The sequence below is a fragment of the Puma concolor genome, chromosome D2, assembly GCF_028749965.1.
Source record: "Puma concolor isolate L17-30 chromosome D2, mPumCon1.1.hap2, whole genome shotgun sequence".
NCBI lineage: Eukaryota > Metazoa > Chordata > Mammalia > Carnivora > Felidae > Puma > Puma concolor.
The window spans coordinates 88,432,560-88,543,426 of record NC_141677.1 but is presented as its reverse complement, the minus strand read 5'-3'; the positions used below and the strand labels follow the sequence as shown (position 1 = coordinate 88,543,426).

General features: G+C 59.0%; 3 protein-coding genes across 3 annotated transcripts; all 3 read right to left on the bottom strand.

Moving 5' to 3' along the window:
• Positions 1–15,894: 15,894 nt before the first annotated feature.
• VENTX (VENT homeobox) lies at positions 15,895–19,226 on the bottom strand. Its single transcript, XM_086681321.1, has 3 exons — positions 18,765–19,226; positions 16,826–16,986; positions 15,895–16,752 (listed from the first exon to the last, which is right to left on the bottom strand). The coding sequence occupies exons 1-3, from the start codon at positions 19,066–19,068 to the stop codon at positions 16,372–16,374; spliced, it is 846 nt and encodes a 281-aa protein (XP_086537447.1). The 5' UTR covers positions 19,069–19,226; the 3' UTR covers positions 15,895–16,371.
• An 8,002-nt stretch (positions 19,227–27,228) lies between these two features.
• UTF1 (undifferentiated embryonic cell transcription factor 1) lies at positions 27,229–28,518 on the bottom strand. The gene is made up of 2 exons (XM_086681320.1): positions 27,982–28,518; positions 27,229–27,881 (listed from the first exon to the last, which is right to left on the bottom strand). Exons 1-2 carry the CDS (start codon positions 28,516–28,518, stop codon positions 27,345–27,347), a joined length of 1,074 nt encoding a protein of 357 aa, XP_086537446.1. The 3' UTR covers positions 27,229–27,344.
• A 3,892-nt stretch (positions 28,519–32,410) lies between these two features.
• KNDC1 (kinase non-catalytic C-lobe domain containing 1) lies at positions 32,411–97,932 on the bottom strand. Its single transcript, XM_086681254.1, has 31 exons — positions 97,613–97,932; positions 90,495–90,693; positions 89,879–89,937; positions 76,970–77,122; positions 76,470–76,587; positions 74,575–75,224; positions 71,239–71,353; positions 70,434–70,505; positions 70,280–70,341; positions 63,149–63,307; positions 61,173–61,250; positions 60,497–60,590; positions 59,838–60,000; positions 59,072–59,760; positions 58,593–58,737; positions 57,480–57,577; positions 56,242–56,630; positions 51,969–51,998; positions 47,560–47,653; positions 47,356–47,453; positions 46,672–46,892; positions 44,521–44,634; positions 43,280–43,427; positions 42,984–43,163; positions 42,253–42,459; positions 41,733–41,815; positions 41,306–41,456; positions 37,095–37,217; positions 36,951–37,010; positions 36,014–36,171; positions 32,411–34,734 (listed from the first exon to the last, which is right to left on the bottom strand). Exons 1-31 carry the CDS (start codon positions 97,712–97,714, stop codon positions 34,503–34,505), a joined length of 5,244 nt encoding a protein of 1,747 aa, XP_086537380.1. The 5' UTR covers positions 97,715–97,932; the 3' UTR covers positions 32,411–34,502.
• Positions 97,933–110,867: the final 12,935 nt, after the last annotated feature.

Genomic DNA, 110,867 nt, shown 5'->3' with positions numbered 1-110,867 from the left:
CTTGACCCAGCATCGCTGTGGCCTTCTCCCCATGGGATAGACCCGCTTCCTCCACGTGGGGCCCTGTCCCTGGGTCGGGGACTTCGGGGCAGTACGCTGGAGGGGACAGGCAGGGGGTTGCATTGTCCCGCCGGCTTCTGGGTCCCGAGCCCCTTCGGGGACTCAGGAAGCTGCGTCAAAGCCACAAACCACCTCCAGGGGTTGAGAGTCAGCAGAGCCCTGAGTCAGACAGCCCATGCCTCCCTGAGTCAGACAGCGTGTCTCTCGGCCTCTGAAGCCACTGAAGCACGCACGGGTCAGGGCTTCAGGCTCAGAGGGTGGGTCCGAGGCTACTGTCGAGAGAACTGGGGCTAAACTGCTTAGAAGCACAACTGAGGCCAAGGATTTGCTCCCCAGCCAGGAGGCACATGGAGACTCCTGGGTCAAGTGGTCTTGGCCAGCAACCAGGGCCCCAAGGTGGGCTGGGGCAGTGAGGGGTTGGGGGGCATACATCCAGGAGGGGAGCCATTCTGGAAGAGCCCTCCACTGCCAGAAGGGCCTGGGAGTGGCGGTCTCGGAGGTCTCCCGTGCAGCCTGCCCCTGGAGAACGAGGGTTTGGGGGGGTCCAGGCCTCAAGTAGTAGGGCTTCTAGACCTCAGTGTGGGGGCGTTCACAGCTCAGTTGGGGGGGGGGGCTTCTGCTCAAGGGTCCAGACCCCACCACTTGTGGGCATCTGGGCTACAGATGTCACTTGCTTGTTCCTGGTGTCCGGCAGGAGCCAGAAAATCTGCCCAGAGATGGGGGCTCCCAGGGCCTGGAGCCTGAGTCAGGACGGGCCCAGGTGGCTTTAGACCCCAGGCCTACTCCTGCCCGGGCCCCTGCGGGAGCCAGGATGTGTGTGTGGGGGGGGTGCTTCTGCACTCTGCTGCTTCGAGGGGACAGCGGGGGGACTGCCGATGTGCTCCAGGGCCCAGACGTGTGCGGACACATGCTCACTCATGAGGCTGGTCCTTTGATGAAGCAGGGCTGTGTGTGTGCCTGGTCACACCCACATGCTCACCGGTAGAGGTGGCCCCAAGGGCTCGAGACGGAGATTGGAGCCGGGGGAGCGTGGCTGGAGGTGACGGTTTTGCCCTGACGGGAACCTGTCCCCCGCAGGGACCTGGGAGTGGGCCCTGAGCATCTGGTGCCTGGAGGTGGGGGCCGCTTGCAGATGAGGACCCCAAACACAGGCCCAGCTTGCTGGCCTGCAGATGGGCTTGTGGGCTGGACCTCTGCTGCAGCCTCGAGAGGGTCAGCCCCACGGCTGAGGGGAGAGGCAGGGGGCTGACCAGGGGCCAGGGGGGCACAGGCAGGGAGACCTCTGGGTGGGGAGTGAGGGCCCCACCCTGGCTGAAGAAACAGCTCAGCCTTGTGCCACCAGTGCAGGCTGAACCACCTGAGGTGAGGGTCCGGGTTCCCAGGGGCACATCGGGCCAGATCTCTGGAGGGCCTGTACAAGGCCACCCTCTGGCTTAGCCCAGCTCCTGGAGGGACACCCTTCCCCCACCACGTACACCCCGGACAGCAGACCTAGTGGACAGGTTGACGGGTTCCGGCAGTAGGTTCTGAGTTCCTCGCTGTGGGTGGAGCTGACTCAGGCCTGGGCCGGACAGTGATGGGGGAAGCTGTGAAGCCAGGACCTCGGGTTCCACTCGCCCCTCCAGCCTGTGTTGGGTCCTGGGCTACCACGTATGGGAAGCCCTTCCCCAGCAAAGACCCCCCCAAACTGGAGCTCCAGTGAGGGCACCCTTGGGGGCTCCCTCTGGTTCGGCAGCACCCATGATCTCGGGTGGCTGTGATGTCACAGGACTTCCTGTGACCAGCTTGCGTCTCTTCTGTGGGGTTGGGGTGTCGTCCAAGGTACTCCACGTGGGCCCCCAGGTCTGGAGGTGGGGTGGGGGTGGAGCCCCTGCAGAGAGCAGACCACCTGTTCCCGCTCAGGCCCTCCCCGGTGAGCTTGTGGCTGGGGGAGCAGGTGCTGGAGGTGATGGGAGGTGCCATAGGCTGCAGAGCTGGGGGCTCCCTTAGGGCCTGCGCCAAGCTGATGACAAGTGAAACATGAGGGCGCCGCTGTGGGTCCCCCCACCCCATTCTGTTTCCCCGGGTCCCTAGAGCAACCTCATGGTCAGGCCAGCACAACATAGCCCCAAGAGGCTTCTGGATCCTTCTGTGGGGAGGTAGGACCCTAGCACAGTGCCACAACTCCCTCTGAGGGTCCCCATCCCAGTTCTGGAGGCCCCCACCCAGGCCACAGGGTACTCCCCAGAGGACCACAGGGCTCTCAGGACCTGGGGTCTGAGCTGCCGGTCGGATACGGGCACACACACCTCGGGGGCTGCCGCAGAGGGCCAGCAAGATGGGACGCGGCTGTCGTGCATGGCTGTGCTGTGGGCTCCCACCTGGGTCTGCAGCCCCGCCAGGAAGCGGAGGTGACCTGTGGCCTCACTGTCGGCTGCTCACCGTGGCTCAAGGCAACGGCCTGGATGAGCCACAACTCCAAGGAGCCGTGTGGAAAGCCTGGCCGTGACGCCTTGATGACGAAACAGGCTGTGTGATAAACGTCATGCGTGAGTGACACCAGCCAGGTGCCGTTTCCCGTGTAGCCCTAGAAAGGACCGAGCCTGGGGTAAATTTAGGACAAAACTGGAAGCCAGGTCAGCCCCACCCTGCAGCTGCTCTGTGTCTAGTTCACGGTTTCACTGCTGAAGCAGAGAGCAGAGAACCGTCCACGCCCCCACGCGCGCAGGTGGCCTCCTCGAGGCCCAGACGCCATCAGGTACCAATGCTTCCAGTTATTCCTGTGTCAGGTCAGACGCACCTGACACGGAAAGTGCTAGAACCAAGTGAGTGCCCGCGAGAAGGGATCCAAGGTAACAAACGCCTTCATCTCTGTGTCCAAAGATGACGCAGAGCAAGGGGGCTTCGGTGGTCTGAGTGCAGAACCTCCGGCGCGTCCCCTCTCGGGTCAGGTCCCCTCCCACAGCACCTCCCGGGGCAGCGGGTTCCGGGCCCAGAGGCGGTCCGGCTGAGCCGCTCCCCTCACTAGCCCCGGAGTCCCGCACACGCAGACCCAGGGTCTGGCCACGGGCTCCCAGCATTCCTAGTTGAGAGATTTAGGTCACTCCAGCTCTGTCCTGGACGAACCGTGCACACCACAAACAGTCATCTGAGAACGAACAAGAAGTTTAAAAGGAGTGCCACTGGGCGCCCCCTGCCTGGACAGCAGGAGGTAGACCGAGGGAGGGCGGAGATTCGTTTGGCAGGTCTTCCTGCGTGTGTGAAATATTTCGTAACTGTTAACACTCTTAAAGGGAAACGCCTAGGATGCACAGAGGTGTACGTGCGAACTGGAGGTCAGGAACCCACCGCACGGACAGCTGAGTGTGCAGCCGGGCGTCGCTGCGTGGCACTGACCCGCCCCTGCCTGGCGTCAGCCAAGATCGGGGGTGGCTTGAGTTTCCCCAGCCCACTTCCTCATTCGTAAAATGGGGAAGTGCAGGTTCCACTGGGCGGGGTGCCCCGCCACCTGCACTGCCCCACTCCCAGCCCCCATGGGCTGGCCCAGGGGTGCCCCCATGTGGTCAGTGTGGAGATCATGCCTTGCTGACGCTTAAAAATGGGCCATAGGCTGGTAGGGTTTGTAAACACCTGCAGCTCTGGGCTTTGTTGGCCTGCATGCCTGGCCTTCCCATCGCCTTCCCGGGTCAGCCAGAGACCGGAGAGGAGAGGTCGCCGATGCCTGAAGGAGGTCGGTGGAGCGGGTGGTGGGAGCCCCCGTGTGGACAGATACCCCCACAGACTGCATGGCCTGCACTCCAGGGGAGCCCCCTGCCCACCCGCTGCCTTCTGCCTGCTCATGAGTGTATATTTTCATAAATTTTGAAACAATGAATCCAACTTTCTCATCCTCTTGAACACAGGGTTCCTTCCCAGATGTGTTTTTTGAGTGAGTGCCGGAGGCTGGGGAGGCACTGGACAGGGTGCTGTGGGAGACACGCCTGGACGGGGTGGGGTGGGGGGGAGCAGGGGCTGCAAAGCTCCTTTTTCCTGCAAAAACCCTCTCCCTGCTGGCTCTGTTCCAGTCCAAGCCCTCCACCCGCACCCTTGTGGCTCTGGTCCTCCAGCGGCAGAGGGGGCTGCAGGCAGGAAGGCGGGGGTACCAACCAGAAACAGAGCAGGGACCAGGAAATAATCAAAACAGGGCATTGCAGAGGGGGTGGCCAGGGAAGCCCACTAAGACTATAAAGAAAATGTGGGTGTTGGTGGTTCACACAGGGGAGCAGAGGTACGGAGGCCCCGGAGAACCGGGGTCAGGGGGCTCATGACCTATAGCCTGCGGGCGAGTGGGTCACAGCTGGGCAGGCAAGAGGCTCAGCGTTCTGTCAGCGTCCTTGTGACCGACCACAGGGTGTTAGGGCCTGGGGGCTGAGAGACACCTGGATGCCCCTGGTTGGACAAGGCCTAGGAAGCAGCAGCAAAGGTCTGAGCTGTCTTAAGGGAGCCAGCAGGCCCGGCTCCGAAGGAAATGTTAGCACAAGTGTCCTCAGCATCACTGATGAAGCACATTCAGAATTCCAGAAAACAGGGAAAGTGAGTGGGTGCTTTTACTAAAAGGTCATAAAGCTGTTCTCAGGCTGAATAAGAACCCCAAAGTGCAGGGCTCGCTTGGGAGGTTCAGACGTTGCATGAGCTCCTCAGGTTGTGTTTCTAAGCTGGAAAGTGGTTGCATGTGTGCCCTTCATAGCATTTAAGCACAGCTTTTTGCAGTGTTAAGTATTTTGTAACACTTAAAAAAGACTTTTATTTGTTTTGAGAAGGAGAGCACAGGTGCACTTGCTTGAGAGGGGGAGGGGCAGAGAGAGAGAGAGAGAGAGAGAGAGAGAGAGGGAGACAGAGAATCCCAAGCAGGCTCCCCGTTGTCAGTGCAGAGCTCCACGCAGGGCTCGAACTCACGACCCTGAGATCATGACCTGAGCTGAAACTGAGAATCGGACGCTCAACCGACTGAGCCACCCAGATACCCCTTAAAAAACATTTTTAGGGAAAAAAACACCCAGGGATGCACAAAAGGTGTGGAAGTGTGAACTGACGATCAGAACACATTGTTGAACAATCTGCTTTCATGAAACTACCTTATAAAGTTAAACTATAAAATTTAGATCAAAGCTTTAGATAACTGCAAGCAGCCAGTTAGACCAGTTGTGATGGGCTAGAGTTGCCTAGAAATGAAAGCACGAATGAACATTTAGGAAGAGAACTTGCCGGACAGCAAGCGTCCCTGTGTGAGGCCCAAGGCTGCCTGCAGACTGCCCGAGTCTCGGGGACCCCCCCCCCCCCACACCGTGAGCACCCAGGAAAGCACTGGTGCTGAGCACGGAGGCCAAGTGATGCCTGGACCCAACATGGTGACCGGGGACCGCCTCGGGGCGGCACACGGCGGTTTCTTCTCTGTGCTGCTCACGGTTTCCGTAATAGCCACGTCTTGTTCTATAACTGGGAAAAAATGAAAACGATGGTTCTGTTAAGCTCGCCTTGGAGATGCAGAAACCTGCTGCTGCTGCTGCCTCCAGTCTTCTCAGAGACTCTGCATTTTTTCTAGAAAAGAGAAAAATGCTCAAAGACCCATTAAACAAAGTGCTCAAAACGGTCAGGTGTGGACCTACTGCCCCAGGGCCCCACCCCACCAGGAAACACGGAGCCTTGGGGCCAGGACGTGTTTGGTGGGGTGTCCCGGAGGGTGGTCCTGCCCCAGGGGAGAGTGGGGACCCCAGGTCCAGAACCCGGCTTGTTCTCAGAGGGTCTTCACCTCCTCCCCTCCTCCCGCGCAGTGAACTAAAGGGATACCCACCTCTGTGCCCCTGACTTCATCCTTCAAGCCAGCCTAGTGGCTAAGAGGGCGTGTGGGGCCCTCCCTGGACACCCTCATGGTGACAGCTGCCTGGGTGTGCCAGACCCACACCTAGAGTCCTGGATGGACCTGGTTGGCACTGTGCCAGGTAGCCCACCCTGCCCCCTGCAGGCGGCCCATGCCAGGTGGCTGGCTGATGGGTGTTGAGCCCTCCCTGGGCTCCCGGAGGAGAGCCCACCCTTCTAGGCCGGGCCCCGGGAGAGACCAAGCAGGTGTGAGCGTACCTCCAAAAGACCACCACAACACCTGCTTCCTGCTCCTGGGGTCCCCACCCCACTCAGGAAGGGTTCACCCTCCCACAGTCTGCCTCGAACTTTCCGATGGTCCCTTACCCCTCTACCCAACGTCCTGGTGGCCCTAGCCCTGGGCAGCTGCCCTGATCACTCCGTCTTCACGGCGTCCTCACACCCCTGTTTCACCCTTCCCCCCACCCCCCACTGTGGGGAAGAAGGCAGGGGCTCTGTTCACTTGCAATTTCAGGCCCAGAGGCCTCCGAGCCCTAGTCCTCGCTGCCCCCACGCGCCCTTCACCGCCCCTCCCCCCGCAGGGCCCCCAGACCCATAGGTGCTCACATGTACTCACATGCACACCCCAAGTGTACACACGTGTGCCTGCACATGTGTAAGTGCACACTCATCCCCCCAGGCCTCTGTCCTTCCCTCCCACGGCCCATGGTCTCCTGCCCAGACTGGACTGGTCCTCTCCCCGTGACCCAGAGCCACATGGAAGAAGGCACAGGACTCCCACCCGCGTGGTCCTTACCCTGAGGCCAGGACCGACAGCCCCAGCCCCTTCCCCAGATCCAGGGGCCACTCAGCCTTTCCAGCTCCCACCCAGGCCAGGGGTCCCCGGGGAGATGGTGCCCCACAGCCCCCACCGGCCCAGCCAGGCAGTTTCTCTGTTTACAAGGAGAGCAGGAAGGGGTCTCCTGGGGAGCACCTGGAGCTGGGAGACTATTGTGTCTGACCCTGGCTGGCCCTTGTTCCTGAACGCTAAGCTCACCCTACTCTTCTGGGCCTCAGTTTCCCCTCAGCAAAGTGGGGCCTAGGACCAAGGCCCCATAGGCCCAGCCGGAGCTAATGGAAGCAGCGAGTGGGTGGTCTGGGGCTGGGTTCCCCAGCATTTCCAGTTCCTAGCCGACCTCCCAGACTTCCACCCAGGGGCCTTGGGTAGAGATCCTGAGCCGGAGCCTGAGGGAGGGCATTTCCCTGTGGGTCAGCTGGCCTAGGACCCGAGGAGACAATGAGAGAATGGCAGTGGCCATTACAGGGGCAGGCTGGAAGGTGGCAGGCCCCTCTTCAAGCCCGGGGAGAGAGCCCCCTTCTCAGTGGGAAAGAGGCCCCCAGCTCCCAGGTCAAGGAAATTAGTAACCGAGCTGGAGTCAAGGTGAGGAGCTGGACCTGGGCTGAGTGAGCCTGGTGTCTAGACCCAGGGGGAGGAGGTGGGAGGGGGGCGGGCCAGGTGTGTGCATGCACGTGTGCGTGTGCACATCTGTAGGACGGGCTCTGGGCTATGTGCTCAGAGGTGGGGCTGCCTGGCCAGCAGTCCCAACAAACTGGCCCGCAGTTTCTCCACGGGTGGGGGGCCCCGGAAAGGCCAAGCGTGCCTTGGGAGGGGCTGTGTGCGCAGTGGCCTTGGAGGACAGAGGAACGTTCCCATGGCTGGGCCAGTGTTCCGATACGGCATGGGAGAGAAGAAAGAAAATATCAAGAAGCCACGATTATCTCCCCCGGGGAGGGAGTCACAGGAGCAGCCTTGAGCCCTGACGCAGGCAGGCAGGGGCCTCCGGAGCCTGGCTTAACCCTTTGCTCCCCCTCCCACCTCCTCCCGCGGGCCCATCTGTCCACCTTGGAACCTCCGGGCACGGCCCCCACCCAGCTTGCACCCTGCACAGCCTGGCCCGGAGCACAGGTTCTGGGGACCCAACATGCACGGGTGGCTTCCTAGGGGGAGCCCAGGGTCACGGGAGCCCCCAGCAGAGATCACGCTCAGGAGACCCCGAGCCCAGGCGGCCCCAGGAGCACAGGAGTCTCTGCCCTGGTGCCTCTCCCAGCCCAGGGCTGAGGGTGGAGACCCACACTGGCTTCCTGTGTAGCCCACCATTCGAGCCCTCATCCCGGCCATAAACGGGTTTAGGACACCCAGCTCAATGCCAAGCCAGATGAATGAAAACGACCCATGGTGACGATGTCCTCTGCCCTGCGGAGCTGCACCGCGTGTATCTTTCCCCACACCTCTGGAAGGACATTCTGGTTCTAGGGGCATTGGCCCCCTTCCTCCTGGCACACACCTGGGGTAGAGTTGCCACTTCGCAGGCACGTAACATTTAGCCTCCAGAGGGGTTAGCCATTTTCAGCACCTCCACTGACAGGTGGGGAAACCGAGGCCAGGGGAGGCAGCCGGCCCAGCTCACTATGAGGCCACAGTCCAGGCTTCAGCTGTTCCTCTGTGGAGGGGCTGTGAACGCTGCCTGGCACCGGCTGGAGCTCTCCAGTGGATAATAACCCAGGAACTGCAGTGAATCCAAACAAGCACAGGGCAGGCTGGGGTGGGGGCAGGCTGGGGGTGTGGGCAGGCGGGGGGTGAGGGCAGTCTGGGGTGAGGGCAGGCCCGGGTGCAGGACAGGCCAGGGTGCAGAACAGAACAGGGGTGCGGGCAGGCTGGGGTGGGTGCAGGCTGAGGGTGAGGGCAGGCTGGGGTGGGTGCAGGCTGAGGGTGAGGGCAGGCTGGGGGTGAGGGCAGGCTGGGGTTGAGGGCAGGCTGGGGGTGAGGGCAGGCTGGGGTGGGTGCAGGCTGGGGTTGAGGGCAGGCTGGGGGTGAGGGCAGGCTGGGGTGGGTGCAGGCTGGGGGTGAGGGCAGGCTGGGGTGGGTGCAGGCTGAGGGTGAGGGCAGGCTGGGGGTGAGGGCAGGCTGGGGGTGAGGGCAGGCTGGGGTGGGTGCAGGCTGAGGGTGAGGGCAGGCTGGGGTGGGTGCAGGCCAGGGTGCAGGGCAGGCTGGGGGTGAGGGCAGGCTGGGGGTGAGGGCAGGCTGGGGTGAGGCAGGCCAGGGTGCATGGCAGGCTGGGGGTGAGGGCAGGCTGGTGGTGCGGGCAGGCTGGGGTTGAGGGCAGGCTGGGGGTGAGGGCAGGCCAGGGGGTGAGGGCAGGCCAGGGTGCAGGGCACGCTGGGGGTGAGGGCAGGCTGGGGTGGGGCAGGTCGGGGTTCAGGGCAGGCTGGAGGGCAGGGCAGAACAGGGGTGCAGGAAGGCTGGGGGTGAGGGCAGGCCGGGGTGCAGGCCTGGCCTGGGTGCAGAGGAGAAGAGGGGTGTGGGCAGGCTGAGGGGGGTGCAATCTGAGGGTGAAAGCTGGCTGTGGTGGGCAGGCCAGGGTGCAGGGTAGGCTTGGGTGCTGGGCAGAACAGGCATGCAGGCAGGTGGGGGTGAGGGCAGGCCGGGGTGCAGGGCAGCTGAGGCTGAGGTCTCTGTGTCCCACAGACCAGGAGGCTACCCTCTCTGGGAATAGACTGGGAGAATCCAGCAAGGGTTAACACTAGGCTGACTTCTGGGGGCTGGAAGTGTGGTCTGAGCTGAGCAGACAGCAGTGGGAGCCCCCCCTCTTCCCCCCCCCCCCCCCCAGAATACAGCACAGGGAGGGAGTGCAAATTCTTGAAGGCCAACCCTTATCGCCCCTCAGCTCAGTGCCAAGCACGTCCTCCAGGGACAACAGGGATGTTTTCTGTCTTATAGGCAAAGGGAGGCCCGGGCCCAGTGTGTCTGGTGTCACAGGGGACTCTTGGGGTCTACAGTGCCCAGGGTTTGACTGGACCTTGCAGAGGGCACTGCCCCAGGTCCTAGGGACCACAACACCTTGCCCAGGACGGCATGGACTCCAAGGAGCTGGCAAAGGGAAGCCTTCCTGGTGGTGGTGGCTGCCTAAAGGGCCCAGGAGGGCTGTGAAGAACACACATGACTTGCAGCCCTGTCCCTTACCTGGTGTCCCTGGAATCCAGCCTCAGCGTCTGCCCATCGGGTACTGTCCTCACCACTTGAGGAGCGGACTGTGCCTGGGGTACAGAAAAGCCTGACCTGGGGTCCCCTGGCCGGGCAGGAGCCAGGCTGGGCAGCCCAGGGTGCAGGGAGGGGCCGGCTGGGCGGCCCAGGACAGGGCGGGCAGGTGGGGTACACATGTTGGGCAGCGCATGGCCCCAGCATTCGCCTGCGGGGACCCTCCTGACAGTTCCCACCAGGCTGTCTCTCCATCCATTCCTTCACCTCCTGGAGCCCCCAAACACACGTGTGAGGGATGCTGAGACCCAAGTGTCGGGCTGTCCAGGGGCCACGGCCAGCTGGGCTGGCTGGAATTGGAGCCCCCACAGAGCATCCGGCTCCCCACAGCGGGCGGCGGTGGGGGGCTCCTGGGCACAGCATCTGCCCCCTCACCGAGTCCCCGCCAGCTCCCCGTGGCTTTCCGGAGACACAGACAGTGGACCTGGCCCCTCCCCCCAGCTAGTGAGAGATCAGACACCCCACCATCAGGACAAACCCTTTGGCTCCTTGGAACCCCACTTGGAGGGAAGGTGGCTTGGGGGGTCATGAGGTGACTGGAGGGGGCCATGGACACCCAGCTGTGGCAGGTTAAGGTGTCCTTGCCTGACATTGTCTCTTTATACCTTTCTGGGCCTTTATAGGGCTTTATAATTAGCAGGCATTGATTTATAACCAAGAAAACAAGTCTGAGAAACAAAGTGGCAAAGTCCCGATGTTTTGGACCTGGGCAGGGCCTGTCCCCACCCCCGCCGCCCTCTGTCTCACTGTCTGTCTGTCTGTCTCTGTCCCTTGCCTCTTGCCTCCTCCTCTCCTGAAGACCCACTTCCAGGAGCCCAAGGTCAAGGGTGACAGTGGTTTCTCCGAAGCCCTGGGGCAGGTCTGAAGGGGGAATTTGACCCCGGGTCACAGAGCAGGACCCTGGAAAGTTTCACAGAGAACAGTGGCTGGGAGAGATGGCCCCTGAGTCACCACTGGGCTGGGGGGCCAGGGGCGAGGAGGGGCTTCACCTATCAGCCCCAGACTCAACAGGCGCTCCAGCTCCAGCCGGTGTGAGCAGCTGTGGGGGGATTCCTCCCTAAGGTTCCCCCACCCCGGCCTCCTCCCAGCAGAGGATGGGGGCCGACACCTGCTTTGCCTCCTCATCACGGGCTCATCACGGGCTCACGGAGCGTCCGTCCCCCACCACCCGCTGCTGGCCTCTGCGCCTCTGTGCCCATCAGCCCGCGGCCGAGGCCCGAGGCCCGCCAGCACAGGGGGAACCATACCCTCCAGAGGCCAGGAGTCTGCAGCTGTTCAGGCCCACCCCTCGGTCCAGGCCACCGTGGGGTGAGTCGGCAGGGCCCAGACATGTCCACGGGACGCTGATGACTGTGCTCACGTGGGGCTGCTGTCCTGTACCCCCTGTGCTCACCGCGGGGTCCTGCCTCTGCCCACCCAGCGGCCAGTCCAGCTAGAGGTTCATGGGAGTCAGCCTCCACCCCCACCCTACAGCCGGGGAGAGCCCGGGGACTGCTGTGTGCGCACAGACACCCGCCTGGACACGTGCACACACACAGACACGCACATCACCCCTCTCCTAGGCAGGTGCCCCCGGGCCAAGGATCTGAGAGCAGGGCAGTTCAGCTCCTGCCACGTGGAAGTATGTCCCCAGTCAGCGCCTGCCCAAGTTGGGGGACAGCTGCATCCACACGGGCGAGTGTCCACCACTCTGTTCACAGAGCTTGCTGACTGTGGGGAGGGACAGATGTGGCAGCCTGGGTCTGAAACGGACACTCTTCTGGTCCCCACCTGTTCCCCAGGGGAACCTATGGTCCCCTGCCCTCCCCTCGGGCCCTGTGGTGTCAACATTACAAGTGCACGTGTCTCTGTCCTTGGTCAGCGGTCCCCTGGGCCATGTCCCTCGCCTGTGTCTGCATTTTCGCCCCCCCCCCCAACCCCACCACTGCAGAGCTCTGCCTTCTCCAGTCATCCCCCGGGGGCTCAGGAGCAGAGCTGAGCACACATCAGGTGTGTGGGGCCCTGGGAGAGCTGACCCACCTGACCCTCTGGAACTTGGTGCCCAGGGCCCGGGGAGGTGGGGGGAGGGGGCGTGCACAGTGAGGCCCTGGGCAGGGAGGGAGGGAGAGGGGAGAGCCGTTCGTTTTCCGGGCCCTGACGCAAGCGGTAGCTCTTTGGCAGATAAGTACTGGACAGGGCTGGCCCGGCCCCAGGTCCCGAGCCAGCAGCTCCTGGGCCCCGTGGGCCTCGCCGCCCTCCCGCCCACCCGGCTCAGCAATGCACTCAGAGAAGGTCTTTGTGCCCCAATCTCGCAGGTGCGGGGGTGGGAACGGGGTCCTTGGCTCAGCTCGGCCTGTGACTACATGTGACAGCGGCTGCTGTGTGCCCTGCCCCAAGGTCTCTGCCTCACATAAAAGGGGCAGGCCGGCTGGCCGGGGCAGAGTCAGCAGAGGGGCTTTCCTCCTGCTCCATGCCTCTGCTGCCCACTCCGGCCGCCCAGGACTGGCTAGCTCCCCGACCCTCGTCCAGGACCCTCGCCCACGACCGTTGCCAGGACTCTCACCCAAGACCCTCGCCAGGACCCTCGCCCGGGACCCTCGCCAGGACCCTCGCCCGGGACCCTCTCCAGGACCCTCTCCAGGACCCTCGCGAGCTGCTCGCTGTTCCTTTTTCCTATGCATATACTTCTTTGAGGGTCAGGCCTAAAGAGGTGTAAGGCATGGGAAAATGGGGCAGCGAGGTCCTCCCCCACCGTGGAGCTGCCGCCCTCCTTCTTCCCTGGGGGACAAGAAGGCTGGGTAACGTTGGCTTTCATGTGCGCCCTCGAGGTGTCCGGACCATGTGGTCAGGTCCTGCCCCTGGCTGACATCTGCCCCCAGGGCTCAGGACGCCTTCTGCAGAGGATGCCATGGTGATTTCTGCTTCCTACCCCTTCGTTATAGTTTTGTAATTATGGGTGTGCGTTGATTTTCTGGCCAGAAATGTCAATAAAACTAATTTCGCGTGAACTTAAGTGTGACGTAGTTCTGACAATCAGAGTTTAAATCAAAGCTGCCACGGCCACACAGCAAGTGGGGTGGGGGCACGAAGAAGCTGCCGAGGCCTTGAAGGAATTGAGTGAGAAATCGTGGATGTGAAGGGAGTGAAATGGCTCCCAGGCTGGGAGGGTGCAGCCGCCTTTCTGAAACCGGGTCCAGCCGGGGCAGGCGTCCCCAGGGTGCCTGGGAGCAGATGGCGGGGTGGGTGGGCCAGACCTCACCCGCCACTGGCCCCGCGGGTCAGGGTGGGGGCCCTCGTCCCAGGAGCCTGTGGTCTCAACTTCCTGGTGTAGCAAAATGGACAGAAGCCCTGCTGAGCAGAGAGCTTAAACAGTGATTGTTGGCCTTTGTCAGCTAATCGGCCCAGCAATTACAGGCGCCCCTTTATCAGCCGTGGACTGGGCTGGCCTGTCCCTAATCTCATTTGGTTGTCCTTCCCTCCAGGACCACGGCCTCCTGGGAAGGGATGGGCTGGGTGGGTGGCAAGGCAGGGCAGCCTCCAGGAGACCCTCCCAGTGCCCGCTGCCCCCCCCCCCCCAACGGTGCTTGTCCCTGTAGGTGGGGGTGGGGCACTGGGGGCTGGCTCCTGGTTCCACTCTGTGTGGAAACAGCAGACAGGGCTCAGCTTCTGGGCACAGGGAAGGGGGTCCCTCAGCATCGTCGCAGCTAGAGGTGGGGTCTTTGGCTGACTGGGGGGTCACACGCTTCACCCCAGCCCTGGGGTGGGGGCCCCTGTCGACAGCATGGAACTGAGTGGGCTGCTCCTTGCGCAGGGAGGACGGTCCACTGGGAGGTGGGGCAGAGCCATGCAGGTCCAGCCGGCTGAGGAGCCCCCTGAGGCAGTCCCGGGGCCAGGACTGAGGCTGGAGAGACCCTCAGAAGTGCCCACCAACAGGTCCTCAGTCCTGGGGACCTTTTCCCCCCGGGCAGTGGGGCGGGGTTCCGGGGACCCCTCCCAGTGCCTTCCTTGGAGAAGGGGTTTCTGTTCACCTGTTCCCTTGCCGCTTGCAGATTTCTGCAGAGCTGGACCTGAGGGCACTGCTGGGCGATGAGGGACTCCTGGGGACAGCCCCTCCTCTTGCCCCGGGCGCCGTGAGATGGGATGTGCTGGACAGTCAGAGAGCTGCATGTTTTCACCCCTGTGGGAGTGCGGGGGCTGCACTGGTACAGCAAGCCCATGACTTCCGCTCTGCCTTCAGGGTTGTGGGGGTGGCCCGACTGAGCCCCCACCCCTGGAGCCCACCGCCTCTGGTCTGGGTGTGCCCCCAATCCAGCCACTTGCTGTGGTTTTAGACGGAGAAGTTCTCAGGGACAGAAGCCCCATGTCCACGGACCCACCACCCGGCTCCACAGCCAAGATGTTGCGTCTGTGCTCTGTCGTGTTGCCCTTGAACCCCGTGAGTGAGAGTTGCAGACACGGGACCCACAGATCATCACTGTCCCTCACCTGGTCATGTCAGCAGAGACGGGTGGGCCACCCCAGCCAGTCCTGGCAGACCGGAGGCCTCCCTGCCTCACAGCTGTGTTCATGCGGCTCTAACCAGGGTTCACCTGGACGGCCGGGTCTCCCTGCCCCTCTGACAAGGGACTTCGGAGAAGCCCCGGCTGATGTCCGTTTTCTATCAACAGGAATTTAGGTTTTTGACAAGACTATTTCATAGGTACTAGAGTGTCTGAGCCACAGGGGGTGGAGCCCCTGCCCTTCTGAGAGGCCACGCCTCTGTGGGGGAGGGCTTAGGAAGCATGTGTCCTTCTGTCCACATCCCCGAGCCCATGGGGACTACTAGTCACGAAAGCCATTCGGGTTACAGGCAAGACCAGGCAAAGGGGTGTCCACTGCTCAGAAGAGAGCCGATGTTTCAAACATGTGATGCCCCAAGCTGGGCGAGTGGATCCTGGGCATAGAGGAGACAGCAGACCCACCTGGTCACACAGAACACAGAGCACACAGGACACCGAACACACAGGTCACACAGGACACTGAACACGGGACAGAGGACACAGAACACACAGGACACAGGATACACAGGTCACAGGACACAGAAGTCACACAGGACACAGAACACACAGGTCACAGGACACAGAGCACAGGGGTCACAGGACATAGGACACACAGGACACAGAACACAAAGGACACAAACCATAGAAAACACACCGTGACTCAGTTTCCCCTGGAACAGCGGGCAATTTGGAAGTAACAAGGTAAGAAGACACTCAAGTTTTAGGGGTGTCGAAAGCAGCAGGTGGGTTTGAACCAGAGGTTAAGACAAATGAAAACACGAGCCTGAACAGTGTGTTTAAGTCCTGACCACAAGAAATCCTGGGTGGACAGCATGACAGGATGGCAGATGTCCCACTGCTGCACAGCAACCCCTAGGAGGGACACAGAGTCCCTACGGGATGGTTCGGTCCACCGGCGCCTATAACTGGCCCGTGGCTTTGCCGCCCCTGCCAGAGTTGGTCCTGGTGCCTGGGCTTCCGCTGCTGAGATTGGGTGGAGAAACTCTGGGCCGAGAACCCGCCTAGACAGCAAGCCGGGCCCTCGGGCTTCAGCCTCCTTCCTTGCAGGCGCCCAGGAGGCCAGATTGCAGCCCGGCCTGGCCACAGGGACCGCACAGGGCTGAGCCCCGAGCCAGATGAGACACAGGTCTGGACACGCCGTGAAGAGCAGAGCAGCACACAGCTCGGTGCCCCGCGAGACGTGGCCACGGAGGGACCTTCCACGCGGCAGTGGGCAGAGCCACCATGCCTGTTCCCTTCTGGCTTCCCACTTTGGGGTCACTGTTAACACGGAACCCAAACCCCAAGGTGATAAAAACAAACGTCTTCACTTGGCCCGAATCCCTCCGTGGTTTCCATGGTTACACCCAAAGCTCATGATCACACAGCACAAGAAAGTATCCATCCTGACTTCTGAGATTTTATTTTTAAGTACTCTCCACACCCAACGTGGGGCTCGAACTCACAACCCCAAGACCAAGAGTCACAGGCCCCACCGACTGAGGCAGCCGGGTGCCCATCTTTATTTTCCCAACACTTTCCATTGAATAAATTACCGCTGTATCATATGCTACAAGCCTGACACTTGGCGAGTCCACTTTTGGCGCTGGGTTCTGTTGGCCGACCCATCGTGTGTGGTTCCTAAACTGAACCTGCAGTAGTTTTCAACGAGGGAGTGGCTGTGAGAGGTCCTAAGGAAGGTCAGGGTTCCAGGTCCCGCCTGTGGAGACACAAGGCTCACGCCAGATGTCACGGTGACAGCAATCACTGGTGAGCGTCTCTCCAGGGAGATACCGGGCACAGTTCCGCACACACCTACTGTGTCTGTGGCGGTGGCGGTGTGTGACACGTTCCAGCTGCAGGCCTCTGGGCCACCGTGCTTCCTCAGAAGGCATCCTTGGTCTGGGGCAAGGCACACAGGCCCCACGGACCCCTGGACAAAGCTGGGCCCAGTGTGTGCACCAGGCCCCCAGGGTCTGGGAGGCAGCACACTGGAGGCTGTCTGCTGCACGAGGCCCACGTCAAGGCCAGGGAGGCTTGTTCCACTTGGCAGAGGTCCCAGAAGGAGCCAGGGGGCCGTCCCAGAGCCGGAGGCCCAAGCGGGGAAGCCCAAGGGTACAGTGGCGGTAAGCTACTGGCCAGGGCAGAGAGTGGCGGGCAGAAAGCCACTGGCGTATAGAGCGTTCTGGAGAAAGGGCAGCTCAGCTGAGAGTCCTGGAGCTGATGCTTGTGCTTCATGCGGCGGTTCTGAAACCAGGTTTTTATCTGTGGGGGAAACTAGATCAGAACAAGGGCGAGAACAGCCACCGCCCTGGCCCATGCGTCCCGGGCCCCTCACCTGCACTTCCGAGAGCCGCATCTCCCGGGCCAGCTTCCGGCGCTCCAGGGGGCCCAGGTAGCGTTGGTGCTGGAAGGCGCTCTCCAGGGTGCTGACCTGCTCCGCCGTGAAGGCCGTGCGGACCCGGGGCGCCCGCCCGCTGTCGGCCTCCTTCCTCACCCCTGAGGAAGGACAGAAGGCACTGAATCCTTTACGATAAAAGTGCCACTCACGTGGGACCTGCTCCCCTAGCTCGGAAGTGCCCCAAGCTCTGTGGCCACAGGGACGAGAGGAAAAGTCTGGGCCCTCCTCCTTCACTTTCACTGCTCTGCTGTCCCTTGCAGAACTTGCACAAATGTGGATGAGGGGGCAGCCCCTCCTCCCCTCCCAGCTCAAATGTGGGAGGGTGGCCAGGATGGGAATACTGGAGAAAGAGGATTCTGGAATGGAACAGCGGTTCTGATGCAGCCCCTCACCCTTCCACTGGGGCACGTGGTCACTTCCAGAAAGGGAGCCCCACACATCCTTCCGGAAAGCAGTTCCTCTGGCTGCTCACAAGGAACCTGAACCCAGTCGGCAGTAAGGGCTTGGGGCCGTGGTCACAAGACCCCCAGTCTCCCCTGCCACCAACCATGCGTCCGTGGCCAGTCTGTGTCTATCTAAATCGGCGGTGGCAGATGGCACTAAGTACCCTGTGTGGTGAGGAGGGTCACCTGTCTTTTCTCAACACGTTTGGCCAGAATGTCAGATTTTACCAAGTCACTTTGAACACATACCCGGGAGAGTGCAACAAGACAAGACACGCTTTGCTTTGGAGGTGGGGGTGGGGAGAGTGGAACTAGTCAGTGTGAAAGATATGATGATTTGGTTGGCTTTTTTGAGGTGGGGGGGGCTGATTGCAGAAAATAAATTAAAAATTTCACTTCATGGAAGTATAAAATTTTTCCATAGGATTATCTAAACTTTTTCAAAAATGAAGGGCGCTCAGTCAGTTAAGAGTCCGACTTCAGCTCAGGTCACGATCTCATGGTTCTCGAGTTCACTCTGTGCTGACAGCTCGGAGCCTGGAGCCTGCTTCTGATGCTGTGTCTCCCTCTCTCTCTGCCCCTCCCACACTTGTGCTCCCTCTCTTTGTCTCAAAAATAAAAACATTAAAAACAATTTTTAAACCTTTTCAAAAATGAAAACTTACAGATAATATCAACCCCACTTTGACTAGGCAGGGCTTTAAACTTAAAAGCAATGATAAAGTCACAAAGACTGAAAGAACAAACCAGGTTTCCTGAGCAAATGACAAAGGGTTAGACCAGGTTTAGGAAGCCACCAAAACCTCCAGGAGCCAGGCCACAGAGGCACTGGAATCCCTGTGAACCGAAGTGCCAGGGCTGTCCCCGACCCAAACCTGCAGGGGCTCCAGGCTACCTGTGAACAGAGTCAACTCTGCACGCCAAGCCGAGGCACCCAGCTTTGAGGGGAGAACCACAACGACCCCTGTGAACCCGGCAGGTTTCATTTAAGACGTGCGTCCAGAGCCCTGTGACTCGGGTAGAACTGGCCCCCCCCAGACTTGCTGCAGAACTAGAAAGTCAGTTGCACAAAGGCACCAATGTCGCAGTCAGGGCTCACAGGACAGGAGTTGCAGCAGCGGTGGGACACAGTCCACAGGCAGTCACGCCAGGAAGAGGCCAGGGGGTCAGCCCTTCTAGGAGGTGGGGGAAGAAGAGGAGCCGCCGGGACTTGAGGAGGGAAAACCCCCGCTGCGGCTTTCGCCTCCGACAGGAAGTGCTTACTTGCGGGGGGGGGGGGGGGTCAGGTGGAACCTCAAATCCCAGCCCCCACCTCCAGCCCCAGTACCCAGGATGTGGTGGGGTGTGTTAGGGCCTCCCTCCTCCCGAACCCTCCAGGCTCCCGTCCCAGTCTGGGAAGAGGGGAGCACCATCCCCACCCATCCCACACCTACCAGCTGCAGGTGTCCCTGGCGCGGACCCTTCCGAGGGCTTCACCTCCTCCACGCCCACGGTCTGGGGGAGCTCCCCGCTGCTGGACACCCTGGCTGGAGCAGACAGGCTCCCCCAGGAGAGTTCAGCGGGCCTGATGGTGTGTGTGGGCCCCACGTGGCTGCTCCGGGAAAGCCAGTCCACTGAGCCAAAGCTGGACGGCTTGAAGCCACTGGGCAGGGTAGAGGAAGGAGCCATGGCTGTAGGGGACAGACTGTGGGGGTGAGGCGCAGGGTCTTCCGAGGGTTTAGCAGGGCTGAGCTGCATTTATGAGCTCAGGAGGAGGGAGTGGCAAGCAGGTTTGCAAAGACCGCTCCAATCCTCCCCCCAGCCCAGATAAGTAGCACCTAATTGCTTCCAATTCAGAGGCACAAAGAAGGCCATTCACACCTCCCCCGGCTCCGAGATGTCTGGGCAGGGGCGGGGCTGTGTCCACCAGTTCGGGAAGTGGTGCAGGTTGGGGACTTGTCACATCTTTTCATCTCCCCCCCCAACCCCCCCCCCCCCCCCGGCTGGCCTAGGCTTGGGGACGGTGACGATGGCCCCCCTCGCAGCCTAGCACTCCTGCCGGAGGCTTGTCCTCTCCCGAGGTTGGCCCTCCAACCTGCCCCTTGGATCTGCAGTGCCAAAGGTGACAGGTGTGCACACCTGAGGGAGAGGGTGCTTCAGGTAGGGGGAGTCAGCATTACTGCTCCCAGGGCCGGGTGGGCTCCCAGGCCAGGAGTCCCCTGCCTCTGGCTGTCTGGGTGGGATCCTGGAAGGGGACTGTGATCCAGGCGGCGGGGCCGCGTAGGGCTGCCCGGGGAGAACCCTCCGGTTCCAGTTGGCCCTTCCCTCTCAAATTGTACTCGGCGGCCCCCCCACAACCCCATTTCGCCCCAGGCTTCACTTTGGGGCCCTTGAGCTGGGTTCCAGTGACAGGAAGGAGGGGCGTCTGCCCGCCGAGGGCATGGAGGACCCTGCGGGGAAGGACGGGGGGAGCCACTGCCCTCCACTGCAGCGCTGTCCCCACGGTGGCCGATGCAGGCCCCGAGCTCCGGGAGGGTGCAGGAGTGACTGGGCTGCACAGGCCTCCCCCGCGGGTGCTCCAGCGAACCTGCCGGGGCCCTTCGGGGTCATGGACCCCGTCCACCTTCCTCTCCCCCCGCACCCCCCCCCCCCCAACGCGTCTGTCTCCAGGACACGACCCCAAGGACCAGCCCGAGCCGCGTTCAGGGCGACCCGGGGCAGCGCGGCGGGAGCACCGACAAGCGGAGTGGTGGCCCTAGCCCACAGGCCGGCCTCCCGGGGGCGCCGGCGCCAGCCTGGGCGGGACCGCCAGCCTCTACGCCCTCCCCGCCCTGCAGGATCAAAGGCCCCTGGGGCCTCGCGGGGATTAACACCCCCAGCCCCGCCTCCCGAGCCCCCCCCCCCCCGCCCCCGGCCGGGCTGGGGGGTGCGGGGGCGGGGGCTGGGGAGACTCCCGCGGGCACAGCGGGAACCGGCAGGCGCTGACCCCGGCCCGCGAAGGGTCAGAGGAGGAACCGCGACGCGCCAGCGGCAGTGAGCCGTCCCGCTACCTGGGGACAGAGGCCCCGCAGGTGGGGGCCCGCACCGCTCACGGGGGCGGCGCCACACAAACCCGACAAAGGAAGACACCCCTCCCCCCCAAGACTGCTCAGGCAGCGCGGAACTGGCCCCAGAAGCACCTCGAGAGAAAGAGGAACGCTCGTGGGGAATTCGTGTGTGGTGCGCCCACAAGCGTTAATTGATGAGATGCCAGAATTCGCGCACGCCACCCCGAAAGAGCGCCACACCTTTGCAAACCCAGTTTTCTCGTCTTCATTTCCAGTCTTTCAGGTCCCCACCCCCTCAGCTCTGCTGGGCGAGTCCTCACTAAGGGGACCCTCCTGCCCACCCATTCCCAGCTCCCGGCTTACACCTTCCCCTACCTGAACCGCCGCCCCCCCAGCCCCCGCCGCTGCCAGCTGTGCCCGCGGTGGACCCTTCCTCCAGCACCTCCCTGGGCTCAGGCCCCCTCTCCCCTCATCCGGAGTTTGGTGATGCTTCGTGCCCACTAGGGTCTCCCTTCCCCGCGGCCGTCGGGGTCCCCCCTCTCCCCGGCATCTCGAGCCAATGACGAATGTGTCACCCTAACCTCAGCTTCCTCACTCTGGGGCTGCAGGCCCTGTCCCTGCGCTGGTTCGGGGACCTACGTCCCCGGGTCTGCTGCCCCTCTGCCGTCCTCCGCCGCCTGCCTCCGAGGCTCGCGATCAGACGCGAAGCGGCCTTGGCTCTGACCGCTGACCTCGCCACTGAATCCCGCACCTGCTCGCCTCGGAGACGGGGCTCCCCGCGCGGCGTCCAGTCTATCACTCCCAAGTCCTGGCAGCCCCGCCCCCAACTCGCGTCCAAAGTCCCCATCCCCCTGACCGGACATTCCCGGCCTCAGCCCCCCCCCCCCCCCCCCCCCCCCCCGCCTGGGCTCCGGGTCCACTGTGGCCCGCCGCCCAGACGCCTCCGCCCCGCCCCGCGCCGCAAGGGCCAACCCGGACGCGAGGCCGACGGAGGCCGGCCCCGCCCAAGACCCCCTTCTCCACGCCATTAGGAAGTGGGGCGGGGGGGGGGGGGGGGTGCGGGGTGACGCCGGCTAGTCCATTGCGGCCGCAACGCTGCCCTTCCGGTCCCCAGACTCGCTCCAGCGCCGCGTGGCCACCCCAGCCTCTCGGGGAAACCAGAGCCACACCGCACGGCCCGTCCGCCACGCCCCCACGTCGGATCACCCACGGGGCGGCTCCTCCCCTTCCCTCTCCACCCCTCCCCCTCCTTTTGCCTCCCCAGACTTCCCTCGACGGCCCCCTGCCCTCCAGACTCCCCTTCGGCCGGCCTCCCTTCCCGTGGGAGCCCCCTGACCTCCCTGTTTGTGCTTCGGGCGGAAAGAAGCAAGGTGTGAGCGTGGGGCACTCAGCTGGGTAATAGTCTGGGAAGAGAGCAGAGTGGGTGGGGTGTGGGATTCCCAGGCTGCAGGTGTGATGAGGCAGAGGCCCCCTCCCTCTCCCCTCCCCTGCCCACCTCGGTGGAGAATCGAGTTAGTGTCAGGGCCAAAGGACGCCCGACCTTCCAGCTCTGTTTACAAAGGCAGGTGGGAGGGGGACGCGGGAGATCGGAGAACCGCAGGGTTGATACAGGTAACTCTCTGGTAGAAGATATAACCAGAAAACCAGGCGGGGTTAATCAGGTTCCATTGCATCAAAAGGAAGTGAGACCTACTGTTGATCCCTTTAGGGATCTGACGTTTTTGGGGAAGCCGGAAGGGCCCTTGAAGGACTACGTCAGAACCGAGGGCTCAGAGAATGAGGGAAGGAATGGAGTGTCCGCCGGGTGTCCTGAAGGTGAAAGAAATTAGACTCACTGTATAGGCAGGAAAACCCGCTAGAAGGAACAGTGGCTTGTCGCATGTGGGTAAATGGCCAATGCTTGCACCCCAAGCAGACTCCCCACCTACTGGTGCCGGGCTGCATCTGCGTGTGAGGCCTGGGAAGAAGACCAGGACTGTCAGACTCAGGTCCGTGCCTGGGACCCAGCAGGGCTTGGGGCTGGGCCAGGTGAGGAAGGGAGTCTCACGCTGGCAGAGCCATGGGTGAAGCGGAAGAACAAAAAACATGTTAGGATTTCTCTAGATTCAGATAGCAAATGACCGTTCTGGGAGGCACTAGCACACGGATGTGAAGAGTGAGCTGCCTTGCTGGGCATCATGGGAAACAAGGTGAGAGGCTGGCAGGGGAGACTTCTGGAACATTGGACTCACTGTTGGATTCGAATGCACTTGTTTGAGAGATTTGACAAGTGTCTGGGGGAGCTTGGCCGCCGCAACAGGGCACCACAGACTGGGGGCTTAAGAGGACATTTCTTTCTCTGGCGGCGGGAGGTCCAAGATCGGGGTGTGGTGTGGTGGGGTTCTGGTGAGGGCACCTCCTGGCAAGCCGATGGCCACTCCCTTGCTGTCCTGTCTCAGAAAGCACCAATCTCAACGATGAGGCGCCGTCCTCAGGACTGAGTCCTGTCCCAAAGGCCCCGTCTCCTGACACCATCACATTGGGGGTTAGAATTTCAACATACACATTTTGGGGACACAAACATCCAGTCCATAATGCAGAACAATATGGCTTCTAACGGAACCATTTAGCAGCAGAACCGGTGTGGAAGGCTAAGTAGCAGCCAGTACTATGGTCACAGTGGCCGGCCTCCAGGGTGCAAAGAAGGAAGGAATCCTTCTTTGAAGAAGAAATTCAAAGACACTGAACCTGGAAAGAAAGGGGAAATCAGGCCTCTGGTAAGACTGAAGGAACACAGGGGTTACCTCATCTCACTATAAATCATATGAAGGATAAGCCAATTTACCAAAATCTTAGGTGTTCTTTGCGAAAGAAATGATAGGTCAAGATCACTCAGCCCTGTTTGCTTTGACTTGGAAAAAGATGCAGGTTTCAGAGCCCCCGCAGAGCCCCCGCAGAGTCCAAAAGCAGCAGGTTTGAGAATGTTCCAAAGATCAATGTAATTAGGGACACAAGCGTGGAAGAGACAAGAATCTGGACGGACAGACAACGACAGTCAAGAAGATGACAATTTCTTATTTTTTTTAAAAAATTTTCATTTGTTTTTTTTGATTTACATCCAAGTTAGTTCACATATAGTGCAACGATGATTTCAGGGGTAGATTCCTTACTGCCCCTTACCCATTTAGCCCATCCCCCCTCCCACACCCCCACCAGCAACCCTCTGTTTGTTCTCCATGTTTAAGAGTCTCTTGTGTTTTGTCCCCCTCCCTGTTTTTATATTGTTTTTGCTTCCCTTCCCTTACGTCCACCTGTTTTTTATCTTGAAGCCCTCATATGAGTGAAGTCATATCATATCTGTCTTTCTCTAATTTTGCTCAGCATAATACCTAGTTCCATCCACGTAGTCGCAAATGGCAAGATTTCATTCCTTTTGATCGCCGAGTAATACTCCACTGTATGTATATGCCACGTGTTCTTTATCCATTCATCCATCGATGGACATTTGGGCTCTTTCCATACTGTGGCTATTGTGGACAGCGCTGCTATAAACATTGGGGTGCATGTGCCCGAGAAGACAGCAATTTCAAACATGAAGTTACAAAGGAAGTTTACCTCTGTTAAATTTTTTATTTTTATTCATTGATTGATTTTGAGAGAAAGAAAGCACGAGTCAGGGAGGGGCAGAGAGAAGACAGAATCCCAAGCAAACTCCAAGCTCAGCTCAGCCCGACTCGGGGTTCAGTCCCAGCCACCGTGAGATCATGACCTGAGCCGAAATCAAGAGTAGGACACTTAACCGACTGAGCCACCCGGGCGCCCCAAGTTTGGTTTTTTAACTGTTAATTTTAAAAAAATGTTTATTTTGAGAGAGAGCGCAGGGGAGGGGCAGAGAGCCAGAGGGAGGGAAAGAATCCCAAGCAGGCTCCCCCAGTGTGGGACTCCCATCTCAGGAACTGTGAGATCGGGATCTGAGCCGAAATCAAGAGTAGGGCACTTAACTGACTGAGCCACTCACGTGCCCCAACCTCTGTTAAGTTTTGAGGCACAACTGGACATCAGAGAGAGTGCAGGTACCAGAGCTAATTACAGATAAGGAGTGTCGAGCTATTCGGGAGTACAAAAGCTGCCCCGCACATTGATAGGGTTATTTGCCTACTTGTAGAAAAATGCATTTAACATTGAGGTGTTCTCTTGTAAGCAACAGATTGATCACCAGATAAAGGTTACTTCACAAGGCCCTGGACAGCACTGGTCCTTGACGGATCAGCAAGATGTGAAAACACTCCTTCTGGTTCCAGCCCCAGAATGCAAAGGTGCTGGGCTGGGCTGGGCTGGGCTGGGTGGGCGGTCCCGCAGCTGGGCGGAGAGGACCCTCAGCCACAGAGCTTCTTCGGCTGAACTGAGGAAGGACACAGGCGATGTGCACGATCCCTGGCCCGCAGGGCAGCACAGAACAGAACGGCACGACGGGGAGCTCCACACTAGACGGGCGGGTCGCCCAGGCAAGGAGGCAGTTGGGCACGACAGGCACTCTGGCACCTGCCAGAATGCACGCTGTAAGAATGGTCATCGAAGGTGCACACTGCACAGCCACTCGGGTGGCTACTATAAAAAAAATCTCTGCGTCAGCGAGGATGCAGAGAAACTGGAACCCTTGTACACGGTTGGCGGGAATGTGAAACAGTGCAGCCATGTGGACAACAGTATGGAGATTCCTCAACAGACTAAAAACAGAGGGGCACCTCATTGGCTCAGGCGGTTGAGCATCCGGCTTCGGCTCAGGTCACGATTTCGTGGGTTTGAGCCCCGCATGGGGTGAGCTTGAGCACGGAGCCTGCGTGGGATTCTCTCTCTCGCTCTCTCTCTGCCCCTCCCCTGCTCATGTTCTCTCTCTCTCAATAACAACAACAACAAAAAAATTAAAATTAAAAAAGAAATGAAGGGTATGAATCTGCTCTCCAGGGGCCCCTAGGGAGAGGGCACTAATCTGAGGAGTAGTCCTAGGAGACCCTGCTGGAGACGCTGCCCTGTGCTCGTGGTCAGGCCCAGGGAAGGATTGCTAATGGCCAGTGAAAGCATCGCCACTGTGGCGTGTCTGTCCCACGTGCCCAGAACCAAGCATAAGACACGCACATCACAGAACAGGGTGCGGACACGCCTCACCTCACTGACCCACAATATAGCCCCGGACGAAGGGGAGGGACAGCGAGAAGGGATTTGGGAATCTTTGGGGCATCCACAACAGCAGGTTTAAGGAACAGAGAACCCGGCCAAGCAGCTGGGTTGAGCCCAGGAAACATGAACAGCCCAAACTCCTCTCCCCAGGCTGGAAGACACAGAAGATGGGCAGAGAAGGAACGTTCAGGTTCCTTACTCCAGCACGAGGGGCCTGAGGAGGCCACGGGATGCACCCCATTTGTAAGGTGGGCAGTAAGGCAGATGGGTTTTCCGAGGTGCCTTCAAGCCTCTCAAACTCGATGACCTCCACAGATTTCTTTCAGCCACAAAATAGCCTTCCTCCAGGGCAGAGGGTCCCCGGGCATCACCCCCACCCCGGGAGGCTGACATATTTGCCCCAGCCTGTGGTTCTGACCTTCCAGCGGGAGGTGGCCTGTGGGGTGGGGGGGTAGGTCTGCAAGCTGGAATCACCCCACAGCAGGTTTTTGGCAGCCTAGACACTCTCAGGGATCATAGCATAGACAGCATCGTGAAGCAGAAGAAAGTGTGTCTGTCTTAAGTGAGGTGACGCTTTGAGTCACTTCTACAGTTTTGGTCTCACAGAGCCCCCAGGATCTGCCATAAATGTACAGCCCACGGGTGGGCTCAGCTTCTGGGGTCTGGGAGACCACTCCTGCTCCCATTTGGGGATCTCTGCAGGCCAAGGGTCCAACTGGGGTCTCTTCTCCAAAGATTCCTGAAAAGGGCTTGGGGGAGGGGCTTTACCCCCCACCCCCACCCCAAGCCCCAGGTACTGCTGGAACCTTGGAACACAGGGCCAGCAAGAACACCTATTTAGCTTTGTGGCCTCGGGGCAATCACTTGTCCCTGAAAAGAACCCCTACTTGGTGAAACTGTATTGTTATGCTGGCCAGTTGCCTCGGGCTACTTCCTTATCTCCCCAGGGCAGGAGCACCTCCCGGCCCACCCAGTTCTCATTCGTTGGATCCACCGAAAGAGGGTGGGGCTCAGTTACTATTTGGAAAATGCTCCCAGGGCGGTTTCGGTCAAGTCCTCTCAAATCTGCAGGACGTGGTCCTCGGCCAAAGTCTCAGAGCCTGGGCTACCCAGAGCAGTCACTTCCCCGGGGACAAAAGGAGCCCCTTCTCCTGGTATGCGTTGGCTGTCCTGTTCCCAGCTGCCTCTAAGGAGTCCTGCTTTCCAGAACCCAGCCGGAAGGTTTAGGCCCGACTGGGGTCGGGGTGGGGCTCTGAGCACACCCCACCGGCAGCTCTGGTTAGGCTGGGGGAGCGTGCCCACAGTGGAGGAGACCCTCTAATGCCCACCCCCAGTGGCTCAGGCAGAGTCCGGTCACTGCTATTTTCCCTGGGGGTCCAATCTCCCCCCTGGTCCCGCTCAGTTGGGCTCCCAGGGAGGGCAGAAAATGCTCACCCACCAAGGCTGGGCTGGTGCAAAGTTCTGGCGGGCAGGGTCTGGGAGGCTCCGGGGAAAGCCAGTGTTACAAGGACCCCAACTTCCCATTCGATGTGCCCTTGCCTCCTAGGGGAGGTCCTAGTCAGCATCCCAGCAGGCCCCAAGGCACAGGCAGCCCAGGCCCTCCACCCCCCACCCCACAGGGAGACATTTTAACCTCGGCCTGATCTCTGCAGGCCGTATTAGTAGGGACCACTCCTATCTAACACAAGACGTGCACGCGTTCACAGAATTATATCGGAAAAAAACAATCTTTTTATTGAACATACCTAGACTTGGAGTAGGGGAGGGCCGCAGGATGGGGTCAGGGCGGAGGGAACGTGATCGTACAGAAAGGATCGGGGCAGCCAGGCCTCAATCTCGCGGGTCGGCCAGGACGCCTCGCTCGGCGGCGGCGCTGCCTAAGATGAAGCCGACGGCCAGGGACACGGTCTGGTCGAAGGAGCCGCGCAGCTGCTCCACGTGCTGGTTCAGGGTCAGCAGCTGGTCGCGCAGAGGACCCAAGATGGCCACGATGTCGCCCAGGTGCCCCAGGGTCTGCAGAAGGGCGGCGTTCAGCGACGGGGGCGCGGACTGCGGGGGCGCGTGGTTTTCGGGGCGGCCGGACGGAGAGTCGGGGTCCTCCCGGGCGGGGTCTAGGGCCGGCGGCGGCGGGGATGCCGCGGCGCGGAAAGGCGCGTGGTCCTCGGGGCGGCCGGGCGCGGCGGCAACCGTGGAGAACGCCGTCGGGGAGCCGGGAGCGCGCGGTGCGTCTGCAGACTTGGGCGGCGTCGGGCTGAACCTCAGCGTCCAGGCGGGGTCTGCGTCGGGGTCGCGGGTGGCGGGCGGCGGCGGAACGTCTGGAACGCGGAGGGAGCGTCGGGCCGGGCTCCGGGGGCTCGCCGGCCGCGGCTCTTACGCCCAGGGGCCCCTGCTGCCGCCCCGGCTCCCCCACCCGCCCCCGCCCCCGCTTACCCGGTCCCGCGGACGAGAGGTGTGCGGCGGCGGCCGCCCGGCGGCCGCGCGGGGGGCGCCCGGGCCCCGGGGAACGGCGGCGGCCGCGGCGGTGCCCGTTGTCGCCCAGCAGCCCCATGAGCTCGCGGATCTGCGCATCGAATGGCCCGGACGGCTGGCCCTGGGCGTCGCGGAGCTTGTCCTTGAGGAACTTGTAGCGGCGGCGGCACTGCGCGGGCGTGCGCCGCACCTGCTGGCGGGCCAGCGCGGCCGACACGCGGCGGTAGGTGGGCAGCGCCTGGCGGCGGTCGAGCAGCAGCGCGCGCCACACGGTCGGCTGCAGCAGCGTGCCCAGCAGCAGCTCCGTCTCGCGGGCGCTCCAGGGCGTGCGCTGCGCCGAGCCCGGGGACACGGGCGACCCGGGGAGCCCGAGGGACGCGGGGGACGCGGGCGCTGCCAGCGCGCCGGGCGAGGCGGGCCGCCGGGGCGGTGTCCCCGGGGCGCCCCCGGCCGGCCGCGGCTCGGGGTCGGGGCTGGCCGGCGACGCCGGCGCGGGGGGCGCGGGCGGCGGCGGCCGCCGCGGCCGGAGCAGCATCCCGGGGCCGGCGGGGCGCGTGGGGTCGGGGCCGCGGCCCGAGAGAGGCCGCCTGCACGGGATCAGAGGGTGCACGCTCGCCGGAGAAGGAGCGGGAGCCGGAGCCCGAGCGAGAGCCGTAGCGGGTCTACGCCGTCCGCCCCCGCGCGCCCCGCCCCGTCCCGCCCCGCCCCCACCCAGCCAGCCGACTTCAACTTGGGCCGGCCCGGGCCCTGGCTAGGAACAGCCCGACAAACCACAGCGGCTCTACTTTTTAAACTCTGGAGTTGACGAACAAACGGATACGGCAGCTTGCCCGAGACGCGCAAGGTCCGATTCGTTTTTACGCATGTGCCGTGCCCTTTCACCGCCGCGCAGACCTAGCCGTGGAACATTCCAGCTCCCAAAGGCGCCCCCGCGCCCCTCCCATTTGCCTCAGGCGCGTCTCCGCCAGTAGTTCGCCGAGGCGCTGGTGTTTGGGCCCCGCCCCCACCTGCCGTGGTTCTGGTGTGAGCACCGAGGTGTGGTCGCCGCCGCTGCGTGCAGCCAGCTCAGGGCAGGATCTGCTGAGTTATGACCAGAGCTCAGAAGCTCAGAATTGGTGTCATAATTCATTCCGTGTCTCTCTCTCTCTCTCTCTCTCTCTCACACACACACACACACACACACACACACTTCACAGGAAAAAACTGCTTTATTCTAATAACTACCCTTAACATCAGGTTAATAGAGAGTATTGAGCATTTCCTCCTGCAACTAGGAAGAAGACAAGGATGCCCCAGCATCACTGGTTCTATTCAACATCATTCTGGAAGTGTAGCCAGAGCAATAAGGCAAGAAAAAGGAGTAAGGTTTATAAAATTGGAAATGAAGAAGTAAAACCATCATTGTTTTCAGGTGATATGATTGTAAAAGTAGGAAATACAAAATGATCTGCAACCACATTATTAGAATTAGTAAATGAGTTTAGCAAGGTCATTGAGTACAACAATAAACAAAAATCAATTGTATTTCCATATACTAGCTATAGTCGTTTTTACAACTTTTTCGTTTGGGGTAATTGGTGGCACAGAAGGGACTGGAGACCCTGTGCCCTCCCCCCCCCCCCCCAGAGGAGCATCTCGTGGGACCACAGCACCTTTGTCAAAGCCGAGGAATTCACGTTGGCAGGACACCATTGACTGAGCCACAGACTTGACTTGGGTCTTAACAGGTTTCCCAGAAACGAGCCTGTTCTGTCCCAGGACCCGGTCCAGGGCACCGCACCGCGTGCGGTCGTCTCGCCTCCTCTGTCCCCTCTGGACCCTGACAGTTTCCCCCTCTTGTTGTCCACGTTCTGGACACTTTGAGGAGACTGCTCGGTGCTTTGTGGGTGTCCTTCACCTTGGGTTTGTCAGATGCCTTCTCATGATGAGCCCGGGCTTGTGGGCGTTTGGGAAGAAGACAGACGTTGCCGGGGTGCCCGCCACCTCTCCACCGTCCGGTCACCAAATGCACCCCTCGCGTGGGGGTGAGCGGGCTGCCCTTTGAGGGGGGTAGCCACGTGTTGTTTGGGGCTCTCCTGTAATTCTTCCTTATCAGGGGACTCGTGCCGTCCTGCATGACGGGGTGCCGTCCTGCATGACGGGGTGCCGTCCCATGCCATCGGCTGGAGGCGCCCGGATCGCCCCAGCTCTCTTCCTCTTTCCCTCTCGTCCTGTGTCCTTCTGACATGCCCCCCACCCCCAGTACTTCTCTGCTTTGTGCCGCTGCCAGAGACTTCTGATGATCTTGTGCTTTCCCCACTCCAGCCCTAGAATCAAGCAATTTGCCATTTCTCCAAAAACCTGTGGTTCCTTCTTTTGGGGAGAGTGGTATCTGGAATCCAAGATCTGGAGACGGGTGTGCCTGTTGCTACTGGGGTATCACTGCTTCCCAGCCACTGGGTCTCGGTGGGGAGTAGTCTTCCCCCCCCCCGCCCCAGGGTATATTTGTTGATGTCTGGAGATGTTGGCTGTCACAACTTGGGGGCTGCTGCTGGCATGTAGGGGGTAGAGACCAGAGGTGCTGGGAAACACCCCACAGTGCACAGGGCGGCCCATCCACCCAGCGCATCAGTGGGGCTGTGACCGGGCTGTGTGCTGGCCCCGGGGAGGGTGAGTTAGGAAGCATGTGTATGTGCACCCGCCCACGTGTCCACACCTGGCCTCCCCACTGGCTTTGCTGCAACTTCTTTCTCTGACAGCGGGAGGCCCCGGCTCCCTTATCTACAGCTTACGTATTTATGGATCAACCCTACTGTGCAAGGGAAGTAGCTTTAGGATTGCTGAGCCGAGTTCCCCGGGAGAAGTCAGTCCATCGACTGGGGTGCAGGCCTAATATGGTCTTTGGCCTCGCAGTTTCCTTTCAAAACACTGTTTTCCAGGGAGACTTAGGTCAGCCCCCCAAAGGGGTGGGAGGCAGCTGAAGACACTGGGGCAGCTCCAGGCACAGTGTGCCCGTGCGAATCCCTCCCGCCTTTAGAGCAAGCTTCAGACAGCAGTAGGAGCCACGGCAAACAACCCCAAACCACCCGTCTGGGGGCTAATGCCGGTGGGCGGGCCAGCTGACGGGGTCCTCTTTCACAGAGCAGACGACCACCTCGGCGCGGGGAGCCGTCTGCCCCTCAGCACGCAACAAGGAGCTGCGTCATGCGCCACGGCATAACCGTTGACTCTGAGCAGTGGCCGGCGCTGGCCCTGTTTGGTTATGCCGCTGATTCCGTGGTCAGAGCTAGGACGAGGGTTCGGGTGGGCTGCTGGGCGTTCCCTTGGGACTGGGGCGGGTGGGTGTGGCACCGTTTCCGGGGCCCTGGCCTGGCTGTTTGGGGCCCCACAGGCCTCTAAGCGGCATGTGCTGGTGCCCGGGCGGCTCCGGGGCCCGCTGGCCGGACGTCTCTCCCGTCTCCGCTCCGTCCGCTCAGGACTGCTGCCTTGGGCCTGCTCCAGCATGGTGGTCTCGGGGTACTCAAACGTTGCCCGTGGTGGGGCCTTTCCCCAGAGCACGGATACACCGGGCCAGCCTTCATCGGCATAGGAGTGGACTGCCCAGGGTGGGGACCTGGGAAGCATGGCTCGCTTGGGGGCCTAAGGGGTCACTGGTTGTCAATTGTCCTAAAGGAAAACCTGCTGATTTGATTAGACCCAGTGCAGTGGAAGGAGATCCCGGTCCTCCTGTCTCAGGGGGGAAGAGAGACCAGGGTTTAGTGATTTTAAGGTGGGTGAGGACCCAAACCACCCACCCACCCGCGACTGGGACACTGGGACCCACCCATGCAGCCACCGTGCGCGGTAACGTGACTCTAACAGGACGCTCTTGCCAGGCGGGGGACTTTACCGTTTATTAAAGGGACTCCCTGGGTGGCTTTTCCACAGAAAACAACCATGTTTGTCCCCAAGTTCTTCGAACCCCTGGTCTCCTGCCCCTCCTTTCGCGGTGTCTGGCAGGACCCTTCCCGGCGGCAAGCAAGCCTCAAGGAACATCCCTGTCTTGCCCTGGTGAGGGAGGACCCGGCCGTCCTGCCCTCAGGCTCAGGGTGAGGCCGGCAGCCTTCGGGTGGGAACTGGCTGGGAACACCCAGTCCGTGGCAGAACGAGCTTTGGTGGCTCACCTAATTTGAGTGGTTTGCAGGCAAACGCCTCCTATGGCAACGGAGAGACCGCGCGCTCATGGGCCTAGCAGTTCTGGGATTCCGCTCTGGTGGGGCTGGAATTAAACGAGTTGGCAGATCTGGCCCTTCTCCGTGCCACCCAAGGACATACTGGCTGTGGCCGGCACTTCTCGTCCCCTGGTGCCTTCGCGAGCACCCCTGAAGTTGTCTTCGTCCGGCCACGGAGGAGCCCACGTGACTCCCGGTGCGAGTGTCAGTCTGGAGACAAGCCGTACGGAAGCCATCTTGGTAGAAATGACTTTATTTAGAAATCTGTACCAGTGACATTTGGGCGACATGCAGACGATCGTGCTTAAGCTGAAAGCCCAGTCACTTCCCCGTGAACAAACTGTTACGGTTGGAATGTTTATTTGCGCCAGACCCGCAGTTTCAGGCTCTGTGACACCACCTTTGTTAAATTCAAAATCTGAAAATGTAAGTGTTGTTTGGTAGAACATAATCCTCATATAAAAGCCAGAAAAAAACCCGAACTTGCGTGGCGGGGAGTGCCGAGTTCCTCTTATATTCCGTTTAAGCAGGACCTATGTGTCGCAAATGAATTTGTGTGGGAAACACATCTTGACATTACAAACTCTGTATTTTATCACAAGTAACTGTTTCCCCGGAAATACTAACAGCTGGCTGTTCTAAAGAATCTCCAATTCTGAGACTCTAGAGAACAGCCTTGGGTCTTGCAACGATGTGCAACCTAAGATCGGTGGCGCCTGGGACGGTGCCAGGGGGCCTGATCTCCCCGTGTGGGGGCCGTGACCGCACCTTCCTGGTCCCTGTACACCTGGCCGAGGGGGTCTTCTGGCCGCTGAGCAAATGCTCAACACCAGCTGTTTGGAATCCAAGCCTCGGGGAAGAGCTTGGTTCCATCCAGGCGGCGAACGTCACCTCCTCCGAGTTCTGACGTCACCTCCCCCACGGTTCTGACGGAGCGCTAGCGAAGGCAAGCTGTGAGAGCCCGGGCGTAGGCGTGTGCAGCGCATGCTGGCTGCTGGCGGCAGATGGACCTGGGCCACAGGCCTGAGGCCCCCAGATGGGGCTGGGGGAGGCTCTCAGGGCCCCGGAGGCCTTGAGTCGGCTTTGGAGCTGCTGTTTGTATCCTGTGTGCTTTGCTAGGAAGCAGAGCCTCGAGGGCCTCACCAGGAACTGTCCTAAGGGGTGGGGGTTGGGCAGGGGCCGCGGGCACTTGGGGGGCTGCCGGTGTGGAGCCGTGAGGTGCTCCCTCACCAGCAACCAGAGGCGGGGCTGCCTGCTGGGGCAAGGGCTGCAAAACTCAGGCACCCCCACTTGGCAGGAATGGGGGTGAGCTGAGCTGGGCCCCTAAAGGGGAGGTCTGGAAGGAGGTGGTCAGGGGAAGGGGGGTGTGGGGGAGGTCTGGGGGTAGGAAGGGGGAATTTGGGTGTGGGGGGAGGTCTGGGGGTGGGGAGGGAGAATTTGGGAGGTCAGGGGGTGGGGAGAGGGAGGTCTGGGCGGAAGATGGGTATAGGTGTGAGGTGTTGGGGGGGGAAGTCTGGGATGTGGGAGGACATCTGGGTGGAAGGGAGGGGGATGTTGCGTGTGGGGGGAGGTCTGGGGGTGACGAGGAGGAGGAGTTTGGGGGCTGGTCTGGGGTTGGGGAGGGGGTATTTGCGGGGTAGTAGGCCTGGGGTGGGGAGCGGGAGGTTGGGAGACAGGGGTAGGTGTGAGGTATGGGAGAGGTCTGGGGGTGGGGAGGGGGGTTTTGTGGGGTGGGAGGAGGCCTGAGGGTAGGAGTGTGGGCCCAGGCTGGGGCTTGGGCCACTGGGAAGGAAGCCTCAGGGCCCCAGGGGAAGGTTTCGGACACCCCTGGAGCCTATGGTTGGCATGGGGGTCAGAGGTCAGTTTGGTCCTTGGTTGCTGGGCAGACATAAGCCGGACTCAAGAAAACAATGCTCTGAGTCAGGGTGGGTGGCTGTGGGGTTTTGGGGGGGCGGGATCCCTGGAGAGTTGGCAGAGAGCGGTTTATCTCTAAGAAGTATAAATGGGTATGTGGCTCCTGGGGAGTTTACTTATTCTATTTTTGTGTTAATTTTAAAATATAGTTTTAAACTAGCAGCAATACCCCAACCTCCACCAGAGCCCCCATCCTCTCCCTCTCGGCAAGGCCCTCGAGCCTCCACCCCCCAGAGCCCCCCGGGCATGCACCCCAACGCCCCGGCTGGGCCCTGGCTCCTGCACTGGGGGTCCCCCGTCCGGGGCAGCAGACGCTGGGCTGCACGGACTTCCTGGGCCTGGACGGCAAGCGGGCGGCTCTTTTCTGCCCCAGTCCTGTCCCCGATTTGGCATTCTCATCACATCCACTGTCCCGTTACTGGAACGTGGCTTTCATTCTCCGTAACTTGTCCTGGATCTTGCGGGAGTGCTTCTCGCTGGTGATCTGGTGGAAGGAGGCCCTGTTGTCGGCCGCCAATGTGGAGATGTCAGCCCCGCTAAAGCGGGCGATTCTTTGCTTGAGGTAGGACTGCAGCTTGTGGTCGGGGGCAAACGTGTAGGGGTTCTCCTGGAACGCGTGGACCTGACTCACCACCTTGGCTATGTTCCTGTGTTGGGGAGAAGCGAACCGTTAGTTCGCACGAGGCCGTGGCTTGGGAGTTCCCGGCGCGTCACCGGAAACGTCTAACCCAAACCTCTTCTGGTATCAGCTCTGGGTGAGTTTCCGTATTTATTCTGACGGCCAAACCTCGTTTCGTTACTCAGGCCTGTTTGTCTACCCGCGCTCCCATCCGTCCCTCTGTCCACCCGTCCACTTTTCGTCCCACAAACATTTACTGAACGTCTGTGTCGGGTCTGGTCAGTGCTGAGGGTTCCGATGTGAATAGACCCCCGTGTCAGCCATCCAGGGCCCGCAGAGGAGAAACATGAGGTAGGGAGATGCAGGGGCCACTGGGCACATGCTCCCCCCAGCTCTGTGTTCAGGGACATCACCTGACAGCTCAAGAGCCACCACCGTGGGGGCATTTACACCCTGGGGCTTGGCTGACACTGTGGAGCGGGGCTTGCCTCCCCTCAGAGCTGCAAGTTAAACAGAGGCCACACAGCCCCGGAGGTGGGGGTGGGGGTCGTCCAGGAAGGGGGGAAGCCGTGGGCTCCACACACGTCTTCCCATCGCGACTTTGGACGGAGATGGTCCAGTGTGGGGGACCAGGCTCTTGGATCCAGACGTACAATAGAGTTAAGAAGAGGCCTCATTAGGTCTCATCCCCTGTGCCTTCTGGATCGTGGCCTGCCATTCTGCTGACACGGATTAACGTGCACTGTGGTGTCTCTTAAGCACTTTTTAAGTTGGTGACCGAAAGGAGGCCTTGCACATAGCAGGTTGGAACCGCTGGGCTCCAAGGCCCCTGGGCCGTGCCTGCTGAGGCCAGCCCTCCACCCTGAGTGCAGCTGGACTGTGGTCTGACCAGCTTCCACCTGACTGTGCACGTGGCTGGTGTGGAGAAGAGACGGGAGGAGAGCAGGGTGGGTGCGAGGCTGGGGGGTTGTGTGTGGGGGGGGTGGGTGCAGGCCCACTGGAGAAGGGCTGGCCTGGTCCTGAGACATGCGGGGGCGTCTCGGAGTAGGCCTGGAGCTCCCAGGAGAGGTGGGCTGGAGGCCGGGCTTCTCCGGGCACGCTCGCATCCTCCGAGGCAGAAATGAGCAATGGCCCGCTTTGGCTGGGACCGCCGCGGTGGCTTTCACAGGCGGCCCCCGGTCTGTACCTCCCAGGCATGCCGAGCGCCCAGGGGTGTCGGGCAGGGGAACCACGGCCCCGCAGGAGCGGGCTGTGTAGACAGCTCTAGCGCGAGGGGCCCATGGGGCCGTGGGGAGCAAGGCCCTCACCTGAGCTTGCTCCATCTGTGGGCCCCGTTAGTCATGGTGAAGCCCCCCGTCTCCAGCTGCTGGATGTGCATGGCCAGGAGGCGCGCCGAGGGCAGAGTGGGCTGGGCCCGGAAGCGCCGTCCTTCCATAAGACACAGGCTGTCGCTCTTCAGGAAGACCTGGGGGCCCAGCCGGGGGCGTGGGCAGGGGGAGACAGGTGAGAGTCAGTCCAGGGCCCTCAGCTCAGCCAATGCCCTGCATGGGGCTGCACAGCACTGATTTCCATCCAATCCAAAGCGTGCCTGGGATGACTGGACGGGGGTCGGCGGTGCGGATGTCTGAGACTGGCAGACACGGGGGACCCGGACATCCAGCAGAAAGCCGCACGCGTCCCGCCATCTTTTCCTAACCTACTCTCTGCCGGGCTCCAGAAAACAGCCAGGTGACCCAGCTGCCCAAGTGACAATAAGACCCAGGCCGGCCGGCTTCAGGGACCTGTTTCCGGCGTCAACCGAGGACACGCAGCAGCCCTCCCGCCCTGCAGGGGGCCGGGCCCGGGGTGGGGGCCGCGGGGCCTCTGCTCCTGCTGCCGCATCCGGGGAAATGCCCACCGTTCCAGCGCTTCCTCGTTTCTGATCTCATGAGGCAGGTGCCTCTGTACTTGGGGAGAAGCACCGAGGCCAGAGGGCCAGCTCGGCTCAGTCTGGTCCTCTGGGCACCTGTACCCTGGGCACTGGCCCCTCGGTCTCTGCCCAGCTGAGTGGCAGAGGCCTCACGGGGAGGCGTGCAAGACCAGGCTGGCCGGGCTGCTCCACGCACGACTCCGAGGGGGCCGTGTGGCCCGGGCGCCACGACGCAGACTCTGCCCGGTGAGCCCCGCGGAGGTGCACGCGGTGCGTCCTTAGGGGAAGCCCCAGGTGGACAGAAGCCGCCAGAAGCTCAGGCACAGCACCAGTACCTCCACGGCTTTCAGCTCTTCCATGACCTCTGCTATCTTCGCGGGTAGGATTCTCCAGGCCTAAAAGAAAAGCACAGTGAACCCCCGTGGCCGAGCCGGTGCCCACACGCCCGCTCCTGGCCAGCGCCCCCGGAGGTGACTCACGGGGGACTGCCTCACTGCGAGGTGCTCCAGGCCGCCCAGGATCTGCATGGCTGTCGCAAAGTTCCTTTGCTCGTAGCAAGACTTCGCGATCAGCAAAAATTTGGACAGTAAATTCACCTGCAACTGAAACCAGAAAATGACACATTCGGTGTGTTCCGGGTTAAGACGAGCCGGTAGACAGCATCTGAGGACCCGTTAGAGTAACCCAGCACCAGGGCACACAGGACAGGAGGCCCACCACCCGTGTGGGGAGGAGGCAGGTGGGCTCAGGTCTCAGAGGATGGCTGTGAGGGGCAGGAGGACGCTCATGACTCGGAAACATAAAACGAAAAGGCAAGCACCGAGTAGGCATGAAGATGTGAAAAGAAGTCAGCCTCCCTTCTCCAAAGCAAAATCTCTCCCAGGACAAACCTCTGCTCTAGGAGTGAGACACACGGGGCAGGGGGCACAGCTTTAGGACCCAGAAGGGCACCCCGGAGCCGATGCATCTCGTGGCCAAGAGCAGCTTCTCATCTGCCTGGCGAGACTCCACTGTAGGAAGGGCTTCAGCGCCTGACCAGGGGGTGGGTCCACGGGCCCCACTGCTCCTCTGCGGGTGGCCAGTCAGCAGATTTGGCAAATTCACCAGATTTGATAGGAACACCCGGTGGGATTCTCATTCCTAACCGCGTGTGCCATTTCAGAGGCCTGAGGTCCTGGGTTCATGGACCCACAGATAGCACTTGGATTTCACACACTTCCAGAGGCTTCTAGAAGATTCTAGAGAATTCAGCTGACCCCTCATTTCAGAGCTGCCTCACCCTATAAACTGTCACCAGGGCCAGGGCCATCCTTCAGGCGGGAACAGTTGCCTGCCTGTGGGTCCCAACCACATGTCTTTCCACTGACCTTGTCTGCGGTGATTCTGATGCCATCGAAGGTCACACAGATGGGCCCCTGGAGCTCATCCACCATGGTGGCCTCCCAGCTGTCTGGCCTGAGTGCTTCTTAAAGAGTCTTGGAAAACATTTACTCGCTCATACTTTTTAAGTTGACATCCCACTTTTTTCTTCATGTATTTAAACAGATGCAAAATAGGGGTGCCTGGGTGGTTCCGTCAGTTGTGTCCAACTCTTGATTTTGGCTCAGATTTGTGGGATTGAGCTCGGTGCCAGACTCTGCTCTGACAACACGGAGTCTGCTTGGGATTCTCTCTCTGCCCCTTCCCTGCTTGCGTGTGCTCTCTCTCAAAAATAAGTAAGTGTTTAAGTAGATGTGAAGCATGTCATTTCCAGCACTTTCAGATAAAACTGTTCCATCACATTTTTGTTTTTAAAAAAATGTGGTAAAAAATATGCAGTAGAAAATTTACTCTTGTAAGCACTCTTAATAGAGCTCCGCAGCGTTAGTGACACTGGGTTGTGTCACAGATCTCTAGAGCTTTCTTCTGGTAAAACTGAGGCCACAACTGTCAAACAGCTACCCCCATCTCCTGCCCCCACCTGTCTACCTTCTGTCTGTGTGGCTGGAACACCCCCAGAGATCTCCTAGAGCGGAATCACAGCATTTGTCTTTCTGGAACTGGCTTATTCCCTGAGCATGACGTGCTCCAGGCTCAGCCACGCCAGAGCCTGTATCATGACTTTAATCCTTTTTTTTTTTTAATGTTTATTTATTTTTGAGACAGAGAGAGACAGAGCATGAATGGGGGGAGGGTCAGAGAGAGAGAGGGAGACACAGAATCCGAAGCGGGCTCCAGGCTCCGAGCTGTCAGCACAGAGCCTGACGCGGGGCTCGAACTTGTGAACCACAAGATCATGACCTGAGCCGAAGTTGGACACTTACCCGACTGAGCCACCCAGGCACCCCGACTTTATTCCCTTTTAAGGCTGAATACTATTCCATAGCGTGGATAGGCCACATTTTGTCTACCCACTTGTCCGTGGATGGACCTTTGGGTTGTTTCTTTCTCTTGGCTGTTGTATTCTATCACTTGGAAAATTACCTGAAGAAGTCGAAATGCGGTTTTGCCTTCAAACCCACCATTATTCACCTAGAAAAAGTCAACAAGTTTTCCTTGAAGGTGACAAACTCCACACCGTTTCCCGTTCTTCACCTCGTACTTCCATTCCGCTTTCCCCAGCGCGTCACGTGCGTGGGATGTATGCTGTCCCCAGGGCCCCGCTGCATTCTCTGCCTCAGAATTTGAATGTTGACAGTTTTCTGTGACCACAGTTGACAAATGGAGAAGCCGGTCTTCTGGATTGTTCTGACATTACGGTAAATAACACACAACACGTGAAACAATGCATACGTCGGAACGTGACAAACACTTTTGTTGAAGGTTCGCGTGCAGTTTCCTTGGAAACACGTGCCGCACAGGCTCTTGGCCCCGGTGGTTCCTGCATGTGGCTGAGTACTGCCCATTTGAATGATTCTGTCTTTTGCTTGTGGGGACACAGGGCCCGTTCGCGACAACAGGAGGCGTTCTGCCCCAGTGACACCATGGTCCCTACTGTCCTTCCAGGCTGGGTGCCCGGGTGTGCTCCCAGAGATCCGCTCCATCATGCTGACCGCCGGGCCTGCAAAGGTGTCGTGCCTGCAAAGGTGTCGTGCCGCTCCGTGTGGGCCTGCTGGGCAGGCACCCGCAGATTCGGGACAGCAAGCTCACCTTGCCTCTCAGGCTGGGAGGGGGCCTTCGTCCCTCTTTTTGGGGACTCACATAGGGATAATCCTGGGAGGGCCGTGGTGTGGCTGTGGATTGTCCTTGGACCTGTCCTTGGAAGTCCTCGTGAGGACTAACCACACAGGCCCCTGTTTGAAGACCTGGTTTAGGGAAGCTACGTTCCGATGTCACGGTATTTGTAACGTCGTGGATTAGAACAAACCGGGTAAGCCCAGGCTCCCTGTTCCCACATCTTGGAGAAGTGAGGGCTAATAAATCTCTAAAGTGCGAAAATTCTCCCCTAAGGGGAAAATGTAGAGAACTCTGCACTTGCTAATGGGTCTTGGGTTGCCCTGTGGGTTTTGGGGTCAGGGGGACGCAGAGAAATATTAAAAAAAGAAAAGAAATCGCAGACAGGTGCTGGAACAGACTTTTCTGTGCTTTGCCATGTGATGGGGGGTGGTGGCCCCTGTGGGCTTGGGGGCGGCTCCGGGGGCAGAACGATGGCGTCCCCCACCCCTGAGCTCCCCTGTCACGCTCAGCCCAGGGGCAGCGGTGATGGGGATCTCGCAGGAGGAGCCCTATGTCTGGGCCAGAGTTTGCCCTCAGGTTGCTGCCGCCTGCGAAGTGGTGGGAATCCGCCCACGGGAGGAGCCCTTGTGGTCCCAACCTCATTCCTCAGCATGCCAGTGTGGCAGTTCAAGTGGGCAGGACTCGGTGATGCCCCGTGCCGGGGCTGGCCTCAGGTGGCAGGAAAGCGGAGGCCTTCGGGACGCACCGGGGCCCGGGGACTCCGTCCTCCCCCAGCCCCTCGTGAGTGAGTGGGAACCCGGAGGGAGGCGCCGGCTCTGAGGCAGGTGACTGTCCCTCCTGGCCTGCCTGGTGCACTGCCGGAAGCGGGTGGGTTAGTTCAGGCTGAGAGACTGGCCGTCAGGGGGAAGGCCGGCGGGGCGTAGAAGGGGCCCTAGAACGGCAAGACCTTCGCCTTGACTGGACCGCTGACCCGTTTTGTTTATCCCACGAACCTGCTGAGAACACGCACCGTACTGGCTGCAGGGCTGTGACAGGAACCAAGCTGGTCCCCACCCTCGAAAAGTTCAGGTTAGCGGGAAGGCCGGGAGTCACAATTCCCAGCCCTGCGGCTGCGTATGTGAGTGTGAGAGGGAGTGTGAGTGTGTGAGTGTGTGTGAGGGAATGATCACGTGGCTGTGAGTGTGTGAGGGGGTATGTGTGTGAGAGAGTGCATCTGTGTAAGACTACACGTGCACGTGTGACACTGTAGGTGTGCACAGGCACACGTGTGGAAGTTGCACGGACGAGGGGCTGCCACGGCGCTCAGAGCCGGTGCGCATTTGCGGTGTTAGGGTCGGGGTGTGACAGACGGTGCCCGGCAGGCGAGCCGGGTGGTGTGCCTGATGCCGTCGACAGAGGCTGTGACATGGCTCTCACCCTTGCTTGGGCGGAGTCTGAGGCTGCCCCGTGCACGGAGAAGGGACGACTGGGGCCCCCCGCTAGAGGCCGCGCCCCTGCGGCTACACCCTGGCCCTCCTGTGAGACGGGCACCCACCTTGGAGGTGTGGCTGGTCACGATTTCAGCGGCCACCCAGGTGCTGACGTCGTCCGCACTTCTCAGAAGCTGCAGCAGGTACTTGTCCTGGACGTAGTTGGGCAGAAACAAGCTGCACGTCTTGGCGGTCGGAGGCTCGGAGGAGCTGGCCCTGGAAGAGACAGGCGTGTGCGTGCCGGTGAGGACGTGCGGCCGCGGCCCTGCCCGGGCCCCGGGGGGCCGCAGGGGGCTCTCTGGACCCGGGTGGGGCCAGCAGGATGGGCTCTGCGGAGCGGGGAGCGTCTGGCTCCGAGGACGTTTGTGACATCGGCGTCTCCCTTTGGCCAAGAGTGTCCACGAGACACTCAGGGGAAGCCCCCAAGCCCCTGCCACCAGCCATCTGTCTGTCCCAGAGCTCTGGGGTGACGCCCCGCAGGTGCACACTCACTTGGGGATGGCCACGCTTTTGTCCATGACGCCCAGGGCCCGGGAGTTTAAGAAGTGGACGGGATGGCACTTTTGAAACAATTCCTGTCGGAGACAAGGACGCAGATGTTCAGGGCACCTTTCCCAGGGGCCTCGTGGACAAGGCAGCATCTCTGGGGGCCTCTTTGCCCAGCCGTGGTGACAGCAGGTAGGATCATTGGGTCACCATCACCACCTTCACCCGCCAAGTGACTTGGGGCCCAGGATGGCAGGACACCTGGGGGCGGGGCTCAGGGCGCCAGGAGGGAGGAGGCCCACAGGGCGCCCTCTAGCGCTCGCGAGGCGGGAGTGTCAGGGACGCGGGCGCCGGTGGGCAGGGGGAGGGGTGGGAGTAGGAGCAGAGTCCGGGCCTTTCCAGAGCGCAGCCCCGCCCGCCAAGTTCACTGCCCTCCGCACGTCCGCCCAGCAACTCCATAGAGCCAGCGAGGGCCCCCGCGTCCCTCCCCGTGGCGTCCCCGCGCCAGGCTGGCCGGCCCCGTCACCTGCTGCAGCAGCGTCAGCTGGGAGAAGAGCTGGTGGGTGCTGTACTCCGTCAGGAAGTAGGGTCCCTTTTCATTGGCCTTGGCATAGGGGCCGTAGAAGTCCTCGAAGAAGCAGGGCTTGGGCAGGGCAGACGCGATGGTGTACTGGCGCTCCTTGTGGTGGGGCAGCGCCAGCCCGTTGCCCCGGGACAGCCTCCAGGGGAAGCTCTGCAGGGCGAGGTCAGAAGGTGCTAAAGGGGCCGGAGGAGGAGCCCGGAGGGGAGGGGGTGGGGGTGGGGAGGACCAGGAGGGCTCCAGGCCTTTGCTCAGAGAGAGAGAGCCGCAGAGCCAATCTCTGCCACCCACCGCTCTGGGACACCTGTCCTGGTCATTTCAGCAGGTCCCCCCCTGAAGAAGTGTGGCGCCGTACCCGTATATTATGGGCAGGTCCCTTCAGACCCGGCCCCCGTCCTAGGCCATTTCCTGGCAATGATTTGTTCCACTCCTCAGGAACGTGAGGTCATCTGAGCACCTGGCCGGGGCTCCTGCATTGTCCTCGTCCAGGGCGAGGACGGGCGGGAAGTGCCAGCCTCACAGGGCTGCACGTGTGTCTGTACGTGTGTCCACACGTGTGAGTGCACAAGCGCGTGTGTGAATGTGTGTATGCATGCGTGCGTGCACTGCGTTCTCTGGGCTGTGCTGCCTCTGCCCCAGGAGACCCCCCGTCCCCCCAGTCCGGGAAAGGCCCCCACCTTCCGGGAGATGCCGTCTTCCGAGAGCCTCTTACAGAGGGCGTTGAGAGGCCTGGTGTCCTCCTCTGCCTCCTTGGGGCCCTCCAGGTCTGTGCCACGTGAGGTGCCCTCGGCCCGCCGGTCAGTGCCCACCTCCAGGAGGCCCAGCAGGTGCTCTGCAGAGCCGTCCAGGGGCAGGATCTGGGCAGAAGCACAGGGTGGTCACTCGTCACCCAGACAGGGCTGGTGGCTCTCACCCCGAGTCCTGCCCACGGGCATGCGGGGGCTGCCCCGGTGCCGGCTCTGGCCGCACTCACCTTGGAAGAGAGGAAGTCCTCCAGCCTGCCCAGGAGCCCGGAGTTCCGAGTGAAGTCCACGGTGTAGCAGTCTTCCAGCCAGGCCTGCAGGAGGCAGAAGCTTCGCTTGTAGATCTTGGTGAAGGTCGAGGTGGGGTCCTGGTGAGCCCTGGAGGCAGACGGCAGAGACCTAAGCTTTACCGGCTCTGTCTGCTGCTGGGGGTCACGCACTGCCCAGCAAGGGGGTGTGAGTGGGGTCTGAACGTGGCTCTGCCTTCGAGGGGTGTTTCGGCCCTATCTCGCCCGTGTCAGGGGACAGAAGAGAGAGGCCGTGGCCGCATAGCTGGGCCTCGGGCTCGGCGACTCGGGACAGGGGCCTGCTGCCTGTCCGCCAGCCTTGCCTGGCGCCAGTCCTGAGGCACCTGTCACCCCTGCAGCTCGGGCTGAGATGCCAGGGGTCTGGCACACGGTGTGAGCGCACTCCACAAGAGGCGGAGTGGGGGCCTGGCTCCACACGTGCAGGAGTAAGGGGTACGGAGGTCTCCCCTGCGAGTCCCCGCCCCAAGGAGGGAGGTGATGGCTGATGGGCCAGGCAGGCGCAGGGGGCCTGTGGTGACGACAGGCCAGGTCAGAGAACAGGCCAGAACAAGTCCATACATCCTTCACTGACTGCAGTCCTGGGCTGCCTATGCGCTGCTGCTGAGGAGGGCTGAGGGCCTGCAGGACAGCACCCCCCTCCCCCGGTGCCCCCACCCCGGCCACCTGCCCCTGCCCCCACCCAGGCCATCCACTCCCTGCCTCCTCCATTAGCATCGGTGGTCTCTTCTGGCCACTCTCCCCTCCTTTAAAAAAACCCTTTTTTTTTTTTTTTTTAAATGTTTATTTATCTTAGAGAGAGACAGAGCGTGAGCGGGCGAGGGGCAGAGAGACAGGGAGACGCAGAATCCCAAGCAGGCTCCAGGCTCTGAGCCGTGAGCACAGAGCTCGAACTCAAGAACTGCGAGATCAGGACCTGAGCCGGAGTCTGACACTTAACCGACTGAGCCACCCAGGTGCCCCAGCCACTCTCCCCTCCTGCTGCTCCCTCCCTTCTCTGGGCTCCTCGTCCCCTCGCACCCTCCCTCCTGCTCTGCCTTCTCCGGCCAGGCACAGCCATCATCCTGGCCAGGGTCGGCAGGCCCCCCCTGGCCCTTCACAGCCATTGACAAGGCGCCACGGGGTCCACCGTGCGTCTGTGTGGCGTCTCGTGGGCCGGGCCGTACCTGGACAGGGTGCTGTTGATGCGGTCCAGCAGGAAGTGCAGGAAGTCGTGGGGTGTGCAGAAGTAGCGGAAGGTGTACAGGAACTGCTGCACGTAGCCCTCCAGGAAGGCGTCGCTGGGGCGGAGAGGAGGTGCTCAGAACACTGGCAAGGCCAAGGCTCGGCCCCGCCCGCCCGCCCGCCCGCCTCCTAGCTCCACCCGTCCCCAACCCCGGGCCCGGCAGGCCGCTCCTCCCAGGAGACCTTACCTGTGCTTCAGGTAAGCGGGGAGGGAGGGCCCGGCTCCCCGCAGCCCCCCGTTAGCAGTTCTGAGGTAGATGTGAGAGAGAGCGCATGTGAATGTGCGTGAGCGAGAAGGCGCGTGAGTTCGCGTGTGTGAGCGCGTAGGTATGCGCGGCCCTTGCCAGGAGAAGCACGTGGAGAAGTAAAAGGCACGTGCGGGTATTGGTAACGTTGGGGACTCCCAGCCATTTCTGGCGGGAGGACCTTCTTTAACGTCGAGTTTTCAGGCACCCTCGCTATCTGCTTCTAGAACCTGTTTGGGGGTCTCGTGTGCGCAGGCAGTGACCCCCGCCCCCAAACTGGAAGTCACTACATTAGGAAGGAGAGCTGCTCGCTGTGCCCCAAAGTTCTCAGTCTCTTCAGGGCAAAACCAGGCAGGTGAGGCAATGAGCGTCCCCCGCCCGCAGGGGTGCCCCAGGGAACCCCAGGGCGGGCGACACCGTGCAGGTCAGTGACTGAGTCCCAGAAAGAAAGGTGCAGGGGTCCTGGCAAGGCTCCTGGAAGGGGCTTCGGGGTGGAGGCCTGGTGTCTGGAGGGTGAGGGAGCCTAGCCACCTGGTCACCCTGGGGCTCCTGGGAGCTGGGGGTGCTGCGGCAGGGGTCAGGTCCAGCCTGCCCCACGAAGGGGGTGCCTACGGGGTCTGAGCAAGGGCTCTCCCCTTGTTGGAGGTGCTGTGCACGCACATACGCAGCACGCCGCGTAATACCCCTCAACACACACACGCACACCCCCCCCAAGCGCACGCACACCCCACACACACATGCACACATGCACGTCTCCTGTGTTTGCACAGCCCGCCCTCATCGGGCGGGTGGTCAGGGCTGGTCGGGGGACCCCCGCCAGGGGAAGTCTCCCAGCACAGTCGGGTACAGCCCACCTCGGGAGAACACGGGAAGAGGCTGCCATCCCGGGAGGCCCAGGACGCCTCTGCTCTCAGGGTACTTCCCTCGTCCCCTGACAGCCCCCAGTGTCCCCTGCTGACACCTGACTATCAGTTCTGGGACCACCACAGCCTTCAGCTCAAAGAGGGCCCTGGGAGCCCCCAAGTGTGTCACGGGCCCCCCAAAGCCAGAACCGGGGGAGGCCTCCACCATTGTCTGGGAAGGTAGTCTGTACCCAGCCCTGACCTGCTGGCCCCCGTGGCGTGGGCCGGGCCATCGGGTCAAGGGAACCTGCCAGGAGGCCCTGTGCCTGTACCAGGGGGACACGTGGCTGTGCCGATGGACGGGGCGGGCACAAGGGAGGAGGGGCCAGGGGGCGGCCCGGGGATCCCTGCGAGCCTGGGTGTGAGTGGACTGGTCCTCCATGCTGCAGGGTGAACGCGCCCCTGTGCACGGATCAGTCAGAGTGTCTGAGGCACCAGTGCAGGGCTCTGCCGAGAGGCGGCAGCTGCAGAAATAGTTCAATGAGTGGCTGGGACCAACCGCACTGGCAGTCCCTGGGAAGCCACACGATTAATTAAGGGGTGTTTTGACCCGGCAAAGCGGATGGAATCCAGGCAGGTCTCTGAGGCTCCCGTGTGTGTTTAAATTCAGAAGTCCCCTGTGCATCCCACATCCCCTGTCTCTCTTCCGAGGCTCCTGCCCCGGCACAGCTGAGACCCAGACGCCCTGGTCTACAGGTGCACGTCCAGCCAAGAGCCCGGCAGAGGAGGCAAGCGGCAGCTGACACGAGGCAGCTTAAAGTTCTGATTCAAAATTTCCTAAATCAAAAGAAGTGCCAACCCATCTCCGATGAGGCAAAGACTTTCACCTCATTCGCCTTCTGGGGGCCTGTTTCTTTGTTTCCATCTCCCTCCTGCTTCCAAAAGGCACGCAGGGGCCCGGGGAGCCCACAGTCCCCCCCACCCCCCCAGGGGCCGGGGGCTGCACCTGGAGTAGAGGTAGGCCATGAGCCCCAGGGGCGTGCCGGCCTGCAGGACGCGGGCCTTCCTCTGCCTGCCACCGCGCGGGTGCTTGCTGACGTTGTAGAAGATGAGGGACGAGGACTCGTCCAGGGGGCTGAAATCCAGCGTGTCGCAGTGGGCCGCCGAGATGTTCACGATCACGGGCAGGGCGCAGGGCTCCAGGCCCCACCGCTCGGCGTACATGACCTGTGTGCGGGGTGGGGAGCTAGCTGCCTCTGGTTGACCTGCTGCCACCGGGTGCTTGCAGGACATGGGTGCTGAGTCACTCTGCATGGCTGTGGCTTCTCAAAAATCGCGGCACGTTTTCATGATTTTTTTTTTTCCCAGGGACTGATTTCCCGGGTATCCACAAGAGCATGAAGGCCTCTTGAGGAAAGGGGAAAGATGGGAGGGGCAGGGACGGGAGGGGGCAGATATGGGAGGGACAGGGATGGGAAGGGCAGGGGTGGGAGGGGCAGAGATGGGAGGGGGCAGGGGTGGGAGGGGCCGAGATGAGGGAGAGATGGGAGGGGCAGAGATGGGAGGGGCAGGGGTGGGAGGGGCAGAGATGGGGGAGAGATGGGAGGAGGCAGGGATGGGAGGGGGCAGATATGGGAGGGACAGGGATGGGAGGCAGGGGTGGGAGGGGTAGAGACGCAGGGGGACTTGCCTGCAGATACTTCTTGACCAGTCCAAGGAACTGCACCTTGCACTTCATTTCTTCCAGCTGCCCTTTCAGTTTGGACAACATGGTCTTCACCTCGGAACCTGGGGGCAGGCAGAGGTGGCACAAAGTGGTCCCCTGAGCTCCCGGGGGGGGGGGGTGGGCCCTTTGTCCAACTCTGTGCTCTGGCATGTGGACACGCAACACTACCTTTGTTTCGCTTCTCTTTCTGTAAGAGCTTCTGGTAGAACTTCAGAGTCTTCCGGTAGTTTCTTTTCTCTATCATGAGCTGCTGCTCCAGCTCCTAGTGAGGAAAGAGCCCGTGAGCCCAGGCGACCGCCCTCCTCCCTCTGCAGGAGGTGCTGGCGGCCCAGGCTCTGCTCACAACAGGCTTTCCGACTGTTGTCTCGAAAGCAACTGCTCAGCAAGGCCTACACAAGATGCACACACGGAACACACGTTAGCATGCAGGGACACACATGTGAATCATGTGGAAATTCTTGGGAGGAAAGCTGTCAAACAGCCACAGAAGGACTATCTGTGCCTGCGAGCTGGGATGTGAGGCCTTGTGCAAGGCCTAGTGCAAGGACACTAGGAAATGTGAAGGGAAACCGCGCTGAAACAGCGGGGGGAGGCCAGCAAGGGAGCTCTCAGCCCACGGCCCGGTGAAGTAAAGACCCAGCAAGGACCTTGCAGGTGGATACACTTCACCACCCCGCAGGAGGAAGGAAGGTTTCCTCCTGTCCTGGCAACAGCCCAGCCAGTGAGAGGTAGTCATGGCCTAGCCAATGAGAGACTGCCAGAGCCCAACTAAGGCGGGACTGCCATAACCCAGCCAATGAGAGACAGGGATTCCACTGAGCCACTTAAAGAAAATTACAGACCGTCAGGTCCCCAGTAGCCCCCAGGATGCCCGCAGAGGAGGGGGTTGGCGGACAGGGTCCACAGCTTGGGCCTCGCCCTATCCCTTTGCAACCCAGGCCCTGCCTCCTGGCCTTGGCTCCACCCCTGACACCTGCCCTGGCCCACGGAGGGTCTGTCCTTCTGGAGCGTTCTCCAGATACTACTTCCGGCCGGTTGGGAGGGCGCCTGGCGCATGCCTACCGCCTTCCTGGTCCTGGGAGGGGCCGGAGGGGGGGCACTTGCGGCCCGGGGAGGTCCCTGCAGGACCCCCATGCGACCCCGCACCTCGGCCCCGCTTTCCGGGGGACCCCAGCATGAAGTCCCTGCCACAGACTCGGAGCGACTGGCCCCAGTTCCTGCCGCGGGCCCTCGGCCACCCCTGCGTGGGTACAGTGGCCTGGAAGTGTGGACGCTGCCGCCTGCGGACCGTCCAGAGGGCCGCGGTGCCAGCGGAAGTTCCGCTGGGTCACGTGTCACTGCCCACCAGGGAGCCCAGCGACAGAGGCCCCAGCTCCCTCCAGGAGAATTTGCATCTTCAGGGAGAGGAGGCGCATCCTCCTCGGAGAGTCCACAAGGGTGCTTGCTCGGAAGGGCAGTATCCCTGGCTCTGTCCTCCAGGGCAGACAGTCTGGGTTCTTCTCTTACCCAGAGGGGGCAGGAAAGGCCCCAGGGCAGGCCCACTCAGGGCAGGGAATGTTGGAAAGGACCAGAATCCAAATGTGGCCCCTCCCTTCAAGGAGGGAGCTGACAGATACAGCCTGGCCCACTGCCCCCACCTGGCCAAGCCCAGGGCTGAGAAGGGATGTGACAGTGGAGCAGTGAGGGGTCCGGAAGCCAGGCAGGTCCCTGGGAGCTGGCCTTGAGCGTGGGTCTCCAGCTGGGGCTGTGGGTTTACTTTTCCTGTGGGTGGGTACAGTGAGGGACCAGACTAGGGCCGGGGACCAGCGAAAGGTAGGCGTTGGCTCAGGGAGGTCTCAGACTCCCTGGGAAATAACTTCCTGTTAACAGGGTTCAAGGTGGCCCCAGGGCCCTGAAGCTGCCACACTGACAAGAACCTTAATCTGAAAGTCAAATACACTGTGGTTTTCACTTGGGGACATCTAATCACCTCAAACCCAAACAAGCTTTCCCCTGATCTTATCTAACTACAACTATGGACTTTGCTTTATTGGTAGCATTTATTTCTGTATGATTTTGTAAAATAAAAAATGCAGGTGATACTTTAATTTAAATATTTGAATCCCTTCTCTCTGGTGGTTTTACTGAAAGGAGGTTCACGTGGCTGTCTTCTTCACGCTGCTACGATAACAACGGGGTGGCAACAGCCACAGCAGAGGGTAGGAGCCTCTAGGCCCAGGGCAGCTGGGGGGCAGGGGCCGTGCCTGGTGTTGGGGAGTGTGGTGCAAACACAACCACATGGCCCTGCCACATCTCCGTTGGTAAATCAGATCCCCCGTGGCCTCTGAGTGCAAGCTGCTGAGGGCAGGGGAGGAGTCACGCACGGGGAGGAGGTCGATTTAGACCTTGAGGGAGACCCTCGAGGGCAGGGGAGGAAGCCTGCCGAGGGCAGCTCGAGCTGCCCCAAAGCTGCCGTTGCACCGTTTGGCTGGGCCCGTGTTTGAGCAGAGCGTGGGATTTGACACCACGTGGCCCTGGGTCCAAATCTCCCTCCCCTACTTGACAGCTGGAGGCCCTGGTCACCAGCTGCCAGGGTGCAGAGGAGAACGGGCCCCCAGGGTACGTGGGGGCAGGACTGAAGTGCGCCTCCGACGTGGGAGCCACTGGCCGCGTGTAGCAGCTCTTCTATTTCAGTGGTATGAAAATGTTAATTCCTCGGTCACGCGGGCCACACCTCAAGCGCTCAGTTAGCCACACATGGCCGGTGGCTGCCCTGATGGATGGTGCAGATCTGGAACATTTCATCGTTGACGGCAGTCCCGTCAGATGGCACAAATCTCCACACAGCAGCAAATGCAGGTGGCCCCGCAGAACTGTGTTCGCGGAGGACTCCTCCTCTGCCTTCTGGGTGTAGGGACCTGAGTGTCTCTGCCCTCCATGAATGCTTCTCTGTGACCTTGGCTTTCTGATGATGCAGTGGCCCCTGCCGGAGAGGGGAAGGATGGCCTCGGCCCCGCGTTCCAGGGCTCCCCTCCTTTTGCGTGGCTCAGAACAGCCATGGGGAGAGCACCCTCTGAGGCCACCCTGCATGAGGCCCTGTCCAGCCCTGTCGCCCCCTTGCACGCTTGTCCAGATGCTGATAAGACCCCTTCTCCTGGAGCGGGTTTGTGGGCACTGGGGCCGATGGGTCACACACCTGCCAGAACGGGGTTCACGTGGTCTCGTCCCAGGTGAGCGTCTCGGCAACCTCAGGTTTTAAGGTTGGGTGTGAAGTTTGTCAGTAACACCTCTCACGCTACTGAACTACAGACTGGTTCTTTGGAAAGGACCATTTTGACTGATTTTAAACTAAATCTATGTGAATTAAAATTCACGCAGAACGGGATGATGGAGAAGAAACATGGGAGCCGGGCAGCACGGCCATGGCCACACTTGGCAGAAGCAGAGGCGTCCTGGACCACGGGCTGAGCCGGACTGGCTGCGTCTAAATAAAACACCCAGGATCATTCGAGGTTAGGCGTTTCCCCTGGCCGAACCCAAGTGAGGGTTTTTTTCATCACACACCATGGCCCTTGATTTACACAGGCCTGAAAGCTGGCCAGTGCTGGGAAGGAGACAGAACCACAGTCGGAAGGAAGATGGAAAAGCCAGAACTTGTAGGCAAAGAGAGAAAAGAGGGATTGAAAGAGCGGACCTACGCCGGCCGACTCCATCTTGTTCTGTGTCCTCCACCTTGAGTGACTATGTCCCCGACATGGCCCCTTTCCGGGAAAATCGCAGAAACCTCAGACCACGCCTCCTCCCCTTGAGTAACCTCCCGCTCACCCGTTCAAACTCCCCGATCAAAACATGCCCGGCCACCTGCGTAACAGGACTCTGACCCTTCCCCAGCCAATCGGCCGAGGCCATGACCCTTCCCCAGCCAATCGGCTGAGGCCACAGCCATTACCTCACCAACTGCCCCTAGACCCCTATAAAACCTTTGTGCTTTTGAAACTCGCTCTCTCTCCCCCCACCCCGGCATCTCACCCCTGCGTCGGTGCAGGTAGGGGATTGAGCTCGAGCTAGCTCGAATAAAGGCTCTTTGCTTTTGCATCGGACTCGGCTCCCTGGTGGTCTTTGGGGATCACGAATTCTGGGCATAACAGGATGAACCGAGATCAGCACCATTCACCTCAGCACTGAAAGCAAAGCCCGTTTTAACAGCAGGCGAAGGGCAACAGAGGACCTCCGCGCTGCGTGTGCCGCCTCGGAGATGCTGCGGCCACACAGAAGGCCGGCTCCCGGCCCCCACTCGCGGCACGTGCTGGGGCGCCAGTCGGCACGCACTGGGTGTGCAGGTGCTGCTGTGCGGTCAGGGACGGATGGAGGGAACATGATGCCCTCTGGTTGACCCCCCCACCCCAACGCCTGACCTGTTGCACACTCGCTCTGTTTGGGCAGCAAATGTGGAAGTGTGTCTAATGGTTGTTTTATACCCTTCGAGTTTGTCTGGGGCTCCTGTTTTGAAACAGACACGGTGGTTCTCAGAGAGAAATGTGAAACCGGCGGCCTGATCCAGCCCACCCACGATGCAGGCAAGGGCACAGGAAACTCACCTGGCGGCATTCGGGTTCCAGCAGAGACGCCTTCCCGGGAGAGCAGGAACAGAAGGGAAAACACGTCACTCCACAGCTTCCCTCAAACTGCCTGCTTCCTGCAGACCGTCCCCCGCGGGAGCCGCCCGCTGAGGACCACGGGACCGGGCCCCACTCTCAGTGGTGGCAGGCCCGGGGAGCCTCGTCCCCACCACAGGGTCATGGTCCGGATAAGAACGGACGCGGGCGCCAGCAGCCTCCTGGGCTGAGCACGTCTCTGAGCCCACTTTCAAGAACAGTCTGTGCACGGTGCATGGGTCACCCACGCTCGCCAGGGGGTGCATCTCCCTGCAAGGGGCCACCACCCCGAAGACAACACAGAATTGAGGACAGGGCCCCGTCAGCCTGGGCCAGGCACTCGCACAGGTGAGAGCCACCCTCTGTGGCCCTGAGTTCAAGGGGCCGGAAACAGGGCAGCCGGTCCATAGCCGCCCAGCAGGCGTGACCTGTGATGTCAGAGGACATGACTTGTGACCGCAGAAGGTGACCTCCGACACAGGTGGCACAGCTGGACTTCTCATCCCCCCGTCCCCACAGCTGTCGGGGGAGTTGGTGTGGGCACTGTGAGCCGCCCTGGCTGCCACCCTTGTGCCCTGGGTCAGTGGGGCTCCTGGGTCGCGGTCCCGCTGTGGCCAGGGTGGTGGGACGGTGGTGGGTTGGGCTTGAGGGGCGGGCGAAGGGGGCTCCCCAGGGATGCTGCCCGTGTCTTCTCTGTCACTCAGAGCTTCACCTATGGTGACATCTGCAGGTGTCAGTTCAGGTCCCCGGGACCAATGGTCGTCGCTCCCCTTTTTTCTCAACTAATTTTAAAATTTTTATTTAGAAATTTTTTTGTGACAAAATAAACATAACATAAAAGTTACCATTTTAACAAATTTTCATCGAGCTGTTCCGTGGCATCCAGTGTGCTCACCCCCCCATCCCCAGGACTGTCCCATCCTGGAAGGTCGTCCCCCATCAGACATCAGGTCCCCGTCCCCTCCCCCGTCCCTGGCGCCCACTGTCCTCTCTCTGTGGCTGTGAACGTGATGGCTCCGGGGACCTTGCGAGGGTGGAGTCACACCGGGCCTGTCCTTTTGTCTCTGGCTTCTGTCACTGGGCATCATGCCCTTGGGGCTCCTCCACGCATGACAGGTGTCTCCCTCCCGCGAGGCTGGGGGATGTCCCACTGTGTGCATATTGTACATCTTCTTTATCCGCTCATCCGCTGATGGACACTTGGGCGGCTCGCACCTGCTGGCTCCTGGGAACACCGAGCGCATGCGTCCCCTCGAGACCCTGCCTTCGGCTGTTCGGGTGCACAGACGTGGGGCTGCTGACCCACTGATAATTCTGTGCTTAGGTTTTGGAGGGATCGCCAGCGTTTTCCGCGGCGGCGGCGTCATTTTACGTTCCCGCCAGCCGTGCGCAAGGGTTCCAGCTTCTCATCGTCCCAACACGTGTTCTTTTCTTTCTTTGCCAAATTCTGGTACCGGCCACCCTACTGTGTGTGAGGTGGTGCCTCGCTGTGGTTTTGATTCGCTTTTCCCTCACGACTCACGACGCTGGGCAACCTTCTCGTGAGCTTGGCTATTTGTGTGTTTTCTTCGGAGCGATGTCTGTGCAAGTCCGTCGTCCGTTGTTCGGTGCTTGCGGAGTCCTCTGTGTTCCCCACGTACTCTGGAGCCCGAGCCTTTCTCAGGCGTGGGATTCGTAACTGTTTTCCCCGGTCTGTTGGTGGCGTCCTCTGATGCGCAGGTTTTCATCTTGATCACGTCCAGTGAATCTATTTTTACTTCTGTTGCCTGCGATCTTGGTGTCGTGTCCAAGAAATCATTTCCAAATCCAGTGTCACCAAGCTCCTCCCCTGTGTTCCTCCATGGGTTTTAGCTCTTGTGCTTCGGTCTCCGATGTTCTGGCTAATTTTTGAAAGTGCCGTATGGTCCAGGCCCGACCGCTCCTTTGTGCAGCTGGACACCTGTCTTCCCAGCGCCATTCGCTGTGCGGACTGCCCTCTGCCCTCTGCCCGCTGGCCGGGCCTGGCGGCCTGTCAGCACTCACGTCGGTGGGGACTTGTTTCGGGCTCCCCATCCTGCCCCATGGGCCTGTGCGTCTGTTCTGTGCCGAGACCACACGGTGGGGACGGTGGCAGCTTTGTGACAAGTTCTGAAACCAGAGGTGAGAATCCTCCACTTTTGTTCTTCTTTGTCGCGATCGTTTTGGCTGTTTGAGCTTCCTTGAGATTCCACGTGAACTTAATGAAAACCACGTGGGTTTTCAATTTCTTCCAGAAGCACCGTCGGGTCATTGCTCTCCTTTCGGGTCAGCCACCTGTCTCGGTGCGGACGTGTGGGTACGCGCCACTTCGAGTCAGAAAACAGACCCGCGTGGTTCCTTTAGTTTCTCAGACTGCTGCCGCTCCGGGCACCGGAGCTCTGTAGCTGCTTCCTCTGACTTTGGACGTCTCCCGTCTTGTTTCGTCATCTCCTTACTTTCCGGCACGAGATGCCCCAGCTCATCATCACACGTCCCGGGGTCGGTGACTTCCCCCCGGAGCCCTGGTCCCTCTGACTGGAGGACAGTGTGCTCACTGCTGCTTCTGGGCCCTAGCAGCAACACAGCTGGGAAGTGTGCACGCGTGAGTGTTCCGTGAAGCGTGTTTGTTCCTCACCGCCTCCCAGCGCTCACGGTCTGTGGGTTCTTCTCATGAGGACGAGCATTGGGACGCTCAGGATCCTGCGTCAGGGGAAGCTGTTCCACTCTTGGTGACGAGGCCTATGCTCGTCTTGGGGTGTCATGAGCCGTGACCCCGTCGCTGGTGCCCGCTCTGTTCTCTCACCACCTGTGCAAGCCCCGTACCCTCCGTTTCCCATGACTGGGAGTCTGATGTGGCCCACAGTCGCGCTGGCACCTTCTGCCCCTTGTAGTCTGTTCACTTTCTATTTCTGGGAAAGGCCCCCGCGGGTGCAGAACCAGGGCTGCCGGGGCGAGAACATCCAGCAGCTCCGAGGGCAAATACACGTTACAGGAAAGGAAGTGCGAGCGAGGTCTGCAGGCCCCCCAGTGGAAGGAAGGGGACCGTCGGGCCTGGGAGCTGTCCTCTCTGCCCGCGGCACTGGACTCCAACACAGTGCCGTGAAGCTTCCGCGTGGTCCCAGAGGAGGGCGCCCTACATGGGGGCCACCCTGCGCACCGGGTCCCCACGGGAGGCCCCCAGCGTGCGAGGCCAGGCCTCCGAGTCTGTTGCCCGAGGCGGCACATGCAGGGCCTGCGGCACGACGCCGGGAGGAACGGCACGGCTCCACAGGGCACGGCCGCTGTCCACACGTGCGGCAGGACCAGGCAGGGCCCGTCCTCTGTCTAGCGCAGGGCTGAGCAGCGCAGCCAAGTTGAGGCAGTGGCCGGAGGCCAACAAGGTGAAAACACCTGGGAAAGGTTCAGATGGTGCTGTGAGGGCCGTGCGACGCAACGTTTCTGGGGCTTGTGCTTGGAGGCCAGAGGAGGTGAGTCAAGCAGGGGCGAGTAGAGGCGCCAGGGCAGGATGCTTGAGCGCTGACGGTTCCTTCCCGTCTGCTCTGCTGGTGGGGGGGGGGGGGGTCGCACCTCGTGCGCCTCCGTGGGAGCCCCTGGTCCCAGGAGGAGGCTACAGCCCAGGTCAGAGCGGCTGGTTATGGGGAACCTCGGGTCCTGATCTCTGGGGCGCTGCCCTCACCTAAGGACTGGCCTGGCCTGGCCACTCTCCGGTTTGTGCCCTCCTGTCACCCTGCTGACTCGGGAGGAGCCTGGGCTGCCCTGACCAGGATAGCGCGGGGGGAGGGGTGGGCTGCTCACAAGAGAAGCTCAGGCCGGGCCAGATGGAGCCCGGGGCCGGCCTGAATGGACTGCCATGGGCAAGGCGTCTACGGCACTTTTCTCATCGCGGTGGGTGCGCTGCCCAAGGGGCAGGAGGTTGCCTGGGGGGAGGGAGCTGCACCTGCCTGGCCCGCCAGAGACACGGCCCGAACCCAACTGTGGTCGCCCTCACGAGGTCCTCTCCTGCCACGCGTGGACCACTTGACCAGCTCACAAAGAGACAGAAGCCATTTCCTACCCCAGATGTGGAGGGGGTGCCCAGACCAGAGGGGGGCGCTGGTGGCGGGCGGGGGCCATGGAATGGGGCACGGGGAGGGGCTCTGTGCGCACCATGCCCCACTACCTGCCGCCACGCGGGACTTGCACCCCCTCCCCCAGTACCGGGCAGCGGCCCAGGACTCACCGGGCTCTGGGCGTCGGCATCCACGGCCCCACCGGCTTTCTGCCTTGCCAACTCCTGCACGTAGCTGTAGACGTCGGCGCCGAAGCAGTCGGCCTCGTAGAAGGCACTGCACCAGCCGGGGCTGCAGCTCTGGAGGTCCGCCGGGCCGGGGTTCACGGCCAGGCCGCCGTCCTTGGGCCGGGGCAGCCGGGCCACTGCCTCGGGGCCCCCACCCTGCTGCCCGTGCTCTCCGGCTTCCGGCTGCTGTTCCCGCTCGGCTTTGACAGACTTCTGAGGCCGGAATCCCACCTCAAAGTTACCCCGTGAGAGCTCGTCTGCGTCCACGTCGGACAGTGGTGGGGGCGGGCAGGGGGCTCGGCTGACGCGAGTGGTGGCCGGTTTCTCCTTCCCTGTACAGGAGAGGACGGCCACCCTCGAAAATGCAGCTCGAGTGGCAGGGTCCATCACCAACTCTTTACAGAGAAGCTGATTGCGCTCAGATGAGCCCCTCGAGATGGCAGGGTGCCCCCCTGAAGAGGGTTCTGAGGGTTCAGGGCAGGGGTCCTGCCTCCCAGGAGGATCCCTCAGATCCCCTCCCAGCACGGGCTGTCCCGGGGTGGGGGAGGAGACTCCTGGGTCGTGAGCTGCTTGTGTGTAGATGAGGAGGAACCAGACTGGACGGAGGGCCAGCAGGGCACTGGGGGCCCGGTGGGCACCCTCACTTTGCTCTCAAACTTCCTGGAGTGCGCACGTGGAGAAGGGTGGGGTGAGGTGCCTGTGCTCGCCACCCGCTCTGATGGCCATGACACGTGTGATCACAGTCACGCAGCCTGACTCCTACAGCCATGCCCCACTCCCACGGTATCCGTGAAATTACACAGATTTCCGACATCCTGCAGCCTGTGCTAACAATCCAGGAAAATAACCCTCAGACTCTTTAACTGGCACATGTTTCCAGGAAAGAAGCAAAGATTTGTCCCATCACCAGGCTGCTGGCCAGCGATTCCAGGAAGCAGAATGTGACCCCCCGGCCCCCAGTGCACTGGGCTCCTGTGTGCCACCCACCTGCGGGCGTGGGAGAGCCCCCCCTCCTGGCACAAGGTCCCCAGCTGGCAAGCCCTGCTCTGGGTGCCTTTGAGAGGACACTGGGGTACCCGGGGGCAAAGGGAAGCCTCTCCTGGAATTACCCAGCCACGCCAAGAGAGTCAACGTGGACCCCACCATGGAGAGTTCTTGCCCCGATGGAGCCCATGTCTTACCCGCCCCGTGCAACGATGGCCTTTTGCTGGACAGTGAGCAGCCACTTGGAGCGCTAGTCCCATCACCCTGGGGCTGTGACACGGCCTCCTCTGAAGCGCTGCCATCAGAGGGAAGGATGCTTCAGATGCCCCTGTGGCCCGGCCCGTCGGCCCCCCACGACGCCACAGCTTCCCTGAACTGCTTTCCAGCAGGAGTCTCTGGGCGGATGTGCAGAAGCCCCCAGAGCTCACCCCATGTAAACACACCTGGGCTGCGGTGGGGGCCCACCGGTGACCTGGCCCTCCCCCTTCACCCCCCCCCCCCCGCCCAACACACACCACTTAGCAGAGGCCCCACCCAGCTTCCCTAGGACACCCTGACTGCGGGCCACAGGCTGTCACAGAGCACCCTCCTTCCAGAACAATTAAGGGGCCCAAATAATTGGCACAGGGTTTTCTGGAGGTCAGTGCTGTGAGAATGCGGGGCGTTGGCTGCCTGCGGGCCTGTGAGTGTTGGGACCCGGGGGGGGGGGGCAGGCACCGATTTGGGGTGTTCAGCGGTGTTGACCTGTCTACACGGGGCGGGCAGTGAACACCGCAGGGCGGTCCCGCGGCTCCCACTGCCTGGTGCAGTCACAGGGATGGGGGCGGGGAGGGCTGTGGGTGTGCCTGGGGCTCAGGGACTGGGTGTCGGGGCATCGGGCCTCTCCAGGCACCCCCCACATCGCTGTGGACAGTCCTCCAGGAGGGGGTGGGCCAGCCCCGGCAGATGAGCAGCAGGGCAGTCTCTGAAGGGGCGGGGGGCGGGGGGACAGCACAGGGAGGGTCTCCATCCACCTGCTGTCATCCAGCTCTGACCCGTTCCCTGGGGGGCGTCCTCCCCTCTGGGCCCCGGGTCACTCCGCCTCCTCGGGCCGGTACCTGAGCAGGGGCTGTGCCTCCCACACTCTCTCTCCCTGCCCATAGGAGCCCGGTGCCCACAGGGTGGGCTGCAGGCCTGGCAAGGGGGACCCGGGCGGACAGCCGAGTCTGGCGAGGGCGGGGAGCTGGAGCCCAGGGGGGTGGGAGGGGACGCAGGGAAGGCAGCCCAGGGCTTAGAGGAGGCGGAACAGGGCCCCAGGGTGGGGGACTCACTTCTCCGGGGGCGATGCCCTTCCGTTCACCACGTGGAAGAGATTGTGCAGCAACTGTTCCCCCCAGTACAGGTCACAGAACTTCTCCGAAATGGCCCCACAGAACGTGGCGTAGGTGAGGTCTTTCAGGGCGTAAATGTATTCCCCTGGGTTTGCAAAATGACAGCGGCCAGTTACCACGTGGGAGAGCACCTTCCGTGCTCCCCGCTCTCCAGGGCGGAAGGAGCTGGCAGGGGGCCGCGCGGGGCGCCAGGGCTCTAAGTCCCTCTTCCTGCCTAAGACTCTGCTGCCGGCCGAATCCTGGGGGGCTCAGCTCTGCCCCCTGAGCTCTTGGTGCAGATGGATGAGTGGGGGGCCCCCTCTTTGTGACGACCCCAGTTCCCCCTTCACACGGGCCCCCTACAGTGTACTGCGTCCCCCCATGGCCTCTCCCTGGTCCTGGGGCTGCTCCGGGGAGCCCTGTGGTCCCCCCCGTGATACCCATGATCAGAGCCTCCAGCCCGTTGTCCAAGTAGCCGTCAAAGGCAAACTCCTCCTGGATGAGGCGCATGGCCTCCTGCAGCGACGGACAGGCCGTCCTCTTCGGGAGGGGTGAGGCGTCCACACTGGGCGGACAGAGCTTGCGGTCTGCTGGCAGGGGCCGCTCGCGGTGACTGTCTGGGGCCTGGTCATCCTGCTCTGGGACCGAGGTGCCCTTGGGGCTGTCTGGACTCGCCTTGGCCAGGGAGGGGTCCCTCGGGGCTGACGGGGGACCCCCCGGCTCCTGGCCTGGGCCCTCAGTGGCCTTGCTCCTGGGCGGCTTGGCTGGGTGACCCAGGTCATGGCGGGCTGCACTGGACCCTGGGGGCCGAGGCCTGAGGCCCTCGGAAGAGGCTCCAGGCAGGGCTACTGGGTCTGGCCCTTGCTCCGTGGGGGGCACCTGTGCCTTCAGGGGTGGGACAGCCGTAGAAGATGCGGGCATCGCTGGTGAAGCCTCCTCCGGCGGGCTGGCCGGGGCAGGGGGAGGGGTGCAGGGGTTCCCCTGGCCCGTGTCTCTCGGCACGGACTCTCTGAGAGGCTCTGGGGCTGCTCCCTGTGGTCCGGCACCCGGTACCAGCTGGTCAGGAATCTGCTGGCTGGGGGCTGCTCCATGGGTCTCGGGAGCCTGCTTCGCAGCGCCCTCCCGGTCCCTGAGAGCACAGAGAGAAGGAGAGAGCACTGAGGAAGGGCTCGGGGACCCCGCCAGCTCCGGGGTGGGGTTGCTCACCTGGCGTCACCTGCATCTGGTGCCAGTACAATGGGCTTGAAGTGTGTGGCTGCCGAGGTGAAGGCGGCCGGCAGGGAGGTGGACGCTTCGCAGCAGGAGGGTTGAGTGGGCACGGGCCCCTGCACTGCCACCAGCCTGCTGTCCCCTCCGACCTGAACAAAGCCTGGGGACAGACTCCGCGTGAGTGCGGGCCCCGAGATGCCCTGGAGCAGCTCCCGCCTCTGCCATAAGGTGCGCTGGCTCCTCCCCACCCCCGCGGGTGCTGCACCCCTCCCCGCCGCGGGGCTCCAAGGGGACTTTGACAGGCCTGAGGTGGCCGGGGTCAAGGGTGGCGGAGCTGGGAGCCACGGAGAAGGCCACGGACGGGAGGAGGGGGTCTTCTTTGTGCTGCAGGATGGGGGTTACCACCCAGACATGACAGGCAGGCTGGGGGGAAGACGGGGCAGGACGGGAGCTGGGCAGCGGCACGTGGATGTGGACACAGGAGCGTGACAGGGCCGTCAGACCAGAGGTGGAGAGCCAGGCCGCCAGGAGGTCCTGGACACCCTGCTCTGGGGCCCCGTGGTGGCTGCCTGTGGGTGTCCGCTCAGGGCTGGGGGGTCAGCAGCGGGGGTAGCCGTGGCGTCGGGGGCAGGAAGGGCCAGGCCCTGGCGGCTCACCTGAGCTGGGCCCGGGAGGCGGCATCGCACTGGGGTTCAGCTCCACCACCGAGAGAGCGTTCTGGAGGCCGATGGTCTCCTCCTCCTGGTCAACCTGAGGCCGAAGAACAGGATGGCCCCAGTCAAGGTGAGTCCAGGGGCCCGGCGGTCCCGAGTGGATGCCGTGGAGCGCTCCCCGACTTTTCAGCGGAGCTCTGAGCTGGCACTGGCTCACACACTGGACTTGCTTCTCTCTCTATTTATTTTTCAGATTTTATTTTTCGGTTATGTCTACACCCAGTGTGGGGCTCAAATGCACAACCCTGAGATCAAGAGTCCCCTCCTCCCCCGACTGAGCCAGCCGGGTGCGCCCTGGTTTGCTTCTCTTTCCAATGGGAGCCTTGGGGGCGCTTGCTTCCTAATTCAACAAAGTGTGGGTAGGGTTCTAGGGCACCGTCGCTGCGGGGGAGTGTGTGTGCCTGTCTGCCATCCACGGGGCCCGCCGGGTCCGCAGGCCCAGGAGGCTGACAGCCACCTGTGCCTGAGGGTCACTGTAGGGTATGCCCCCCCCCCTTCCTAAACTCGCCCTCCACCTGCACAGTAAACAGCAAGAACAAGCATCCTCGTCTCCCCAGGGCCCGGGCCCCAGCACAGAACCGAGGGGGCTTCACATACACTCTGCAGGGCACCGTCTTACCTTGCAGGTGGACGCCCTCAGGTGGGCTAAAATCTTCCTGCTGTCCATGCCTCGCTGAAGGAGGTAAGTGCTGCATATCTGAAAGAAGGAGCCCCGTGTCCGGCATCTGGGAGGCCGCAGGCCGGGCCCATGTCGCTCCAAACATAGAGGGGAGCACGCCTTGGGCAGGAGCCCTTGAGAGAGTGCACAGCGGTAGGGAGGAGGGCCTGGGGGCTTCGTGTACAGGAAGCAGACCCCAGCCTCGGGCAGCCGGGGATGAAATTCTGCAGCCCCACGTAGAAGGAATAAAGGCTGAACAGAAATGCCCCCCACCCCTTGCTGAGGGGCTGCCTCAGTGCCGGAGAGGAGGGCACAATGACACATGACCTTTCCAGCCTGTCCCTCTAAAGACTTCAAGAACAGGTGATGCTACAGAACCACAGAGGAGTTAAGGGCAGACCAGTCAGCTCCCACATGCACAGACAGCAAACCCCAAAACTGCAACCTAAAAAAACAGGCAAGAGAAAACTTCTGTAGACATTTCCAATTAACTGCAATTTGACCCAGGCAGGCCCGAGTCCTCGGTGACCTTGACAACAAGGCAGTGGCTGCTTGCAGGACAAATGTGGATGGGGCCCAGGCAGGTTTGAAGCCAGCTGTCTGTCCCCGCGTCTGTGCGTGTGCCCCGCCTGTGCGTGCACAAGAAGAAACGCTCTGGGATGGGGGGGTGGACCCTGAAAATGCAGCTGACCCCTGGGAACCGACTCTACAAGCTCAAACATTCTGATATTTGGGGAAAGAATGTCACTGATGAGAACGTCTACTTTTCATCTGGGGTCATGGACGGTATTGACAGTGAAGATGAAGAAAGATAAAGATTCTTTTTTAAGCTACCGTGTAAGCACCTTCCCTCCCCCCGAACACCTATATCATTTCCTAATTGCTGGCGGGAACCCCAACCAAGCCCTGCACAGAGGCTGGCCAGCCAGAGCGCGGCTTGGGGCGGCTGAAGTCAGGCACAGCCCCGACCCCTTCGGGCTCTTGCCTGGAAAACCTCAGTTTGTTCGAGCCAACGCCAGGCAGAGGCTATGCCCTCCTGCCTTAGAGCAATTACTATCAAAGGTCACGGCTGTGAACCCCTCCTCTGCCCCTGTGGGGCGAATGTGACTCTGACGACCCAGGACGGTCTTGTTCAGGGGTTTATGCCTGATCCCCCGAAGCTCGACCGTCAGGAAGGGTGGGTCCTGGCTCCCAGCGTCCATGTGCTGGTGCTGACCCGCCCCGGGGCAGTTTCCTCTTGTGTCCCCGCTCTCCCCGTAACCTCCAGCCGCCTCCGTGCAGATCTGGACTAGAGCGCAAGTCCTTCTCCTGCGGGCCGTCCCCCGGCTGTCTGTCTGTCTGTGGCTGCTGGGTAGTGTGTCTGGGCATCGTAGCTGATGTCTGAGTATCTCTCTTTGACACAGGGCTCCTCCTCACTTGGTGAAGCAGGGCAGTCAGGGGCAGAGGAGGCCGGCACAGGGCTTCTCCCTCCACAGGGTGGCCTTCCTGTGGCCTCTCCGTCACTGAGACAGTGGCCCAGTTCTCCCTCAGGCGTCCAGCTCTTGCTGGCAGACGCGGGCACTGTTGGGAGGGTCAGGATCCGGCCCCATCAGGCCCCCGCCCAGTCTGGAGAGACCAGAGGGGAGGCCGAGAGACCCTCAGAGGAGCTGTGGGAAGTCGGTTGTTGGGGAGAAGCCTCTGTCCCGTCTGGCAGGGCATGAGGGCAGGGGTTAGGCTGGCCCCAGGACGTTCCCCACCCACCCTGGCCTGGCGAACCCACGGAGACAATGGGGTGGTCCGGGGGTGAGCAGCAGACATCATCTACCGCCTATTCGCAAATGAAACCCATGGCCGTCTGTCCAGGGCCCACTCTTCCTGGAAACAAGAACCTGGGTCCCCTGTCGGCCATCGCTCAGGCCCTGGACTGTGAGCCGGGGTCCCGACCGCAGTGTGCTTACCTTGATGGCCTCTGCCGCACACGGCCGCTCCTGGGCGCTGCGTCTAGCCATGTCCAAGAGGAGGGTCTTGAGCCTGCGAGGCAGGGCCAGCTTGTGGTCTCGGGGAACACTGAACTTGGCTGCCGTCCACAGGACCGCAGCCACACAGTACACGGAGGCCTGGGGGCGGGGGAGGGAAAGGCCAGCCCTGCTCAGCAGCACTTCCCCACCCGGGGGTCCCCCAAGGGCACCCGGGGGCGCCAGCAGGACGGTGGCTCTGATCCGCGCCCCCGGTTCGCACTTCCTCGGAGCTTGGAGGTCCGCCAGACCCTGAGTCAGATCCCTGGGGGAGCGGGGACTGGCCTGGGAACCTGCGTGCTTACCAAGTACTCCCGGGTCATCACCCTCAGGTGTGAGCAGCCAAGACCTGAGGCCTCCGTGGGAAGGCCTTCCCACCTTCTGCTGTCCTCGGGCAGCTGGAGGCCGCGGCTCGGGGTTCAGAGGCCAGGAGCCCCCCAAACCAGCAGTGTGCTGCTATTTAGCAGCAGGTTCTCTGAGCAACAGCACCTTCCTCGGGCACCTGGGTGGCTCAGGCGGTTAAGTCCGGACTCTCTCAAAAGTAAATAAACGTTAAAAAAAATACCCGTGTCTACACACATCAGTTTACTCTAAACGTTCCTGATGCAAATGATGGGAAGCACCCAGTTTAAAAAAGAGGGTAAGGTGTGATACTCTTTTTTGTCAGCTGCAGAGAGCCAAGGAGTGTCACGGGACGTGGGCACTGATTTTCCAGCTCTTGTACCGGAAGTCACACAGGTGGCCCGACAGGCGTGCCGGCTTCGTTTTCATCTAACTCAACCGGCGGGATGAGAGCGACCCGAGGAAGGCCCGGTGCGAGCTTTGCTGCTGTAAGCCGGCCGCTGTCCCGCCACCAGCGGTTCTGGAGGGTCACGGCAGGCGCGGAGCACCTCTGCGTTCAGTTGCATCGTTAACGTTTCCTCCGTGCCCTCGTTAAGTCTATGCAGCTGACCAGATCGCGTGTGCCGATCTCCCCAGTGTGGACGCTCCCACGAGGCCACCTTCAAGCTGCTCGAGTGGTGCCAGTGCGCGGGGGCAGGGGCGGTGCCAGCGGTGCCCTCCAGGAGTGCTCCCACCGCCAGGAGCACAGGCCACTGTGCACGACAGTCACGCACGAATGAAATTATCAGCTGTAGATACTTATGAACGTTTTTAAAAAGCTGAACCTCTAATTTTGAGATAATTATGGATTCACATACAGTTGTAAGAAACAGTCCAGAGAGACTGTGTACCCCGGACCAGTTCTGCATGATAGTAACATCTTGCAAAGCTGCAGGACAACGTCCCAGCCAGGACGAGGCATCCACACGATCAAGGTACAGAGCGCTTCCTGCATGAGGCAGGGCAACAGCCCTCAGCCGCGTGTACTTAATCCCTGGCAACTACTCATCTGTTCTCTGTTTCTTTAATTGTGCCGTTTCACATAAATGGAATTACACAATATGTGACCTTTTGGGATTGGCTTTTAATTAAGTGGAGATCCTTCCAGGTTGCTGCCTTATCAATACCCCGTTCCTCTGACTGCTGGGTAGCAATCCATGGTGTGGACGGACCACAGCCAGTTTTACCATTCGCCCCAGACAGACACCCGGGTAGTTTCCAGTTTGGGGCTATTCTGAGTACAGCTGCCGTGGTCGTTCGTGTGCGTGATTCTGTGCGGACGTTTCGTTTCTCCAGGATAAGCACCCGGAAAGGCAGTTTCTGGGCTGCAGGGTGGTCAAAGAATCTGCCGAGCTGTCTCCCGAAGGGCTGTGCCCACCACGATGAGCGAGAGCCCCCGTGCGCGGCCCCACATTCTGGCCGGCACGCGTGTGGTCGGTGTGGGGTTGTCGCCGTTCCAGCCGGGGCCCAGGGGCCGCCTCCTCTTTTGCAATCCCAGGTGCCACAGGAGGTCGAACATCTTCCACATGCTCCTTAACCACACGCTGTCTTCTTCCGTGAGGGTCTGCACAGACCTTGGGCCCACTTTTTAAGCGGGTTGTTTGCTTTTTTATTGCTGAGTTTTAAGAGCTCTTTGTGTGTGCTTTGCAAATATTTTCTACCGGTCCCTGGCTTGTCTTTTCACTCTCAATAATATCTTTTGTGGAGCAGAAGTTTGAAATTTTACTGAAGTCTAACATCAATTTTCTCTTTCGTGGATCATGATTTTGTGTTGCGCCCAGAAGTTGTTGCCAGATTTCTCCGTTATTTTCTAGGGGTTTTATGGTTTTGCACTTTGCATTTAGGTCTGTGATCCATTTTGAGTTAATGTTTGTGAAAGGTGCAAGGTCTCTGTCTAGATTCTTTTTTTTTTTTTTTTTTTTTTTGCACGCGGACTTCCAGTTGTCCCAGCGCCATTTGTTAAAGAGACTGTCCTTTCTCCACTGAATTGCCTTTGCTCCTTTGTTAAAGACCAGTTGACTCTATTTGTGTGTGTCTATTTCTGGGCCCTCTATTCTGTTCCATTTATTTGTCTGTTCTTTTGCCAACACCACCCTGGCTCGACCATTATTGCTCTACGGTAAGTTTTAAAATTGGGTATTGTCAGTTTTCTGACTTTCTTCTTCTCCCTCAATATTTGCTGGCTGTTCTGGGTCTTTTATCTCTCCATACATACTTTAAAATCAGATTGTTGATATCCCTGAGTACCTTGCTGGAATTTTGATTGAAATTGCATTTGATTTATACATCAGATTTGGAAGAACTGATATCTTAACAGTATTGAATATTCCTATCCATGAATATGGAATGTCTCTCTATGTAGGCTTTTCTTCCATTAGGGTTTTGCAGTTTTCCGTATAGATGTTATACATATTTTGTTAGATTTATATATATGTAATTTTTTTTTGGTATGAATGTAGATTGCACTGTGTTTGTAATTCCAAAATCCAGTTGTGCACTGGTGGTAAACAGTAAAGCAACCGACTTTTGCATATTAACCTGCTATCCCGAAACCTTGCTATAGTTGCTCATTGGGGTGCCTGGGGGGTCTTAGTCAGTTAAGCGTCCAACACTCCGTTTTGGCTCAGGTCGTGATCTCATGGTTTGTGGGTTCAAGCCCTGCATCTGTCAGTGCAGAGCCTGTTTAAGATTCTCCCCTGCCTCTCGCTCTGTCAATATAAATAAATAAATAAACTTAAAAAATTGTTTATTAGTTCCAGGAGATTTTTGTTGATTCTTTGGGATTTTCTAAATAGGCAATCATGTCACTTGTGAACAAAGACAGTTTTATTTCTTCCTTCTCAATCCGTACACATTTTCTTTTCTTGTCTTACTCCATTAGCTAGGAATCCCAGTATGATGTTGAATAGGAGTGGTGAGAATGACATTCTTGAGTTTTCCCCAATCTTAGGGGGGAAGGATCTAGTTTCCTCACCATTAATTATGTGAGCTGTAGGTTTTAGTAGATGTTCTTTATCAAGTTGAGGAAGTTTCCCTCCATTCCTAGGTTGCTGAGAGCTTGCATCCTGAATGTGTAGTGAATTTCATCAATAGCTTAGCGTCTATTGACATAAACACAAGTTTTCTTCTTTAGCCCATTGATGTGATGTGTTAAATTAACTGATTTTCCATTGTTGAGTCAGCCTTTCAGGCATGGAATAAATCCCACTTGGTCAGTTTTTAATTTTGATGAAGTTCATTTTGCCCACTTTTCCTTTTGTGAAAAATGTAAGGATACTGCTTCTGGTGTCAAGGATAAAAGCTCTCTGCCTGGCTCTCCATCCCAGAGATTTTCTTGGATTTCTTTCATCAGCATTTTGTAGCGTTCAGCATTCAGTCCTGTGTGTGCTTGGTTAGATTACAGGTAAGTATTTCAATTTTTGAGTGATTGTACATTTACATAAATTTTGTATCTTAATTAAATTTATATTTATATGTATATTTCAGCTAGGACAATAGAAGAAATGACTTATTGTACACATGTTACATTCTGAGTACAGGATTAGTCCTGAAAATCACAGGTCCAGGGCAGAGGACCAAAAGGACTGTTTTTGTATGAGCAAGGTGGGTCTCTCAAAGGTGGTTGTTGCGATCAGATGACGATGGGTGTTTCTAGATCCATTTGTTTCTGAAACAAGATCTAGAAAGTAGGTGTGCAGCCCAATAATTGTGCCAGGGTCCCTGGCCTCTGGCTTTCCTTGTTTCCCCTCCCGTAGCTTCCACGGGTGCACAAGTTAGTGGTTTACTTGAACTTCTGCCTCATCGTTCTTCTTTTATGCTTCAGCCTGTGCATTTACTTCTTCCTCCACTTGGTTCATGGCCTGGAGGTTTCTGAGATGGTGCTAGTGCTGAGAGCACGCACTGTATTTTTAATTTTGGAGTCTGCATGTTCATTGCTAATATATAGAAATACAACTTATTTTTGAATGTTTATCTTATATCAGAACTCACTTATTAATTCTAGGAGTCCTTTGGTAGATTCCGTGAGTTTCCTTGGAATTTTCCACATAGACAGGTCTTCTGCGAATGGTATTATTTCTTCTTCCTGGCCTTTATGCTTCCTACATGTTTTTTTTTTTTTTTTTTTTTTTTTAATTATTGTAGTGGCTACCGCTTCCAGCAGTATGTTGAGTAGGAGCAGTGAGAGTGGACATCCTTGCTTTGTTCCCAGTCGTGGGGAAAGCATTTGGTCTTTCCCCATTGAGTATGATGTTAGCTATAGGGTGTGTGTGTGTGCGCGTGCATGTGTGTGTAGATGCTTTTTATTAAGCTGAGAAAGTTTCTTCTACTTGTATTTTTCTCAGGTTTTTGTTGTTGTTATTATGAATGGGTGTTGAACTTTGCCAAATGGTTTTTCTGCATCAATTAATGTGATTATGGGATTTTTCTTTTTTTAGCTGGTTAATATGTTGGACTAATTGATTTTCAAATACCAAACCAGCCCTTTATCCCTAGAATACCCCCCCCCCCAACTTTGTCATGGTGCATAGTTTTTATATATTGCTGAATTCTAGCTGCATATTTTGTTAAGGATTTTTGACTTTATGTTCATGAGAGATGTTGCTGTGTGTGTGTGTACAGATGCCTCTATCTATCTATCTATCTATCTATCTATCTATCTATCTATCTATCATCTATCTATCTACATTGACAGTATATATATTAGCTTAATTAGATATATTGGGAAGTGTTTTCTCTTTTCTTTTCTGGAAAAGATTGTGTAGAAATGGTAGTAATTTATCTTTAAACATTGAGTAGAACTCCCCCATGAAACTGCTGGGCCCAAAGATTTATTTTTTGAGAATTTTAAAAGTACAAATTCAATTTCCTCAATAGTCAAGGGCTGTTCAAAGATCTATTTCATATCGAATGCATTGTGGTAGTGTATGATTTCTGAAGAACTGGCCCATTTCATCTAAGTTGTTGAATTTATGTGTGTAGACTTATCTGTGGTATTCCATTATTCTTTCGATGCCTGAAGGGTTTGTCGGGGAATCCTCTGTGTCATTCCTGATATTAGTAATTTGTGTCTTCTTTTTATTGTTGTCAGTTTTGCTGCAAGTCTTCACATTTTGTTGGTCTTTACCAAGAACCACCTCTTCACTTCACTGTTTTCTCTATTGTTATTCCATTTTCATTGATTTCTGCTCTCATCTTCATGACTTCCTTCCTCTGCTCTGGGTCTGTGTTGCTCTTCTTCTAGGTTCTTGAGGAGCTTAGATTACTGACTTGAGCGTTTACCTCTTTTCTCACATATGCAATTAGTGCTACGAATTTCCCTCTTAGCCCTGCTTTGGCTGTGTCCCACAGTGTCAACATTGGCATCTGTTGATTGTCTTTTTTCATTAGGTTTGAATCTCCCTGGTTCTTGGTGTGGCAAGTGACTTTCGGTTGAAACCTGGACATTTTCATGTTGTAAGCCTCTAGATCTTATTTAACTTGTTTTACCTGACTTTCTCTGACAGCACTGTCTGGAAGAGGAGACACCATCTTGTTATTGCCAGCTGGGGGCACAGTCCAGGTCCTGTATTTGGCCTCAACTGACACCTGAGGAGGGGGCTCCTCTTTGCTGCTGGAGGGGGTGGGAATCCTGGCTCCCCGTTGGGCCTCCGGTGTCACACCTCTGGCCGGGAGGGGTGGGAGGGCATCCTTTCTGCTCCTCACCTGCCTTCACTCCCAGCACGAGGTAGGGGTGGCCTTGTTGCCGCTGGGTGACGGTGGGTGTTCTAGCTCTCCATGAGGCCTCCTTTGGCAACACTTGACCTCGAGGGGCATTTGCTACTGCGGAGGATTAGGTGCAGTGGTGGGGGTCCAGGCTCCCCACCCACATGCTCTTCACCGGCTTAATGGGCAGGGGTCCTTGGAATAGACTGGTGGGGGTGCTCAGCCTCCTCTGGCACCGCCTGGGTAGGCCCGCCCCTCTCCTCATCCCTTCCTCTGTCTCGAGTGCGGTGCCTTTGCCTCCGTGCATGAGGCAGAGAGAAGGAGAAGGGCCCTTACCGCTGTGCCCTCCTCAGCCCGAGGCCCCGGCCAGGCTGCCTTCTGCTCTCTGCCTTGCACACTTCTCACGTTTGTTTTAGGGATGCGGGGTTTCTAGCTGTACTTAGTCGGGGAGTAGGGAAGTGGAGTTCTACCTTGGTTTTGAATATAATTTACTTAATTTTAAGTTTGTATAATTTAATTTTTATTTCATTTTGTTATTATGTTTTAAAGTGGGCTCCATGCCCAACGTGGGGCTTGAACACACCACCCCAAGATCAAGAGTCACATGCTCCACCGACTGAGCCAGCCGGGCGCCCCGTAAGTGTGTACAATTTAATTTTTAATAACACTCTGTTTAACAAGTGCCTTGTAAATATTCCTGAAAGTTCAGCCCTGGGCTCTCTTGAGCCAACACGTACCGCCCAGAGCTGTCCATGCAGAAGTCCCGCCCCTGCCACCCTGGGGAGGCACCTGCTGGGTGGACGCTGCCCAGGCCAGGAGAGTCAGGGCTGGGGAGGCGACTCCTGCACTGGGGGAGGGCACCCTGACTCCCCCTGAGTCCCGGTGAGGGGCCCATGTCTCACCCCCAACCCCAGCTCTCTGGGCAGAAGGGGGCGCCACCGAGGGTGTGGGGCAGTAGGCCCTGGGAAGGGACGGGAAGGCCCCAGTTACCTTCTCCGTCACCAGCTCTTGGTCTGCAACTTCAGGAGCCAGAAAAAACGTGTCGTAAGTGCCTGAGAGAGAAAGGCCCAAGCTCTTAGTTTCTCTTTCAGCCTTGGGGGTCTGTGGTGGAGCACAGCTCCTGAGGGTGTCCCCGCGTACGCACCATTGGCAGGGGGTGGGCCGAAGAGAATGGCCCCGTCCTCGGCCACCAGCACGGAGTCCAGGCACAGGTATGCTGCAAGAGAAGGTGGGGTCAGGGTGGCCAGACTCACCGTGGGGACCCGGCTCTCCCGGAAAACCGCAGTGGTGTGCTCAGGGTGGGGCAGCTCCCCCCCGAGCCCGCAGCACCCCGCCCCCGCCCCCAGTCTCCAGGGAACACAGCACAGGGGCCAGGGGCTGGACAGGGCCCGGGGAGGGCTCTTCGAGGCTGCCCCGGGCACATCAAGCTGGGAACTGTAACCAGCTCAAGGAAGAGGAGGGCCACGGGGGGGGGGGGGGGGACATGGCCCAGCACCCAGCGCTGCCCCCCTGAGGGGCCCCCGTCGAGGCTGCACCCCCAAGGCCTGGGGGTCACAGGACCGGACAGCAGACTTTCTCCTCATCACCCTCCCCAGGACCTGGTAATCTCAAGGGCTGTCGGCCACCACGCTGTCCAGGAGGGCTGTGCTTCAGGGGGCTGCGGATCGGGGTAGTGTCTGAAATCCCCCCCTCTCCCTGGCCAACGTTGCTTCCTTGGGGACAGTGTGGCCCCGTTGAGGGGATGTGGGCCATCCACACAGCTCACACTCTGCCCTGGGCCCCTCTGGTCCTGAGACCAGAGCAGACATGTCCAGGGCACCGCTGGCTCACTGTGGGGACACAGCCGCCTGGCCCCAGGCCGGCCCCATGGCCCACGTGCTCCTCTTGGTCTTGGCCCTGGAACACATCGGGGGGCGGGCTGAACACGGAACCGCGGGGCAGAACTTCACCTGGGTGCTCGCTGTGTGCACGCAGAGCACTGAGACACGCGTGGGACAGAGCCCAGAGCTCATACTCCTTGAAGGGCCGGCCCAGCTGGCACAGGAGGTCCTGCAGGGAGATGCCCTGGTGGGGAGAAGTCACATCTCAGTGAGGGTGGGTATGTGGGGTCAGCTCAGCCCACCGCTGGGGGAGGGAACTGGGCGGGAACCACCTCGAATCAGGGTGGGATGTGCCTCCCACACAGTGCGCTCCTGACCAAGTGGGCCAAGTCCCCGCATGGACACGAGGGGGGAGGGCATGAAGGATCAGAACCCCGTGCCCCTGGTGGCGATGTCAGACAGTGCAGCCATGTGGACAACGGTGTGGCGGGTCCTCAAGATTAAACACAGAATCACCACATGATCGGGCGATCCCACTTCCGGGCGCCCCCCCCCCCCCGAACTGAAAGTGGGGCCTCAGACAGACACCCCCGTGTCCACGGCAGCAGATTCACAGGAGCCCACAGGCGGAAGGGACCCGAGTGTCCACCGTGGATGAGCGGGTAAACGCAGTGGTCCGTCCACACGGCACGACGTCCCCCAGCCTCGCGGGAGGGAGACACCTGCCATGGGGCAGATGAGCCCTGAGGGTGCGATGCCCAGTGACAGAAGCTGGACACAAAAAGACAGGCCCAGTGTGACTCCACCCTCGCGAGGTCCCCAGAGCCATCACGTTCACAGACACAGAGGGCGGATGGTGGGCGCCAGGGGCGGGGAGGGGATGGGGACCTGATCGGGGACAGACCTTCGATTTGGGGGAATGGGAGAGTCCTGGGGATGGAGGGTGGGAGTGGCTGCCTGCGGGGTGACTGTGCTGGGTGCTCCAGACCGCATGCTTAACGGGTGAGAGGGCAAAGTTTATGTGACACGAGCTTTGCTTCACCCCCGTCCCTGCTACACACGGAAAAGTCCTGGAGTCAGAACGCACTCCGCTGGAAGGTAGTTCGCCACTTCGAGGCCGCGGGAAGAGCTAGGACCACAGCCTCCACACCTGGGGCACAGAAGTGCACGCTCTAGGGAAGGTTCCAGAGGCAGTGTCTCCACCCTTGACCCCGCTCCACGCGGGGTGCAGCTGCCTTGCTCCTTCTAGCCCCGTTTCTGCAGTGCCTGGCTGGCGGCCCATGTTCCGGGAGCGGTGCACCCCAAGCCTCCTGCTACATGTGGGGATTGAAGCAGCCAGCTCTGAACCCTGTTCACGCTCCGCAGTGGAGATCTGGGTGCCCTGATGCCTGGGGTGGGGGGAGGTCTGCGTGGCCCTGGTCCCACAGGGCCTCTGGGGCAGGGAAGCCTAGTGGTCAAGACAGTAGCTGGGCTCCCAGTCAGCCCTGCTCCTCAGTGGCTGCCCGCCCTCCAAGAGGGCGCATGGCCACTCTGTGCCTCAGTTTACCCATCTGGAAGGCGGGCCGTTGTGAGGTTGTTGGGCATGGGAAGGTGAGCCAAGTCCAGGGCTAAGGTGTGTGACTGGGAGTTCTCTCTGCACAAGCTGGTGTGGAGGTCGGGTGGACGCAGGAGGCCAGTGGAGGCCGTGTGAGCTGAGTGGGGACACATGCATGTGCACGTTAAGCACGTGTCAGTGCACTGGGGTCGTCAGGACAGACATTTGCCTTACGGTAACTATGTTTTTTATGTAAATTACCCTCAGGTCCTTACCAGGATATGAATACAAATATAAATCACAGACTGTTGACCTTTTGTCCTCTGGGTCAACAGAGCGTGGTGGGAAACATGGCCTTTGGTGCCCTGGTGAGGGCCCAGCGCTGCCCTGCAGCACACTGGCCCCCCAGGTGGCTTTGCCTGAGGACCTCATGGGGACAGAGCGTTGGGGAGGGACCTGCTGAGCCCAGGTGTCACCACACAGAAGGGCTTAGGGCCGCAGGCCCCTCAGAACACCTGTGGTTCAACTAAACACAGTGCAAACTCCCAGAACGGAGATGCCTGTCCGTCTCAGCAGATGGGGTGCAGCCACCAGGCCTGGGAGACCCCAGCTGCCCTGGGAGACCCCGTCCTGACAGCTGCACAGAGCCCCAGCATCGATGAAGATCTGAGGGCGCAGGGTGCCACGCTTGACCCGTGAGCAACCCCAACTCGTGGTGTTAGTGCCTGACGTTGAAAACAAGCCTCAGAGGGGCGCCTGGGTGGCCTGGTCGGTTAAGCGTCCGACTTCGGCTCAGGTCATGATCTCACGGTCCGTGAGTTCGAGCCCCATGTCGGGCTCTGTGCTGACAGCTCAGAGCCTGGAGCCTGTTTCAGATTCTGTGTCTCCCTCTCTCTCTGCCCCTCCCCTGTTCATACTCTGTCTCTCTCTCTGTCTCAAAAATAAATAAACGTTAAAAAAAAAAATTAAAAAAAAAAAAAAAGAAAACAAGCCTCAGAGGGAGTGCCAGGGTTTGAGGGCGGGGCCCCAGGGCTGGGGGGGTGGAGCGCCAGGGCTGGGGGCGGGGTCCCAGAGGTGGATGCCCCTTCTGGGCCTCATGCTGCCCCGCCTCCCCCTGCGGAGGCAGCTCCCTGCGCATTGTTTGCGTAAGAAGATGTGGTCTGATAGGCACGATGGAATACTCCTCGGCCACCAACAAGAGTGAAATCTTGCCGTTTGCAATGACGGTTGAGGTAGAGGGTATGACACCAAGCGAGAGAAGTCAGTCAAAGACAGATACCCTATGGTTTCACGCGTGTGAAACTTGGGAAACAAACAGATGAACATAGGGGCAGTGGGGCGAGAAGACAAGAGAATGAAACAAACCACAAGAGACTCTTAAATACGGAGAACAAACCGAAGGTTGATGGAGGGAGGTGGGTGGGGGATGGGCTGGATGGTGACGGGCATTAAGGAGGGCGCTGTCTGGAGTGAGCACTGGGTGAATCACTGGGTTCTATTCCTGAAACCCACGTTGCACTGCATGCTAACCAACTAAAATTTAAATTAAAGAAGATGAAAGAGCATTACCCCCCAGGCAGGGGTGTGCCTCTTTGGTGAATGTGCGGGGTGCTGCGTGCTGGGTGAAGCCAGGTGAGGCCTGGGCGTGTGGGGTGCTCTGTGGGACGCCCCCCCCCCGCACCCCCAGGGGGGCCACAGGGGAGGCTCTGGCCTGGCGTCACACCTGGAGCCACACCTGGGGCAGGGGGAGGCCGTAGTCACAGCTTCCGTCAGAACCCAGGTAGCTTGCATACAGCTTGCACATTCCTGAGCAGGGGTGAAGGCTCACTCCCTTCCTTGTGGTAAAGGACCAGCAGTGGGTGTGTGTGCAGTGTGCTGCCCCGCCCCCCTCCTGCCCCGGGGCTCCGCGGGACGGGAACCGCATCACCCACCTGCTCTGTGGCTGTGCTAGCCGGCTCCCCAGCTCCGTCCAGAATCCCCTCCTCAGCCCTGCAAGTCCCGGGCTCTCGGCCTGCATCTCCAGGGGCCTTGGGGCGGGGCGCGGGGCTTTCCTCCGTGGGGCCCCAGCCCGGCGCCCCAGACGCCCCGTCCCCACCTCTGCCGGCGCCTCCGGGTCCTCCCCGCCGGATCTCGGGCTCCTGCTCTGGCCGCAGTCTGGCCGAGGGCTGTGTCTTGTAGCTGGAAAGGCCATTCATCCCCTCCAGAAAGGCCTTCCTGGGGTCTGGAGGGAAGAGCTCCGATGGGGGCAGCTGGGGGCCCAGCGTCAGGCAGAGGGCGCTGGCCTCCGGGCCGTCGGGCAGGAGCCGGGGGAACGTCTGCACTTTTCTCAGGCAGCTCCTCTCCGGGTCACCCAGGGGGCGCTGGGCGTCCAAGACGAGGCTGGCCAGCCGCTCTCCGTTTCTCACGGGGGCCGACAGTAGGGGCTTGGAAGGCAGGGCCGCGGGCTGCTCCGGGGCGCCGTGGGCTTCGTGGGCGGGGCGCTGGGCGGGGCCCTCTGGGTCCGCGGTGCGGCCCCCGGGCTGCTTTCTGGGCCCTGTGCTTCCTGTCGCCGGCCTCCCGCTGCAGGAGCTCTCGCTGACATCTGGGCAAAAGCAAGATTGCTGTGGGGGACGCGGCCAGTGACCCTGCGGGTCACCAGAGGGGATGGGGATTCCTCTCCTGCACTCCTGGGTCCCCCACTGCTCCCCCCCCACGTGTCACCATCTGTGTGTGCGTGTGTATATGCCTCCCCGTCTTCATCCACCTCCTTGATCACAAAACCCAGCTGATTCTAAATACTGAGGCTCCAGAGGGTCCGGGCCACGTCCCCAGCCTCCTTGAGCCCCCTCAGGGTTTTCCCAAGGTCATCCAAGCATCTTGTCCAAAGAGCCTTGGCTTTCTGGCACAATTACATAGTGATGTTCCCCGAAGGAAGACACTGAATCTGGCTGCAACCCTGCCCTGTCCTGGTGCACAATGTCCCCCACACGTGTCTGTGTCTGTGTGAACCACACTAGAGACACACGGCCCCTTTTGTGGCCTGCAGCCCGCGTGGTGGTGACCGCTCTCTGCTTCGTTGTTGGAGCCATGCCTCAGGCCCGTGGTCCCCGGTGCGGCGGGTCCCTCCGGCCACACGTGCCTCCCCGGAGGGCCCTCCAGGCTCCTCGCTGCAGGCACAGGGCAGAGCGATGCGGACATTTGTTCGGAAGGCCACCTGAGACCGTGCCAGAGTCTCACGTGAGCCGAGAAAGTCCCAGGTGCTTCAGCAACAGCTTCCAGAGCAGAGAAGCAACGGGCCTCAGAGACACTGCGTGGTGTTGGCAAACGGAAACGAAGAGTGAAATGTCCCCGTGTCCAGGGACTGACCTGCTCACAGACTAGGACAGAGACAAGAGGCCTAATACTGGTCACTTCTCACCAGGACCTGGGTTTTCACCCCCAGCCGCACGGGGGTCTGCAAAGCGTGCACAAAGTGACTGAGAGGGTGAGTGTGTACGTGTCGATCTGTGTGCACGTTTGCACAACGGGTTTGTATGTATGGGAGAGTGCTGTCTTTGTGCACAAGTGTGCATGCTTGTGTACGAGGATGAAGAGGTGTATGACTTTGCACTTTCATGCGTGTTAATGTGAGTGTGAACACGTATGCTTGTGGGGCACACGTGGTCTGTTTGCATGTGTACACGTGGGTGTTTCATGGTGTGAGAGTACAGAGGTGTGAACACATGTGTGATCTGTGCTGAGACCTGTGCACGTTCACAGGCACGTATGTGAGTGGGTACGTGCAGGCGTGCGCACGTGTGCGTGACCATCTGTGCGCATGTGCGCGTATGTGTGTGCGTGTGCTTACCTTGAAATGCTCCGAAAGACTCAATGGAGAGCACCCTCCTCCCGACGGCCGAGAGGCTCCGGCACAGGCGGCAGGAGGACGTGAAAAGCATCTTCTTTTCACACAGCGCTATGATGCTCTGCAGACAAGCGTGTGAGCGCCTCAGCCAGGACCGCTCACCACGAGGAAGCCCTGTGGCCGACAGCCCGCCCGCCCGCCACATCTACTTTCTGGCATAAAAACACCCTGTGTCCCGGGATTACGGGAAACCAGGAGATTCTGTTTAGCCCACGAGAATTATAAGCCACGCCTCTTCATAATAACAATGCATAATAAGAAATCAAGTTCTCGTTTAAGCAAAACGCAATGCCACCGAACCCCAGGGGGAGAGCCCGTATGACAGAGGGGCGAGGTATGGGGACAGGAGGGTCCCGTGGGTGTGTGCTGGGGCATCGGGCCGTGGGGAGGGTCTCAGGTCTCGGCCTGGGGGTGAAGTGCGGGGATGGCCGACGAGTCTTTACCTGGAGGTCTGGCCGGTCCCTGGGGTTCTCTGCTTGCATCTGGCTCAGTAAGGCCTCCAGGTCCTGGCTCAGCCTGGGCTCGGGCTCGGGCTCGGGCTCGGCCACATACTCGAGGGCCGCCTTCAGCGTGGCCCCCAGAGAGTAGATGTGAGCCTGCGGCACCAAAGAGCCTGTCGGTGCCGTGGAGCGTGGCTTGTCCCCACACGGCCTCTGCTCTTCTGGCCAGGAACGGGTGTTTTCGGGGACCACGGCTGCTCTGTAGGGCCGGCACAAGCACGGCCAAGGTAGCGCCTCCCCCCACCACGGGGCCCCAGGCGCGTGGGTGTGGGGTCTGTGCTGGCCTGGTTGCGCCCACCGGTGCCCCTCCCGGGCTCCCTGCCCACCCCAGCACCACCCAGGGTGCACAGACGCTAGGGTCCCACCTGTGAAGGCTGCCGTGTCTCTGAAGGGCGGAGTCTTCTATTTTTAAACCTGCATTTCTCTAACTGTGAATGAGACTGAGCATCGCTGGGCACGGTTTTAACTTTTCCTCTTTCTGCCCACTCGTGGACTCCCTACCTCCACCGCGTCGTGGCCTGTTTGGGGCGCACCCTTGGCGCACTGGGGATCAGACTCCTGGTCTGTGTGCCACACATATGTTCTCTCCACTTGTCACTTAGCTTTCGACGCGGTTCGTGCAGTTTTTGACATTCAAAACTTCCTTTTGTTTTAAGTTTTTACTTTTATTTAAGTAGTCTCCATACCTAAGGTGGGGCTCGAACTCACGACCCCGAGACCGAGAGTCGCACGGTCCTCCAACTGAGCCAGCCACGCGCCCCTTGACATTCATAATGTCTACGGTTTAATTTGTGAAATCAGACACTTTTTCTTCAGCTGCTTCTTAGGAGGAAGCTCCCTAACCCGAGATGATAAAGACAGCTGGCTTTTGTTTCCTCCAATATTTTTATAATTTTTACACACCCAGCTCTGATCCATTTGAAGTGTGCTGGCGTGCTGCAGTGTCTGGGCTTCTTTCCCTCCTGGTAGAGAGCACCCCCTGGCACCATTTAAAGAAGATCCCACCCTCTGCTGCTGAGCCACTGCCCGTCCCGCTGGCTCCCCTGGGACCCTGAGAACCAGCTGGCCTCTCCTCCTGTCCTCCTGTCCAGACGGTGCTATTTTAATTATAGTAGCTTCAGAGTGTATTTTCACGTTCTGAGGACAAGTTGTCATTCTTTTTTTTCTTAAAAACTTTGATTATTTTCACATTTGTCAGGTTTTAGAAAACAAATATAAGTTCCCCTATTCCCATTGAGAAAACAAACTAAAAACAGTTGGGATTTTATTGTAATTGCACTGACATCGCAGAATTCTTACAAGATAAAATGCTTAGGATGTCACCAAGATGGCCACCAACATGTCCCCAGGGCCTGTTCCTCAACAGCAATTCAACCTCCGTCCATGGCCAAGAGCCTCTCTGTGGGGGTTGTGGGAGCCAGTGTCTCGCACCAAGGGAACCTGGAGGGAGTGTCGCCCACCTGTGTGTCAGGTAATAGGCAAGACAGACCTCGGTCCTGGCTGTGGACCCTAGTGCTGGACTAACCGGGAAAAAAAGACAAGACTCGAATTAACAGAATTGGAAGGGGAAGAGGAGACATTACAAGTAACACCACAGAAATCCACAGGATCTTAAGAGACTAGTACGAACAACTGCACGGCAACAAATCGGATAACCTAGAAAAAAGTGGATAAATTCCTAGAAACATAAAACATACCAAGACTGAACCATGAAGAAATCGAAAATCTGGACAGACCGTTACTAGAAAAGAGATTGAATCTGTAATCAAAGACCTCTCAACAAAGAAAAGCCCAGGACCAGATGGTTTCCCTAATGAACTCTACCAAATATTTAAAGAAGAATTAATACCAATCTTTCTTAAATTCTTCCAGAAAATTAAAGACAAGGGAACACTTGCAAACTCATTTTGTGAGGCCAACACTACTCTGATACCAATGCCAGATAAGGAACCAAAAGAAAACTATAGGTCAATATCCCTGATGAACATAGATGTATAAATTCTCAGCAAAATGTCAGCAAACTGAATTCAACAACAATCATAAGGATCACGCACCATGGTCAAGTGGGATTTGTCCCAGGGTTGCAAGGGTGGTTCAACACCTGCACATCAGCCAACTTGATGACGACATTAGTAGAATGAAGGATGACAATTGTACGACCACCTCAGTAGGTGCAGCGAAAGCATTTGACAAAATTCATCATCTTTCATGATAAAAACTCTCAAGAGACTGAGTGGGGAAGAAACATATCTCAACATAACAAAGGCCGCATGTGACAAGCCTCCAGCTAACATCACACTCAACGGTGACAGGTTGAGTCCTTCTCCTCTAAGATCAGAGCAAGACAAGGGTGCCCACTGTCCCCTCTCCTATGCAACACAGCCCTGGAAGTCCCAGACAGAGCAATCAGGCAAGAAAAAGAAATAAAATACATCCAAATCAGAAGAGAAGAGGTAAAACTGTCTCTGTTTGCACACAATATAATCCTACATACCGAAGAGCCTAACGAGTCCACCAGAACCCTGTTAGAAGGTTCGACAATTCCGTAAAGTTGCAGGACACAAAATCCATATGCAGAAGCCAGTTATATTTTGTCCACTAACAATGAAATATAGGAAAATAAATACAGAAAACAATCCCATTCACAATAGCATCAAAAACATAATTAAGAATAAATCTAACCAAAGAAGTGAGAACTTTGTACATTTAAAAGTTTAAGACTTTGGGGCACCTGGGTGGCTCAGTCGGTTGAGCGTCCAACTTTGGCTCAGGTCACGATCTCACAGTTTGTGAGTTCAGGCTCCGCATCAGGCTCTGTGCTGACAGCTTGGAGGTTGGGGCCTGCTTTGGATTCTGTGTCTGTCTCCACCCCTCCTCCACTCACGCTCTTTCCCTCTCTCTCCCTCTCTCTCAAAAATAAATAAACATTAAAAAAATTTTAAAGAAGTTTAAGAAAAAAAAAGTTTGGTGAAAGAAATTAAAGAAGACACAAATAAATGGGAAGAGACGCCATATTCATGGGCTGGAAGAATTAGTATTGTTAAATTTTTGTATTGGTATTGTTAGTAGTTTTAGAATTAGTATTGTTAAATATTTGTCCATACTACCCAAAGTCATCTATAGATTGAATGCAATCCCTATCAAAATTCTGATGGCATTTTTCACAGAAATAGAAAGAAATAGACCCCTAAATAGCCAAAGCAATCCTGAGAAAGAAGAATAAAGCTGGAGGCATCACATGTCCTGATTTCAAAGCTACAGCAGCCCAAACAGCATGGTACTGGAATAAAAACAGACACACAGACCAATGGAACTGAATTGAGAGTCCAGAAATAAACTCAAGTCTACACAGTCAACCAATATTTGACAAGGGAGCCAGTAATACTCAATGGGGAAAGGACAATGTCTTCAATAAATGTTGGGCAACTGGATAATCACCTGCAGAACAAAGAAGCTGGGCTATCTTGCACCACTTACAAAAATGGACAAAAATGAACTCAAAATGGATTGAATATTTAAAAAAATTTTAAAGTTTTTTTTTTTATTTGAGCTTTTGAAATTAAAATAGCAATGCAATCTCACTGGAACGATTGGAACATTATTGCACAAAGATGTATAAAAGCAAAGATAATTGATCACCTTTCCTCCAATGCTATTTCAGTGATAACAGTGTGATATGCATCCTTGTTCACACATATGAGAAAAAAAACTAAAATAGGCAGAATCTCCGGCAAAACCAGAGAATCCCAAAGTGCTTGAGACTTTTCAGCAAGATCAAAGCCGACCAGAATTACCTTCTTTGTTTTTAAAATTTTTTTTAACATTTATTCATTTTTGAGAGACAGAGAGACAGAGTGTGAGCAGGAGAGGGGCAGAGAGAGAGGGAGACACAGAATCCAAAGCAGCTCTAGGCTCTGAGCTGTCAGAGCCTGACACAGGGCTCCAACCAACAATCTGTGAGATCATGACCTGAGCTGAAGTTGGACGCTTAATGAACTGAATCACCTAGGTGCCCCCAGAATTATCTTCTTTGGATTGAATCTTAATATAGAAAGATCTAGACTGAAGGCTTGGGGCTAGAGTCAGGCAGAGGTCACAAAAGGGCACCAAGAGAAGCAGACCTTGAGGATTTAGTTCTAGACAATTAGCCCTGAGCAGAATCCTAGATGCTATACATTTGGATTTCTCAATTTTGATTTTCTTAACCAAGCTTCACAGAAGGAGGCATATGGTGACATGGCAATCAGTGACTGCCATGTATCCTTACGACAGCTCTTACCACCAAAGTGTATTTAATATGATGTTTTTGTGGGCATGGTTATATTGTACAAAAATTCCAAATTCAAGAAGAGAAGACACATGATCCTGACTGTCAGAGCACAGGAAGAGAAGTCATGGACCAAGGGGCGGATGAACAAGTAAACAATCAGCAGAATGAACCAAGGACTTAATAGCGGTGTGTGCGGAGTGGTGTGGGAGGAGGGTCTGGTTCAGGTGTATTTTTGGACAAGATGGGCCTGGAGAGGAACATGCAGCGACCTCTGCCTAGTGCCTTTGCCTAGGGAGGTGCTGGAAGGAAAACTAATTTCTCATGCAGAGATACATTTTAGTATGAATCCCATGGAGCATGATCCCACATGCCCAAGTTATCTCTTTGGGGCTTTTGACTAACAATGTGCTATCCAAATTGTGAGATCACAAATACCATTAAAGCTACAAAATATATCTGTCTACTCCATGGGAGAATTTGAGGAAATAACCCTTCTTTCTTCCCTTCCCTTCCCTTCCTATCTATCTATCTATCTATCTATCTATCTATCTATCTATCTAATCTATCTATCTATCATCATTATCTCCTATCTATTCATCAATGATTCATCTATTTATATAATCCTATGTATGTATGTATATACAAAAAATGGATTAAAGACTTAACATAAGACCCCAAGCCATAACATTCCTAGAAGAAAACACAGGGAAGAAGCTCTGAGACATTGGTCTTGGCAATGAGTTTTTGGATGCGACACCAAAGCACAAGCAACAAAAGAAAAAACAAATAAGTGGGATGACAGCAAATAACAAGCTTCTGAAGAGTGAAGGGAACAGTCAACATAATGAAGACAACCTACAGAAAGGGAGAAAATATTTGTAAGCCACCTGCCTCATAGGCAGTTCATATCCAAAATATATGAGGAGCTCAGACGACTCAACAGCAAGGAAACAATCTGATTAAAAAAATGGGCAGAGGGACTGAATGGAGGTTTTCCCAAAGAAGACATCCGGATGGCCGACAGGTGCCTGAAAAGATGCTCACCATCACTGACCATCAGGGAAACGCAAATCAAAACCACACCTGTTAGGATGGCTATTGAGAAGACAAGGGGGTGATATGTGTTGGTGTGGATGTGGTGCTGGTGGGAATGCAAACGGGTGCAGCCAATGTGGAAAACAGCACGGTGGTTCCTCAAAAATTAAACACCGGATAACCCTGTCATCCAGCCATCCCACTTCTGGGTACATGTCCAAAGGACGTGAAATCAGGCAATCGAAGAGCTGTGTGCACCCCATGCTCACGCAGCTTTGCTTACAAAAGCCAAGAAGTGGAAGCAGCCTGTCTGTGTTTGGAAGAATCAGCAAAGAAAGGAGCATCATTCAGCCACAGGAAAGGATGGCCCGTGAAGGCATTAGGCTGTGTGAGATAAGTCTGACAGAGGAGGACAAATGCTGGGTGCTCTTAATTCTACGTGGAATCTAAAAAAGCCAGACTCACAGAAACAGAGAGTGGAGTGGAGGTTGCCAAGGGCTGGGGGTGCAGGAAACAGGGAGATGTTGGAGACAGGACCGAAACTCACGCTTATAAGACGTGTAGGTTCCTGGCATCTAATGTGCAGCTTGGTGACTACAGTGAACAACACTGTATTATACACTTGAAGGTTGTTAAGAGAGTAGATGCTAAGTGTTCTCACAACCAAAAAAATGGTAATGACGTGATGGAGGTGTTAGCTAACCCTATTGGTAGTGTCAATCATTTTGCAAGATACAAATGTATTAAGTCATTAGTTTGTACGCAAACTTGCGCAACGTCATACGTCAGTTATGCCTCCCAAAAGCTGGGGCAAACTCAGATGCAGGGATAGGGTCTGTCTCCTCCTTTCTCGCATCCTATTTTCTTACCTTTGGAAAAGCGGTTCACTTTACATTTCTATCCTTCCTGCTATATTTACTCCGGACTTTCTGTAGTTGTTGTTGCTGTTATAAATGAAACATTTTCCATTTCATCTCTAACCAGTAATTACCAATACAAAGAGAAGCTACTTATTTTTTTGGGATGTATCTTGTTTCCACCTGGCCTCTGAAGCCTCTTATTCTGTCATTTTCCACTGAAGCCGCTTAGACTTCAGGCCCACAAACTTGCTCTCTACAGACAAGGCAATCCTGTCCCCTGACCCCACACACCAACCAGCGTTGGCATCCCGCTGCCTGCTTGGGCCCCCATGTACATGGCTGAGCTGCACCGATGACTCCCAGATCCATCCACTCTCCCCATGCCCAAAGCTGGGCCGCTGGGCCGCTACCCCACCTCTCACAGAAGACATTGGAACTCCTGGCCCTGGTCCCCAAGAAGAGGGCAGCCTTCTCTCTCTTCTCACACACTGACCATGTCGATCACACCCCGGGGCCCCTGCCTGGGGTCCCACGCAGCCAGTGTCCAGGGCTTCCTGAAGGGGCCAAACTTAAGTCAAGGGGCTTCAAGGACTCGGGCAGATGCCTTGTTTTAGGGACCTTGCTCGTTGCTAATACTTGGGGTAGAAGGAGAGGCAAACCCTATGAGGCCCTACCTGTAGGACTCCAGCCGGGACTATGAGCTGTGGGGGTGCAGTTCTGCCCACCACCCTCATCACAGCTCTGAGAATAAAACCTGTCTCTGTGCCTGCAAGGCCAGGGTATCTGCTTCTGCCTTTACCACTCCCTATTTCCCTTCAGGAACACTGGTACCCATCTATCCAACCACCTGTCTATGGTCATCCATCTACCCACCCACACATCCATCCATCCATCCATCCATCCATCTATCCATGCATCCACCCACCCACCCACCCAAACATCCATCCATCCACTCATCCATCATTCCATATCTTTTAGTTTGACAATAACTCAGCAAATAAACTTCTTATTGGTTGTTGGATGACGCTGTCCATGACATGCTGGCCACTATCAGCATCTTTGCCACTCAAGCATTTTTGCATGTTTCCTTTGGTCTTGGAAGCCCCTCCCAGGTCTCAATCTGGTGAGCCCTACTCACCCTTCAGGTTCCAACCTGAATATCACTTTCTCATAGAGTGGCCTCCAGGGACTTTTGACCTGGCTGGGGACCCTGTCATCTCCTTGAAAGGCCCCATTCTCCTCTCTCAGGACCCAGCCCACTGCCTACATCAAGTCTATCCCCTGTGAAAGACCATGACTCCCATGAGGCAGGAGCCCATCTGTTCTGTTCACTGTGAGGCCTGACATACATGTCTGTGGACAAATGGCAGTGGGCAGTAATAGTGGGTGGCGGATGTTGAGGTCATCCTGGCTAGGCTCCACTGGAACCCGAACATACTCAGGGTGATAAGGTCCAGAGAAGACTCCTGTAGCAGTCGGGGGCTTGCCTGGGGCAGGCCTTGAATGTTGGCCATGGGTCATAGTTTTAGCTTTTGGAAACTAGCCCATCTCTGGGGTTTCCTGAGCAAGGGTTGAGATGTTCAGAGGATGGTCCCAGGAGGGCCAGCTTCCATGCATCTTGGGTTTTAGGGAGACTGAAGGGTCAGCCCAGCAGTGGGTGGGTGGTGGGGTAGGGTCACAAGGGGGAATTCAGTATGAGGACTTGAGGACTGCTACCTATCTTTGTCCTCTCTCTGGGGCAGATGTGGGGGCAAGACCAGGCCAGCAGGGGCTGGTGGGCAGCAGCATGAGCTATGCCCACTAGAGGTCTGGAAGGTGTGCGGTGGGCAAGAGGATGGGCTCAGTCTTGACACGGCCAGCAAGTGGTCCAACGGGCTGCACACATGCAATAGTGCAGAGACACAGCGGTCAGGGCCAGAGGCGTCTTGGTGTCACAGCAGCAGTGGCACTAAGAAAACACATTTGCCACCGTGGTTCCTATGGGCAGGGGGTTGCCACCCCAGGACGCAGGCAGGAACAGGTGCCTGGGCAGACCTGATGAGCCCACGTGACACGTGCAGTTATTCCTGGGGTCTCCAGATGTGACGCTTAGGGATGTTCTGACAGCCCCAGGGACAGGCACCAGCATGAAGCTAATACAAGAGTAGAACAGAGACCCTGGAATCACAGGGCTGATGGGGGATGCATGGGCCCATGCAAACACTGGGACCAAGGCATCGGTGCACTCTGCAGGCCCCTTTCACATGTCAGGTAAGAAGGACTGTTTGCTCCATGGACGGAAAAACAAAGAAAATCACCTATCACCCATTGGGAATTAAGATAACTCAGAAAACAAGACTTTTCATTATAGGAAGATTCTAGAGATGTGAAGCATTTAAGACTTGGGAACCCTGCTTGTCACCGTGGACAGGCTGGGTTGTGGACTCTATCATGGACCCACCTGGCCCTGCACCCCATAGGGTGCTGCCATGCTTATGACATGTGTGTTTCTGTATGTGTATTACACCTCAAAAAAAGGCAGACAAAACTCAACCCATTCTTGTTGCCAAACAACTCATAGGCTAAAGAAGAAATCCCATTGGGAATTAAAATAAATACTTAGAAGTAGAAAATACTGCAGATGCTACAAGGCAAAGCTTGCAGGATGCAGCTAAACCCATGTTTTGAGGGAAATTCATAGCCTTGGATATAAATGTTCATATTAGAAAGGAAAATAGGCTGAAGACAGATGAGCTGAGTGTCCAACTTATTTTAGGGAAGGAATACTTACCAAACTCAAAACAAGGAAAAGAGAATGGAAAGTAGAGCAGAATCAGTCGAAAAAGAAAATGAAACCACATCGGGAAAGATCATGTGGTATAAAGTGGGCTCTTTGAAAAAACTAACAAAGTAAAACCCCCCAGTGCGACTGACAAGTGCAAGGGAAGAGAATTTAAATTGTCCAATGTCCCACAGACAGTGCAGGGACTAAGAAGGGACACTGTCTACAACCAAACGCCGATGACTTAAAAAACAATTAAAAATGGGTACATTTCAGAAATATTCAGCTTACCAGAGAGCTGATTCAATGAGAAATACAAAATAGATGGACCCTGTAACTGTTAAAAATTGAGCAGCACTGAAAGAACTTCCTTCAAAGGGAACAGGTGGCCCCATAAGTAAGTGGGACCAGCCCTCCAGGAGCAGTGCGCCCTGTTGTTACATAAACCCTCCCAGGCAGGGGCAGGGGCGCTCGCACAGACTGAGAGGGCCCTGCCCCCAGTACCAGTCGGAAATGGCACGAAACCCCAGAGTAAGCACCAGCAGATCCAATGCAACAGTGCACCAAGAAGATAAGACAGCTGGCCTGGTTTCTCTAAGCAGGAAAGGATGAATTGACATTAGAAAATAAACGCGTAAGTATTAAAAATCTCAATGATCAGTTCAAAGGGTGCAGAAACATTTTCGTAAAACCTAAGGTACATTCGTGATAGGACATGGCACAGAGGGCAGGCACGTAGCAAACGCCACCCTGGCTTTTCCCCCCAGAAAGGGAGAAACAGCACTTTCTGAGCCCCGTGTCCCTGAGGCAGGATGCGGGCTACACTGTGCTACCTGGCACCTTGCTGCGGCTCCTGTGGGCACAGAGCAGGATGAGAAGGGAGACGTGATGCAAAACCTTTGCACAGGCTGGTGACCTGGTCAGTTAGATAGAAAAGCTAAAGAATCTGTAAGTTATGGGAAATAACGAATGAGTTTAGCAAGGTGGATGGACATAAGATTGAGATAAAAAGTGAATTGCGTTTCCAAAGACTAGCAACAAACAAGCAGAAAAATGCAATGACAAGATGACCATCAATTTAGAATAGAAGCAGAAAATATCCAGTTCCAGAGCATAAACTAATAAGGGATATTCAAGACTCCTACAGTGAAAAAATGTTACTGAGATCTAAATAAATGAAAAGGAAGAAGTGTTTATGGAGAAGAACTTATAATGACTGAATTCTCCCCAAAGTGACGGACAGATTCAATAGAGGTGTTTTTTTTAATGTTTATTTATTTATTTTGAGAGAGAGAGAGAGTGGGGGGGGGGTGGTAGAGAGAGAGGGAGAGAGAATCCCAAGCAGGCTCCGTGCTGTCATCACAGAGCCCAACGTGGGCCTTGATCCCATGAACAGCGAGATCGTGACCTGAGCCGAAACCAAGAGTTGGACACCCAACCGACTGAGCCCCCCAGACACCCCTTGATTCAGCAGAGGATTTTGTGGAACCTGATAGCTAATTCTCAGATTGACGTGCAAGAGTGAAGGCTGAGCAGAGTCAGAACACTTGAAAAAGGGCAGGAGCGGATGCCCAGCCGGGAGGGCTCGGTCTGGGGCAGGGGCCAGGAGCACGGAGCCGGGAAGCCCACCCTGTCCAGAGCTGGGTGCACAGCGGCTGTGGCCAGCATCGGGGTTGGCATGTCCAGGAGCGGGTATCCACAGGGAAATGCATAAAACTGGGCCCTTACCTCAGCTACAGAAAAAAGTCAATTATGTAGAAATTATGAGCATGTCTCTGTTAGACCTTGGGGGTGGCGAGGTTTCTTAAGGTACGACAAGTACTAACAACGAGAGAAAACATGAATAAATTTGACTATATTAAGGCTGAGAGGAGATTATACTAAGGCAGGAGACCTCCAAGGGGCCCCTCCTGGGGCGAACGGTTTTCAGGGTGACTGGGTCATGCTCTTTGCCGCCTCTGTGTCGTGCGGTCCGAGCGCACCCTGGACCCTCCGGGGTACACCCGCGGTGCCATCGCAACAGGCCGCACGCTGCCGTGGAAACCACGCTGGCTTCCACAGAGCAGGGCGCTACGGGGCTTGCAGATGTGTGAAACAGCCCCACTCTTCTCACTGTTTTCTTGGGAAAATGCTGCTATTGCTAATAGAAATACGTCCTGTGTGTCAACAGGCAGCAGTTTAATGCTATTTTTAAGTGAATTACTAGGTAACCGCTTCCCACGTCTCAGCCCTGGTCTACACCATGGACCGGTGGGCGTAACCCGCACAAACAGAAGCTCTCTGGCTGCTCTGAGATTTGCAGGGGCGTAAAGGGGTCCCGAGAGCCAAAGAGGCTGAGAGCCGCTCGCTGCCTTAAAGACGGTGTGAAGACAAGTTACAGACGAGACCTTTACGGTCCCGGCAAGACGGTGAGACTCTGAAGAAAAGCACGAGGAGACGGGCCTGCGGGCGGCCAGAGCGCACGTGTGGCCGCCGCGTCGCTGGGCTCACGCCCCGGAGGAGCTGCGGCCCAGACCCACGGAGAAGGCGCAGCGCGGGCGGAGAGGCTCGCTACTTCACAGGGGTGACAATGACAGCGCGCGTGGTCCGATGAATCTTCGCGGAAGTGCGTAAAAGGAAGTTCCAGAGGATGGCACGCATCGCAGCTGATGCTCGTTTTAGAATGTTAAAAACAGCGCGAACGAAACGATACTGCTTTTAGGCACAGAACCGCGAGGGGACAGGGAAGGAGTGCAGGAGCCTGGCCGGCGGACCGGGGGCGGGGGCGGAGGACATCACTACTTTCTGGGCTTTAGTGTCGTGTCCGGTTCGATTCTAAAGATGCAGTGAAGGGGCGCCCGGGTGGCTCAGTCAGTTCAGCATCTGACTCCAGCTCAGGTCATGACCTCGAAGTCCGTGCGTTCGAGCCCCGCGTCAGGCTCTGCGCTGACACCTCAGAGTCTAGAGCTGCTTCTGATTCTGTGTCTCCCTCTTTCTCTGCCCCTCCCCTGTTCCTTCTATCTATCTATCTATCTCTCAAAATAAAATAAAATAAAATAAAATAAAATAAAATAATAAAATAAAATAAACATTAAAGATGCAGTGAAAAGGCAGAAGCCTGGGCACAGACCAGGGACGGGAACGGCCACAAACAGAAGGGCACGCGGACCTGGTGCTGACCCTTCAGGGAAGCCAGGGACCTGACCCACCAGCGACTCGGGCCTGCGTCCTGCTGCCAGCAGAGCTGGGACAAGGGCCTCTCTCTCAGCGAGGGGCTGGGTTCCAGCTTATTTTAAAGGAAAATTGAGCATAGGAGGAGCCAATCCTAAAACTCTCATTTGGGGGTGAAAACGTAACCTAATGTCACTGAGCTAATGTGTTTTCATCTACAGTTTTGAGTTTGTAACTAAACACTTACTTGTTAACAAGTGATTTCGTTTTCTCCACTGTCTTAGGGGCCGGGGCTCTGCGGAAAGCTGGGCTCTCCAGCCCTTCCTTCGTGCCCGACCCGGACCTCCCGCACCTGCACACAGCAGGGCCCTGGGGTCCATTCTAAGGATCGGGGCGGGGGGGCCCGGGGGGCCTTGGTGATGCTGGCCCATAGCAGCCTGCTGTGGCTGCTGCTCCCGCTGGGGACTGATGCTTCAGAGGCCACGTGTTTCCTCTGGGTGCCACGACCCACCCTCCGCTAATTCTCCCCGAGAGACTGTGACTCCCCGCCAGCCGCCACTGCCAGTTCCAGACGCTTTTAGCAAGTTAAATCTAGTAAATTCACACTCGGGAGACATACTCTACAGCTGTCATGACAAGCGCACATCCAGACAGCAAGCCATCACCAGAGCCGAGCTGCCCCATCGGGACCCTGAGTCTGACAAAGGTGGGTGTCCCAAGACAGCCCCCCCGACCCTGCACAGAGGTGCCCCAGCCCCAGCAGCCTGGCCACCCACCTCAAAGGTGTTCCCGGTCACATCGAACTCCGGGGGAACAAAGGCACCCTCGGGGTCATCTGGGGACGGAAGAGAGAAGGCTCTGGTCACACGCCCACAACGCCCAGGGTGAAGAGAGACCCGCCAGCCCGGAGGGAGGAGCGTCACCTCCTGCTTCCCGGGGGCCGATGGCTCTCTCCCGACCCCCTTCTGTCCCCGCGTCCCTGAGGAAACAGCGGTTGAGAGGGAAAACCTCACTCTTCACTGTTAAGTGTGGGGAAACGGTCCCAAGAGCACAGTGGCGGGGAGGGGAGGCCATGGGAACACTGGAGGCGGATGTCAGGCGGCCTCCTGTGCCCGCTACGATGCCCTCTGCACGTGCACTCCCTGTGGGCCAGCAGGACCGGATGCCTCGGAGCTGGCAGCCCCCGGCTCGTCCCTGCGGGGACCACGTGAACCGTGCACGAGGGCCCTCCCGCCTCCTTCTCCCTCAGCGGTCCTCGGGGCTGGAGATCCCACCAGGGGACCAGGGAGGCCTGGGCTCTGTTGCTCTGGGCCAGCCCAGGGCGCCCGTGTCCACACTGTGCCCCAAAGCTACCTTCCGCGGCCCACCCCTGCCGCCCCGCCCCGGGCTCACCGCTGAGCAGCTCCATGAAGCACACGTTCCCGCTGGCGTTGAAAGCCAGGGTGTCAGGCGTGATGCAGAGGGTCTGGAAGATGGCCGCGTGGGCAACGCTCCTCATGGACAGGCTGCACTCCAGGCACACGGCCCACGCTTCCTGCTCGCTGAGGCCGCTGTCCCGCAGCGACAGGATGTCGGCCAGGGACACGTTCTCCTGCCAAGACAGGCCGCGGCTGAGACGGGTCTGGGGACGGGCCCAGGCCGCCGTAGGGCCCCCTCCCCAGGGAAGGCCCGGCACCCCCACGTCGAGACCGATTCCAGGGAAGCAGACAGCACGCAGCGACGGTTCACTTTACGTCAGAAACAGGGTTGTAGGCAAAGGCTTTTTAAGGAAAAACAACAAACCCAGAATGTCACCCAGCCCACTGTCCCCTGTGGCCAGAAGCCACAGAGTATTTGGCAAAATGACCAGCATATCATTGGGAACAGGTGTTACTCCTGCGGCCGGGACCTAGTTCTTTGTCCCAGAATTTCTGGCCGCCCCACAGCCCCCTGGCGGAGGCACCCGGCCCACAGGCTCACCACCCGTGGCTCGGTGGGCACGCCGAGGGCTTTCAGGTCGTAAGCAAGACGTGGGCACCGGTGGAGACGAGCCGACGTGTACAAATGCACGGTGTGCGGGAAGCCCGTAGCAGAGCAGGTGCTCCAGGCGGTGCACGGAGGACCCAGGTCAAGGGGCTTTCTCTTGCAGGCCAGACCCCAGGCCTCCCTGTGCTGGGCTCAGCGTTCACATCCGACTAGACTCCGCTGCGACTACGTCACCAGCACGCACACACGCACTCCGAATGTATGCACGTCGGACACCTGCACGCTGTCAGACACGCACACACCTCCCTTGTGCACGCACGCACGTGGGTTTACACCAACATGTGCGCTCACATGCACACATGCAAATCACACATGTACCAACACGCTCATAAAATGATTTGATGTGTCCTCAGTGGTCAGGCATTTGCCACACAGTCTCACACACGCTCAGATTAGACTTTCACTTAAATGCACACTTGTGCAACCCCGAGTCACACACACCCACATACATTCACACATACGCTATACACACCCTCACACGTGCACAACATACCTGTATGCACACACTCAGACCCATACGTGCACCCTGAGTGTGCACACACGCACTGCCACACGTCAGACACCTTGGATCTCGAGGCCCTAATCTGGCCTGCTGTTCAATGCCTCAGTCACCTCTGTGCGTCTGTGGGACTGTGTTCCACCGGCCCTCGGGAGGGAGGAGCTCAGGGAGCCAGGCTGGGAGCTGGAGCCTGCAGGAAGCATGTGCGTGGGGTCAGGAGAGGAGGTGGAGGGTGGGGGAGATGGTGTAGAAGAGAGACGGAGCCCCCTCCTTCTCCAGCCTCAGCTGCCCACCCCTCCCAGCATACCGGAGTGTTCTCCCCATGTGGCCAAGCCCTCCAGGCCTGGAAAGTCTCCTAGCTCCTGCCCTTGAATTTCCCCCATTTGTATTGCAAGGAATCCCCACAACCACAGACAAAGGGGACAAAGAGCTTAAGCCAAGAAAGAGAAAGAAGGAAAGAAAGAAAGAAAGAAAGAAAGAAAGAAAGAAAGAAAGAAGAAAGGAAAGAAGGAAGGAAAGAAAGAAACAAAAAAGAAAGAGAAAGGGGGAAAGAGAAAGAAAGAAACAAAGAAAGAAAAAGAAGGAAAGAAAGAGAAAGAAAGAAAGAAAGAAAAAGAAAGAAAGAAAGAAAGAAAAGAAAGAAAGAAAGGAAGGAAGGAAGGAAGGAAGGAAGGAAGGAAGGAAGGAAGGAAGGAAGAAGAAAGAAAAATCAGGGACTGGCCCCCACGGGCACCTTGGCCAAACCTCTGGGGTTCAGCAGTGCAGGTGACAGGAGGGGACCCGGGCCTGGGCTGCCTGTGCCCACGTGACTTGGCACATCCCACCATCTGCTTCCTCCTCAGAGCTCAGCACAGGCCTCCACGTCACTCCCCAGGCCCTTCCAGCTCTTTCTGTGGGGTAGATGGATGAGGGAAGGGCAGCCAGCCCATCGGAAGCTGATTCAAGAAGACGGGGCCACGGGGTTCACCCACATCCAAGTCAGAGCTGCCAGCCAGGTTCCAGAAATGCGTGCAGCCCTGTGATGAAGGTGGTCTGGGAGTTTTCAAAGGAGAATGAGGGCACAAAGCAGAGCACAGGATTAGACTCGGGCGTGGAGGAGGCTGGCAAACCGGAAAATCTGAATTTCCCAGCCTCTGAGGTCCACGGATGAAAGGTCTGTCTGATCTGGCTCAGTCTAGGGCCCTCGCTGCAGCACGTGGGCTCCCCAGGACGCAGGAGAGCCCAGGGATGCTCGTGGGGCCTCGTTAAAGAGGCGTCTTGGCAGTGTGTACGTGCACACACAGCACACACGTGTGCACACGCACATGCACGCGGCCACACAAGTAGACACACACTAACCAACAACCCAAAGCCTGGGTTTACGCTCCTGAGGAGAACGAAGCCCACGGCGCAAGCGTGAGCCAGTCCCCACCGCAGGCACCTTGTTGATGCTGTGCTCGCGGTGTCTGCACGGGCTGCAGGCACCAGCTTGCACGGGTGTTGACTGAATGTGCCGCCAGGAGAAGGGAGCCCAGGTCGGGTGCTCCCCGGGGGCATCTCACGGCCCAGAGCCTGACTTCCTGTTCGGGTCGAGGGCCCCTGGCCCAGCTGGAAGATGCCCCGTGAGCGGGGAGGCCCCTAACCCCCAGTGCCTGTTCACGGTGGGAGCATCTAAGCGGTGGGGGGCGGATTCTCTGTGCGACTTTATGGGGTGGATTCCGTGGGTCATTGCTTCCGGCACACGGCGGAAGCTGCCACTCGCGGACAAGATGCTCTCAGCCCCTCTGAAGCCCAGCTGTTGCAACGGGAAGGCACGATTCAGATGACACACGGTTCCAGGGCGGGGCTGAGATGTGCCGCTGGTTCCCATACACCAGCACGGTGGCGGGGGGTCACCAAGTGCTGGGGGACCCTGACCCATGGCCTCCCTGGTCACCTGTCCTCTGGGGCCTGCCACCCACCCTTCCGTTCCGCCTGCTCTGGTCCTGGCTGTTGGAATGACCCTCCCTTGCCTGAATCCACGGCCCAAGGAGGGCAGAAGGGCTGAGGCTTGGCTAATGGGCCGGGCAGGGGTGAGAGGCGGGGAAGCCCGTGCCAGCCACTCTGCTCCCGCAGCGCACGTCCCCACCAGAACCCCCAGCCACCTCGACAGACAAGAGCCACGTGGGCATCCAGCACGTCTGTGCCCATCTCCGGGTCCTGTGGGCTCTGAGCCTTGCTGCCAGGTGGGCCCGGATCCGGATACCACGGGCCCCAGGGCAGGACTCGCGGCTCCACTGGCCGCGGCAACGTTTCGGAAGGAGGTGACGGGCTGGGAACAGAAACACCGGCCGCAGCTCCCACTGATGCCTGTCTGTAGTCCCCCGTCCAGCGCAGCCACAGACCCGCACCCATGAGGGCCTGTGACAGGCCGGAGGGTTCGTGGCCTCCCACACCGCAGCCGTCCCCTGCCATTGCCAGCGTGACCTGACCTTGTCGCTGCTGGGCAGCCTCTGGTGGCTCTACCTCTCGGGTACAGACCCAGACTTCAGCGCAGGCCCAGAAGGTTCTTCAAAACCCAGTAGAGCCCACAGGGCCTGGAACCCCACCCCTCACTGTTGGCCAGCAAGGTGCTGCCTTGGCTGTGAGCAGGCCTGTGAGCTGTCCTTCCCTAGCGATTGTGCAGACACAAACCCTGTCCTGTCCAGGCTGGGAGGAGGGGAGCTCCTCAGGGAGGCTGGTCCCCAGGGAAGCCCCTCGCCAGCCACAGGGCAGGGCTGGCTTCCCACCTGACCACGCTTGTCTGGTTATAGCAAAGTGGGTCCATCCAGGAGCTTCTGTGCCTCGAAGACCCCCCACCCCATCAGAGATAACCCTGTGAGTCAGGGTTACGTGGGGACCCACAGGGACCGTGGATGGTTATTGTCCATTTCAAACATACTCTCGTATGTTACTTTTCTCAACCCTGGAGCATCGTGATGGGAACCCCCAACAGAAACCCAAATCATTGCTGAGGACACTTGTGGACAATCTCGGGGCCTGCTGGCAGCTTGGAGGAAGCTGGGGAGGTCTGCATAGTACCCCGTTGGGGGTGCTTGCCCTAAAGCGCCCCCCTCCAACTCCGGACTGTCACCCAGCACGAAGCTGTCCTCACCTCCCCAGTCGCCTGCTGCTCTGTGTCGTCTGGGTGGGGTCATCACGTGGACCCGGAGGGCCCAGTGGGAATATCTGTTTCTTCACAGGGCACCCACAGCTGTGGGTGCCTTCAGGCAGCACAGGCTGCCCCCCACCCACCTTCACATCCCTGGGCCCAGCCTGGCGCCCAGTGCATGGATGCTGGGGAGATGCTCACAGAACCCGGAAGGGATAGGAAAGCCCCCTACACCGCAGGGAAGTCTAGAAACCCGGAGATGCCCTGCCCCGGTGCCAACTTCACCTCCAAGTCTGCCCTGTCCTTGTCCCCTGGAGGCTCCTGAAGGCGACATCACCTGCCTCCAGAAGGCCTGGCATCTGCCCCTCCGGCAGCCGCTGCTCTGCCTGGTCCCTCATCCTGACCTTTGCTGCGACCAGTGCAGCGGGACAGGTGGGGCGACAGCCCCCAGGGCCTCAGGCCCGCTCACCACGGGCCCGGGTGGTTTGCAGCTGAGAGAACCCTCCGGGGCACACACCCAGAGTGGAAGCGCTGGGACACTGCCACCAGCAAGGGGTCTGCCACCATGCCTGTCCCTGCTGACGTGGCCACCGTACAGTCTTTCAGTTCTTGCCATCTAGCACTCGCGGACAGGTGTTCATGGCGGTGTATTTTGCGTTCCTTGATACTGATGAAGGCAAACATTTTTCATGTGTTCACTGGCCATTTGGATTTTCCCTGAGGTTACAACCAGGGAAGGACATTCCCTGGGGCTCGTGGGGAGTCCTGGCCTGTCGTGCAGTCTGCTGTTATAATCAGCTATAAAAATGGTAATTCCCATGTCTTGTGCAGTCTGTCCATGTCCTGGGTCTGGCACCCACCACCCCTCCATGGGTGAGAAGATGCCCCGTGTCTTCTCTGTCCTGGCTCTTTCCGGGGTTTCTGTCAGTATGGGTGATGTTGCAGTCTGGCTACCCCCTCACCTTACACGGGATGGCTTTTTAGGTGCAACCTGACGCCATAATGTTAGCAGGTGCAGTCACACGACTCTGATGGGGATTGAAAACCTTCAACACCAACCGAGTTGAATGAATGCAGGAAGCATAAAGTCTGGATCAGGTGTGTTCACAGGCACAGGACATTGGTCTGGCTCCAAGGCTTGAGCTGGACAGGCTTCCTATTTTACGGGAGCATGCCCAAAGACAGTGCCTGTCTCCCCCAAAAGGTGAAAGAAGTTTGGAGGGCTCATCTGAGCTTTCCCAATGGTTGCTACTAACCCAGTGGCATCCCACTTCATCTGGAGGCCTCGGTCACAGGACGATGGGAACCCCGCAGCCGTATGCCCTGTGCACAGCTAGGGGGCTGCTCCAACCCAGAAGGGCACCAGGGAACCCTCCAACCCGGCGAAGGCAGCAGGGCCACGGGGATACAGACCGTGGGCGGGGATCCGGCTCTGGCTCTGAATCCCGGCTCTGCTGTTGTTTGGCGCCAGCCACAGGGCACGAAGGAGGCCCTAAGAGGATGGGGTCGCTGGTGCAAAGAGCCACGTTCTCCATCTGCTTTGGATGGTGACTTAGGAGGTGAGTCTTCTAACAGACACACTGAAATGTGTCCTCTGGGGGAGATTTTGAAGGCTGTGGGCTGGGCGCACCCTTTCTTTTTGCATCAAAGCCATGGAAATGCCCAGAGGTTTATTTATTCTCTAGCTTTCCCTCTCTGCAGCCTCGTCTCTCACCAAATCCAGGCCACCATGGCGGGGGGGGGGGGGGGGCACACCAACCCTCGGGTCCGGCCTCAGCGGCTCTTGGCAGGCCAGCCACGGGGTTCCCACGGCAGGCTCTGCTCCCCAGAAGGACAGGGCCACCATGTCATGAACCCTGCACTTAACAGCCAGCCTTCTTGCAAAAGTGTGTGTGGGGGGATGGCAGACAGAAGGCAGAGGGCCCTAGGGGCTGTGGCTAGGTCCTTAGGAACCCCCTTATCTGCTCTAGGAGGGTGGTGGCCGTGTCTAACTCTTGGCCACCAGTCTCGCCCACGTGGGCACTGGAGGGTCCTCATCAGCAACATGCCGGTTACAGCCCGTTCCGTGGATGGTTGCATGATGCCAGGATCCCTCCACAGTGAGCACAGAAGCCCAGGGATTGGGGCATCTGCCTGCTTGGAGGCTTGGAAGGCCCTCCTTTGCCAAGACCCCAGAGCCTTGGGTCTTCCTGGGAGTGGCTGCCTTTTCGGGGGGCCACCTATCACATGGAGGGACCCGGCTTGTTGATTTGGCCCCAGGCCTCAGCCTGCAGGTGCCGTGGGGAAGCAAGAGGTGCAGGCAAATCGGTTCTGTGGGCACCTGTCCAGTTAATGACCAGAAGCTCTATGTGGCTACTGCTGGTCCCTCTGAGCCTTGGGAGGGGGGATGCTTCGGGACTCTGGATGCTGGGCGGAGGCCTCTGCTGTTCTGTGTGCAGGCAGCAGCCCTCAGTCCCGGGGGCTCCCCCGCCCCCCCACCCAGCTCCTGAGCAGGCCGGCCTGATTGCGCTCTGTTGGCCAGTGCCTCCCACTGACCTCCTAGGGTGCCGGCAGGGAGGAGGACAGTGCTCCACCCCCTCCCGCTCACGACGCCCCACCCCACACTCATCCATCCAACGTTTATAATCAGGAGCCCCCACCCTCACGGCGGAAGGACCCAACTTCTTCAGTGACCACCCACCCACTGCTGTCCCGTGGGGCTGACATTCCAAGGGTCCTGTCCTCTCAAAGCGAAAATGTTAAGGCTGACGGGGCGTTGCTGAGGGCGGCCTCCAAGACCTGGGCCAGGGGCAGGGGTCCTGGGAGCGGGGGCACCCTCCCTCGGACTCTCCCTAGGAGCAGGTGGGGGGAGGCGGGGCCCACCGCGCCCGTGCTCACCTCGTCCTCCGGCAGAGTGGGGAGCGGCTCGAAGTCGTAGCCCGCTAGGTCCTTGCCGTCCTCCTCGTACAAATCCGCCACGGCCGCGTCCATGGCCTGCATCGTGCGGGCGCGCGGGGGGCGCCTCGGACTCGGCCAGCGCTGGGGCCTCGCGCTCCGGCCGGCGCCCCTGCCCCGCCGCGCCCGTGCGGCCTGGGCCTTCCCGCGGGCCCTGCGCCCGGCTCCGCGCGCGGCCGGGCTCGGGCTCCGGTTTGGACTCCGGCTCCGCGCGCGGCCGGGCTCGGGCTTCGGTTTGGACTCCGGCTCCGGCTCCGGCTACGCGCGCCCCGCCGCCATGGCAACGCGCCCGCCCCCCCCGCGGCCCCGCCCTCGGCGCGCCGCCCGCGCGCCTGCCGCAGTGTCACCCGAGCGGGGGACGGGGTGTCCGGGAGGAACCGGGGGTCCCGGCACTCGCCAGGCCGGGCTCACTTTGGCGGGCGCTTGGGCTCGACTGGGGTCTGCGCGCTCTCGGGGACTCTGTTCCTCGGGGACGCTGGCTGCTTCTGCAGCTGCACGGAGCCGGCGGCCTGTGCGCGGCCGGCACCGTTTGGGGCGGGGCCTCTCGTGTGGCCGGCGTCCTCGGCGACGCCACCGCAGGCTACTGCCTGGGTCTGCGCCCACCTGGGGCCCCGAGGTCGAGGGCCGTGGCCCACTCCCAGGAGGGCTCTGGGTGGGACGTGGACCCTCCGTACGCCCCCCCCTTTCCTCCCCCCGCCGCCCAGGGGCGCGGCTGCCGCAGTCCCCGCTGGGGGTGGCGGCTGCGGAGGCGCGCGGTTGTGGGGGGGGGGGGAGGGGAGACGGGAGTGAGGGGGCAGGAGATCCGGCGGGGGCCCGTCTGGGCAGCTTGGGGTCTGGCCTTGCCTCCTCGCTTGAGTGAGGGTCTCCTGGATGCTTGTGCGGACACAGGATTACAGCTTCATCCACACCTTCCCAGCCAGCCTGGGGGCGTAGGAGACGCCACACAGCCCCTCCCCACAATTTGGCTGTCCTGCTGCCTCCTGATTAACCCCTCCGTCGCCCCATTTGTGGTCCAGTGGCTGGACTTTGCGCAGCACCGGGGTGAGCCTTGCCCCAACCTGGGGCCTGTGGTTGGCAAACAGCCCAGCAAAGGGCCAGACAGCACCCCCTACCACCTTTTCCACGGGAGGGTGGGTGGCAGTCTCACTACCCTGGTGGACGTGGTCCTCCCCCGGCTCCCAGCAGAGCTCTGGGCCAGAGCCCTGGTAGGAGAGCAGGTGCTACTGGCCAGGCTTGTGGGTTTCCACATGTGGCCAGCCCCACCCCCACAGCCCCCCCCCCCCCAGGTGCACGCGGGTGCTCCCCAAATTCTCGCGTGAACGAGGCAGGTGTTGTGGCAAGGCCTGCCAAGTCCGAGCAGGCACTGGGGCACGGATTCCCAGCATTCTGTGCCCAGGTCAGGTCACTGTGACCCTGGGCCCTGGCACGTGATACCCGAGCATTCGAGGGCCATCCGAGTCACCAAAGAAATAGGCCTCAAGCTGGCAGCCAGGTGGGTGCTGGCGGGGCTCACCTGGGGCAAAATGCTGATCCTTGAAGCCACCCAAGCCAAGCAGACTTGTGGGTGCCGCTCCCCACTTCTGGGGGTTCTGGGAAGCTCAGGGCAGCAGCCAGGGTGGGGCGGTGGCTGGAGCTGCAGAAGCCAGCTGGCAGCTGTGCGGTGGGGGCCAGCTGGCAGCACCCAGGCCTCAGAAGGAGGCAGAGGGTGGCAGGCGGGCCGCTCCAGGCTCCGAGTCCACAGAGCTGAGCCCCCTGCCCGGGGGCTCCCCCTGGCCGCGCTTTCCCCTGCCGAGGGCTGGAGACGCCCTTCACTCGCCGCCCAGCGCAGGTGCCCCGTGCGCCCCCACGGGCTGCAGGGACCTCATGGGGGTGCATGTGGGCTCTGTCACCTGGCTCCGCGGTGGCTGCGCCCCTGGGCCAGGGGTCAGGGGTGGGGACTGAGGCGCCGATTGGGAGGGTAAAGATAATCCCACAGCTGGGGAGCGGTCCTGAGTCTGAGGACACACGGTCTACTTGAGGAAGAGGTGCGAGCAGTTTGGGTGACGGACAGGCTTTGATGCGGCTCACTCAGCTGTGGCTGTTGCAGCCTGAAGGCGCCTAGTGGACACTTCCCGGCTCCTTGGTCAGACTGCTGCTCGGAGGAGACAGACCAGGGTGCGCGGGGTCCAGGGGCCGCGGGGAGGACAGGGGAGGAGCTGAGGGGGAGTGGCAGGGCGGGGTGGGAGGAGCTGAGGGAGAGGGGCGGGGGGAGGAGCCGAGGGGGGAGGAGGGGGCAGGAGCTGGGGCTGGGGGGGAGGGGCCGGGGGAGGGGCTGGGGAGCAGCTGAGGGGAGGAGCCGAGGGGGGCGGGGGTGGGGGTGGGGAAGACCCCGTGGGGCTGAGGCCACACTGCTATCCTTCCTTCGTTTAAAAGTTTGTCGGCATTGGTCTTGTTCAGTGAGTGATGTCACCCCCGCTGGAAGCTTGCTTAGTCCGAGTGTTTGCATACGAGCCGGCTTTTGTGGCCAGCTTTGGTCCAAGGAAGGATTTGGTGTTGGCTCTGTGTTTTGGTGCCTTAGACCCAATAGATGCTCCGTTAATGTTGGACGAGGCATGATTCTTGACCCCAGAGCAAGTCTGATTAGACACTTCCCAGAGCAGATGAGACACACTTGGGTGTGAGGACATCCCAGCGGCCCCTGGATGTCCACTCGAAGATAGTTCCAAACTCAGGGCCAAGAGCCCTCGCGAACAGACCGCTGGAATAGCCTCTCAGTTTTGGCCTCCATGCCTGCCCCTGCCACCACCCCAGGGTGCCCAGTCCATGCCCAGCCTTCTTCCTGAGGCCTCTGGGGTGATGTCAGAGGTCCGAGGCCATGACATGGTGGTGCCCCAGCCTTCTCAGTGGCCTTCCCTGACCTCTCTACTCACTCTCTGCCCCACCTCACTTTCCCACAAGTCTCTCCCCACCCCCGCAGATCCTGGCCTGAGCTGCCCTCCCTGCGTCTGGCCTCTGCCCTCCATGGACCTCCCTCCTGGTCAATGTCAGGTCAGGACACCCCTGATGGACGCTGTTTCCTGCAAAGCTCCGTGCTGACTGCTGGGCCCTTGTCCTACACAGACACCGGCAGGACTCTGCCTTGTCCTTCTGAGCCGGGCGTCTCCTTTGGATGGGGGCTCGCTCGGGTCTTGGGGCACTCAGTCGGCACTCAGCATGGCCAGGCTGCGTGCTGAGGTGAGCGGAGTGGGGTCTTCTGGGTCCTGGCTCTCACTTTCCCTAAATGAATTCTGAAAAGCTGTCAAACTGTTTGAACATTTCAAAGTCAACATTTAAATTTTTAAAGAAATCACAAATGTAAATAATGCAAAGAATGTAATTTCTGGTGTGGTAAATATTGATATTTTGAAATAAAGCTGTTACTCTTGTCAATGTACCCAAGAAGCTAAATACCAAAATGGTTTTGCTTTTTTACACTTTTATTTTTAAGTAGGTTCTATGGCCAATATGGGGCTTGAACTCGCGACCCTGAGATCAAGAGTCGCATGCTCCATCCACGGTGCCAACCAGGTGTCGATATCAAATATCAGTCACTTAAGAAATCACATAAACGCGTTCTTTACCAGTCCAAAATCTTCATCATAGTATTTTCCCTTAAATTACGGACATCAAACTGTGGCCAGAATTGTATCCTCCTGTGATATCTTTTCATGCTTCAAAGTGTCTATAGACCCCGATTACACGTCTTTGCAACAAAAACGCACGTAGTGTTTCATAAACCAAATATTGAATAAACTGGGGCGCCTGGGTGGCTCAGTCAGTTAAGCATCTGACTCTTGATTTCCGTCCAGGTCACGATCGCCCAGTTCGTGGGATTCGAGCCCCGCATCGGGCTCTGCACTGACTGTGGAGCCTGCTCGGGATCCTCTCTCCCTCTGTCTCAAAATAAATAAATAGACTTAAAAACACCACAAATATTCAAGAAACAAAAACATTTAAATTTTCTTTTGTTTCCCGTGACCATAGGGTTCATTTTACAGTACGGAGTCTTTTGGGAAAGTAAATGACCGTGTTTCTCCTGGGGCTGCAGGCGGAGACACCCAAGGGTGGTGGACCACTGACATGGTTCCTGTTGGAGGGGCCTGAGCCCTCTTAACACTCTGTGGCTGCCACTGTGGCTGCCACTCTGTGGCTGTCACTCTGTGGCTATTATTCTGTGGGTGTTACTTTGTGGCTGTCACCCTGTGGCTGTCACTCTGTGACTATTATCGTGGCTGTCCCTTTTTCCATAAGGACACCAGTCATGTTGGATTACATCCACAAAGCACTGATTTCCAAATAAGGTCGCACAGGTACCTGGAGCTAGGACCTCAACATGTCATTTTTGGGGACACAGTTCCACCCACAACCCTGTCCTCAGAGCTGGCCCCGGGACCAAGAAGAAGCTGTTTTCGCCCCTGGGAGCCTGATCACTGCACTCAGAGCTCCGCTGGGGCCGAGAGCAGCGTGTCTGCCACCTGGAGTGCAGTGTCGGGCGGGCACACGGCTCGTGGCAGGTCCCCGTGCCGCTCTGGGCACGTGCGGCCCTCCTTGCCCCCTGAGCTGGCCGCGTGTGTCTGCGTTTCCATTGCTGCGGCCGGGAGGGCCTCAGAGAGCAGCCTCTCCTGGGCTCTGGTCACGTGTGGCACAGCCTTCCCGGGCTGGAGGACCCCGGCCAGCGAGTGTCCTGCTGCGTGCAGTGAAGGGACACATGTGGTGTCGCCCGGGGGTCGGCGGGGATCGCCCTGTTCGGCGTGGGCCGGTGCGCCTGGTGGCCCAGGTGTTGAGTGGAGCTCCCGGGCGCCAGCGCCCCTCCTCCGGGCTCCAGAGCGCCCGGCTGCTTCCCGGGCTGGGCGGCCACTGTGCTAACTGCAGGTTTAATGACAAACCCACTGCGGCGTGTTAGCTTGTGTTTTCACCGCATGCCGCTCATGAGTGATTTCTGCCAAGGACAAATGCAGGCGTGGGCGGCTCTGACTCTGACATCTCAGTGCCAGCCGGTGGCGGGGGGGGGGGTTGGGATTGCCCGCTGTGGGTTGGGGGCACCAGATGCCTCCTCTCCACGCCCCCCCCCCCCCCACTGTTACTGTTGGCACCTCTCCCCTCCCTCAGTTGCCCAGGATTCTCTGTAATTAAAAAGCCATCAGTGACTCGGTGTGGGCTTTGGGGTGCGTTTGGAGGGTCCCTGCGAGGCTTAGCCCTTCTCTGTGGCTGGGGGTTGGGTCTGTAGGCAGAGGAAGCCCTGGGCCTGGGAACTGGCACTTCTTTTCCTTGTTTCTATTCGTGGAACCGAATTTCAAATAGGGCTTTTTGTGGGTCAGTCTGCAGCCAGAGGAAGGCGGTGGCCGTTGTGTAACATAAAGTTAGCTCGCTCTCTCCAGGGGCCCCGGGGCCCACTTGAGGCTTCTCTGGCCAGTACACTAACCCTAACCCGTTACAAACAAACATTGGTCTTTAAAAACCAAATTCCAGACTAAATTCAACTAAAGCTGGTTTAAAGGAGAAATCGCCAAGAGCTCTCTGGCTATGGTATTCCCTCCTGCATGGAGAGCAAAACTGATTTTACGCTATGGGTACCTATCGATGAAATGCTAAAATGCTACATCTTTCCCGGATGGATGTTTATGTCTCTTGAAAAATAACGAAATACTCCATTTCACTCACTTCCCTGGGAAACGTTTCTCAGAAAAAGATGAAAAGATCTGAGACTCAGATCCCGATGAACACGGCCTCCGGCAGGGAGCCAAGCCCCGGGGCCCCGGACCCTCGGGTGAGGCACACCCATTCCTGCCATCTTGGGGTCTCCCTCTCCTCTTTGCCCCGAACTCCATGCAAGTGTGTTCCTTTCGTGGACGTCCCGTGACCTGTCCTCTCCGGCTTTCCCAAAGCTTCTCAGGCCACGGCTTTGGCGACTTTTCCACAGAGCCCTGGGACCGAGGCCGAGCTCAGGGGCCTTCTCAGGGGTCCCCTTCGCCTCCCAAATGCTCAGTGTTTCTCACGGGCAGGTTTGTGAATGGGCTTTTCCTTCTGTGCCGGGACTTCCGTCTTCTCATTTACCCCGAAACACCGGTGGGTTCCCCCACCTTCATCTGAGGGCTGTTGGCCGTGAGGCAGGCACCACCTCCGTTTCCCGATTCATCTCTTCCAGGGAGAGATCCCTTCGTGGCCTCCCGGGGCCTCAGGCTGACGTTCTCTGTTCAGGATGGTTCCACGCAGCTCTGGAACGAATTCCACGTGTTTATGAACATTCCAGAATGCCGTCTTCCCAGGCGTTCATAGTCACTTGCCTCAGTTTCTGGTGCATCTGCGGGAAGTGAGGGAACTCACCCTGCTGTCTTCAGCTTCTTGAGCTCAGTGTGCACGTCGTGCAAGAGGCTTTGCCTTCAGGACGTGACTGAGGCCACTCCCCTGGTCCGGGACACTGTCCCTCCACATTGCTACATTGCTCTGCCCACCCCGTGTTGTCGGCCCTGGTGGTCGCTGGGGCCCCGACAGAGCGCGCTGTGAGGAGGGGTGCCGCAGACAGTGGAGAGAGGTCTGCACAGCAGGTGAAGATCCGTCCCTCCTTCCCGCAGGTAGGGGGCAGAGGCGGAGGCTGGCTGGGCCCGCGGTGAGTGCTGGCCTCGGAGCTGCTTCCTCGACGCGGCCGGAGGGCGTTGCCGGCAGGGCATGTGGCTCATGGATGTTCTGGCAGAGCCAGGCTGCCGCGTCCTGACCGTGTGGTCCCGGGCAGGTCACTTGACCTCTCGGAGCCTGTTCACGGGGCTGACGTCAGCATTTGACGAGTGGCAAGTGAAAGGCACGTGGCCTGGGGCTTCCGAATATACTTGGCAAAGGGCACGTGCTCCCCCAGATGAGAACGGCAGGGGCTGATACGTCAAGCGCACCGTGTGGGGGTCCCTCGACTCTCGTCTTGGGCAGAGACCCCAAGGCAGGCAGGGAGTGGGAGAGTCCCCAGAGGAAAGGGGGCTCAGGCGCCCTGCTGGAGGCTGGGACGGGGTCCTCGGCTTTCCCCACTCACTGCTCCTGAGTTGGGTGGGGGAAAGACACGGGCAGAGAGGCGGCTGTCACTCGCTGACTCCTGACACTGAGTTGGTTGCTGTGGAGGCTCTGGGGGGGGCGGGAGGTGCGGAGAGTGGGTCCTTGTGGTCGGGCTGACGCCTGCTGTGACTTCAGTGTGTCTCCTGCATGCTGACAGGGTCCCAGGGACCCAGGGAAGGCTGGAGGGGCCGCAGACTCTTGGCGGGCCTCCCTCGCTTGCAGTGCCTCCCTCGCTGCAGCCCCAGCTCAGGCCGTGAGACGTGGGGTGTGGCAGGGACAGCCACCAGCACTTTGTAAACTCTTGAGTGTGGCGCACCCTGCTGGGGCCCTCAGCCTCCTGGGCCTCGGGTCCCAGCGATGGGACAGGGACGGGGGAGACCCGTGGCCTCTCCTCAAGCTTCTGCCTTCTCTGTGTTCTAGTTTCCAGTGCGGGGGTCCTGGGGGCCTGTGTGCAGCTTAAGAGACGAGCTGGGTGTGGCCGTGTCTGCAGGTGGTTTCTTGTTCTTACCTGGTTCGCTCACTTTTTGCTGACCTTGTTCCTTGGACCCAGGTGGGTCATGCTCAGGGGTGGGGGGAGGTGGCGCTGCCCTGGGGGGCGCTCCAGGCCAGCACCCCCAGCAGCGCCCGGGTGCCGCACGGAACCTGAGCTGGGGGAGGGCAGCAGCAACTCTGTCCTGTCTTTTTTTAAGATTTGGAGGCGGCTCAAAAAGGCTGTTGTGCATCAACTTAGATTTTTCATATATATGTGTATCTTTTTTTAGAGAGAGAGAAAGTGCTAGTGGGGGAGGGGTAGACAGAGAAAGAGAGAGAATCCCAAGCAGGCTCCACTCTCAGTGAGGAGCCCGACTTGGGGCGTGATCCCACGACCCTGGGATCATGACCTGAGCCAAAATCAGGAGTCCAATGCTCAACTTACGGCGCCCCTGGGCGCCCCCAAACCATCGCATCTTAGTGAGAATCCTGCCAGCTAGTTTGGCCAGAACGCTGGCCGCGGGTCGGGCCCCTCCCCCTTTGCCGTGATGTGCAATCACCCGGCAGCCTCTCGCAGGGACCCTGTTCGGTCACTTCAGCCAGAAACCGCTCCCCCTGACTCTTCCTTTCAGTGGCCATCCGTCACCAACCCTGGCAGAGAGAGCAGAGCAGGACAGAGGCCACGGCAGTGTGGGCACCTGTATTCAGGACGACTGAGTGGGGAAGGCTGGGCTCTATTCCAAATGCGCCACCGACTCAGGGGGTCACGGCCGAGGAAGGTTGGCGGTGGGAGATCACCGGGAGGAGACCTTAGGTCTGGGGGCTCTGGCCACACCGACCTCCCAGGATTCCTGCCGAGGGCGGCCCAGGGTGACCAGGTTTGGAGGGTGGTGTTCTTGCCGAAATCGGATGGGCCCAGGGAAGGTTTGGCCGAGGAGAGAGACTCCGTCAGACCTGCCCTGCTCCCTAGATTCCCGTCTGCCCGTGCCGTCCCGGGGGGGAGCCTCACCTCTTGCCCCACCGCAAGGCCCCTCCGCAGTCCACCCTGAATGTAAATGTCATTCAATGATTTCACTTTGTCAGGAGCCCCCACTGTTGCCAGGGAGGGGCATGTGCTCCACAGCTGTCTACGGGGCAGCCCCTGGTCCAGGACCTGGTCAAGGCCTTGCCCCAAGGGGACTCCGCTCCCCTGGTGCTCTTTGCAGCCATTGGCCACAGCCCCGTGTTTGGTGTCCACTTACTTCAACTCCGCAAGCATTTCTTGAGCACCTACTGTGTAGCCCCCTTGCATTGCGCGGGACATACCCTTCTGTGGGAGGACGAGCGGCTTGGCCCTCCCCGGGAGGTCCAGCAGGGTCTACAGGGCCCCCAGGGTTGGTGGCACTGGGGTCTCCTGCTAGGGACCCTCATCCGGGACGGGCCTTTGGGTCACCCTGGCCACCCTGGGCTCGTGACCCCACACCTTGCGACCTCAGACCGTCCTGCTGTGTGTCTGCAGAGGCTTCTTGTCGCACAGCTTGTGGGGTCCCACATGGACCCTGGTCCCCAGGATAGCGGTGGAGTGCGGCTAGGGGCTCCTGCCTCTGTACCTGGCCCAGTGAGGGTCTGCCTCCTGTCTGGACCCTGGCCTGAGCTCGCTGCCGGGGAGCTGGACCTTATGGCCCTGGGGCTCACAGATGCCTAGCCGTGGCCACCATTCAGCCTGGGCTGGCACCTGGGGTGTGCAGGGTCCGTAGTGGTCCCGACGGACCCCCCCCCCCCCCAGGCCATGCTTTAGCGGCGGAGGGGCCAGGGGGCCACCGGGTTCTGTGCTGCATTTGGGCTCTGGCAGGCCCCGGCTCACAGGTCCTGGCTCTGTCTTTGGCCGGCAGCGGGACCTGAGCCTAATCCCTGTCTGAACACAGTAGGGAGGCTGGAAGAGTGAAGAGGAAGGGCGGAGCACCCAGCCCCGCACCAGGCCCACCCTGCCCTCCCCCACCCCCAGGTCTGGACTCATCCCTTGGTCTGGAATGTTTCATTCCTCCTTCCTGGAGGGCTTTGGGCTGACTCCAGGGCCCGCTTCTTCCCGTGAGAGCCCCCAGCTGCAGCCTGGCCTGAGCTGGCCCCCTCCTCCCCTCCCCTCCCTTCCCTCCTTCATCAGAGCCTGAGCTAAGTGGTTCAGGCCCAGCTCCCCCAGGCAGGAGGCACAGGGAGCTGGCTAATGCCCAGGGTCCCAGTTTCTCTGGTCTGCCCGCCTCCTCTCTCCTGATCCCCTTAATGACGGCTCTGACCTGTGTGCCAGCTGCGAAGGTGCGTAAGGTGGATGGCCCATTAGCAAATGCGGCGTGTGGAACCAGATGGAAAAGGCTGGAAGGCCCAGGGGCCCCAGCATTCGGGAGGCAGGATGGCTGTTGTGCCCCTTCCTCCCCCCCCCCCCCCCGCCAGGGTCCAGCAGCAGGGCGCCTCTGCACATCTGAGGCCCAGGAAACATAACACGGCCACAAACTTTTCTTCATTCACTTTCACTGATGACCCCTTCTGCCAGGGGCCCAGCACATCTTCCCAGGGTGGCCCCAGGTGCCTCCCCACTCCGGCCCACAGTGAGCCTCCCGTGTCCGTCTTTGGTCCAGTTCTCCCGCCAGCGGCTGAGGTCGTAACACAGCAAGGCCCAAGTGTGGCCCCTGCCCCCCACCCTCTCCCACACCCACCCTCGCCCTCCCGGGCAGTAGAATTGAAAAACACTGGGTTGTATGTATTTAAAACGCGCGTGGATACATCAGGAGGCCAGCACGGGAGTGGGCACAGCCGTCCCGCTGGCCCAGTGGGGCAGGGGGTCCTCTGGGAGCAGTGGATGGGCTCAAGGGAGACATAGCGTGGGGAGGGATGTGCCACTGGACAGCCAGGAAGGACACCTGCACACTAGGAGCAGGAGGCCAGAGCAGAGGGTGAGGGCCTCCCGAGAGGACACCGTGGGATGCGGGGCACTGTCCTCACCGGGCTCACCAGGTCCAGGGACGTGTGGAACAAGCAAGTGGGTGGCTCTGGGCTCAGCAGGCCTCCTCCAAGCACAAGAGAGTCCCCGAGTGTGTTCAGGCTCCTGTGGTAAATTATCAAGGTCACCAAGTTACTCATTATGCAGAAACTTGTTTAAGTATTTAAAAAATGTTTATTTATTTTGAGAGACAGAGACAGCATGAGCGGGGGAGAAACAGAGAGAGAGAGAGAGAGAGAGAGAATCTCAAGCAGGCTCCCTGCTGTCAGCACAGAGCCTGATGTGGGGTTCGATCCCATGAACCGTGAGATCATCACCTGAGCCAAAGTCAGACGCTTAACCATCTGAGTCACTCAGGCATCCTAAAACTCATTTTTTATCGATCTTAGAGTAATTTTCAATCTGGTTAGATTTGGACTAAATTGAAGTTGGCCACTTAGCCTCTGCACCTGCTTCTGAAGCCCAGGTGTTCTGTGCAGAGAGCGCGTTCTGTCCCACCAGCCCCATGGGGTTTGGCTCTGTCCTCTGCACATCATCCTGCTTGAGGCCAAATGGAGAAGCCAGTGCTGGAGGGGTGGGTGGGGTGTGGGGGGGCCAGACTGCGACCTGGGCGGGGGGAGGTGCTGCTCTGCTCGCAGCACTGCCCGGTCCCCGGCCCCGCGGGGTTGCCCTCCAGCCCCAGGACATAGCTGCTTGGGGACAGAGACTGACCGTCCTCCCGCGGCTCCAGACCCCTGGTGCGGGGCTCAGACCTACCCACTGGGGCCCAGAGTCCTCCCCTGGCCGTCCCCCCATGTCAGAGCCTGGCCTCTCCCCCTGGGCCACACGAGCGTTTGTCCCGGACTCCTTCTTAGCAGCCCACACCAACGGTGTGCCCCTGAAGCTGGCGTGGCCCTCAGCACTGTCCGTGACGTCCCCGAGCGGCTGCCATGGCGGTGCCGTGTGATGGGGTCTGACCCACACCTGTGCAAGGGCTCCCACTTGGGTGCCGGGGGAGATTCAAGCCCCACGAGCTCCTGTCTGAGTGTGGAGACCCTCACCCGGCCCCACCGCCCGCCGTAGTAACCCTGAGCCAGGCCCCTTCCCGCTCCCTCAGGCTTGCCGGGGCGGCCCCCCACAGCCGCCGTGCTCCTGTGGGTGCGGAATCCTCTTGTGGGGTGCCACAGGTCGTGCTTCCGACCCAGGTGTCGGTGGTGGGTCCTGTGTTTGCAGAATCCACACGACTTCTGTTCAAAACCATCCTGTCTGTCTGCGGTGCTGGCTCAAATCCCCCTGCAGCCACGATGGCCCCAGGAGGTGGCTCCAGGTGTGCACGGGGCACATGGAAGTGCACTCTGCTCCGTGGGCTCAAATCTGGCCAAGGCTCGAAGGCTGTTGCTCTGCGACATTCCGAGCTGCTCCCGAGACCTGGGGATCTTGGAACGGCCTGAGGTCGTTTCTGCCCACTGACGTGGGGACATGTTTGGTTTGGGGGTGACCCATGTAGAAATTGTGAGGCATCGGTGTCGTTCGGACCACTCTCCCGCAGGTGCCTGCACACACAGGGGACCCCAGGGCTTTGCTCCTGGTCTGTTCCTTACTCTTGATTGCCCACCTCACAGCACACGGCTGCGTTCTGCACAGCCTGAAGGGGCGACGTGGACGCGCCCCACCTGCTTATGCCACCTGTGGGAGCTCGTGGGGTGTCAGCCCTTAGACTGTCTGCTCTGCTCTGTGTCCCGGGACCAGCCCGGCTGAGTGGGGTCCACCGGGACTCACACCAGCTCTCCAGCAGCCAGGGCTTCTGGAGGGAAATTCTTCCTGGCTCTAACCACACCCCTCTGCGGCATGAGGGGCTGCCACACTCCCCATCCGGCCTCCATAGGGCTCCGAGGTGGCGCGGTGGTGCCCCAGGCCAGCCCCTGGGGCAAGAATGGGGGGCAGGAGCCTGGCTGTGCCTGGGGGACCCCTGCAGGGAACTGGGCTCCCTTCTCCAGTGACCCCGGAGGGAAGGCCGCTGGCCCCGTGGGATGGGAGGTGGGGTCTCGGTGGGACCAGCTTTTGGGGGAAGATGGGCTGGGATCAAGCCTTCAGCCTGTGCATGTGCACATGTGTAAGCGTGTGTAAGCGTGTGTGCACGTGTATAAGCGAGTGGGCGCACATGTGCTTGTGTGCGTGTGCCTGTGACACTGTGCCCTGTGTCCCTGGGGACTCTGGTCCTGTCCCCTGCCCCACCCTCCGGGCATGCCCACCCCTGCACATCAGACCTGGATGTCCTTCCTCCCTGACCTGTGGGCGGCAGAACGTTCTTTGATCTTGGATCCAGTGGGCAAAATTTTAACCCCAAGTGCCTGTTGGATAATAAGTCGTGTAATGAAACCTTTTGCCGCAGCCTCTGGGTGGTCGACACAGCCTGGTAAGGAGGTGAGAGGGTCACGTGTGGGTGGGCGGGCCCAGCTGCCCCGGGAGGCGGTGCCGTCCTCAGAAGGGGCGGGTCTGGTTGCCGTGGCCCGCGTTGTCCCCCTCCCACCCCGGAACCCCTGCGGGTCACAGGGTGAGTGGCAGGATGGCAGGCGTGGCACGGGCAGCACGTGGGGCGGACACGGCCGGGCTGGAGCCACCACCTCTGTGTGCGGCCCCCTACATGCCTGCCTGGGGCCCTGAGTGCGGGGGGCAGGTGGCCGCCCCAGCCCAGCACAGAGCCGGCCCCTCTCGGGAGGC

Bases quoted from the DNA above. Each gene is read 5' to 3' on its own strand.
- VENTX (XM_086681321.1), bottom strand. From the start codon at position 19,068: ATGCAGCTCAGCCCTGCTAAACCCTCGGAAGACCCTGCGCCTCACCCC. The intron at 16,987-18,764 runs GTAGGTGTGGGA...GTCCTTCCTCAG, and splicing joins GCCAGGGACACCTGCAGCTG to GGGTGAGGAAGGAGGCCGAC. The intron at 16,753-16,825 runs GTGAGGGGCCCG...TTTCCCCCACAG, and splicing joins TGCGGCTCTCGGAAGTGCAG to ATAAAAACCTGGTTTCAGAA.
- UTF1 (XM_086681320.1), bottom strand. From the start codon at position 28,518: ATGCTGCTCCGGCCGCGGCGGCCGCCGCCGCCCGCGCCCCCCGCGCCG. The intron at 27,882-27,981 runs GCGGCCGCCGCC...TGGGCGTAAGAG, and splicing joins GCCCCCCGCGCGGCCGCCGG to CCGCGGCCGGCGAGCCCCCG.
- KNDC1 (XM_086681254.1), bottom strand. From the start codon at position 97,714: ATGCAGGCCATGGACGCGGCCGTGGCGGATTTGTACGAGGAGGACGGC. The intron at 43,428-44,520 runs GTACGGCCCGGC...GTCTGCCTCCAG, and splicing joins ATCAACAGCACCCTGTCCAG to GGCTCACCAGGACCCCACCT. The intron at 42,460-42,983 runs GTGGGGGCCTTT...CTCGCCCTGCAG, and splicing joins AAGACGGCATCTCCCGGAAG to AGCTTCCCCTGGAGGCTGTC.